At 50.2% G+C, this 125,537-nt stretch overlaps 2 protein-coding genes across 5 annotated transcripts; both read left to right on the top strand.

Moving 5' to 3' along the window:
- The first annotated feature begins 22,911 nt into the window (after window positions 1–22,911).
- On the top strand, window positions 22,912–31,077 carry LOC139251315 (uncharacterized). The gene is made up of 2 exons (XM_070873241.1): window positions 22,912–27,906; window positions 28,746–31,077. The coding sequence occupies exon 1, from the start codon at window positions 25,870–25,872 to the stop codon at window positions 27,784–27,786; it is 1,917 nt and encodes a 638-aa protein (XP_070729342.1). The 5' UTR covers window positions 22,912–25,869; the 3' UTR covers window positions 27,787–27,906; window positions 28,746–31,077.
- Window positions 31,078–45,566: 14,489 nt separating this feature from the next.
- On the top strand, window positions 45,567–121,664 carry LOC139235158 (uncharacterized). 4 transcript variants are annotated; one of them, XR_011588426.1, is made up of 11 exons: window positions 45,567–45,647; window positions 49,784–49,930; window positions 54,092–54,183; window positions 69,439–69,515; window positions 70,180–70,275; window positions 72,660–72,755; window positions 72,990–73,085; window positions 107,196–107,245; window positions 107,503–107,570; window positions 115,351–115,442; window positions 121,255–121,664. XR_011588426.1 is itself a non-coding variant. In XM_070866387.1 (9 exons), exons 2-8 carry the CDS (start codon window positions 49,910–49,912, stop codon window positions 107,213–107,215), a joined length of 498 nt encoding a protein of 165 aa, XP_070722488.1. In that variant the 5' UTR covers window positions 45,567–45,647; window positions 49,784–49,909; the 3' UTR covers window positions 107,216–107,245; window positions 107,503–108,043. The 4 variants fall into 4 exon arrangements, 1 of the variants encoding a protein (XP_070722488.1); XR_011588427.1 differs by having other exon boundaries at window positions 121,282–121,664; XR_011588428.1 differs by lacking the exons at window positions 54,092–54,183; window positions 69,439–69,515 and adding an exon at window positions 53,819–53,856.
- Window positions 121,665–125,537: the final 3,873 nt, after the last annotated feature.

Here is a 125,537-nt window from a genome sequence, read left to right on the forward strand (position 1 = left end):
TCTTCTCTTCTTAAAGGTATGGCCCAGAACCCGTTGGAAATATCCAGCACCGTGAAACTGGTCACGGAGGCTGGGATACTTCCAGTGAGGTCGGCGACAGCAGCAACAGTGGGTGAGTACTCAATAGTCCACCGTGGCTCTCCAGGAGTTGTCCGGTTTCTTAACCGGCCACAATGGAGAGTTCACATGGATAGCTATTGGTCTCAATACCCCCTGTTTAACCAGCGAACCCAAGGCTGTTTCCATGTCTGCCTCCGCCTCCCTGGGGAAGTTATACTGGGGTCAAGTTTCTGCCTGAGTTGCTCCTGTTTTTTTGGAGCAACTGGTTTAGAATGGAGCATCTTAGAAATTGCAATTCTCGGCATTTAGTTTGCTCCAGTTCTCGTCAGTTAGAACAGTTTCAGTTTGGAACAGATTTTTTTTTTCAAAAGGGGGCGTGTCCAGCCACTTACACCCGTTTTGAAAGTTTAGGCAGTGAAAACATACTCCAAACTAACTTAGAATGCTGTAAGTGTAGATTTTTGTACGCTCAGAAAAACCTTGCCTACACTTAGAAAATCAGGCGTAGGTTACAAATCAGGCGTAGGGAATGGTGGGGGGGGGTTTAAAGGGAAGTTTACAAACATTAAACACTTCAGTTTTACAAATAAAGAGCCATCATCAATAATAAATGATAAATACATCAATAAATCAACCAATAAATCAATCAAAAAAAATTAATAAGAAATAAAACATTTAAAAAAAATCAATAAATAAAACATTTTCTACTTACCGACTGCAGCACCGGGAGCCCTCCAACAGCGTGCTGGGACTCCCCCCCCCCCCCCTCAAGTGTGTCTCTGTCAGTGTCTCTATCTCTCCGTCTGTCTGTGTGTGTCTCTCTCACTCTCTGTCTGTCAGTGTCTGTGTTTCTGACAGCGAGGGGTGGGGGAGGAGGGGGGTGGAAGGGGAGAGGGGGGGCAGGGGGAAGGAGGGGGAGGGAGGAGGGAGAAGGGAGGGGAGGGAGGGAGAAGGGAGAGGGGGCGAGAAGGGGGAGGGAGGGGGGAGAAGAGAGGAAGGGAGGGGGGGGAGAAGGGAGGGAGGGAGGGGGGGGAGAAGGGAGGGAGGGAGGGGGGAGAAGGGAGGGAGGGAGGGAGGGGGGAGAAGGGAGAGAGGGAGAGGGAGAAGGGAAGGAGGGGGAGAAGGGAGGGAGGGAGAAGGGTGGGGGTGGGGGTGGTAGGAGAAGGGGGGGAGGAGTAGAAGGGGGGGGTTGCTCAACGGGCCGGGCCCGTCCCCAGCACCGGATTTACAGGTAGGTGGCATCAGGTCGGGTCGCGTCCGGGGTCCGGGGTCGGGAGCGTGGGTCGGGGTGGGGGGAGGTCGGGGGGAGCGCAGGTCGGGTCAGGCTCGGGGTCGGGGTCGGGTCCGGGGGGGTGGGGGGATGGGGTCGGGTCCGGTCCGGGGGGGGGCGCGGGTCGGGTCCGGTCCGGGGGAGGTGGTCCGGTCCGGACCGGGGGGGAAGGGTCTGGTCCAGGGGCAGGGAGGAGGGGGAGTGGGGGTTGGGTCGGGTTCGGGGTCGGGGTCAGGTCCGGGGGGAGTGGTCCGGTCTGGTCTGGGGGTGGGAGGTGGGGGGGTCCGGTCCGGTCCGGGGGGAGTGGTCCGGTCCAGTCTGGGGGCGGGAGGGGGGGGGGGTTAATCGGGTCCGGTCCGGGGGGGGTGGTCCGGTCCGGTCCGGTCCGGGGGTGGGAGCGGGGGGGCGGGCCGGGTCTGGTCCAGGGGGGTGGGGGGGTCAGGTCCGGTCCGGGGGGAGTAGTCCGGTCCGGTCTGGGGGCGGGAGGGGTGGGGGTTAATCGGGTCCGGTCCGGGGGGGGTGGTCCAGTCCGGTCCGGGGGCGGGAGTGGGGGGGTCGGGTCGGGTCAGGGGGGGGTGGTCCGGTCCGGTCCGGGGTTGGGAGCGGGGTGGTGGTTGCGTCTGGTCCGGGGGCGGGAGCGGGGAGGGGTCGGGTCTGGTCCGGGGGCAGGGGGGGAGCGGGAGTCGAGTCGGGTCGGGTCGGGTCTGGGGGGAGCGGGGGTCCGGTCGGGAGGATGCAGGAGCTGGGCGTGGGACATAAGCCTGATCCACGCAGCCCCAGTGAGGCCATTCGGCCAGGGCTAGGGGCTGCGTGCTTCGGGCCCCTCCCATACAGTTTTGGGTGCCTGGAGCTACTGCACATGCGTGCCCACTGTAGCGCGCATGTGCAGAGGTCCCGGCACTGTTTTCAGCGCAGAGACCTAGCTCCACCCCCCACAGCTCGTGTTGCACCGCGCCCAGTTCCAGAGGACCTGCAGGGAGCCGGAGAATAGGTACGTTTTTTTTAGGCGCACTTTGTGGCGTGAAAAACTGGCATCCAAGTCGGGGCTGCGCCATTCTAGGTGCGGCCCGAAACTTGGGCCCTCAGAGAGTCAATGTATTCACTGAGGCATATGAAAGCATGGGCCTTACGCTTAACATCCGTAAGACAAAGGTCCTTCACCAGCCTGTCATCGCTGCCAGCACTGCCCTCCAATCATCAAGATCCACGGCACGGCTCTGGACAACGTGGACCATTTCCCAAACCTCGGGAGCCTCTTATCAACAAAGGCAGACATTGATGCGGAGATTCTGCATCGCCTCCAGTGCGCCAGCGCAGCCCTCGGCCGCCTGCGGAAAAGTGTGTTTGAAGACCAGGCCCTCAAATCTACCACCAAGCTCATGGTCTACAGGGCTGTAGTAATACCCACCCTCCTGTATGGGTCTGAGGCATGGGCGATGTATAGAAGGCACCTCAAGTCGCTGGAGATATATCACCAACGATATCTCCGCAAGATCCAACAAATCCCCTGGGAGGACAGGCGCACCAACATCAGTGTCCACGACCAGGCCAACATCCCGAGTATTGAAGCACTGACCACACTCGATCAGCTTCGCTGGGCAGGCCACATAGTTCACATGCCAGACACGAGACTCCCGAAACAAATGCTTTATACGAAGCTCCTTCATGGTAAACGAGCCAAAGGAGGACAGCGGAAATGTTATAATGACGCCCTCAAAGCCTCCCTGGTAAAGTGCGACATCACCACTGACACCTGGGAGACCCTGGCCGCAGACCGCCCGAGGTGGAGAAAGTCCATCCGGGAGGGTGTTGAGCTCTTCGAGTCTCGACGCAAGGAGCATGAAGAAGCCAGGCGCAGGCAGCGGAAGGAGCGCGCGTCAAACCAGCCTCACCCACCCCTTCCCCTGACCAATGTCTGTCCCACCTGGAACAGGGTCTGTGGCTCTCGTATCGGACTGTTCAGCCATCAAATAACTCACTTTGGGAGTGGAAGCACGTCTTCCTCGATTCCGAAGGACTGCCTATGAGTCCCTGTCACAGGTGGGACAGATAGTCGTTGAGGGAAGGGGTGGGTGGGACTGGTTTGCCACACGCTCCTTCCGTTGCCTGCGCTTGCTTTCTGCACACTCTGACGATGAGACTCGAGGTGCTCAGCGCCCTCCCGGGTGCACTTCCTCCACTTAGTGGCATTGAAAGTTGGCATGCAGGTACAGCAGGCGATGAAGAAGGCAAATGGTATGTTGGCCTTCGTAGCTGGGGGCTTTGAGTATAGGAGCAGGGAGGTCTTACTGGAATTGTACAGGGCCTTAGTAAGGCCTCACCTGGAATATTGTGCTCAGTTTCGGTCTCCTAATCTGAGGAAGGACATAGAAACATAGAAAATAGGTGCAGGAGTAGGTCATTCGGCCCTTCGAGCCTGCACCATCATTCAATGAGTTCATGGTTGAACATGCAACTTCAGTACCCCATTCCTGCTTTCTCGCCATACCCCTTGATCCCCCTAGTAGTAAGGACTACATCTAACTCCTTTTTGAATATATTTAGTGAATTGGCCTCAGCAACTTTCTGTGGTAGAGAATTCCACAGGTTCACCACTCTCTGGGTGAAGAAGTTTCTCCTCATCTCGGTCCTAAATGGCTTACCCCTTATCCTTAGACTGTGACCCCTGGTTCTGGACTTCTCCAACATTGGGAACATTCTTTCTGCATCTAACCTGTCTAAACCCGTCAGAATTTTAAACGTTTCTATGAGATCCCCTCTCATTCTTCTGAACTCCAGTGAATACAAGCCCAGTTGATCCAGTCTTTCTTGATATGTCAATCCCGCCATCCCGGGAATCAGTCTGGTGAACCTTCGCTGCACTCCCTCAATAGCAAGAATGTCCTTCCTCAAGTGTACACAATACTCCAGGTGTGGCCTCACCAAGGCCCTGTACAACTGTAGTAACACCTCCCTGCCCCTGTACTCAAATCCCCTCGCTATGAAGGCCAACATGCCATTTGCTTTCTTAACCGCCTGTTGTACCTGAATGCCAACCTTCAATGACTGATGTACCATGACACCCAGGTCTCGTTGCACCTCCCCTTTTCCTAATCTGTCACCATTCAGATAATAGTCTGTCTCTCTGTTTTTATCACCAAAGTGGATAACCTCACATTTATCCACATTATACTTCATCTGCTATGCATTTGCCCACTCACCTAATCTATCCAAGTCACTTTTGCAGCCTCATAGCATCCTCCTCGCAGCTCTCACTGCCACCCAACTTAGTGTCATCCGCAAATTTGGAGATACTACATTTAATCTCCTCGTCTAAATCATTAATGTACAATATAAACAGCTGGGACCCCAGCACAGAACCTTGCAGTACCCCACTAGTCACTGCCTGCCATTCTGAAAAGTCCCCACTTACTCCTACTCTTTCATTCTTGTCTGCAAGCAGTTCTCAATCCACGTCAGCACACTACCCCCAATCCCATGTGCTTTAACTTTGCACATTAATCTCTTGTGTGGGACGTTCTTGCTATTGAGGGAGTGCAGCGAAAGTTCACCAGACTGATTCCCGGGATGGCGGGACTGACATATGAGGAGAGACTGGATCAACTGGGCTTTTATACACTGGAGTTTAGAAGGATGAGAGGTGATCTCATAGAAACTTACAAGATTCTGAAGGGACTGGACAGGTTAGATGCGGGAAGAATGTTCCCAGATGATGGGGAAGTCCAGAACCAGGGGCACCGTCTTAGGATAAGGAATAGGCCATTTAGTACTGAGATGAGGAGAAACTTCTTCACTCATTGAGTTGTTAACCTGTGGAATTCCCTGCCGCAGAGAGTTGTTGATGCCAGTTCATTGGATATATTCAAGAGGGAGTTAGATATGGCCCTTGCAGTTAAAGGGATCAAGGAGAGAAAGCAGGAATGGGGTACTGAGGGAATGATCAGCCATGATCTTATTGAATGGTGGTGCAGGCTCGAAGGGCCTAATGGCCTACTCCTGCATCTATTTTCCATGTTTCTATGTTTCTATATTAGGGCGGTCTTTGGCCAGCGACTCCCAGGTGCCGGTGGGGATGTTGCACTTTATCACGGAGGCTTTGAGGGTGGTCCCTGTAATGTTTCCTCTGCCCACCTGGGTCTCACTTGCCCTGAAGGAGTTCCGAGTAGAGCGTTTGCTTTGGGAGTTCTGTGTTTGGCATGCGGACAATGTAGCCCTGCCCAACAGAGCTGGTCGAGTGTGGTTAGTGCTTCGATGCTGGGGATGTTGGCCTGAACGAGGACGCTAATGCTGGTGCGTCTGTCCTCCCAGGGGATTTGCAGGATCTTGCGGAGACATCGTTGGTGGTATTCATCCAGCGATTTGAGTAAATTCAAGGCAGAGATCGATAGATATTTGAGCACTGAGAGGTATGGGGATCGGGCAGGGAAGTGGAGTTGAAGTAGAAGATCAGCCATAGTCTTATTGAATGGCGGAGCAGGCTCGAGGAGCCGTATGACCGACTCCTGCTTCTAATTCTTGTGTTCTTGTGTGCCAACATCCTTGACTGGAACTGGTGGACAACCAGCGCCCTCTGCTGGAACTACATAGAATTACAACAACAACATTTCTGTCTTGCTGATAGCTGCGTCACTTTTTCCGACTGTCATTACGTTGTCCCTAATCAGTACAGCGACTTCACCTGCCCTTTCCCCCCTCTTTATCGTTTCTAAATATGTTATACAATGCAGTCATAGAATCATAGCGAAGTTTACAGCCTGCAAGGAGGCCATTTCATAGAGGCTCCCATAGGAGCAGATAAAATTCTGACGGGACTGGACAGTTTAGATGTAGAAGAATGTTCCGGATGACGGGGAAGTCCATAACCAGGGGTCACAGTCTAAGGATAAGGGGTACGCCATTTAGGACCGAGATGAGGAGAAACTTCTTCACTCAGAGAGTTGTGAACCTGTGGAATTCCCTGCCGCAGAGAGTTGTTGGGGCCAGTTCATTGGATATATTCAAAAGGGAGTTAGATGTGGCCCTTACGGCTAAAGGGATCAAGGAGTATGGAGAGAAAGCAGGAAAGGGGTACTGAGGGAATGATCAGCCATGATCTTATTGAATGATGGTGCAGGCTCCAAGGGCCTAATGGCCTACTCCTGCATCTATTTTCTATGTTTCTATGTTTCCGAAGGCGACCGAAGGCTGCACTGGAGGCGGTGTTGGACTTCGCCGTCAATGTCTGCTCTTGTTGAAAAGAGGCTCCCGAGGTCTGGGAAATGGTCCGCGTTGTCCAGGGCCGCGCGGTGCGGGGGCCCACCAGCCGGTGGCGGTGTTTGTGGTGGACTCCATGGACCTGCAATGCGGGGGCCCACCAGCCGGTGGCGGTGTCGCTGGTGGACTCCATGGACCTGCAGTGCGGGGGCCCACCAGCCGGTGGCGGTGTCGCTGGTGGACTCCATGGACCTGCAGTACGGGGGCCCACCAGCCGGTGGCGGTGTCGCTGGTGGACTCCATAGACCTGTAGTGCGGGCGCCCACCAGCCGGTGGCGGTGCGTGTGGTGGACTCCCTGTGGAACTGCGATGCGGGCGCCCACCATCTGGTGGCGGTGTTTGTGGAGGACTCCCTGTGGACCTGCAGTGCGGGCGCCCACCAGACGGTGGCGGCGTTTGTGGAGGGCTACATGGACCTGACCTGCAATGCGGGGGCCCACCAGCGGGTGGCGGTGTCGGTGTGTGTCTGTAACTGTGTGTGTGTGAGAGAGAGAGAGAATGTTTCTGTCTCTATCTGTCCTCCCTCTGTCCCTGTGTGTGTGTGTCTCTGTGTGGATGTGACTCTCTGACCTAAGTTGTACATGGGTTACAATGCTGGTTGAATACATGACACTATATGTGTGTGTGTGTCTCTCTCTCTGTCTCTGTATATGTGTGTGTCTCTCTCTCTGTATATGTGTGTGTCTCTCTCTCTGTCTCTGTATATGTGTGTGTCTCTCTCTCTGTATATGTGTGTGTCTCTCTCTCTGTCTCTGTATATGTGTGTGTGTCTCTCTCGGTATATGTGTGTGTCTCTCTCTGTCTCTGTATATTTGTGTGTGTCTCTCTCTGTATATGTGTGTGTGTCTCTGTGTAAGCAAGGGAGAGAATCTGTGTCTCTGATTGTCTCTGTATGTGTCTGTCCTTTTGCCCATGAGTGCCTGTGTGTGCGAGAGTCTGTGTGTGTCTCGGTATTTCTATCAGTGTGTGTGCCTATGTCTGTCTCTCTCTCTCTCTCTGCCTTTGTCTGTCTGTCTGTCTGTCTCTTTCTCTCCCTCCCTCTCTCTCTCTCTTGAAGATTATTAATATTTAATGAATGGCTTTCGCTCCTGATGCAGACCCGGGAGGCTGGGGATTGACTGGATTATTTCTGAGTGGCAGTCGGTGAGATGAGGCTGAGGGACTGGGACCTGGATGGCTGGGATAGTGAGGGTGCAGTCCAAGCTGGGAGCAGGGAGAGAGTCCTGGGGGGTGGGTGAGTGTCTCAGGCCAGAGAGGCTGCAGGTCCCGGTCAAAGTTGGGACTGATGCAGTGTTGCACGAGTTTCCATTGAGATTTAAACCCTCTGGGTGGAGTTTTTCCACTGCGGAGATGCTGTTTAAAGGCAATCGTTTGAGAATGAATGCATTTTTAATACACAGCTGGGGTGAGGAATCTGGGTGGGAATTGTGCCTACATATTTATAAATTATCTCTTTTTCAGTGTGAGTCAGTGAGAATAATCTCCTCCAGCCTTGGCTCAATGGGCTGCACTCCCTCCCCTCAGAATCAAATGTTGCGAGTTCCAGTCCCACTCCAGAGACTTGAACACAGAAATCTAGGCCGACATTCCCAATGTTAGTACCAAGGGAATGCCGCACTATCGGAGGGGCAGTACTGAGGGAGTGCCGCACTGTCGGAGGAGCAGTACTGAGGGAGTGCCGCACTGTTGGAGGGGCAGTACTGAGGGAGTGCCGCACTGTCACAGGGGCAGTACTGAGGGAGCGCCGCACTGTCGGAGGGGCAGTACTGAGGGAGCGCCGCACTGTCACAGGGGCAGTACTGAGGGAGCGCCGCACTGTCGGAGGGGCAGTACTGAGGGAGCGCCGCACTGTCGCAGGGGCAGTACTGAGGGAGCGCCGTACTGCGCTGTTGGAGGGGCAATACTGAGGGAGCGCTGCACGGTCGGAGGGGCAGTACTGAGGCAGTGCCGCACTGTCAGAAGGGCAGTACTGAGGCAGTGCCGCACTGTCGGAGGGGCAGTACTGAGGGAGCGCCGTACTGTCAGAGGGGCAGTACTGAGGCAGTGCCGTACTGTCGGAGGGGCAGTACTGAGGGAGCGCCGTACTGTCAGAGGGGCAGTACTGAGGCAGCGCCGTCCTGTCGGAGGTGGCATCTTTCGGCGGAGACATTAAACCGAGGCCCTGTCTGTCCTCTCGGGTAGATGTTAAGGATTCCACGGCCTCTATTTAAAGAAGAGCAGCATGGTAATCGAAGAAAAATGTTGTCTCAAGCGTGACGAGAGACTGCGAGTAAACAAGATGAATGAACAGATAATGTGCTTTATTTGTGATATATGCACATAGTGGGACCTTTAATAAGATCCGACAGGAACAGCAATCCGCAGAAGCAGCGACATATCTCGAACCTCCTCTTATTAAGGAAAGCAAGCCAATGGGTGCCAAGCACAAAGGAAGTATAGAGTACAAAATCAAGGAAGTTATGATGAACCTGTATAAAATACTGGTTCGGCCCCAACTGGAGTATTGTATCCAATTCTGGGCACCGCACTTTAGGAAGGATGTGAAGGCCTTAGAGAGGGTGCAGAGGAGATTGATGAGAATGGTTCCAGGGGAATGAGGGACTTCAGTGACTTGGAGAGACTGGAGAAGCTGGGGTTGTTCTCCTTGGAGCAGAGAAAGTTGAGAGGAAATTTGATGGAGGTGTTCGAAATCATGAGGGGTCTGGACAGAGTAGATCGAGAGAAACTGTTCCCATTGGAGGTAGGGTTGAGAACCAGAGGACACAGATTTAAGACGATTGGCAGAGGAACCAAAGACGATGTCAGAAACCACTTTTTTACGCAGCGAGTGGTTAGGATCAGGGATGTAGATGTGGTGTGGTGTATACAGACATTTGGAAAAGCATGATTCAATCAAGCAGAGCCAGCATGGTTTTATGAAATGGAAATCATGTTTGACAAATTTGCTGGCGTTCTTTGAGGCTGTAATGAGCAAGTTGGATAAAGAGGGAACCAGTGGATGTGGTGTATTTGGATTTCCAGAAGGCATTCGATAAGGTGCCACATAAAAGGTTACTGCACAAGATAAAACTTCACGGGGTTGGGGGTAATATATTAGTAATGATAGAGGATTGGCTAACTAACAGAAAACAGAGAGTCGGGATAAATGGGTCATTTTCCGGTCAGCAAACAGTGACTAGTGGGGTGCCGCAGGGATCGTTGCTGGGTCCTCAACTATTTACAATCTATATTAATGACTTGGATGAAAGGATCGAATGTAATGTAGCCAAGTTTGCTGATGTTACAAAGATGGATGGGAAAGCAAATTGTGAGGACACAAAAAATCTGCAAAGGGATATAGACAGGCTAAGTGAGTGGGCAAAAATTTGGCAGATGGAGTATAATGTGGGAAAATGTGAGGTTATCCACTTCAGCAGAAAAAATAGAAAAGCAAATTTTAATTTAAATGCAGAAAATTTGCAAAGTGCTGCAGTACAGTGGGATCTGTCCTTGTGCATGAAACACAAAAAGTTGGTATGCAGGTACAGCAAGATTTCATTGGCCTTTATTGCAAAGGGGATTGTCATGTATCTTACATTATATATAACTGTATCCTAACATGCTATACATGACTGTAATAAGATATAACCTGTAACCACCAGCATACCTTACCACCAGGTGTGCACATGCAAGAGACAGATATATAAGCACAGGTCTCAGGCAAGTGCAGCATTCCAGAGCTGTGAAATAAAGGTGCAGGTCCAGAGTGACCTTGACTTCACTACATGCCTCATGTGAATCTGTACTGAGGGGACAGGACTTTACAGTGGCGACGGGTTACGGGATTACAGAATCCACAGAATGGCGAACAACGGATCAGATGAAAAGTACAATGCGGGAGACAATTGGGAGGACTTTATAGAAAGGCTCCAGCAAAGCTTTGTAACCAAAGACTGGTTAGGCGACGATAAGGCAGACAAGTGAAGAGCCCATCTCTTGACCAGCTGCGGCTCGAAAACATATGCTTTAATGAAGGATGTGTTGGCACCCGAGAAACCAGCAAGCAAGTCATTTGAAGAATTTAGCACACTGGTAAGAGACCACCTGAAGCCAGCGAGCAGCCTACACATGGCCAGACACAGGTTCTACAACTACAGACGCTGTGTGGGCCAGAGCATACCCGACTTCGTGGCGGAACTTCGGAGGTTGGCTAGTTTATGTGAGTTCTCAGATGAACTGAGGAGAGAAATGCTGAGAGACTATTTCATTGAAGGAATAGGCCATGCAGGCATATTCCGAAAGCTCATAGAGACCAAGAACCTGACCTTAGAGGCAGTAGCACTGGTTGCACAGACATTCTTGGTAGGGGAAGAAGAAACGAGGTTGATTTACAATACAGGTCACTTTCGCGGGCGGAGCGCGGATACGGAATGGTAGAGAAGGAGGTGCTCGCGTGCGTGTACGGTGTCAAAAAGATGCACCAATACCTTTTCGGGGCCAAGTTCGCATTAGAAACCGACCACAAGCCCCTCACGTCCCTCCTATCCGAGAGCAAGGCAATAAACGCCAACGCCTCGGCGTGAATTCAACGGTGGGCACTCATGCTGGCGTCCTACGACTAAAGCATAAGGCGCAGACCAGGCACAGACAACTGTGCCGACGCGCTCAGCAGGCTACCCTTGGCGACCACGGAAGGGTCTGACGAACAGGACTGTGAGATAGTCATGGCAATCAATGCCTTTGAGTCCACAGGTTCGCCCATGATGGCTCGCCAAATCAGAGCCTGGATGGCCAGCGACCCCATGTTATCCTTAGTAAAAAGATGTGTCCTAACCGGTGACTGCACAGAGGCTCGCAATGCCTGCCCCGAGAAATTAAAACCCTTTCACAGGCGCATGCATGAGCTATCACTACAAGCAGACTGCCTGATGTGGGGCAGCCGAGTAGTCATGCCTCTTCAAGGCAGAGAGGCATTTGTCCGGGAGCTCCACCGCGAGCACCCAGGGATCGTTCTCATGAAGGCCATAGCCAGATTCCACGTCTGGTGGCCTGGTATTGACGCGGACTTGGAGCTCTGCGTCCGAAGGTGCACCATTTGTGCCCAACTCAGCAATGCCCCCAGGGAGGCTCCACTGAGCCCCTGGCCTACCAAACCGTGGTCGCGGGTGCACGTAGACTATGCGGGCCCATTCATGGGCAAAATGTTCCTTGTAGTTGTAGATGCATTTTCAAAGTGGATCGAAAGCACCATTTTAAACTCGAGCACAACCTCCACCACTGTGGAGAGCCTCACAACCATGTTTGCAACGCACGGAATCCCTGACATATTGGTCAGTGACAATGGTCCGTGCTTCACCAGCGCAGAATTCCAAGACTTTATAATTGACCACGGCATAAATCACGTCAAGATGGCACCGTTCAAACCGGCCTCCAACGGCCAGGCGGAGAGAGCAGTGCAAATCATTAAACAAGGCATGCTTAAAATCCAAGGTCCCACGCTGCAGGGTCGCCTGTCGCGACTGCTGCTGGCATACAGATCTCGTCCGCACTCACTGACTGGGATCCCCCCCCCATGCAACTGTTGATGAAAAGGACTTTAAAAACAAGGCTCTCATTAATCCTCCCAGACATGCACGAAATTGTTGAGGCAAAGCGCCGTAAGCTGACTGAGTACCATGACAGAAATTCGAGGGGGAGATGGAATGAGATCGGGGACAAATGGTTTGTACTAAACTATGGCAGTGGTCCCAAATGGCTTGCAGGGACAGTAACGGGCAAGGAAGGAAACAGGCTACTGGTAGTACAAATGGACAATGGCAAAACCTGCCGGAGGCATGTAGACCAAGTCAAAAGCAGATTTACCAACAACACTGCGGAACCAGAGGCAGACTACAATGTGGAACTCGCACCACACCTGGTGGACAGACAGAGGGAACAACCTGAGGAAAGGGCAATCCCAACAGACAGCCCAGGCGAGTCAACAACAATCACACCAATCAAAACAGACAGCCCAGGCGAGATACCAGCAACCACACCCAAAGAAAAACAGACACCAAGGTAAACAACTGAACCACAATTCAGACGCTCCACGCGAGAGCGTAGACCACCTGAGAGACTGGACCTATAAAGACAATAAGACCTTGGGGGAGGGTGATGTCACGTATCTTACATTATTATATATAACTGTATCCTAACATGCTATACATGACTGTAATAAGATATGACCTGTAACCACCAGCATACCTTACCACCAGGGGTGCACTTGCAAGAGACAGGTATATAAGGACAGGTCTAAGGCAAGTGCAGCATTCCAGAGCTGTGAAATAAAGGTGCAGGCCCAGAGTGACCTTGACTTCACTACATGCCTCGTGTGAATCTGTACTGAGGGGACAGGACTTTACAGGGATGGAGTATAAAAGCAGAGAAGTCCTGCTACAACTGTACAGGATATTGGTGAGGCCACACCTGGAATATTGCGTGCAGTTTTGTCTCCGTATTTAAGGAAGGATATACTTGCATTGGAGGCTGTTCGGAGAAGGTTTACTCGGTTGATTCCGGGGATGAGGGGGTTGACTTATGAAGAAAGATTGAGTAGTTGGGTCTATATACATTGGAGTTCAGAAGAATGAGAGGTGATCTTATCGATACACATAAGGTAATGAGGGGGCTCGACAAGGTGGATGCAGAGAGGATATTTCCACTCATAGGGGAAACTAAAACTAGGGGACATGGTCTTAGAATAAGGGGTCGCCCATTTAAAACTGAGATGAGGAGGAATTTCTTCTCTCAGAAGGTTATAAATCTGTGGAATTCTCTGTCCCAGAGAGCTGTGGGGGCTGTGTCATTGAATATATTTAAGGCGGAGATAGACAGATTTTTGAGCGATAAGGGAGTGAAGGGTTTTGGGAAGCGGGCAGGAAAGTGGAACTGAGTCCGTGATCAGATCAGCCGTGACCTTATTGAATGGCGGAGCAGGCTTGAGGGGCCGAATGGCCGACTTCTGTTCCTATTTCTTATGTTCTTATGCCCCCTGTAACAACAGATCGCAACCTTCTCACAAAATGGAAAATGATCCTGTTGGAAGTAACTGATAAAAAATAGTCCATTAATCAAGCAACAGTTCTTGTTCTAAACAAGTCTCCATGGAATTTGCAGCGCCGTGCCAGGGTTTATTCAGTCAGAGCCTGAACTAGCTCAGAGGCAGGAAGCAAAGGGTAATGGTTGATGGGTGTTTTTGTGACTGGAAGGCTGTTTCCAGTGGGGTTCCGCAGGGCTCAGTACTGGGTCCCTTGCTTGGTGTGGTATAGAAACATAGAAAATAGGTGCAGGAGTAGGCCATTCGGCCCTTCGAGCCTGCACCACCATTCAATAAGATCATGGCTGATCATTCACCTCAGTACTCCTTTCCTGCTTTCTCTCCATACCCCTTGATCCCTTTAGCCGTAAGGGCCATATCTAACTCCCTCTTGAATATATCCAATGAACTGGTATCAACAACTTTCTGTGGCAGAGAATTCCACAGGTTAACAACTCTCTGAGTGAAGAAGTTTCTCCTCATCTCAGTCCTAAATGGGTTACCCCTTATCCTTACAGTGTGTCCCCTGGTTCTGGACTTCTCCAACATCAGGAACATTCTTCGTGCATCTAACCTGTCCAGTCCCGTCAGAATTTTATATGTTTCAATGAGATCCCCTCTCATCCTTCTAAACTCCAGTGAATAAAGGCCCAGCCGATCCAATCTCTCCTCATATGTCAGTCCTGCCATCCCGGGGATCAGTCTGGTGAACCTTCGCTGCACTCCCTCAATAGCAAGAACGTCCTTCCTCAGATTAGGAGACCAAAACTGAACACAATCACTAAGGCCCTGTACAACTTCAGTAAGACCTCCCTGCTCCTGTACTCAAATCCCCTAGCTATGAAGGCCAACATACCATTTGCCTTCTTCACTGCCTGTTGTATCTGCATGCCAACTTTCAATCACTGATGTACCATGACACCCAGGTCTCGTTGCACCTTCCCTTTTCCTAATCTGCCGCCATTCAGATAATATTTACGGCTAAGGGGATCAAGGGGTATGGAGAGAAAGCAGGAAAGGGGTACTGAGGGAATGATCAACCATGATCTTATTGAATGGTGGTGCAGGTTCGAAGGGCCGAATGGCCTACTCCTGCACCTATTTTCTATGTTTCTATGTTACTGGTCAGGTGGGCAGAACAGTGGCAAATGAAATTTAATTCGGAGAAGTGTGAGGTGATGCATTTAGGGAGGGCTAACAAAGAAAAGGAATATGTATTAAATGGTACCACACTGAAAAGTGTAGAGGAACAAAGGAACCTTGGAGTGCGTGCAGTTCTGGTCACCACATTACAGGAAGGATGTGATTGCACTGGAGAGGGTGCAGAGGATGTTGCCGGGACTGGAGAATTTTGGCGATGAGGAAAGATTGGATAGGCTGGGTCTGTTTTCTATGGAACAGAGAAGGCTGAGGGGAGACCAGATTGAGGTGTATAAAATTATGAGGGGCCTGGATAGAGTGGATAGGAAGGACCTGTTTTCCTTGGCAGAGGGGTCAACAACCAGGGGGCATAGATTGAAAATAAGTGGGGGGAGGTTTAGAGGGGATTTGAGGGGAAATGTCTTCAGAGGGTGGTGGGGGTCTGGGGCGGAACTCACTGCCTGAAAGGGTGGTAGAGGCAGAAACCCTCACCACATTTAGACATGCGCTTGAAGTGCCGTAACCTGCAGGGCTACGGACCGAGAGCTGGAAAGTGAGATTAGGCTGGGATAGCTCTCGGTCGGCGCGAGGCGGACACTATGGGCCGAAATGGCCTCCTTCCATGCTATAAATTTCTACGATTCTCTGATTCTCTGTTGGGCCCCGGGGGAACGCAGGGTGGGATTCAGCCATTCTTCCCTGTCCTGGTCGGGGGCAGGGCAGGGGTGGACTATTAACCACAATATGAAGGTGGGACAGGACTGTTAGGCCCAGTATAAAGGGAGCAGGGGGCGAGGTGCAGATTGGATAATTATCAGACTTACCTCAGTGAGCTTGACAATCGTGAAATTTCCCTCCGCCACGAGGTGGGGTTGCTGAGTGAGATGGGAAACAGGCCGGGAGCTGGTGTCGGACTGGAATAGACAGAGATATTGTGCAAAGGAAACGTTATTGTCCTCAGATATAAATACCCATCGGTGGCAGGGTAATGGGCGATGGGGGTGGGAGAGGGGAGGGGTCATGGGCGATGGCGGGGGAGGGGAGGGGTCCTGGGGCAATGGCTCTCACTGTCGGAGGGGCGGTACTGAGGGAATGCCGCATTGTCGGAGGGCCAGTACTGAGGGAATACCCCACTGTCAGAGGGGCAGTACTGAGGGAGTGCTGCACTGTCGGAGGGGCAGTACTGAGGGAGCGCCACACTGTCGGAGGGGCAGTACTGAGGGCGCGCCGCACTGTCGGTGGGGCAGTACTGAGGGAGCCCCGCACTGTCGGTGGGGCAATACTGAGGGAGTACCCCACTGTCGGAGGGGCAATACTGAGGGAGTGCTGCACTGTCGGAGGGTCAGTACTGACGGAGCGCCGCACTGTCGGAGGGCCAGTACTGAGGGAGTACCCCACTGTCGGAGGGGCAGTACTGAGGGAGTGCTGCACTGTCGGAGGGGCAGTACTGACGGAGCGCCGCACTGTCGGAGGGGCAATACTGAGGGCGCGCCGCACTGTCGGAGGGGCAGTACTGAGGGAGTGCCGTACTGTCAGAAGGGCAGATATTTTTAGTATAAGGGGTGTTGGACAGGTGTGGGGCAGACTGGTTGGGCTGGGTGCTCTTTGCCTTTCCGTTATTGTTCATGGGTTTGTATGTAACCTTTAGGGCTGCTGACCGAGGGCCGTGCGGCTCTTTGTCGGCCGGTGCAGACACAGTGGGCCAAAATGGCCTCCTTCTGCGCTGTAAATTTCTAAGTTTCTATGTTTCTATCTCTGTAACCTCGTCCAGCTCCTCCACCCCTCCCCAACTTCCTCCAGCCCCAAACCCTTCCCTATCTCTGTAACCTCCTCCAGCCCCAAAGCCCTCCCTATCTCTGTAATCTCCTCCAGCCCCTACACCCCTCCCTATCTCTGTAACCTCCTCCAACCCCAAACCCCTCCCTATCTCTGTAACCTCCTCCAGCCTCTACACCCCTCCCTATCTCTGTAACCTCCTCCAGCCCCGACACCCCTCCCTATCTCTGTAACCTCCTCCAGCCCCAACACCCCTCCCTATCTCTGTAACCTCCTCCAGCCCCAAACCCCTCCCTATCTCTGTAACCCCCTCCAGCCCTGACACCCCTCCCTATCTCTGTAACCTCCTCCAGCCCCAAACCCCTCCCTATCTCTGTAACCACCTCCAGCCCCGACACCCCTCCCTATCTCTGTAACCTCCTCCAGCCCCTACACCCCTCCCTATCTCTGTAACCCCCTCCAGCCCCTACACCCCTCCCTATCTCTGTAACCCTCTCCAGCCCCGACACCGCTCCCTATCTCTGTAACCCCCTCCAGCCCCTACACCCCTCCCTATCTCTGTCACCTCCTCCAGGCCCACAACCCACCACCGAGATCTCTGCGCTCCTCTACTTCTGCCCTCTTGAGCATCCCTGATTATAATCGCTACACCATCGATGGCCGTACCTTCTGTTGCCTGGGAGGGAGCTCTGGAACTCCCTCCCTAAACCTCTCTACTTCTATTTCCTCCTTAAAACAATCTCTTTGACCAAGCTTTTGGACACCTGCGCTAATTTCTCCTTATGCGGCTCGGTGTCAAATTTCTTGTCTTATAACATTCCTGTGAAGCGCCTTGGGACATTTCACTACGTTAAGGGCGCTATATAAATACACAGGTTGTTGTTGTTGAGCATATTCATCATCATAGGCAGTCCCTCGAAATCGAGGAAGACTTCCTTCCACTCGAAAAGTGAGTTCTCAGGTGACTGAACAGTTCAATACGAGAACCACAGTCCCTGTCACAAGTGGGACAGACAGTGGTTGAGGGAAGGGGTGAGTGGGACAGGTGCCGCACGCTCCTTCCGCTGCCTGCACTTGGTTTCTGCATGCTCTAGGCGACGAGACTCGAGGATGCTCTTCACTTAGGGTGGACTGGTCTTTGGCCAGGGACTCCCAGGTGTCGGTGGGGATGTTGCACTTTATCAGCGAGGCTTTGAGGGTGTCCCTGTAACGTTTCCTCTACCCATCTGGGGCTCGTTTGTGTTTAGGAGTTCCAAGTAGAGCTTTGGGAGTCTCGTGTCTGGCATGCGGACAATGTGGCCCGCCCAACGGAGCTGGTCGAGTGTGGTCAGTGCTTCGATGCTGGGGATGTTGGGCTGAACGAGGACGCTAACCTTGGTGCGTCTGTCCTCCCAGGGGATTTGCAGGATCTTGTTGGTGGTATTTATCCAGCGATTTGAGTAAATTCAAGGCAGAGATCGATAGATATTTGAGCACTGAGGGAATCGGGGTAGATGGGGATCGGGCAGGGAAGTGGAGTTGAGGTAGAAGATCAGCCATGATCTTACTGAATGGCGGAGCAGGCTCGAGGAGCCGTATGACCGACTCCTGCTCAGAATTCTTGTGTTCTTGTGTGCCAACATCCTCGACTGGAACTGGTGGACAACCAGCACCCTCTGCTGGAACTACATAGAATTACAACAACAACATTTCTGTCTTGCTGAAAGCTGCATCACTTTTTCCGACTGCCATTACGTTGTCCCTAATCAGTACAGCGACTTCACCTGCCCTTTCCCCCCTCTTTATCGTTTCTAAATATGTTATACAATGCAGTCATAGAATCATAGCGAAGTTTACAGCCTGCAAGGAGGGCCATTTCATAGAGGCTCCCATAGAAACATATAAAATTCTGATGGGATTGGACAGGTTAGATGCAGGAAGAATGTTCCCGATGTTGAGGAAGTCCAGAACCAGGGGTCACAGTCTAAGGATAAGGGGTAAGCCATTTAGGACCGAGACGAGAAGAAACTTCTTCACCCAGAAAGTGGTGAACCTGTGGAATTCTCTACCGCAGAGAGTTGTTGAGACCAGTTCGTTAGATATATTCGAGAGGGAGTTAGATGTGGCCCTTACGGCTAAAGGGATCAAGGGGTATGGAGAGAAAGCAGGAAAGGGGTACTGAGGGAATGATCAGCCATGATCTTATTGAATGGTGGTGCAGGCTCCAAGGGCCGAATGGCCTCCTCCTGCACCTATTTTCTATGTTTCTATGTTTCCTCAGGCGACCGAAGGCTGCACTGGAGGCGGTGTTGGACTTCGCCGTCAATGTCTGCTCTTGTTGATAAGAGGCTCCCGAGGTCTGGGAAATGGTCCGCGATGTCCAGGGCCGCGCGGTGCGGGGGCCCACCAGCCGGTGGCGGTGTTTGTGGAGGACTCCATGGACCTGCAGTGCCAGCGCCCAGCAGACGGTGGCGATGTTTGAGGAGGCTTCCATGGACCTACAGTGCGGGGGCCCACCAGCCAGGGGCGGTGTGTGTGGAGGACTCCCTGTGGAACTGCAGTGCGGGGGCCCACCAACCGGTGGCGGTGTTTGTGGAGGACTCCATGGACCTGCAATGCGGGGGCCCACCAGCCGGTGGCGGTGGCGCTGGAGGACTCCATGGACCTACAGTGCGGGAGCCCACCAGACGGTGGCGGTGTTTTTGGAGGAATCCCTGTGGACCTGCAGTGCCAACGCCCACCAGCCGGTGGCGGTGTTTGTGGAGGACTCCATGGACCTGCAGTGCCGGCGCCCACCAGACGGTGGCGGTGTTTGTGGAGGACTCCATGGACCTACAGTGCGGGCCCCCACCAGCCAGGGGCGATGTTTGTGGAGGACTCCCTGTGGACCTGCAATGCGGGGGCCCACCAGCCGGTGGCGATGTTTGCGGAGGACGCCATGGACCTGCAGTGCGGGAGCCCACCAGCCGGTGGTGGTGCTTGTGGAGGACTCCATGGACCTGCAATGTTGGAGCCCACCAGACGGTGGCGATGTTTGTGGAGGACTCCATGGACCTGCAATGTTAGAGCCTACCAGCGGGTGGCGGTGTGTGTGTGGAGGACTCCCTGTGGACCTGCAGTGCCTGCGCCCACCAGCGGGTGGCGGTGTCGGTGTGTGTCTGTAACTGTGTGTGTGTGTGTGTGAGAGAGAGAAAATGTTTCTGTCTCTATCTGTCCTCCCTCTGCCCCTGTGTGTGTGTGTCTCTGTGTGTATGTGACTCTCTGCCTATGTCTGTGTGTATCTGCCTCAGCCTTCGGTCGCTTGAGAGTGTTTGAAGACCAGGACTTCAAATCTGGCACCAAGCTCATGGTCTACAGGGCTGTAGTAATACCCGCCCTGCTGTATGGCTCAGAGACATGGACTATATACAGCAGACATCTCAAAACACTGGAGAAATACCACCAACGCAGACTCCGTACCAACGTTAGTGTTCTCGCTCAGGCCAACATCCCCAGCATCGAAGCATTGACCACACTCGACCAGCTCTGCTGGGCAGGCCACATCATCCGCATGCCCGACACGAGACTCACAAAACAAGCGCTCTACTCGGAGCTTTGACACGGCATGCGAGCCAAAGGTGGGCAGAGGAAATATTACAGGGACACCCTCAAAGCCTCCCTGATAAAGTGCAACATCCCCACCGACACCTGGGAGTCCCTGGCCAAAGACCAGTCTGTCCTAAGTGGAGGAAGTGCATCCGGGAGGGCGCTGAGCACCTCGAGTCTCGTCACCGAGAGCGTGCAGAAAACAAGCGCAGACAGAGGAAGGAGCGTGTGGCAAACCAGGCCACCTTTACCTTCAACCACCGTCTGCCCCACCAGTGACAGAGGCCCCAAGTTTCCACATGATTTGCTCCTGATTTTTAGGAGCAACTGGTGGAGAACGGAGTATCTTAGAAATCAGAATTCTCCACATTTAAGTTTTCTGCAGTTCTAGTCAGGTAGAACAGTTTCACTTTGGAACAGAATTTTTTTTTCAAAAGGGGGCATGTCCGGCCACTGACGCCTGATTTGAAAGTTTCCACAGTGAAAACGTACTCCAAACTAACTTAGAATGGAGTAAGTGAAGATTTTTGTACGCTTGAAAAAACCTTGTCTACACATTAAAAAATCAGGCGCAGGTTACAAATTGGGCATCGGGAACGAGGTGGGGGGGCGGGGAGGGAACTCATTAAATTCTACAATCAATCCTTAGTTATACTTATACAAATAGTATACAAATAAATCCAACCTGAATAAAAATTTATAAGCAAAGAAAAGATTAAATAAACCATGTTCCTACCTGTGTGGAAGTTGAGCTGCAGGCCTTTCAGACAGCGGAGTGGTGTGGCGTCGGTCCCGACGGGAGGGGCATTAGGGGCGGCGTCAGTGGCTGGCCGCAGCCGAAGATACAGCAGCAGCCTTCGAGCTGTGAGGGGGACTGAGGCCATTTGGACAGGGAGAGGCAGCCACATAGACAGTTTTATATTTAAATTTGCAGAATGGGTGCTGCATTGTCAACACCACGTATTATGCAATGGTTTGCAGTTGTTCCTACGTTGCGTTGTGTTAATGGAACATGAAACAGTTTTAATGAAAAAATATTTGATTGAAAAGTTAACGTCACTCTAATAAAATATTTGTTGTATCAAACTATACTTTTTAATATGACTCTTGAAGATCACTTAAAAACTTTAAGATCATGTATAAACTTGTAAAGTTACAAAAGTTACAAAACACTTTCTATGTGAAAAATTTTACACTCTAAGATCACTTACACTTCAAGATCACTTTTTAGATGCAAAATTAAATAATTTACAGAATGTGAGAGCATTTACACTATAAGATCACTTAAAAACCATAAGATCCCTTATAAGTTGTAAAGTAACAAAACTTACAAAACAGTTTCATTGTGAAAAATCTTACACTCTGAAGAACACTTAAACTTCAGGATCACTTTTTAGGTGCAAAATTAAATAAGATACAAAAAAATGTGAGAGTATTTACACTATAAGATCAGCAGGTGATTTATTCAGCAGTGCTGCTAAAAGCACTCCCTCACACACAGAAATATCAAGAAAATTAAAATTCAAGCCTTTGCAGGGGTCCAAGAAACAAATCCTCACGTTTTCTGCAGCACTTTCAAAAATGGCCGAGTGCCATTACTTCAGACTGCGCGTGTGCGAACGCTCCAACGCGCACGCGCAGGGTTGCCGGCACGAAAAAAACTCATTTAAATAGTACCCGCCCCCTCCCACTTACAAAATCGGCGCGAGTGGTAGGCTCCGCCTCCCGTGCGCTGCGCCAAGCAGACATCAGGCTGCAAGGCGCTCGAGAATACCGCGTTTTTTTTTAGGCGCCGTTTTCGGCGCGAAAAACGGGCGCCCAGCTCGGAGGGGCACCTGTTTTGCCGCTTGTGGAAACTTGGGGCCAGAGTCTGTAGGTCCCGCATTGGTCTCATCAGTCACCTGAGAACTCACTTTTAGAATGGAAGCAAGTCATCCTCGCCTCCGAGGGACTGCCTAAGATGACGATGATGGGTGTGTGTATCTTTTTGTGTTTCTGCATCTGTGTGTGTCTCTGTACGTGTCTCTGTCTCTCTCTGTGTGGGTGTCTCTGTATCTGTGTGTGGGTGGGTGGGTGTGTGTGTGTATGCGTCTCTGTATCTGTGTGTGTGTGTCTCTCTGCATCTGTGCGTGTCTGTACGTGTCTCTGTCTCTGTGTGGGTGTCTCTATCTGTGTGTGTGTGGGGGTGCATCTCTGTATCTGTGTGTGTGTTTATCTGTGTGTGTGTGTATGCGTCTTTGTATCTGTATATGTGTGTGTGTCTCTCTCTCTCTGTCTCTGTATATGTGTGTGTGTCTCTCTCTGTATATGTGTGTGTGTCTCTCTGTGTAAGCGAGAGAGAGAATCTGTGTCTCTGACTGTCTCTGTATGTGTCTCTCCCTTTGCCTGTGAGTGCCCGTGTGTGCGAGAGTCTGCGTGTGTCTCGGTATCTCTATCTGTGGAAGAAAGAATCTATGAATCTATGGCTTATGGAAAAGGGAAGGGTTAAATTCTGTTTTTTGCTATGCTTAAAGAAATAATAAGACTAGAAAAATAGCCACGCTTTTTAGCCTTGAAACTTAGAGATGCAATTAGGTGACCATCTGGTATTAAAAGGGAGTCTCCTTTTGCCTTTGCTTATCAGACTGTGAACAGAGAGAAACTATGCAAGGACAGATAGAGTGTGTACCTCCCGAGACGACCTTTGTACTCGCGGGACTAATGAATAAGATTCTTTTTCTATTTCTGTATTCAATTTCTGTATAAAGATAAGTGCAATTTGCTTGTACGAGAGAGTTTTGACTTGGTACGGTCCAAGCAGGCTCTCCGAGATATATCTTGCTTTTTAAAATAAATTCTCTCGAAGTGCAGTTCTGAAAGTCTCCGCCTGAGTTAATTTAAGCTAAATATTTCCTCGACAGATTCTGGCGTAGTCCGGCAGGATCTCTAAAAAAAAAACGAGATCCAAAAGAACTAAATTTAACTTTTAAAGAGAAAAGAGGAATTTTAAGGACCTTCCTAGCTGAAAGGAGGAAGGTGCCTAGGCCATCCTAGCTGAAAGGGGGACGAGCCGCCGAGATCCCCGAGAGGGTGAGGCATAAGGTAGCTACCGCTAAGAAGCTAAAATAACAAAAAGGCAAAAGGAGACCCCGAGCTGAGCAGAAAAGAGAACACCGGTGAGCGCTTTGTAAATTATTGTATATTTTGTAGGATTGTCCTAACTCTCATTTCAGAAAAGATCGCGAGACGTTGCACCCGGAAGAATGGGAAACGGCTCTAGTCGAGCAGGGCGCTCGCGCCCAGCTCCTAGAAAAGGAAAGAAGGACGACCTTTCAACTGAAAGAATGAAAGTACATCCTAAGACTGAGAAAAGAATCAGTAAGGTAGTAAAGCAACGAGAGAAGGTAGGAGATCCCATTGTGCCGCCCGGCTCGCCGGCGGACACTGTAATTAAAGACACAGGAGACGACAGATACGCGGTAACGTTTAGTAGCGATTTGTACGGTTGGTCTGATGGGGATTGGCCATATGGAGGAAGTTTTAAATTGTCCTTAATTGAGGAATGGAGACAGACCACCAAAAATGGGGCAGGGGACCCCAGTTGGGATAAAGATTATATGGAGAATTGTTTTAAAAAATGGACAGAGGTGGCAAAGAGGCACCAGCCCCTAAAAATAAAAAGAAAGAGGAGGAGGGTAAGGAGAAGCCCCCTCCCTCTTACAGCCCCCCGAGTGCCCCGGTTTTGACCGCTTCCCCTGTCGGCTTATATCCCCGTCTTCCAACCACCGAGCCGGATGATTGGCAGGAGATTAGAGAAATAGTGGCCGCTCAGCTGGATAAGACAGGCCGATTCCTCCACTACCCCCACGACACAAGCCCCCGTGTAATGATCAGAACAACGGCTGTCCTAAAGCCCTGGACACCGGGAGAAGCTCGGGATATGATATCAGCTGCCCCTAATCCTGTTAAGAAGCCAGTAGCCTTTTGCAACTGGCTTGAGCAAACCTGTACCATTTATTAAAGGGAGCTAAAAAGCATGGAGATATAGGGGAAGTCACCCGCTGCTTGCAGAAAGCAGAAGAATAGATTTTGCAGGCAGATGGAAAAATAGTTGGGACGAGCATGCAGGAATACCAATGGATCAAAATGAACCTTTGGCAGTGCAAACCTTGTTAAATTGTATGTTGCCACAACAAGCAAGAACATACAAAATAAGGGTTTTGGACTGGCAAGGAAAAAGTTGGAAAGAGACAGTTACAGTACTGGCTAACATGGATAGAGAGGGACTATTTACCTATAAGGAAAATATGGCTAAAACAGGTCAGTAAATCAGCAAAAAGGACGAGGACAGGCACAGAATAATCAGCATAGGGATGCCCCTGAGGCTTAGTGGTACAGGCGGCAGCCCTCCGCTTATCGGCAGACATAGAAGAAAACCCTCTGGCAGTAGTAAAAGTAGGAGACATTATGTAAAGTTCCTGGTGGATACCGGTGCTACTATGTCTTCTGTACCATTCTCTGTGGGATTACCTGTAAGCAACATCACCGTCTTAAGTATGGGTGTGGCCGGTATCCCCATGAAATAATTTTTATCTGAACCTACCAAATTGATAATTGAAGGACAATCAGTTAATGATGAGACTTTGATAGTCTCTAAAACAACACCTCTCCCTTTATTGGGAAGACAGACTTTGTGCAAACTAGGAGCCACAATTTATTGCACAAAGGAAGGAATGTACATGGAGCTCCCTCCAAATAATATTCATCAGTTCTTTAATGGGATTAAAAAAGAGAAAAGGGAGGATAACAAAGAAAAGGCTGCCCTCTATTGTTGGCAATTGATTGGCAACTACTATTCCCCCTTGATACATGAAGTTATACAAAACTTAAAAGCTAAATTTGACTCTAATACTGAAGAATTGATGTATATAATTTTGACAAGCTTTGAGGCAGTTCAGCTTCACTGTACAGCCTGGTACACTCGCCAAAAAGCTGAAACTTACCAGTGTTTGGTACAATCCTTTTTAAATAGAGAAGAAATAGTAGAAGCTACGCCCCGCATTTATTTTGGACCAGAAGGATTGGGGGTAGCCATCGATTTGACACCCTTACAGCAGCAGCGGTTTAGAGAAGCGAACTCGACACCTCATCTGACCTTGGCTGTAAAACCGCCAGCGAAATCTAAAGATATGGGTCCGATGATTGTAGGAATAGAAAGAGAAAAACAGCAACACGGCTATCAACCTTGGGCAGTAATAAAATTGCAAAATGTTCAGATAGACTTTATCACCCACAACAGGGGGATTCTCCAGTGGAAAGGTAAAAATCATGCCTCCACTTTTGAAAAACAGCAACCCCCGGAACAACCAAACCCTAAGCTGCCAATGGCATTGAATCAAGTATCTTCTGAACTTTGGGCAAAGCATAAGAATCATGTTGGGCAAGTACATTCTGCAGTACCCCATTGGGTACAATTGATAAAGAACGCCGTGTTACCAAGCATTAGGCAGTACAGACTGCCTCGAGAGGCAGAAAATGGGATAGAGCCAGTCATTTCTGCATTGTTGGAACAAGGAGTTTTAAAAAAGACACAGAGCCTGTGTAACACTCCGATACTGCCCATATCAAAGGTTAATAGGCCGAATGAATGGAGATTTGTGCAAGATCTGAGAGCTATTAATAAGATAGTAGTCCTATCACCCCTGTGGTACCGGACACCAACATTATACTATCTGCTATACCACCAACAGCAACTGTCTTTACTGTAATAGACATGTGTTCAGCTTTTTACTCTATCCCGTTAAATCAAGAAAGTCAGTATCTGTTTGCTTTCACCCACAAGAAGCAGCAGTACACATGGACCAGGTTGCCCCAAGGATACACCGAAAGTCCCGCAGTATTTGCAACAGCAGTACTAACCCAAGAACATGGTGGGGGAAATAGACCAGTTGCTTATTATTCGGTTTTGCTGCCTCCAGTAGTAAGGGGAATGCCAGCATGTCTACGTGCTGTAGCTGCTACTGCGGTCATGGTGGAGAAGTCGGTATCTATTGTTTTGGATCATCCATGTACTGTCATTACAGCCCATGCTGTGTTATTACTTTTGAATTCAGCTGCCACACAACACTTTACAGCGTCTCGAAGAACAGGTTATGAAGTATTACTGCTGTCACACCCTAACTATACCTTTCGACATGCACCGGTAGTGAACCCAGCCACCTTTCTTCCTACTAAAGAAGTAGAGGATCCAGACCAGCATGATTGTCTGTTAACGGTGGAAGTAGCCACCTTACCAAGACCCGATTTGCTCACAGAGCCCATGGACAATCCTGATCTTATTCTCTATACGGATGGATCATCGTACAGGCCGTCGGATGATTTGTTTTTGGCAGGCTGTGCTATTGTAAATCCCTACAAAACTGTTGAAGCATTCGCCCTGCCTCCTGGAACCTCGGCTCAGGCTGCTGAATTGTTTGCCCTCACTAGAGCTTGTATAATAGCTAAAGACCATACTGCTAATATCTATACTGATTCTAGATATGCATTCGGTGTGGTCCATGATTTTGGACAACTGTGGAAAAACAGAGGCTTTATCACCTCTGGTGGAAAGCATATTAAGCACTCTCAACTGGTGCTTAATCTATTAGACGCCATTCAGTTGCCAAGTAAGGTAGCCGTTATCAAATGTGCAGTTCACACAACCGGTGAGGATGAAGTATCAGTAGGAAATAGGAGGGCTGACGAGGCAGCCAAACAGGCCGCTTCGGCACAGGCAGACTGCCTTCAAGCAGTCTCAGTCTCCCCTCCACAGGTACTTGACATCCAACAACTTAAAACAGCCCAACAACAAGTTACCATGCAGGAAGGAAGAACTTGGGAAAACCAGGGTTGTTTTCTAAAAAACGACATTTGGTATCACCCTGATGGGCGAACTGTTTGCCCTAGATCTCTATTTTTGCCCCTGTCACGCCTAGCACACGGTCAGGCTCACATGGGCAAAGGAGGGATGATACATGCTATTAATGCACAGTGGTATGCACCAGGAATAACAGTAGTAATTGAGAAAGTTGCTAGAACATGCCAAATTTGTCAACAAAATAACAGAGGTAAAACACCTGCTGGATATGATCATCTACCCCAACCAAGTATGCCCTTTGAAAATGCCCGAACAGTAGTAAAAATTCTATTTAAAGAAATAGTACCAAGATATGGGATACCTATGGGAATCAACTGTGACAGGGGAACCCACTTCACCGGAAAAATAGTGCAAAACCTTGCAGAAGCGTTAGGGTTCCAGTGGAAGTTACATATACCATATCAGCCACAGTCCTCGGGAATGGTAGAAAGAGTAAATGGGATAATAAAATCTACCCTTACCAAGGTATGTCAGGAGACTGGACTGAAGTGGCCAGAAGCCTTACCATTAGTATTGTATACAATCAGAAACCAGAAAAACCGAAACACTGATTTGACACCACATGAAGCCTTATTGGGAAGACCAATGCCTACTGGCGTAAAACCACCACTGTCAGATGAAAAAATAGCATTAATTTGGAATGATGAAAAATCTCTAAAGTATGCTCAGGCCATGTGTGAAATAGCAAGAAGTCTGCATGAACAAATAAAGCAGACACAGGTGCCCCCGTCGGAAGGAAATATGCACCTTTCAGACCTGGAGATCAAGTGTTAGTAAAAACATTAAATAAAGAATCCTTTTCTCCTAGGTGGAAAGGACCGTATCAGATAATTCTCACAACACGAACCGCTTTGAAGTTGGAAAAGCACCCGAACTGGGTGCATGCAACCCGCTGTAAATATTATTTCCCCACTTTGATGGTAAAAACAGAGAGACAGACTATTATCTGAATGGTGACAGATTAGGAAAAGGGAAGGTGCAACGAGACCTGGGTGTCATGGTACATCAGTCATTGAAGGTTAGCATGCAGGTACAGCAGGCGGTTAAGAAAGCAAATGGCATGTTGGCCTTCATAGCGAGGGGATTTGAATACAGGGGCAGGGAGGTGTTGCTACAGTTGTGCAGGGCCTTGGTGAGGCCACACCTGGAGTATTGTGTACAGTTTTGGTCTCCTAACTTGAGGAAGGACATTCTTGCTATTGAGGGAGTGCAGCGAAGGTTCACCAGACTGATTCCCGGGATGGCGGGACTGACCTATCAAGAAAGACTGGATCAACTGGGCTTGTATTCACTGGAGTTCAGAAGAATGAGAGGGGACCTCATAGAAACGTTTAAAATTCTGACGGGTTTAGACAAGTTAGATGCAGGAAGAATGTTCCCAATGTTGGGGAAGTCCAGAACCAGGGGTCACAGTCTGAGGATAAGGGGTAAGCTATTTAGGACCGAGATGAGGAGAAACTTCTTCACCCAGAGAGTGGTGAACCTGTGGAATTCTCTACCACAGAAAGTAGTTGAGGCCAATTCACTAAATATATTCAAAAGGGAGTTAGATGAAGTCCTTACTACTCTGGGGATCAAGGGTTATGGCGAGAAAGCAGGAAGGGGGTACTGAAGTTTCATGTTCAGCCATGAACTCATTGAATGGCGGTGCAGGCTAGAAGGGCTGAATGGCCTGCTCCTGCACCTATTTTCTATGTTTCTATGTTTCTATGTTTCTTTGTTTCTAATTACAGCTGAAGGAAAAGGCATTGAACCAGGACGTACTACGGTCGCCCGACTAAGAAAACAGCCATCTTCTAGCTGAAGAACTGTACCTGCTCTTGTATTAAATATTTGGACTTGAAAATATTGCCCAAAATTCACGGACGGATGTCAGAGCTCATTTGTGTGCCAGTTTGGGCCTTTATTATTTGGGTCACTGTTACTATCGTGTGGACGTGTTGTTATTGTAACAACTTAATTCAAGAGTGGTATAGAAACAAACAAGAAAGGGAAGATGGGAAGGGACTCTTGGAAAAATTATAAATGGACGTTAGGTATACTGATCATTTTAGCGACAGGGAACTCCCGGCAGGAGGAAGAAGTCCTAAAAGAAGGAAGAGTATGGAAGGGAAATATGGTATGGGAAAGAAGTAATAGTATGAGGCAGCAAGGCAATTTTATATGCCCAGTAGGCCAAAGTTGTAAAGTAGGTAATTTTACGGCACGATGTGAGGCATGTGGAATGAAGGAAGAAAGAGGGGAATTCCAGTTTATATTGGGGAAAGGGTATCGGTTGTTCATAGAATACCAGGCCGATGTGTGGATGAAGTGTGACCGGAGCACAGGGAAAAACAAGAGATGGGGGTACATAGGAAGGCCGGACAGGAGAAAAGGTAGTTATTTTTTTACAAGTATGGTCGAAGGGCAGCGGATGTTGTGCATGAATAACACCCCGGTGAATGGAGGAGACCCATTTGTGGTAAAATGGTCAGTAAAAGAATCCGGCCACCCAGAAGACCGGGACCCGGGACATCTAAAAAGGATACTGACCACTTGCATCCCAGTGGTAAGATCCCCAGGTGTATTAAATCTAACAATACGAATTAAATATCCCCCAAAGAAAGAAGATGGTTGCCACACAACCAGTGTTAAGGTATCTTTTGAAAAAGAAAGACCCCAAAGAAAGAAACGGGATGTGTTAGAGACTGTGTTAGGTGGAATGGGAGCAGGAATAGGAGCATTGAACTCCATGGATATCGAGACCCTACAAAATAAAATCCAGGCCGTCGGAGGACTGGTAGGGGAAGATATAAAAATCAGAAATGCCTGGGATGAAGGATTACAGCAATTACAGATATCAGGTTACGTCATAAATGAAATGACCTGGGAACAGAATGAAGGGATAGAGAAGGAAATAGAGAACCTAATGAAAGAACAACAGGGAGTAAACAAGTACACCCATTGCCTGTTCAAATGAAATGATCAGACAGCTATTAAGAGCCGAGTTAGAAAGGAAAATATTATCCTTCCATGCTAACACATGGGAAAGGTTGCTGGAAATTAACAAAAGAGATAAGCTTCTTAATTTAACCATTAGCCCTCAAAAAAAAAAGATATACCAGTTGTAATCGGGATGGAATTTTGTATAAACCCCCCATTAATAAATGTGTGAGAAGAGTCTACACCCTGTATGACCCTGAAGTAAAAAGAACTTATACCTTTGGGCAGTGGCAAAATGAAGAAAAATATCTGTCTATGCACAAGATTGAACCCTTACCCCCTGTAATTAATTTGACCAGACTGCACAATTTGATACGGAATGACAAGAAAATTGAGGAAGCTCTGTCAAAGCAAGGCAGAGACATCCACCAATTTAGAGTCGAAATGAGTTACAAGAAGGGGCAACTAGTGAGAATCGCAGACAAAGTCACCTCTTTGACAGTACACCACTGGTGGGATGTGTTTACCGGATGGTCCCCAAAAGCTACAGCAGTACTGAAGCTTGCTATACACCCCATAGTAATCGTAGGCGTGGTTATGCTTGTATTATTAACAATCCTTTGCGGAATGTGGATAAAATTAAAAAATTTAATTAGTCAAGTAATAAACCCCATTTTGCTCAAGAAGAGAATATAGGAAATTGTGTTGATCTAAAAAATAAAAAGATCAACAAGGAGGGAATTGTGGAAGAAAGAATCTATGAATCTATGGCTTATGGAAAAGGGAAGGGTTAAATTCTGTTTTTTGCTATGCTTAAAGAAATAATAAGACTAGAAAAATAGCCACGCTTTTTAGCCTTGAAACTTAGAGATGCAATTAGGTGACCATCTGGTATTAAAAGGGAGTCTCCTTTTGCCTTTGCTTATCAGACTGTGAACAGAGAGAAACTATGCAAGGACAGATAGAGTGTGTACCTCCCGAGACGACCTTTGTACTCGCGGGACTAATGAATAAGATTCTTTTTCTATTTCTGTATTCAATTTCTGTATAAAGATAAGTGCAATTTGCTTGTATGAGAGAGTTTTGCCTTGGTACGGTCCAAGCAGGCTCTCCGAGATATATCTTGCTTTTTAAAATAAATTCTCTCGAAGTGCAGTTCTGAAAGTCTCCGCCTGAGTTAATTTAAGCTAAATATTTCCTGGACACTATCAGTGTGTGTGCTTATGTCTGTCTCTCTCTCTCTCTCGCCCTGCCTTTGTCTGTCTCTCTCTCTCTCTCTCTTTAAGATTATTAATATTTAATTAATGGCTTTGGCTCCTGATGCAGACCCGGGAGGCCGGGGATTGACTGGATTATTTCTGAGTGGCAGTCGGTGAGATGAGGCTGAGGGACTGGGACCTGGGTGGCTGGGATAGTGAGGGTGCAGTCCAAGCTGGGAGCAAGGAGAGAGTCCTGGGGGGTGGGTGAGTGTCTCAGGCCAGAGAGGCCGCAGGTCCCGGTCAAAGTTGGGACTGATGCAGTGTTGCACGAGTTTCCATTGAGATTTAAACCCTCTGGGTGGAGTTTTTCTGTCATGTATTCAACCAGCATTGTAACCCATGTATAATCTGACCTAAGTTGTACACTGTGAGAACAATGACCACCAGGTGGGAGACACTCCTAACCTGGACCTTCAGGTACAAAAGTGGAAGCTCCACCCACCTTCATCACTTGAGTGCTAAGGAATAAAGGACAGGTCACAGACTGACCTTCTCTCAAGCATGGGCCTCATGTGCATTTATACTGTATAGTAAGGACCTATCAATGGCGACGAGAAACTGGGATTTAAACCACGCGAGCTTGGCCACTAGCAGAACAGACGAGAGGTACTGTGTTAAGGAATGGTTGGGACAGAGATTCAACATTGTTAAAGCAGCACACAGTTCTCCAGGCAGACAAGGGCAGTCGGGCATGCCCCAACATGTAGTCGAACCCAGAGGGGGAGTTCGACAGAGACAATGGCAAGCTGAACGGCGATTCACGCCATTGCAAGGGACAATGCGGCCAGTAATGGGGCCATCAACACCTGTTAATGACGCATTCAAGGACAGTCACAGTGGCAGTCAGGGACGATCGACTGGCAAGGGACCTTTTATTTCCAACAACAGCTCATGCTGGAGGCGTGGAGGCACACACTCAGCCGGAGTTTGCAGAGATGAGCAAAATACCTGCAGAAATTGCAGAAATGGACACTGGGGGAAATCGCTGGAAGCTGAAGTTCAGCGAGTTCATGTGGAGCACGTATACAGTTCATACACCAGGATGCCACCGATAATGATGAAAGTTCTCCTCAATGGCATCCCAGTATCAATGGAGCTAGACACAGGGGCCAGCCAGTCCCTGATGGGTATCAAACAGTTCGAAAAGTTGTGGGCGTCCAAGGCCAGGAGGCCAAAATTATCGCCGATTGATGCACAGCTACGGACTTACACAAAGCAGATCATTCCGGTGCTAGGCAGCGCCACTGTAGTCATGACCCACAAAAATTCGGAGAACAGTTTGCCACTCTGGATTGTCCCAGGGAACGGTCCCGCACTACTGGGGAGGAGTTGGCTTGCTGTCATGAACTGGAAATGGGGCGATGTCAATGCAATTTCCTCTGTGGAGCGAGTATCATGCTCACAGATCCTGGACAAATTTGACTCATTATTTCAACCCGGCATCGGCACTTTCATGGGGTCCAAGGTAGTGATTCACATGAACCCAGACGCCACGCCAGTACACCACAAGGCCAGAGCGGTGCCGTACGTGATGCGGGAAAAGATAGAAGACGAATTGGACCGCCTGCTGAGGGAAGGCATCATCTCGCCAGTCGAATTCAGTGACTGGGCGAGCCCGATTGTGCCGGTGCTCAAGGCGGATGGGTTGGTCAGGATATGTGACGATTACAAGGCCACCATCAATCGGGTGTCACGCCAAGACCAGTACCCACTACCGAGAGCGGAGGACCTCTTTGCGACGCCATCCGGTGGCAAACTTTTTTCAAAATTGGACCTGACCTCAGCTTACATGACCCAGGAACTGGCGAGTGAGTCGAAGAAGCTGACCACCATCACGACACACAAGGGGTTGTTTGAGTACAACAGATGTCCGTTCGGGATTTGCTCGGCCGCCGCGATCTTCCAACGAAATATGAAAAGCCTCCTCAAGTCGATTCCAGGGATAGTGGTTTTTCAGGACGACATCCTCATCACGGGTTACGATACTGAAGAACACCTCCACAATCTGGAGGAAGTGCTACGCAGACTGGACCGGGTAGGGCTGCGACTGAAAAAGGCGAAGTGCGTCTTCCTAGCTCCAGAGGTAGAATTCCTGGGGATGAGGGTAGCAGCAGACGGGATCAGCCCTACTGCGTCCAAGATGGAAGCGATCCAGAGAGCACCCAGACCCCGTAACACGACGGAGCTGCGTTCGTTCCTGGGGCTCCTGAACTCTTTTGGTAACTTTTTTCCCAAATTGAGCACGTTGCTCGAGCCGCTTCACGTGCTCCTACGCAAAGGTCGCGAATGGGTCTGGGGGGACAGCCAGGAAAGGGCTTTTAATAGAGCACGCAATTTGTTATGTTCCAACACTCTGTTAACACTATACGACCCATGTAAGAAACTTGTGTTAACGTGCGATGCGTCATCCTATGGTGTCGGGTGTGTGTTGCAGCATGTCAATGTCAAGGGTCAGTTACAGCCGGTAGCTTATGCCTCCAGAAGTCTGTCTCAGGCAGAAAGGGGCTACGGGATGGTAGAAAAGGAGGCGCTCGCATGTGTATATGCGGAAAAGAAAATGCACCAGTACCTGTTTGGCAGGAAATTTGAGCTGGAGACAGATCACAAACCCCTAACGTCCCTTTTGGCCGACAACAAGGCCATAAATGCAAATGCATCGCCCTGCATGCAGAGGTGGGCACTCACGTTAGCCGCCTATGACTACACAATGCGGCACAGACCGGGCACCGAAAACTGCGCCGATGCACTCTGCAGACTCCCACTAGCCACCACTGAAGGGGCTACCGAGCATGGTGCTGAGATGGTCATGGCTGTTGAAGCTTTCGGAAGCGAAGGCTCACCTGTGACAGCCCGTCAGATTAAAGTCTGGACAAATAGAGACCCGCTATTGTCTCGAGTCAAGAAATGTGTCCTGAATGGGGACTGGGCAGCCAATGGACTGAGGAATTTAAACCATTTCACAGGCGCAGGGATGAACTCTCGATTCAGGCCGATTGCCTACTGTGGGGAAACCGCGTAGTCATGCCCCAGATGGGCAGAGAGGTGTTCATCAGAGAACTCCACAATGAGCACCCGGGCATTGTCATGATGAAGGCAATTGTCAGGTCACACGTTTGGTGGCTAGGGATAGACGCAGATCTGGAACTTTGTGTTCGCAGGTGCAACACGTGTGCCCAGCTGGGCAATGCGTCCAGGGAAGCCCCCCTTAGCCCCTGGCCATGGCCCGTCAAGCCTTGGTCACGCATCCATGTGGACTACGCTGGTCCTTTCATGGGAAAAATGTTTTTGGTTGTAGTAGACGCCTACTCCAAATGGATCGAGTGTGACATTTTAAATTCAAGCACATCCTCTGCCACGGTAGAAAGTCTACGGGCAATGTTCGCCGCCCACGGTCTACCGGACGTCTTGGTCAGCGACAATGGCCCGTGCTTCACAAGCACTGAATTCCAGGACTTCATGGCAGGCAATGGAATTAACCATGTCAGAACGGCACCGTTCAAGCCGGCATCAAACGGCCAGGCAGAACGAGCAGTGCAGATAATCAAACAGGGGATGCTCAGAATCCAAGGGGGTTCCCTACAAACCCGCTTATCACGCCTCCTGTTGGCCTACAGATCCCGACCACACTCGCTCACAGGGGTTCCACCCGCAGAGCTGCTAATGAAAAGGACGCTCACGATGACATGCAGGCCGTGATCCTTACCAACGGATCCATTACAGACCCAATTCACGTCCGGACCAGGGTCAAACAGGGCTGCGTTATCGCTCCAACCCTCTTCTCAATCTTCCTCACCGCCATGCTCCACCTCACAATACACAAGCTCCCCGCTGGAGTGGAATTAAACGACAGAACCAGTGGGAAGCTGTTTAACCTACGCCGACTCCAGGCCAGGTCCAGGATCACTCCAACCTCTGGCATTGAGCTGCAGTATGCGGGCGATGCTTGCATCTGTGCACATTCAGAGACTGATCTCCAGGATATAGTCCATGTATTCACTGAGGCATATGAAAGCATGGGCCTTACGCTTAACATCCGTAAGACAAAGGTCCTTCACCAACCTGTCATCGCTGCACAGCACTGCCCTCCAATCATCAAGATCCACGGCGCGGCCCTGGACAACGTGGACCATTTCCCAAACCTCGGGAGCCTCTTATCAACAAAGGCAGACATTGATGCGGAGATTCTGCATCGCCTCCAGTGCGCCAGCGCAGCCCTCGGCCGTCTGCGGAAAAGTGTGTTTGAAGACCAGGCCCTCAAATCTACCACCAAACTCATGGTCTACAGGGCTGTAGCAATACCCGCCCTCCTGTATGGGTCTGAGGCATGGACGATGTACAGAAGGCACCTCAAGTCGCTGGAGATATATCACCAACGATATCTCCGCAAGATCCAGCAAATCCCCTGGGAGGACAGGCGCACCAACATCAGTGTCCACGACCAGGCCAACATCCCCAGTATTGAAGCACTGACCACACTCGATCAGCTTCGCTGGGCAGGCCACATAGTTCACATGCCAGACACGAGACTCCCGAAACAAATGCTTTATACGAAGCTCCTTCATGGTAAACGAGCCAAAGGAGGACAGCGGAAATGTTATAATGACGCCCTCAAAGCCTCCATGGTAAAGTGCGACATCACCACTGACACCTGGGAGACCCTGGCCGCAGACCGCCCGAGGTGGAGAAAGTCCATCCGGGAGGGTGTTGAGCTCTTCGAGTCTCGACGCAAGGAGCATGAAGAAGCCAGGCGCAGGCAGCGGAAGGAGCGCGTGTCAAACCTACCGACCCCTTCCCCTGACCAATGTCTGTCCCACCTGTAACAGGGTGTGTGGCTCTCGTATCGGACTGTTCAGCCATCAAAGAACTCACTTTGGGAGTGGAAGCAAGTCTTCTTCGATTCCGAAGGACTACCTATGAGTCCCTGTCACAGGTGGGAGAGATAGTCGTTGAGGGAAGGGATGGGTGGGACTGGTTTGCCGCACGCTCCGTCCGCTGCCTGCGCTTGCTTTCCGCATGCTCTGACGACGAGACTCGAGGTGCTCAGCGCCCTCCCAGATGCACTTAGTGGCATTGAAAGTTGGCATGCAGGTACAGCAAGCGGTGAAGAAGGCAAATGGTATGTTGGCCTTCACAGAGAGAGGACTTGAGTACAGGAGCAGGGAGGTCTCACTGGAATTGTACAGGGCCTTAGTGAGGCCTCACCTGGAATATTGTGCTCAGTTTCAGTCTCCTAATCTGAGGAAGGACATAGAAACATAGAAAATAGGTGCAGGAGTAGGCCATTCGGCCCTTCGAGCCTGCACCGCCATTCAATAAGATCATGGCTGAACATGCAACTTCAGTACCCCATTCCTGCTTTCTCGTCATACCCCTTGATCCCCCGAGTAGTAAGGACTACATCTAACTCCTTTTTGAATATATTTAGTGAATTGACCTCAACAACTTTCTGTGGTAGAGAATTCCACAGGTTAACAACTCTCTGGGTGAAGAAGTTTCTCCTCATCTCAGTCCTAAATGGCTTACCCCTTATCCTTAGACTGTGACCCCTGGTTCTGGACTTCCCCAACATTGGGAACATTCTTCCTGCACCTAACCTGTCTAAACCCGTCAGAATTTTAAACGTTTCGATGAGATCCCCTCTCATTCTTCTGAACTTCAGTGAATACAAGCCCAGTTGATCCAGTCTTTCTTGATATGTCAGTCCTGCCATCCCGGGAATCAGTCTGGTGAACCTTTGCTGCACTCCCTCAATAGCAAGAATGTCCTTCCTCAAGTTAGGAGACCAAAGCTGTACACAATACTCCAAGTGTGGCCTCACCAAGGCTCTGTACAACTGTAGTAACATCTCCGTACCCCGTACTCAAATCCCCTCGCTATGAAGGCCAACATGCCATTTACTTTCTTAACCGCGTGCTGTACCTGCATGCCAACCTTCAATGACTGATGTACCATGACACCTCGTTGCACCTCCCCTTTTTCTAATCTGTCACCATTCAGATAATAATCTGTCTCTCTGTTTTTACCAGCAAAGTGGATAACCTCACATTTATCCACATTGTACTTCATCTGCCATGCTTTTGTCCACTCACCTAACCTATCCAAGTCAATCTGCAGCCTCATAGCATCCTCCTCGCAGCTCACACTGCCACCCAACTTAGTGTCATCCGCAAAGTTGGAGATACTACATTTAATCCCCTCGTCTAAATCATTAATGTACAGTGTAAACAGCTGGGGCCCCAGCACAGAACCTTGCAGTACCCCACTAGTCACTGCCTGCCATTCTGAAAAGTACCCATTTACTCCTACTCTTTGCTTCCTGTCTGACAACCAGTTCTCAATCCACATCAGCACACTACCCGCAATCCCATGTGCTTTAACTTTGCACATTAATCTCTTGTGTGGGACGTTCTTGCTATTGAGGGAGTGCAGCGAAGGTTCACCAGACTGATTCCCGGGATAGCGGGACTGACATATGAGGAGAGACTAGATCAACTGGGCCTTTATACACTGGAGTTTAGAAGGATGAGAGGGGATCTCATAGAAACTTACAAGATTCTGACGGGACTGGACAGGTTAGATGCGGGAAGAATGTTCCCGATGATGGGGAAGTCCAGAACCAGGGGTACAGTCTTAGGATAAGGGGTAGGCCATTTAGTACTGAGATGAGGAGAAACTTCTTCACTCAGAGAGTTGTTAACCTGTGGAATTCCCTACCGCAGAGCTTTGTTGATGCCAGTTCATTGGATATATTCAAGAGGGAGTTAGATATGGCCCTTGCGGTTAAAGGGATCAAGGGGTATGGAGAGAAAGCAGGAATGGGGTACTGAGGTGAATGATCAGCCGTGATCTTATTGAATGGTGGTGCAGGCTCCAAGGGCCTAATGGTCTACTCCTGCACCTATTTTCCATGTTTCTATGTTTCTATATTAGGGCGGTCTTTGGCCAGCGACTCCCAGGTGCCGGTGGGGATGTTGCACTTTATCACGGAGGCTTTGAGGGTGGTCCCTGTAATGTTTTCTCTGCCCACCTGGGTCTCGCTTGCCCTGAAGGAGTTCCGAGTGGAGCGTTTGCTTTGGGAGTTCGGTGTCTGGCATGCGGACAATGTGGCCTGCCCAACAGAGCTGGTCGAGTGTGGTTAGTGCTTCGATGCTGGGGATGTTGGCCTGAACGAGGACGCTAATGCTGGTGCGTCTGTCCTCCCAGGGGATTTGCAGGATCTTGCGGAGACATCGTTGGTGGTATTCATCCAGCGATTTGAGTAAATTCAAGGCAGAGATCGATAGATATTTGAGCACTGAGAGGTATGGGGATCGGGCAGGGAAGTGGAGTTGAGGTAGAAGATCAGCCATAGTCTTATTGAATAGCGGAGCAGGCTCGAGGAGCCGTATGACCGACTCCTGCTTCTAATTCTTGTGTTCTTGTGTGCCAACATCCTTGACTGGAACTGGTGGACAACCAGCACCCTCTGCTGGAACTACATAGAATTACAACAACAACATTTCTGTCTTGCTGAAAGCTGCGTCACTTTTTCCGACTGTCATTACGTTGTCCCTAATCAGTACAGCTATTTCACCTGCCCTTTCCCCCCTCTTTATCGTTTCTAAATATGTTATACAATGCAGTCATAGAATCATAGCGAAGTTTACAGCCTGCAAGGAGGCCATTTCATAGAGGCTTCCATAGAAACATATAAAATTCTGACGGATTGAGACAGGTTAGATGCAGGAAGAATGTTCCCGATGTTGGGGAAGTCCAGAACCAGGGGTCACAGTCTAAGGATAAGGGGTAAGCCATTTAGGACCGAGATGAGGAGAAACTTCTTCACTCAGAGAATTGTGGAATTCTCTACCGCAGAGAGTTGTTGAGACCAGTTCGTTGGATATATTCAAGAGGGAGTTAGATGTGGCCCTTACGGCTAAAGGGATCAAGGGGTATGGAGAGAAAGCAGGAAAGGGGTACTGAGGTGAATGATCAGCCATGATCTTATTGAATGGCGGTGCAGGCTCGAAGGGCCGAATGGCCTACTCCTGCTCCTATTGTCTATGTTTCTATGTTTCCTCAGGCGACCGAAGGCTGCACTGGAGGCGGTGTTGGACTTTGCCGTCAATGTCTGCTCTTGTTGATAAGAGGCTCCCGAGGTATGGGAAATGGTCCGCGTTGTCCAGAGCCGCACATTGCGTGGGCCCACTAGCTGGTGGCGGTGTTTGTGGAGGACTCCATGGACCTGCAATGTGGGGGCCCACCAGCCGGTGGCGGTGTCGCTGGAGGACTCCATGGACTTGCAATGCGGGGGCCCACCAGCCGGTGGCGGTGTTTGTGGAGGACTCCCTGTGGACCTGCAATGCGGGGGCCCACCAGCGGGTGGCCGTGTCGATGTGTGTCTGTATCTGTGTGTGTGTGTGAGAGAGAGAGAGAATGTTTCTGTCTCTATCTGCCCTCCCTCTGCCCCTGTGTGTGTGTGTCTCTGTGTGTATGTGACTCTCTGCCTATGTCTGTGTGTGCCTGCCTCAGCCTTCGGTCGCTTGAGGAAGAGAGTGTTTGAAGACCAGGACTTCAAATCTGGCACCAAGCTCATGGTCTACAGGGCTGTAGTAATACCCGCCCTGCTGTATGGCTCAGAGACATGGACTATATACAGCAGACATCTCAAAACACTGGAGAAATGAACCGCACCAACGTTAGTGTTCTCGCTCAGGCCAACATCTCCAGCATCGAAGCATTGACCACACTCGACCAGCTCTGCTGGGCAGGCCACATCATCCGCATGCCCGACACGAGACTCACAAAATAAGCGCTCTACTCGGAGCTTTGACACGGCATGCGAGCCCCAGGGGGCAGAGGAAATATTATAGGGACACCCTCAAAGCCTCCCTGATAAAGTGCAACATCCCCACCGACACCTGGGAGACCCTGGCCAAAGACCAGTCTGCCCTAAGTGGAGGAAGTGCATCCGGGAGGGCGCTGAGCACCTCGAGTCTCGTCGCCAAGTCATGCAGAAAACAAGCGCAGACAGAGGAAGGAGCGTGCGGCAAACCAGGCTACCCGTACCTTCAACCACCGTCTGCCCCACCAGTGACAGAGACTGTAGGTCCCGCATTGGTCTCATCAGTCACCTGAGAACTCACTTTTAGAGTGGAAGCAAGTCATCCTCGCCTCCTAGGAACTGCCTATGATGATGGTGATGTGTGTGTGTGTATCTTTTTGTGTCTCTGCATCTGTGTGTGTCTCTGTACGTGTCTCTGTCTCTCTCTGTGTGGCTGTCTCTGTATCTGTGTGTGGGTGTGTGTGTGTGTGTCTCTCTCTGTATCTCTGTGTGTATGTGTGTGTGTTTATCTCTCTCTGTCTGTGTGTGTATGTATGTGTCTCTATCTCTGCGTGTGTGTGTGTTTATCTTTGTGTATGTGTATGTGTATCTGTGTGGGAGTGTGTGTGTGTCTATCTCTCTCTCTCTCTGTGTATGTATTGGTCTATATATCTCTGTGTGTGTGTTTATCTGTGTGTGTGTATGCGTCTCTGTATTTGTGTGGGTGTGTGTGTGTGTCTCTCTCTGTATATGTCTGTGTGTGTCTCTCTCTCTCTGTATATGTGTGTGTGTTTGTGTGTGTGTGTGTCGCTCTCTCTGTAAATGTGTGTGTCTCTGTGTGTGTGTCTCTCTCTGTCTCTGTATATGTGTGTGTGTCTCTCTCTATATGTGTGTGTTTCTGTGTGTGTGTGTCTCTCTCTCTCTATCTCTGTCTCTATATATGTGTGTGTGTGTATCTCTCTCTGTATATGTGTGTGCGTCTCACTCTCTCTCTGTATATGTGTGTGTCTCTCTGTATATGTGTGTGTGTCTCACTCTCTCTCTGTATATGTGTGTGTCTCTCTCTGTATATGTGTGTGTGTCTCTCTCTCTCTGTATATGTGTGTGTGTCTCTCTGTGTAAGCGAGAGAGAGAATCTGTGTCTCTGACTGTCTCTGTATGTGTCTCTCCCTTTGCCCGTGAGTGCATGTGTGTGCGAGAGTCTGTGTGTGTCTCGGTATCTCTATCAGTGTGTGTGCCTATGTCTGTCTCTCTCTCGCTCTGCCTTTGTCTCTCTCTCTCTCTCTCTCTCTCTTTAAGATTATTAATATTTAATTAATGGCTTTGGCTCCTGATGCAGACCCGGGAGGCCAGGGATTGACTCGATTATTTCTCAGTGGCAGTCGGTGAGATGAGGCTGAGGGACTGGGACCTGGGTGGCTGGGATAGTGAGGGTGCAGTCCAAGCTGGGAGCAGGGAGAGAGCCCTTGGGGGGTGGGTGAGTGTCTCAGGCCAGAGAGGCTGCAGGTCCCGGTCAAAGTTGGGACTGATGCAGTGTTGCACGAGTTTCCATTGAGATTTAAACCCTCTGGGTGGAGTTTTTCCACTGCGGAGATGCTGTTTAAAGGCAATCGTTTGAGAATGAATGCATTTTTAACACACAGCTGGGGTGAGGAATCTGGGTGGGAATTGTGCCTACATAGTTATAAATTATCTCTTTTTCAGTGTGAGTCAGTGAGAATAATCTCCTCCAGCCTTGGCTCAATGGGCTGCACTCCCTCCCCTCTGAATCAAATGTTGCGAGTTCCAGTCCCACTCCAGAGACTTGAACACAGAAATCTAGGCCAACATTCCCAATGTTAGTACTGAGGGAGCTCCGCGCTGTCGGAGGGGCAATACAGAGGGAGCTCCGCGCTGTCGGAGGGGCAGTACTGAGGGAGTGCCGCACTGTCGGAGGGGCAATACTGAGGGAGTGCCGCACTGTCGGAGGGGCAATACTGAGGGAGTGCCGCACTGTCGGAGGGGCAATACTGAGGGAGTGCCGCACTGTCGGAGGGGCAATACTGAGGGAGTGCCGCACTGTCGGAGGGTCAGTACTGAGGGAGTGCCGCACCATCAGAGGGGCAGTACTGAGGGAGTGCCGCACTGTCGGAGGGTCAGTACTGAGGGAGTGCCGCACTGTCGGAGGGTCAGTACTGAGGGAGTGCCGCACCATCAGAGGGGCAGTACTGAGGGAGCGCCGCACTGTCGGAGGGGCAGTACTGAGGGAGTGCCACACTGTCAGAGGAGTGGTACTGAGGGAGTGCCGCACTGTCGACTGGGCAATACTGAGGGAGCGCCACACTGTCGGAGGGGCAGTACTGAGGGAGTACAACACTGTTGGAGGGGCAGTACTGAGGGAGTGCCGCACTGTCGACTGGGCAATACTGAGGGAGTGCCACACTGTCGGAGGAGCGGTACTGAGGGAGCGCCGCACTTTCGGTGGGGCAGTACTGAGGGAGTACTGCACAGTTGGAAGGGGCAGTACTGAGGGAGTACGGCACTGTCGGAGGGGCAGTACTGAGGGAGCGCCGCACTGTCGGAGGAGCAGTACTGAGGGAGCGCCGCACTATCAGATATTTTTAGTATAAGGGGTGTTGCACAGGTGTGGGGCAGACTGGTTGGGCTGGGTGCTCTTTGCCTTTCCGTCATTGTTCATGGGTTTGTATGTAACCTTTAGGGCTGCTGAACGAGGGCCATACAGCTCTTTGTCGGCCAGTGCAGACACGATGGGCCAAAATGGCCTCCTTCTGCCCTGTAAATTTCTATGTTTCTATGTTTCTATCTCTGTAACCTCCTCCAGCTCCTCCATCCCTCCCTAACCTCCTCCAGCCCCAAACCCCTCCCTATCTCTGTAACCTCCTCCAGCCCGGACACCCCTCCCTATCTCTGTAACCCCCTCCAGCCCCTACATCCCTCCCTATCTCTGTAACCTCCTCCAGCCCCGACACCCCTCCCTATCTCTGTAACCTCCTCCAGCCCTGACACCCCTCCTTATCTCTGTTACCCCCTCCAGCCCCGACACCCCTCCCTATCTGTGTAACCCCCTCCAACCCCTACATCCCTCCCTATCTCTGTAACCTCCTCCAGCCCCGACACCCCTCCCTATCTCTGTAACCTCCTCCAGCCCTGACACCCCTCCTTATCTCTGTTCCCCCCTCCAGCCCCGACACCCCTCCCTATCTCTGTAACCCCCTCCAGCCCCTACATCCCTCCCTATCTCTGTAACCTCCTCCAGCCCCGACACCCCTCCCTATCTCTGTAACCTCCTCCAGCCCTGACACCCCTCCTTATCTCTGTTACCCCCTCCAGCCCCGACACCCCTCCCTATCTCTGTAACCCCCTCCAGCCCCGACACCCCTCCCTATCTCTGTAACCCCATCCAGCCCCGACACCCCTCCCTATCTCTGTAACCTCCTCCAGCCCCTACACCCCTCCCTATCTCTGTAACCCCCTCCAGCCCCTACACCCCTCCCTATCTCTGTAATCTCCTCCAGGCCCACAACCTACCCCGAGATCTCTGCACTCCTCTAATTCTGCCCTTGACCAGGGACACCCTCAAAGCCTCCCTGATAAAGTGCAACATCCCATTCTATTAAGCTCCACCCCTTCCATCCAGGCTTGCTAAATACATTATATTCTGATGCAATTTGATGCCAGTGGAGTGGGCTGATTCTCTGAGAGTTAGCTCTTTACTTCAATGATCACAGATCGACTGCAGTAAGCGGGAAATAAACTCTGCCCCCCCCCCCCACCCCCAAAAGCTCTGGAATTCACTCCCTAAACCTCTCCTGTCTCTCTCTCTCTCGCTCTCCTCCTTTAAGACGCTCCTTAAAAGCAACCCCTTTGAGCAGGCTGTTGGACACCTGCGCCAATATCTCCACATGTGGCTCGGTGGGTGAGGATAGGGGGCACTTGGGGTTCCGGTTTGAAGTCAGGATTAGGGTTTGCTCTCAGGGTTGGGAGCAGACTTTGTGATTTGCATGTTAGGGTTAGGATAACGTTCGTGAATATGATTCTGACTACTCGATTAGAGTGGAGTTTAAAAGCTGGGATAAAGAGACCAGAACTGTAACCAGTACTCCAGATGTGGCCTCGACAGAGCCCTGTATAGTTGGAGTAACATTTCTTTGCTCTTATACTTCAATCCCTTTGTAACACAAGCTAACATACCATTTGCCTTTCTCATTGCTTGCTGTAACAAACGCTTGTGTTCGAAGATCAGGCCCTGAAATCTGACACCAAGCTCATGGTCTACAGGACTGTAGTGATACCCACCCTCCTGTATGGCTCAGAGACGTGGACCATATACAGTAGATACCACAAATCGCTGGATAAATACCATCAACGATGTCTCCACAAGATCCTACAAATCCCCTGGGAGGACAGATGTGCCAAGGTTAGTGTCCTCGACCAGGCCAACATCCCCAGAATCGAAGCACTGACCACACTCGACCAGCTCCGCTGGGCAGGGCCACATTGTCTGCATGCCCGACATGTGACTCCCAAAACAAGCGCTCTACTCGGAGCTTCGACACGGCATGTGAGCCAGAGGTGGTCAGAGGAAACGTTACAGGGACACCCTCAAAGCCTCCCTGATAAAGTGCAACATCCCCAATGACACCTCGGAGTCCCTGGCCAAAGACCAGTCCGCCCTAAGTGGAGGAAGTGCATCCGGGAGGGCGCTGAGCACCTTGAGTCTTGTCGCCAAGAGCATGCAGAAACCAAGTGCAGGCAGCGGAAGGAGTGTGCAGCAAACCAGTCCCACCCACCCCTTCCTTCATCGACTATCTGTCCCACTTGTTCCCGTATTGGACTGTTCAGTCACCTGAGAACTCACTTTTGGAGTGGAAGCAAGTCTTCCTCGATACTGAGGGACTGCCTATGATGATGGCTTGCTGTACCTGCATGTTAACTTTCTGTGATTGGTGTACAAGTACATCCAGGTCCCTCCGAACACCAATATTTTCCAATCTCTCACCATTCAACAAATATCTCACTCCCCCTCCTGGTGTCTCCCTGTATTACAGCTCATTCCTAAATCCATTGAGACAGACAGAGAGAGAGAGAGGGAGGGAGGGAGAGAGAGAGAGAGGGAGGGAGGGAGAGAGGGTGGGATGGAGAGAGACAAAGAGAGAGGGAGGGAGGGAGAGAGAGAGAGGGAGGGACAGAGAGAGAGAGAGAGAGGGAGGGACAGAGAGAGAGAGAGAGAGGGAGGGACAGACAGAGAGAGAGAGAGAGAGACAGAGAGAGGGAGGGAGGGAGAGAGAGAGAGAGAGAGGGACAGAGAGAGAGAGAGAGAGAGGGAGGGACAGAGAGAGAGAGAGACAGAGAGAGGGAGGGAGGGAGAGACAAAGAGAGAGGGAGGGAGGGAAAGAGAGAGAGAGGGAGGGACAGAGAGACAGAGAGAGAGAGAGAGAGAGAGAGGGACAGAGAGAGACAGAGAGAGAGAGGGAGGGAGGGAGAGAGAGAGAGAGAGGGAGGGACAGAGAGAGAGAGAGAGGCAGAGAGAGGGAGGGAGGGAGAGAGAGAGAGAGAGAGGGGGGGACAGAGAGAGAGAGAGAGAGGACACAGAGAGACAGACTGTGTTCCTGAGAGGACGAAGACTTGGATAAGAGGCTTTGATCGATACAGTGAGTTTTATTTCTCAGCAATGCCAATTATTCGGACAGAGGTTTTACAGGGTCGGGGGTCGCGGGGCCTACACAATCAAACGGAGCCTAAATTCTGAATTACAGAGTGATTACAGACTGTTCTATCGAAGTAACATAGGAACAGGAGGAGATCATTCAGCCTCTTGAGCCTGTTACATTAGGAACAGGAGGAGGCCGTTCAGCCCCTCGAGCCTATTACACAGGAATAGGAGGAGGCCATTCAACCCCTCGAGCCTGTTACATTAGGAACAGGAGGAGGCCATTCAGCCCCTCGAGCCTGTTACATTAGGAACAGGAGGAGGCCATTCAGCCCCTCGAGCCTGTTACATTAGGAACAGGAGGAGGCCGTTCAGCCCCTCGAGCCTGTTACATTAGGAACAGGAGGAGGCCATTCAGCCCCTCGAGCTTGTTGCACAGGAACAGGAGGAGGCCGTTCAGCCTCTCGAGCCTGTTACATTAGGAACAGGAGGAGGCCGTTCAGCCCCTCGAGCCTGTTACATTAGGAACAGGAGGAGACTGTTCAGCCCCTCGAGCCTGTTACATTAGGGACAGGAGGAGGCCGTTCAGCCCCTCGAGCCTGTTACATTAGGAACAGGAGGAGGCCATTCAGCCCCTCGAGCCTGTTACATTAGGAACAGGAGGAGGCCGTTCAGCCCCTCGAGCCTGTTACATTAGGAACAGGAGACCATTTCGCCCCAGCAGCCTGTTACATTAGGAACAGGAGGAGGCCATTCAGCCTCTCGAGCCTGTTACATTAGGAACAGGAGGAGGCCGTTCAGCCCCTCGAGCCTGTTACATTAGGAACAGGAGGAGGCCATTCAGCCTCTCGAGCCTGTTACATTAGGAACAGGAGGAGGCCGTTCAGCCCCTCGAGCCTGTTACATTAGGAACAGGAGGAGGCCATTCAGCACCTCGAGCCTGTTACATTAGGAACAGGAGGAGGCCGTTCAGCCCCTCGAGCCTGTTACATTAGGAACAGGAGGAGGCCATTCAGCCCCTCGAGTCTGTTACATTCGGAACAGGAGGAGGCCATTCAGCCTCTCGAGCCTGTTACATTAGGAACAGGAGGAGGCCGTTCAGCTCCTCGAGCCTGTTACATTAGGAACAGGAGGAGGCCATTCAGCCCCTCGAGCCTGTTACATTGGGAACAGGAGGAGACTGTTCAGCCTCTCGAGCCTGTTACATTAGGAACAGGAGGAGGCCATTCAGCCCCTCGAGCCTGTTACATTGGGAACAGGAGGAGACTGTTCAACCCCTCGAGCCTGTTACATTAGGAACAGGAGGAGGCCATTCAGCCCCTCGATCCCCTTACCCAGGAACAGGAGGAGGCCATTCAGCCTCTCGAGCCTGTTCCGCCTTTCAATCCCATCATGGATGATCTGTGACCTCAGATTCCCTGCAGTCGAGGGATATTTTTGAGGCTGCACTTCAATGTGAGTTTGTTAAAGGGGAAGTGACGAGGATATTTCTCCCCCTGACAGCCCAAATTCACCCCCTCTTCCCCCCCGTCCCCCCCCCAACCCCCATCGCTCTTCCACCTTCCATTACAAAGTTGTCCAACAAATGTAGCTGAATTTAGCAGCTTTCTCCGAGGGACAGGGGAAGCTAATGTTGCCCCTCCCTGGGGTAAAGATTGGAGGGGGGGGACGGGGGGGTTGGAGGAGGGAGAAATCAGTCAAAGTATTCCACTCCGAACCGCCTACTCGTGCCGCAATGTGCACATTAGGGTGGGGCAGGTGTCCGAGGGAGGGTCTCCGGTGATCAGCGAGGCCTTGCACAGTCAAATAGTGCAAAGCTTTCCCCCCTATGCCTTGAGCTCGCGGGCCGGGGGGGAGGTGGGGTCTGTCGAGGGGCAGAGGGGGAGAATGTCTGGTGAAGGGTTAGTCCCCGCACCGTGGGGCCCCGAGCCGTTCCCTGGTGTCCTGTGCCAAGCGGTTTATCCGGGTTTGGGGGGTTGTGTGAGTGTGTCAGCAATGGCTCAGTGGGGAGCGCCTCACTGTCAGACGGTCAGTACTGAGGGAGTGCCGCACTGTCGGACGGTCAGTACTGAGGGAGTGCCGCACTGTCAGACGGTCAGTACTGAGGGAGTGCCGCACTGTCGGAGGGGCGGTACTGAGGGAGTGCCGCACTGTCGGACGGTCAGTACTGAGGGAGTGCCGCACTGTCGGAGGGGCAGTACTGAGGGAGTGCCGCACTGTCGGAGGGGCGGTACTGAGGGAGCACCTCACTGTTGGAGGGGCGGTACTGAGGGAGTGCCTCACTGTCGGAGGGGCGGTACTGAGGGAGCGCCGCACTGTCAGAGGGGCAGTACTGAGGGAGCACCGCACTGTCAGAGGGGCAGTACTAAGGGAGCACTGCACTGCCGGAGGGGCAGTACTGAGGGAGCTCTACACTGTCGGAGGGGCAGTACTAAGGGAGCACCTCACTGTCGGAGGGGCAGTACTAAGGGAGCACTGCACTGCCGGAGGGGCAGTACTGAGGGAGCGCCGCACTGTCGGAGGGGCAGTACTGAAGGAGCATAGAAACATAGGAATATAGAAAATAGGTGCAGGAGTAGGCCATTTGGCCCTTCGAGCCTGCACCACCATTCAATAAGATCATGGCTGATCATTCCCTCAGTACCCCTTTCCTGCTTTCTCTCCATACCCCTTGATCCCTTTGCCGTAAGGGCCATATCTAACTCCCTCTTGAATATATCCAATGAACTGGCATCAACAACTCTCTGCGGCAGGGAATTCCACAGGTTAACAACTCTCTGAGTGAAGAAGTTTCTCCTCATCTCAGTCCTAAATGGGTTACCCCTTATCCTTAGACTGTACCCCTGGTTCTAGACTTCCCCAGCGCTGCACCGCGCTGTCAGAGGAGCAGTACTGAGGAAGCGCCGCACTGTTGGAAGAGCTATGGCGAGAGAGTGAGGCAGTGGGATTAGTTTCAGATTCATCCAGGACGGGGCTTCGGTTTAACATCTCATCTGAAAGACGGCCCCTCCAACAGTGCGGCTCTCCCTCAGTACCGCCCCTCCGACAGTGCGGCACTCCCTCAGTACTGCCCCTCCGACAGTGCGGCTCTCCCTCAGTGTTGCCCCTCCAACAGTGCGCTGCGCCCTCAGTACTGCCCTCAAACAGTACGCCGCTCCTCTGACAGTGCGCGCTCCCTCAGTACCGCCCCTCCAACAGTGCTGCTCTCCCTCAGTTCTGCCCCTCTGACAGTGCTGCTCTCGCTCAGTACTGCCCCTCCGACAGTGCTGCTCTCGCTCAGTACTGCCCCTCTGACAGTGCAGCGCTCCCTCAGTACCACCCCTCCGACAGTGCTGCTCTCGCTCAGTACTGCCCCTCCGACAGTGCAGCGCTCCCTCAGTACCGCCCCTCCGACAGTGCGGCTCTCCCTCAGTACTGCGCTCCCTCAGTATTGCCCCTCCGACAGTGCGGCGCTCCCTCAGTATTGCCCCTCTGACAGTGCAGTGCTCCCTCAGTACTGCCCCTCCAACAATGCGGCGCTCCCTCAGTATTGCCCCTCCGACAGAGCGGCTCTCCCTCAGTACTGCACAGGGAGTGTCAGCCTAGATTTTTGTGCTCGAGTCCCTGGAGTGGGACTTGAACCCACAACCTTCTGACTCAGAGGCGAGTGCTGCCCACTGAGCCATGGCTGACAGTTGTAGCTGGTAATTAGCAGGAGGTTTCCTTGCCCATGCTTGACCTGAAGCCATGAGACTTCGTGGGGTCTGGAGTCAATGTTGGGGACTCCCAGGGTCACTCCCTCCCGACTGTACCGACTGTATACCACTGTGCCCCACCCCTGGTGGGTCTGTCCTGCCGGTGGGACAGGACGTACCCAGGGATGGTGATGGAGGAGTCTGGGACATTGGTGGAAAGGTCTGATTCTGTGAGTATGACTGTGTCAGGTTGTGGTTTGACTAGTCTGTGGGACAGCTCTCCCAATTTTGACACAAGTCCCCAGAACTCCCATTCTCTGGACCAATAGTGCAGTGACATGAGCACTGTGCTACCCTCCCTCAATGGTCTCAGTCCCTCTGTAACATCTGCTTGCTCAGTGTTACAGTGTGTGTGTGAAAAGGCCCAGCCCCCAATAAACTCCACAATCTCCTTTCTCCCCAGATTGCCGAAGCTGTCAATCCCCGTGCGTGAGCACCAGTGTACAAGAAAGTTACTCGAAGCGCCTATAGACCCATTGTCGATTCTGTGTCGGGCTGATCTTTGCATCCCTGTGGCTAACGGATTTGAATGTTACATGCTGTGTTGCAGGTAGGACAATGCCTGGCTTCAAAAAGGCGGGGGCTTGTTGTTTGTCAGAGGATGCTGAGAGACTGAGAACAATGCACTGTTCAAGTCAGAAGCACGGATATGTTCTGCTAATGACCACAGGAGCACATTTCACAACTAATGCAAAGTAGAGTGTAGAGAGAGAATTCTGAGAGTCATAGCAACACGGAAACAAGGGAACAGGAAGGGGCAACTTAACCCTTCCAGCTTGCTCCAGCATTCAATTCGACCATGGCCCATCTGTACCTTTTACCCACCGATCTGCCTAGTTCCATAACCTTTGATTTCCTTACCCAACAAAAAGCTATCAATCCCACATTTGACTATTTTCCATTGAACCCCAGCCTCAGCAGCGTGGCGAGGGATAGAGAGGTCCAGATTCCCACTTTGTGTGAAGAAGTGCTTCCTGACATCACCTCTGAACAGCCGGGCTCTAATTCTGAGCTCCTGCTCCCTTGTCCTGGTCTCCCTCACGAGAGGAAACAGTTTCTCTCTGCCTACCCCCAACTCATTCAATCATCTTACACACCTCAATTAGTTAATCGTTTAATCTTCTAGAGACTACAAGGTCAGTCTATGGAACCTACCAAAAGCAAAATATTTTTTGTAAATGTTGGTATTCAGAGGAACCTGGGGGTCCTTGCACACGAATCATAGAAACTTAACATGCAGGTACAGCAAGTAATTGGGAAGGCAAAGGGTATGTTGGGTTTTATTGCAAAGGGGTTGGAGTATAATAGTAAGCAAATCCTGCTCCAATTGTACAGGGCTTTCGTGAGACCACACTGGAGCACTGTTCGATCTCCTTACTAAGGAAGGATATACTTCCCTTGGAAGGAGTGCAATGAAGGTTTGCTAGATTGATCCCTGGGTTGGGAAATTGAGTAGATTGGGCCAATATTCTTTGGAGTTTAGAAGAATGAAATTTGATCTCGTTGAAACATATAAACTTCTTCGAGGACTTGACAGGGTTAATGCTGAGAGGTTGTTTCCTCTGGCTGAGGAGTCCAGAACTAGGTGTTGGACAATTAGGACTGAGATGAGGAGAAATTTCTTCACAGGGGGTGGTGAATCTTTGGAATGTTCTACCCCAGAGGGCTGTGGATCTTCAGTTGTTGAGTATATTCAAGGCTGATATTGATTGATCTTTGGGCACGAAGGGACCCAACATATTAGGGGATGGTGCGGGAAGGTGGAGTTGAGGTCGAAGATCAGCCAAGATCTTACTGAAGGGCGGAGCAGGCTCAGGGGCTCTGTTTTTAAAAATTCGTTCCAGAAGTGGGTATCTCTGGCAAGGCCGGCATTTATTGCCCATCCCTAATTGCCCCTTGAGAAGGTGGTGGTGAGCCGCCTTCTTGAACCGCTGCAGTCCGTGTGGTGAAGGTGCTCCCACAGTGCTGTTAGGGAGGGAGTTCCAGGATTGTGACCCAGCGACGATGAAGGAACGGCCGATATATTTCCAAGTTGGGATGGTGTGTGACTTGGAGGGGAACGTGGAGGTGGTGGTGTTCCCATGCGCCTGCTGCCCTTGCCCTTCTAGGTGATGGAGGTCGCGGGTTTGGGAGGTGCTGTCGAAGAAGCCTTGGTGAGTTGCTGCAGTGCATCTTGTAGATGGTACACACTGCAGCCAGGGGGCGCCGGTGGTGGAGGGAGTGAGTGTTGAAGGTGGTGGATGGGGGGCCGAGCAAGCGGCTGCTTTGTCCTGGAAGGTGTCGAGCTTTTTCAGTGTTTTTGGAGCTACACTCATCAAGGCAAGTGGAGAGTGTTCCATCACACTCCTGACTTGTGCCTTGTAGATGGTGGAAAGGCTTTGGGGAGTCAGGAGGTGAGACACTGGCCCTCCAGTAATGGAGGGGGTCTACACAGGGTGACTGGATCTAGAGACAAGGTATTGGTGTTTATCAAGGACATGTAAGGAGGTGGAGCTCAGCTCTGTCTGTTAGGTCCCAGTGAGGGAGAGAGGGAGAGCTCACCTCTGTCTGTAGGGTCCCAGTGATGGAGAGAGGGAGAGCTCACCTCTGTCTGTAGCGTCCCAGTGAGGGAGAGAGATAGAGCTCACCTCTGTCTGTGGGCTCCCAGTGAGGGAGAGATAGAGCTCACCTCTGTCTGTAGGGACCCAGTGAGGGAGAGATAGAGCTCACCTCTGTCTGTAGGGTCCCAGTGATGGAGAGAGGGAGAGATCACCTCTGTCTGTAGGGTCCCAGTGATGGAGATAGGGAGAGCTCACCTCTGTCTGTAGGGTCCCAGTGAGGGAGAGATAGAGCTCACCTCTGTCTGTAGGGTCGCAGCGAGGGAGAGATAGAGCTCACCTCTGTCTGTAGGGACCCAGTGAGGGAGAGATAGAGCTCACCTCTGTCTGTAGGGACCCAGTGAGGGAGAGATAGAGCTCACCTCTGTCTGTAGGGTCCCAGTGAGGGAGAGATAGAGCTCACCTCTGTCTGTAGGGACCCAGTGAGGGAGAGATAGAGCTCACCTCTGTCTGTAGGGTCCCAGTGAGGGAGAGATAGAGCTCACCTCTGTCTGTAGGGTCCCAGTGAGGGAGAGATAGAGCTCACCTCTGTCTGTAGGGTCCCAGTGAGGGAGAGATAGAGCTCACCTCTGTCTGTAGGGTCCCAGTGAGGGAGAGATAGAGCTCACCTCTGTCTGTAGGGTCCCAGTGAGGGAGAGATAGAGCTCACCTCTGTCTGTAGGGTCCCAGTGAGGGAGAGATAGAGCTCACCTCTGTCTGTAGGGACCCAGTGAGGGAGAGATAGAGCTCACCTCTGTCTGTAGGGTCCCAGTGATGGAGAGAGGGAGAGATCACCTCTGTCTGTAGGGTCCCAGTGATGGAGAGAGGGAGAGATCACCTCTGTCTGTAGGGTCCCAGTGATGGAGAGAGGGAGAGCTCACCTCTGTCTGTAGGGTCCCAGTGAGGGAGAGAGGGGGAGCTCACCTCTGTCTGTAGGGTCCCAGTGAGGGAGAGATAGAGCTCACCTCTGTCTGTAGGGTCCCAGTGAGGGAGAGATAGAGCTCACCTCTGTCTGTAGGGTCCCAGTGAGGGAGAGATAGAGCTCACGTCTGTCTGTAGGGTCCCAGTGAGGGAGAGCTCACCTCTGTCGGTAGGGTCCCAGTGAGGGAGAGAGGGAGAGCTCACCTCTGTCTGTAGGGTCCCAGTGATGGAGAGAGGGAGAGATCACCTCTGTCTGTAGGGTCCCAGTGAGGGAGAGAGGGAGAGATCACCTCTGTCTGTAGGGTCCCAGTGAGGGAGAGAGATAGAGCTCACCTCTGTCTGTAGGGTCCGAGTGAGGGAGGGAGGAAGAGCTCACCTCTGTCTGTAGAGTCCCAGTGAGGGAGAGAGGGAGAGCTCACCTCTGTCTGTCGGGTCCCAGTGAGGGAGGGAGGAAGAGCTCACCTCTGTCTGTAGGGTCCCAGTGAGGGAGAGAGATCGAGCTCACCTCTGTCTGTAGGGTCGAGTGAGGGAGAGAGATAGAGCTCACCTCTGTCTGTCGGGTCCCAGTGAGGGAGAGAGGGAGAGCTCACCTCTGTCTGTCGGGACACAGTGAGGGAGAGTGGGAGAGCTCACTTCTGCACTGGGAGTGTGAGCCTGGATTTATTTCTCGAGTCCCTGGAGTGGGGCTTGAACCCACCACCTACTGACTCAGAGGCGAGTGCTGGTCACCGAGTCGTGGCGGGCAATGCCTTCGGGCAGTTTGAGGGCTGTGGTGGGGCGGAATATGGAGTTTATATCAAAAGCCTGTTGGTGTCCCAGTGAGGGAGAGAGATGTATAAATTGATATACCCAGCTGTCCAACTCCCTGTTTAAAGTTCCCTCTGATCTCCCAACTCTCTCTAATAATAATTCCTTGTGTTCACTTCCATAATATCCCCCAGTACGATGAGGACTCTGCTGCTGATTCTGGGTTACCTGAGTAAGTCATTTTCATTATAAACAAACTGCACTGTGTTTATTTAATGTCTTTATGTAGAAAAACTTCCCAAGGCACTTCTGGTTTGTGACTTGCATCAGGGCAGTTTCAGGGCTGTGGCAGGGGCGGAAATCTGAGTGGGAAGGTTCAAACATGGAGTTTAAAGTGAAATTCTTACATTCTTATTATTTATACTTTTAATTACTGATCAGATTGAGAATCTTTGGATTTGTGATAGGTATTCCATGATTTCTGTGCGCAGTTTTGGTCTCCATATTACACAAAAAGGATGTCGAGGCACTGGAGAGGGTGCGATGAAGGATTGGCAAGGTGAGACCAGAACTGAGATGTTATAACTCTCAGCAAAGACTGAACTGGTGGGAGCTCTTTTCTCTGGTAAGGAGAAGGCTGAAGGGGGGGAACCTGATACAGGTCTTTAAAGTGATGGCGGTAAACGTATAGGAGATGTTTCCACTTAGGGGCGAGACGAGATCTCGGGAGCCACCAATATAAGATCATCACTGATAAATCCAGTGGGGAAATTTGGGAGAAACTTCTTTACCCAGAGAGGGGTGAGAATGTGGAGCTCGCCACCACACAGAGAGGCTGAGGCGAGAGGCAGAGATTATTCACGGCTGAGCTCCATGAACACACAGAGGGAAAGGAATAGAAGGAGATGTTGATAGGGTTCGATGTAGACGGATGGGAGGAGGCTCGTGGGGAACATAAACAGCGTTAGGACCAGTTCGGTAAAATGTTCTCTTTCTGTGCTGTAAATTCATCGTAATTTCATGCTGTACATAATTACACAATATTATACATGTATTCTTAATTACTGAACAGATGTAAACATTCAGCATTTGTAATATAGCATTAATATTTGCATTATTGATATTACTTATTATGCATTTGTTACAGATATTTAATGCTTGCATTATTTATTGTCAGACTGCTTGTTTGACATCGAGTACTGGATGAGCAGAAATTTTCTCCAATTATATATTGGGAGGACCGAAGCCATTGTCTTCTGTCCTCACCACAAACTCCCTTGCCACTGACTTCACCCTTCTCCCGAGCATCTGTCTGAGGCTGAACCAGACTCTTCGCAACTTTGCTGTTATTTTTGACCCTGAAATGAGCTTTCGACCACATACCCACAGAATAACTAAAAGCCCCATTTCCACCTCCGTAACATCGCCCTCCTCCGCCCCTGCCTCAGCTCATCTGCTGCTGAAACCCTCATCCATGCCTTTGTTAAATCTAGACCTGACTGCTCCAAAGCACTCCTGGCTGGCCTCCCACATTTTACCCCACGTAAACTAGAGGTGATCCAAAACTCGGCTGCCCCGCCGTGCAGCAAGCAAACCTGAGCACTGGGAGACATTCAGAATTCAGCAGAGGAGGACTAAGGGTTTAATTAGGAAAGGGAAAATAGAGTATGAAAGAGTAAGCTTGCAGGGAACATAAAAGCTGACTGCAAAAGCTTCTATAAATATGTGAAGAGAAAAAGATCAGTGAAGACTAATGTAGGTCCTTTGCCGTCAGAATCAGGTGAATTTATAATGGAGAACAAAGAAATGGCAGACCAATTGAACAAATACTTTGGTTCTGCCTTCACTAAGGAAGACACAAATAACCTCCCGAAAATACTAGGGGACCGAGGGTCTAGCGAGAAGGGGGAACTGAGTGAAATCTTTATTAGTCAGGAAATGGTGTTAGGAAAATTGAAGGGACTGAAGGCCGATAAATCCCCGGGGCCTGATAGTCTGCATTCCAGAGTACTTAAGGAAGTGGCCCTAGAAATAGTGGATGCATTGGTGGTAATTTTCCAACATTCCATGGACTCTGGATCAGTTCCTATGGACTGGAGGGTAGCTAATGTAACCCCACTTTTTAAGAAAGGAGGGAGAGAGAAAATGGGCAATTATAGACCGGTTAGCCTGACATCGGTAGTGGGGAAAATGTTGAAATCAATTATTAAAGATGAAATAGCAGCACATTTGGAAAGCAGTGACAGGATCAGTCCAGGTCAGCATGGACTTATGAAAGGAAAATCATGCTTGACAAATCTTCTAGAATTTTTTGAGGATGTAACTAGTAGAGTGGATAAAGGAGAACCAGTAGATGTGATGTATTTGGACTTTCAAAAGGCTATTGACAAGGTCCTACACAGGAGATTAGTGTGCAAAATCAAAGCACATGGTATTGGGGGTAATGTATTGACGTGGATAGAGAACTGGTTGGTAGACAGAAAGCAAAGAGTGGGAATAAACGGGTCCTTTTCAGAATGGCAGGCAGTGATGCAGGGTTCAGTGCTGGGGCCCCAGCTATTTACAATATACATTAATGATTTAGACGAAGGAATTGAATGTAATATCTCCAAGTTTGCAGATGACACTAAGTTGGATGGCAATGCGAGCTGAGAGGAGGATGCTAAGAGGCTGCAGGGGGACTTGGACAGGTTAGGTGAATGGGCAAATGCATGGCAGATGTGAGGTTATCCACTTTGGTGGCAAAAACACGAAGGCAGATTATTATCTGAATGGTGACTGATTAGTAAAAGGGGAGGTGCAACGAGACCTGGGTGTCATGGTACATCAGTCATTGAAGGTAGGCTTGCAGGTACAGCAGGCAGTAAAGAAAACAAATGGCATGCTGACCTTCATAGCGAGAGGATTTGAGTACAGGAGCAGGGAGGTCTTGCTGCAGTTGTACAGGGCCTTGGTGAGATCACACCTGAAATATTAGCCCCAAGTTTCGGCCCGTGCCGAAAATGGCGCACCTCCGAGCTGGACGCCTGTTCTTCGCGCCTAAAAGTGCGCTAGAAAAAAACTTCGATATTCTCCGGCTCCTCGGAGCTCGATCTCAGCTTGGCGTGTCGCGCAACTTCACAGTGGGGGGTGGAGCCAAACACTCGCGCCGATTCTGTAAGTAGTGGGGGGCGGGTCCAATTTAAATGAGCCAACGTGGTGCCGGCAACCCTGCGCGTGCGCGTTGGAGCGTGCGCGTTGGAGCGTGTGCGTTGGAGTGTGCGCGCACGCGCAGTGTCAAACAAACATTGGCACTCGGCCATTTTTAAAAGGACTGGAGAAAAAGTGAAGATTTGTCTCTTGTACCCCTGCAAAGGCTTGTAATTTAATGTTTGTGATATTTCTGTGTGTGAAGGAGTGCTTTTAGCAGCACTGATGAATAAATCACCTGCTGAAATCAGTGAGTTCAGCTTTTCACTGCTAAACTTGCAGAACCGGTGCTGCATTGGTGCATGCAAATTAAGGACTGTGTTTTGAGAAATAAGAGTGCCAATTCAACTTTGCAATGGATCAACGTCCACCAAGAACAAAGAATTTCTTGCATGAGGAAGTAGAGATATTAGTCAACGTAATTGAGCAGAGATGGCAGGAGCTAGATACCAGCAACAGAGGTCGCATAAAAGTGCCACCTAAAGAAATGAAGCAACGCTGGAACCAAGTTGCAGAAGATTACTGCGCCGTGGTGCATACCAGGAGATCTGGAAGCCAGTGTAAAAAGAAATGGCACAACCTTGGTCAAGTAGTTAGTGTAAGTAATATTTCCCATTTTTAATTCAATCGTAATTGTAACCTGGCTATCTGTATGTCCCACCTTGCAGACTGACACACTCTGTAAAAATTTATATTTTACTGTTTGCAGAAGAAATTGGCCCACAACAAAAGGGAGGCAACTCGGACAGGAGGAGGCACGCTCAATCTGCATCCACTGACACCCTTGGAACAAAGGGTAGCTGCTATGATGAGTCGTACATGGAGAAAAGCAATCAGTACAGCACAAGCTGGGCCCGCACGCGAGGAAGAGGGTAAGACCTGAAAATGCATCGTGGCCCTTTAAATCAACCTGCTGCCTAATCTGCTATGTGTGAGAGTACTCATGCCACCCATCCGGCCCCCTCCCTTGCTGTTAAACATTTGACTGTTCTGATGCATTTTGCAGAACATGATGATGATGATGATGTTGATGATGATGATGATGATGATGATGCTGCTGCTGCCAACCCTGAGGATCCTGAGGGTACAGAACAAGAACCAGTACAACCAGCTGCGGACAATCCAGATTGGATGATGGCAGTGATGACCGAAATGTCTGCAGGGGAGAGCTTCCAATTTAATGTTCATGAGCCCCCATCAAGGGGCATCAGAGTGTCAACCCCGAGCATAGGTCTTGGTTCCACCTTCCATGCTTTCGCTTCTGATGTTGCGGGTCCCAGTGGTGCTGCTGGTATAATGCAGCATTCTACAGTCAGTGCACTACCGTCCCAGCCTGCGCCTCCCTCTCGCATAGGTTCTGCTTCCACCTACTATGGTTTTGATTTCGACGCTTCGGGTCCCAGTGCTGCTGCTGATATCATGGAGCAGTTTACACCCATTCGTCCAACATCCCAGCCCATGGCTCGCACTCGAGTGCTGTCGACTGGAACACAGAGTGTCCTACCGTTCCAGCCCGAGCCTCTCCCTCTAGTGCTGTCGACTGGAACACAGAGCATCCCATCATTCCAGCCCGAGCCTCTCCCTCCAGTTCAGCCGTCTGGAACACAGAGCATCCCACCGTTCCAGCCCAAGCCTCTCCCTCTAGTTCTGCCGTCTGGAACACAGAGCATCCCACCGTTCCAGCCCAAGCCTCTCCCTCTAGTTCTGCCATCTGGAACACAGAGCATCCCACCGTTCCAGCCCGAGCCTCTCCCTCCAGTTCAGCCGTCTGGAACACAAAGCGTCCCACAGTCCCAGCCCGCGCCTCCCTATGTAGTGGTGCCGCTTGCAATAGCGAGCGTCCCACCGTCTGTGCCCGCGCCTCCCAGTGTAGTGGTGCCACGAGGCAGATCCAGGCAGAGGAGAAGGAGATTGGAGACACGCAGTCCTGAGATGCAGCGTGCAACAGATGCGACTCAGGTTGTGGCATTGGGTATGGAGACCAATGAGCTTACCCGATCACTCATCGGTGTCATCAGTGCAGTGGGTGAAGAGTTGACGGTCCTGACGGGAGAAATAGCAAGTAATGACACGGGAACTTAGGGAGGGAATGTCCGAGGGAGTGCAATCGACGGCACAGGCCATCAGGGAGGGCCTGGTTGAGGTAGCTGCTGCAATAAGGGCACACAGCCCAGCCAATCAAATGACACCCCCATGAGGAAGTGAACATTCACTGAGATGTGGATGAGACATGGTTGCAGCCTTTCTTTGCTGCTTTTGTTCTTGTTCTTGATGTAGCTGTAGTAGCGTTTTTCAAATTGAAATTGTTTTGTAAGTTTTGTAACTTTACAACTTATAAGGGATCTTATGGTTTTTAAGTGATCTTATAGTGTAAATGCTCTCACATTTTTTTGTATCTTATTTAATTTTGCACCTAAAAAGTGATCCTGAAGTTTAAGTGTTCTTCAGAGTGTAAGATTTTTCACAATGAAACTGTTTTGTAAGTTTTGTAACTTAACAACATATAAGTGATCTCAGGGTTTTCAAGTGATCTTATAATGTAAATGCTCTCACATTCTGTAAATTATTTAATTTTGCATCTAAAAAGTGATCTTGAAATGTAAGTGATCTTAGAGTGTAAAATTTTTCACATAGAAAGTGTTTTGTAACTTTTGTAACTTTACAAGTTTATAAGTGATCTTCAAGAGTCATATTAAAAAGTATAGTTTGATACAACAAATATTTTATTAGAGTGACGTTAACTTTTCAATAAAATATTTTTTCATTAAAACTGTTTCATGTTCCATTAACACAACACAACGTAGGAACAACTGCAAAGAATAAACATGTCCATACGCAAAAGTGGTCGCAGAGCCCTCAGGCATCAGTAGTTGAAGCGTTCATGGATGAGCTGTTGGCGCAAGGCTCGAGCAATCGTTAAAGGGGCACGATGGACGGCCCTCCTCCGACCTCGTGCTCCGGCATCAGGCACTTGCATGCTTTCCTGATCGTCGTTATCATCCACATCCTGCTCTTCCATAATACTATCATCATGCACTGGACCCTCACGTAGGTTTCTGGTTCCACTACCAGCTCCTGCTGCCTCATGATGGCTAAGTTATGAAGCATGCAGCACACAACAGTGAAGTGACCGACCATCTGAGGAGAGTATAGCAACTGTCCTCCGGAATGGTCCAGGCATCGGAATCGCTGTTTCAATATGCCAATGGTCCTCTCACTGATGCTGCGTGTCGCAATGTGCGCCATGTTGTATTGACGGTCAGCTTCTGTCCGTGTCACGCGTAGGGGCGTCATGAGCCAGGTGGCCAGGCCATACCCTTTGTCTCCCAGTAGCCAGCTCTGCCCTTCTGGCTGCTGCTCAAACATGTCAGATATAACGCTGTCGGATAGGATGAACGCATCATTGGTGCTGCCAGGGTATCTCGCATCGACTGACATGATGCGCTGCTTGTCGTCACACTCAAGCTGCACATTGATAGAGTGGAAACCTTTCCTATTTCGGTACTGCTCAGAATCCTCCACAGGTGCTCGCAAGGCGATGTGGGTACAATCAATGCAGCGCCGTACCTTTGGGAAGCTGGCAATCCTGAAGAAGCCCACAGCCCTCTTATGAATCGCTTGTGCGGTCATTGGGAAATTGATGAAGTCATTCCTTCGTGCATACAGTGCAGCCGTGACCTGGTAAACGCAGGCATGTATTGCACGTTGAGAGATGGCACACACATCTCCAGTTGTAGCCTGAAACGATCCCGAGGCATAGAAAGAAAGTGCAGCTGTTACCTTCACTGCAACAGACAGGGCAGTTGGCGTTCTGCTTCTGGGCTGCAAATCTGCTCTCACCATATCACAGATCTCAGTGACAACTTCTCTGCGAAAATGCAGCCTTTTCACACAATCAGCCTCGCTCATGTCCAGGTACGAGCGCCTGGCTCGATATTGTTGACGTGGGTAAGGTCTCCTGCCCATCAACCTACGGGCTACGACGTTCCTGGTGCGGTGAGCTCTAATCAATTCTCTCCTATGCAGTGAATTGATGGCGAACCATTGCATAATACGTGGTGTTGACAATGCAGCACCCATTCTGCAAATTTAAGTATAAAACTGTCTATGTGGCTGCCTCTCCCTGTCCAAATGGCCTCAGTCCCCCTCACAGCTCGAAGGCTGCTGCTGTATCTTCGGCTGCCGTCGAGCCACTGACGCCGCTGCTATCCCATGGCCGAATGGCCTCACGTCGGTCCGGTGCTGTATCTTCGGCTGCCGGCCAGCCACTGACGCCGCTGCTATCCCATGGCCGAATGGCCTCACGTCGGTCCGGTGCTGTATCTTCGGCTGCCGGCCAGCCACTGATGCCGCTCCTATCCCATGGCCGAATGGCCTCACGTCGGTCCGGTGCTGTATCTTCGGCTGCCGGCCAGCCACTGACGCCGCTGCTATCCCATGGCCGAATGGCCTCACGTCGGTCCGGTGCTGTATCTTCGGCTGCCGGCCAGCCACTGACGCCGTTCCTATCCCATGGCCGAATGGCCTCAACCCCCTTGAAAAGCTGCATGCGTCCAGTGTTGATTCTTCGGCTGCCAGCCAGCCACTAACAGAATGAAGGCCTGCCTGCAGCACCGCAGCTCAGCTCGAAGGCTGCTTGCTGCCGCTGTTGGGGTTGCCGTCGAGACACTGACGCCACACCCCTGCCTGTCTCCAGCCTGAAGCACAGCAGCTCGAAGGCTGCTGCTGTTTCACACAGGTAAGAACATGGTTTATTTAATCTTTTCTTTGCTTATAAATTTTTATTCAGGTTGGATCTATTTGTATAATATTTGTATAAGTATAACTAAGGATTGATTGTAAAATTTAATGACTTCCCTTCCCCCCTCCCCATTCCCTACGCCTAATTTGTAACCTACGCCTGATTTTCTAAAGTGTAGACAAGGTTTTTTCGAGCGTACAAAAATCTTCACTTACTCCATTCTAAGTTAGTTTGGAGTAAGTTTTCACTGCCGAAATTTTGAAAACAGGTGTAAGTGGCCGGACACGCCCACTTTTGAAAAAAAAATTCTGTTCCAAAGTGAAACTGTTCTAACTGACTAGAACTGGAGCAAACTAAATGCCAAGAATTTGAATTTCTAAGATACTCCGTTCCACACCAGTTGCTCCAAAAAATCAGGAGCAACTGAGGCCGAAACTTGGGCCCATTGTGTGCAGTTTTGGTCTCCTAATCTGAGGAAGGACGTTCTTGCTATTGAGGGAGTGCAGCGAAGGTTCACCAGACTGATTCCCGGGATGGCAGAACTGAAATATGAGGAAAGACTGGATTGACTGGGCCTTTATTCACTGGAGTTTAGAAGGATAAGAGGGGATTTCATAGAAACATATAAAATTCTGACGGGACTGGACAGGTTAGATGCAGGAAGAATGTTCCCGATGTTGGGGAAGTCCAGAACCACGGGACACAGTCTAAGGATAAGGAATAAGCCATATAGGACCGAGATGAAGAGAAACTTTTTCACTCAGAGAGTTGTGAACCTGTGGAATTCCCTACCACAGAAAGTTATTGAGTCCAGTTTGTTAGATATATTCAAAAGGGAGTTAGATGTGGTCCTTATGGCTAAAGAGATCAAGGGGTATGGAGAGAAGGCTGGGGTGGGGTACTGAGGTTGAATGATCAGCCATGATCATATTGAATGGCGGTGCAGGCTCGAAGGGCCGAATGGCCTACTCCTGCACCTATTTTCTATGTTTCGATGTTTCTAACTGGCACCAAGTCCCGTTCACCCATTATCCACTGTGCTTGCTGACCTACATTGGCTTCCAGTTAAGCAACGGCTCAATTTCAAAATTCTCATCCTTATTTTCAAATCCCTCCATGGCCCCTCCCTATCTCTGTATCCCCTCCAGCCCCTACACCCCTCCCTATCTCTGTAACCTCCTCCAGCCCCATCACCCCTCCCTATCTCTGTAACCTCCTCCAGCCCCTACACCCCTCCCTATCTCTGTAACCCCTCCAGCCCCTAACCCCTCCCTTTCTCTGTAACCCTCTCCAGCCCCAACACCCCTCCCTATCTCTGTAACCCCCTCCAGCCCCTAACCCCTCCCTATCTCTGTAACCTCCTCCAGCCCCTACACCCCTCCCTATCTCTGTAACCCCTCCAACCCCTAACCCCTCCCTATCTCTGTAACCTCCTCCAGCCCCTACACCCCTCCCTATCTCTGTAACCCTCTCCAGCCCCAACACCCCTCCCTATCTCTGTAACCCTCTCCAGCCCCTACACCCCTCCCTATCTCTGTAACCTCCTCCAGCCCCACAACGCCCCAAGATGTCTGCACCCCTCTAATTCTGCCCTTGACCATCCCTGATTATAATTGCTCCACCATGATGACCGTGCCTTCAGCTGCTTGGGCCCCAGCTCTAAATCCCCTCCCTAAAGCTCTCCACCTCTGTGCCTCTTTTTCCTTCTTTAAGACGCTCCTTAAAACTGACCTCTCTGACCAAGCTTTTGGTCACCTGGTTATTTGGCTCGGTGTCGAATTGTTGTCTTATAACAACTTGTGAAACATCCTGGGAGGTTTTACTCTATTAAAGGCGCTGTATAAATACAGGCTGTAGTTGTAGTTGTTGATATTTATTATTGATTTGTAATCGATATTTAATATTTGCATTACTGATTTATATTATATAATATGCATTTTTAATACATCATTAATTTTGGCATTACTGATTGATATAATTTATTAATCCTTTGTAATATATCTTTAATATTTTTATGACTGATTTATGTTATTTATTATGCTTTTGTAATCTACCTTTAATTTTGGCATTCCTAATTCATGGTATTTATTATACATTTGTCATAGAAATGTTTTATTTGCAATTCTGATTGGTATTATTTATTATGCATTTGTAAAACTTTAATACTTGCATTATTGATTCCTGTTATATAATAAGCATTTTAAATATATCTTTAATATTTGCATTATTGATTTATATTATTTATTTATTATGCATTTGTGATAGACATTTAACACTTGCATTGTTGATTTATATTAATTATTGTGCACCTGTAATAGTATTTAAGATTTGCATTACTGATTAATATTAATTATTATGCATTTGTAACATATCTTTAACTTTTGCATTTCAGGTTGATATAATTGATTATACATTTGTTATATATCTTTATTTTTTTCATTACTAATTCATATTATGCATTTGTAATGATTCTTGAATATGTTCATTATTGATTCATATTATTTATAATGCATGTGTGATAGATGTTTCACATTTTCATCTTTGATTTATATTAATTATGATGCATTTGCTATAGTATTTAATATTTGCAATACTGTGATATTATTTATTATGCATTTGTGATCTATCTTTAATTTTTGCATAACTAATTCATGGTATTTTATGCATTTGTAACAGATATTTAATATTTGCAATTCTGATTGATATTATTCATTATACATTGATAATAAAGCTGAAATATTGCATTATTGATTGATATAATTTATTATTCCTTTGTAATATATCTTTACTATTTGCATTGTTGATTTATTTTATTCATTATGCATTTGTAATATATTGTTAATATTTAGATTATCAATTCATATTATTTATTATGCAGTTGTAATAGAGCATAAGAACATAAGAACATAAGAAATAGGAGCAGGAGTAGGCCATACGACCTCTCGAGCTAGCTCCGCCATTTAATACGATCATGGCCGATCTGATCATGGACTCAGCTCCACTTCCCCGCCCGCTCCCCAGATCCCTTCACTCCCTTATCGCTCAAAAATCTGTCTATCTCCGCCTTAAATATATTCAATGACCCAGCCCCCACAGCTCTCTGGGGCAGAGAATTCCACAGATTTACAACCCTTTGAGAGAAGAAATTCCTCCTCATCTCCGTTCTAAATGGGCGACCCCTTATTCTGAAACTATGCCCCCATGATTGATATTATTTATTATGGATTTGCAATAGATAGTTAATATTTGTATTATCGATTCATATTATGTATAATGTATTTATGATGGATATGTAATATTTGCATTGTTGATCGATATTATTTATTCCCCTCCTTCCTGGAGTCTGTTTACACCTCAAGAGATTTCAGAATATTTTCTATCTTTAAGATGCCCTTAAATCATTGATCTTTATTTGCACAGAAACGGATATTTACTGTAAATATTATAGTTATATTTACACAATTCTTTCTAATATTTAGACAGCTGCATTTGTTTTTTTTAATGTAATACTGATACTTAAGTATTGTGTACGTTTAAATTCTCATTTACATCCGTATGTTTGTTTATATTTTCCATTGTCATTAATTTGTCATCTTTACATTCAGTTCTTAAATTTATCTTAAAATTTAGATTTCAAATTCATGAGTTGCGTCCCAGCTGAAGAATTGTGTCCGATTTTGGGCAGCACACTTTAGGAAGCACGTGAAGGCTTTGGAGAGGGTGCAGAGAGATTTACTAGAATGGGTACCGAGATGTGGGATTGTCATTACGTTGATAGACTGAAGAAACTGGGGTTCGTCTTAGAGTAAAGAAGGCGAAGAGGAGATTTGAGAGAGGTGCTTAAAATCATGAAGGATTTAGATAGAACGATTTAAACATTCTCTCCCTCCACCACCGGCGCACCATGGCTGCAATGTGCACCATCTCATCATCACAGGCAGTCCCTCGGAATCGAGGAGGACTTGCTTCCACTCCCAAAGTGAGTTATTTGATGGCTGAACAGTCCGATACGAGAGCCACAGACCCTGTTACAGCTGGGACAGACATTGGTCAGGGGAAGGGGTCAGTAGGTTTGACGCGCGCTCCTTCCGCTGCCTGCGCCTGGCTTCTTCATGCTCCTTGCGTCAAGACTCAAAGAGCTCAACACCCTCCCGGATGGACTTTCTCCACCTCGGGCAGTCTGCGGCCAGGGTCTCCCAGGTGTCAGTGGTGATGTCGCACTTTACCAGGGAGGCTTTGAGGGCGTCATTATAACGTTTCCGCTGTCCTCCTTTGGCTCGTTTACCATGAAGGAGCTCCGCATAAAGCATTTGTTTAGGGAGTCTCGTATCTGGCATGCGTACTACGTGGCCTGCCCAGCGAAGCTGATCGAGTGTGGTCAGTGCTTCGATACTGGGGATGTTGGCCTGGTCGAGGACACTGATGTTGGTGCACCTGTCCTCCCAGGAGATTTGCAGGATCTTGCAGAGATATCGTTGGTGATATATCTCCAGCGACTTGAGGTGCCTTCTGTACATCGTCCATGCCTCAGACCCATACAGGAGGGTGGGTATTACTACAGCCCTGTAGACCATGAGTTTGGTGGTAGATTTGAGGGCCTGGTCTTCAAACACTCTTTTCCGCAGGCGGCCGAGGGCTGCGCTGGCGCACTGGAGGTGATGCAGAATCTCCGCATCAATGTCTGCCTTTGTTGATAAGAGGCTCCCGAGGTTTGGGAAATGGTCCACATTGTCCAGGGCCACGCCGTGGATCTTGATGATTGGAGGGCAGTGCTGTGCAGCGATGACAGGCTGGTGAAGGACTTTTGTCTTACGGATGTTAAGCGTAAGGCCCATGCTTTCATATGCCTCAGTGAATATATTGACTATATCCTGGAGTTCAGTCTCTGAATGTGCACAGATGCAAGCATCGCCCGCATACTGCAGCTCAATGCCAGAGGTTGGAGTGATCCTGGACCTGGCCTGGAGGCGGCGTAGGTTAAACAGCTTCCCACTGGTTCTGTAGTTTAATTCCACTCCAGCGGGGAGCTTGTGTATTGTGAGGTGGAGCATGGTGGTGAGGAAGATTGAGAAGAGGGTTGGAGCGATAACGCAGCCCTGTTTGACCCCGGTCCGGACGTGGATTGGGTCTGTAATGGATCCGTTGGTAAGGATCATGGCCAGCATGTCATCGTGAAGCAGGCGAAGGATGTTGACAAACTTTTGGGGACATCCGAAACGGAGGAGGACGCTCCATAGACTCTCACGGTTGACAGTGTGTCAAAGGCCTTTGTAAGATCGAAAAAGGCCATGTATCAGGGCTGGCGCTGCTCACTGCAATTTTCCTGCAACTGTCTCGCTGCAAAGATCATGTCCGTTGTGCCCTGTAGGGGACGAAATCCGCACTGTGACTCCGGGAGGAGCTCCTCGGCCACAGAGTGAAGACGATCGAGGAGAACTCTAGCGACAACTTTCCCAGTGGCTGAAAGCAGGTAGATTCCCCTGTAGTTGCCGCAGTCGGACTTGTCCCCCTTTTTAAAAATGGTCACAATCACTGCATCTCTCAGATCTCCCGGCATGCTCTCCTCCCTCCAGATGAGAGAAATGAGGTCATATATCCGCGCCAACAGTGCCTCTCCGCCATACTTTAGCGCCTCAGCAGGGATTCCATCCGCACCCGTAGCCTTGTTATTCTTAAGCTGTTTTATGACTTTGCCTACCTCGTGCAACGTTGCAGTTTCACTGAGTTGGTGGCGGATGGCATGCTGCGGGATGGAGTCGAGAGCACTCAAGTCAAAGGCAGAGTCTCGATTGAGGAGATCTTCAAAGTGCTCCTTCCATTGGGCCCTGACAGCCTCGGTGTCCTTGATGAGTGTTTCCCCATTCTTGGCCAGGAGTGGAGTGAGGCCTTGGGAGTTTGGACCGTAGGTGGCCTTGACTGCAGCGAAGAATCCTCGCATATCGTGGCAGTCGACCAGTTGTTGTATCTCCTGTGCTTTCACCATCCACCACCTGTTCTTTAGGTCCCAAGTTTTTTGTTGGACCTGAGCCTTGAGCTGTCTGTAATGTTGTTTTGCAGCTCCCGAGTTGGGCTGTTGCTTGAGGCTCAGAAATGCTTTGCGCTTGCGATCTATTAGATGCACTGCAGCAACTCGCCAAGGCTTCTTCAGCAGCACCTCTCAAACCCGCAACCTCTACCACCTATAAGAACAATGGCAGCAGGCGCATGGGAACACCACCACCTTCACGTTCCCCTCCAAGTCACACACCATCCTGACTTGGAAATATATCATTGTCGCTGGGTCAAAATCCTGGAACTCCCACCTTAGCAGCACTGTGGGAGCACCTTCACCACACGGACCACGGACTGCAGCGGTTCAAGAAGGCGGCTCACCAGCACCTTCTCGAGCGCAATTAGGAATGGGCAATAAATGCCGGCCTTGGCAGTGACGCCCACATCCCAGGAACGAAGAAAAGAAAAGTTGGAATGCACTGCCCGATAGGATGATGGAAACAGATTCAATAGTAACCTTCAAAAGGGAATTGGATGAAAAGTGGAAGGAGAAAAAAGTGCAGTGATGTGGGGAAAGAGCGGGGAGTGAGACTAACGGGATTTCTGTTTAAAAGAGCAAGCACAGATTCGATGGGCCGAATGGCCTCCTGTGTGTACTATTCTATGATTCTATGATTCATATACTCAGAAATTCTAGCAGTATATTTATCAGGCAATTTGTATAATATATTATGAAAATACTTTTGATAGTCAGCCACCAATTGATTTATATATTCAGTATTAATATTTACATTATTCACATATATAAAAAAATATAGTTTTATCAATGAAGAACCAAGAACAGCAAATTATTTCTAATCTAATTTCACCCCAGGACTGAGCCACTGATCATTGAGTGTCCCCACCATCTATACTCAGTGTTCACCCGGGGACTGAGATACCCCATGGTATCTCCCACTGTCCATCGAATGTCCCCACCCTCTACACTCAGTGTTCACCCAGGGACTGAGATACCCCATGGTATCGCCCACTGACCATTGAGTGTCCCTGACCATCTACACTCAGTGTTCACCCAGGGTCTGAGATACCCCATGGTATCTCCCACTGGCCAACCAGTGTCCTCACCATCTACACTCAGTGTTCACCCAGGGACTGAGATACCCCATGGTATCTCCCACTGACCATCGAGTGTCCCCACCCTCTACACTCAGTGTTCACTCAGGGACTGAGATACCCCATGGTATCTCTCACTGACCATCCAGTGTCCCCACCATCTACACTCAGTGTTCACCCGGGGACTGAGATACCCATGAGGTCTGTCTGTGAGCAGTGAGTTGGAGGGGAGGCTGAGCTGGGAGACAGATGGAAACCTGGTTTAGAGAAGGAGGAAAGGATCCAGCCAGGTTTGATTTGGGGGATTTACTACGAGGGCGGAGAGTGAGCCTGAGGTTATTGGTGCTTCAGGGGTACACGCCGCTGTGTAACATTAACTGTGCTTTATATTAACATTAAATATCTTTCTGTCACTCAGTCGCAGACTCCGCACTCACTGACCCGTGTGTAAATCACACAGTCCTGGACCAGTCCTGGAGGAGCACAGATTGTAATGGGACTGAGTGCATCGGAACCCTTCAGTGTGATGGGGATCTTGTCCAAGGATGGTACAGATTTAAAAGATAACGTGAGGGGAAAATGACAGATAACTAGTCAATAAGCCAGGAGTAAATGTAGAAAAGAGAGCAGAGTGTGGGATTAGGAAGCGGTTGTGTAGAGAGAGCGGGATCATCAGTCAGAGCAATGGGGCAGGGTGTGAGTGGAGACAGGGAAAGGGGAACGGCTTCTATCAGTTGATCATTGAATCAGTTCAGGGGCTGACTCTGATTGTTGTTTCAGTTCTGGCGGATGGAAGATTCCGGAGACTGTGGTCTCAGACACTCACTGCTCCACATGGGCCCCCAGCTGGTTAAACGGTACTGTCAGACTTTATAATCTCAGATTTACATTCACTGTCCAGCACTGTTCACCTCGGTTACATTCTTCAATATTTATAATCCTCATTTCTGGAGCTCATCCCACCGTGGGCCAGGGAGAAGCGACGAGGACAGTTTGTTTTAACTGGGCTGGAAATCGCTGCTTCAAGACCTGGGAGATAAAGATCAAAAACTGCACCAGTTACTACGTTTACCGGTTGAAGCCAACAAGCACCGGTTGCGATGCTTATTGCACAGGTACATTGCGGAATGTGAATGGCCCAGAAGGGTGACTCTGGGATGTCCCGTGTCACCCCCCCACCCACAGCAATAAGACAGTTACACACGGCGGGCCTCCCCTGGTTGTAAGGGACACCACGGACAAAGGACCTGAAACACAAAGTGGTCTTTTCACCAAAGCTCCAGGGAGCTGAATCAGACACTGTTCCCTGTGGTGTCCCCTGATGGTGATAGACCCCCAGTGAAGCCCTGGGTACCCCACCCTCCCTCTCCAGGCGTTACAGGTCACGGGGAGTGGGATTGGGATATTTGGGGTTATAGAAAAACTGGTGTCTGGCAATCTCGGGGTTCTAGTACCAGTCTTATGACCTGATCTGGTGTTCTCCACTCTGCACGCTCCCAAGTCTCTCTTCCTTTATTACAGACCCAGGGACATCTCCAACTCAGGGGCCCGAGGAACAATCGACTCGTGAAACCACTGACCATCCATCCACTATCCCAGCTGGGCCTACACCCTCAGGTATTTGCCTTGTGGGGTCCATTCTACACAGACTGCTCACCCGGTGTGACTGCTGAAATCCTCAGTCCCAGAGATTCATCCATCTGTAACTGAGGGGAGTGGCTTGCAGTGACTGAGGGGCGAGGGATTGTAATATGGGCAATGGCAGACATTTAGAGACCGCATGGATGAAATACAACAATTATACATCCCTGTCTGGCGTAAAAATAAAAAAGGGAAGGTGGCTCAACCGTGGCGATCAAGGGAAATCAGGGATAGTATTAAAGCCAAGGAAGTGGCATACAAATTGGCCAGAAATAGCAGCGAACCCGGGGACTGGGAGAAATTTAGAACTCAGCAGAGGAGGACAAAGGGTTTGATTAGGGCAGGGAAAATAGTGTACGAGAGGAAGCTTGCAGGGAACATTAAAATGGACTGCAAAAGCTTCTATAGATATGTAAAGAGAAAAAGGTTAGTAAAGACAAACGTAGGTCCCCTGCAGTCAGAATCAGGGGAAGTCATAACGGGGAACAAAGAAATGGCAGACCAATTGAACAAGTACTTTGGTTCAGTATTCATTAAGGAGGACACAAACAACCTTCCGGATATAAAAGGGGTCAGAGGGTCTAGTAAGAAGGAGGAACTGAGGGAAATCCTTATTAGTCGGGAAATTGTGTTGGGGAAATTGATGGGATTGAAGGCCGATAAATCCCCAGGGCCTGATGGACTGCATCCCAGAGTACTTAAGGAGGTGGCCTTGGAAATAGAGGATGCATTGACAGTCATTTCCCAACATTCCATAGACTCTGGATCAGTTCCTATGGAGTGGAGGGTAACCAATGTAACCCCACTTTTTAAAAAAGGAGGGAGAGAGAAAACAGTGAATTATAGACCGGTCAGCCTGACATCGGTAGTGGGTAAAATGATGGAATCAATTATTAAGGATGTCATAGCAGCGCATTTGGAAAGAGGCGACATGATAGGTCCAAGTCAGCATGGATTTATGAAAGGGAAATCATGCTTGACAAATCTTCTGGAATTTTTTGAGGATGTTTCCAGTAGAATGAACAAGGGAGAACCAGTTGATGTGGTGTATTTGGACTTTCAGAAGGCTTTCGACAAGGTCCCACACAAGAGATTAATGTGCAAAGTTAAAGCACATGGGATTGGGGGTCGTGTGCTGACGTGGATTGAGAACCGGTTGTCAGACAGGAAGCAAAGAGTAGGAGTAAATGGGTACTTTTCAGAATGGCAGGCAGTGACTAGTAGGGTACCACAAGGTTCTGTGCTGGGGCCCCAGCTGTTTAAATTGTACATTAATGATTTAGATGAGGGGATTACATGTAGTATCTCCAAATTTGTGGATGACACTAAGTTGGGTGGCAGTGTGAGCTGCGAGGAGGATGCTATGAGGCTGCAGAGTGACTTAGATAGGCTAGGTGAATGGGCAAATGCATGGCAGATGAAGTATAATGTGGATAAATGTGAGGTTATCCACTTTGGTGGCAAAAACAGAGAGACAGACTATTATCTGAATGGTGACAGATTAGGAAAAGGGGAGGTGCAACGAGACCTGGGTGTCATGGTACATCAGTCATTGAAGGTTGGCATGCAGGTACAGCAGGCGGTTAAGAAAGTAAATGGCATGTTGGCCTTCATAGTGAGGGGATTTGAGTACAGGGGCAGGGAGGTCTTACTACAGTTGTACAGGGCCTTGGTGAAGCCACACCTGGAGTATTGTGTACTGTTTTGGTCTCGTAACTTGAGGAAGGACATTCTTGCAATTGAGGGAGTGCAGCGAAGGTTCACCAGACTGATTCCCGGGATGGCGGGACTGACATATCAAGAAAGACTAGATGAACTGGGCTTTTATTCAGTGGAGTTCAGAAGAATGAGAGGGGATCTCATAGAAACGTTTAAAATTCTGACGGGTTTAGACAGGTTAGATGCACGGAGAATGTTCCCAATGTTGGGGAATTCCAGAACCAGGGGTCACAGTCTAAGGATAAGGGGTAAGCCATTTAAGACCGAGTTGAGGAGAAACTTCTTCACCCAGAGAGTGGTGAACCTGTGGAATTCTCTACCACAGAAAGTTGTTGAGGCCAATTTACTAAATATATTCAAAAAGGAGTTAGATGTCGTTCTTACTACTAGGGGGATCAAGGGGTATGGCAAGAAATCAGGAATAGGGTACTGAAGTTGCATGTTCAGCCATGAACTCATTGAATGGCGGTGCAGGCTAGAAGGGCCGAATGGCCTACACCTGCACCTATTTTCTATGTTTCTATGTTTCTATATTCTGGGTTATATAAAGACTGGTATCTGACATTCTCCAGATCTAGCATCAGCCTGATGGCCTGTTCTGTCATTCTCCACTCTCCCATGTCTCTCTTCCTTTATTACAGACCCAGAGACATCCCCAACTCAGGGGCCTGAGGATCAATTGACTCTCCAATCCACTGACCATCCATCCACTATCCCAGCGGGGTGTACAACCTCAGGTATCTGCCTTGTGGGGTCCATTCTACACAGACTGCTCACCCGGTGTAACTGCTGAAATCCTCAATCCCAGAGATTCATCCATCTGTTACTAAGGGAAGTGGCTTACAGTGACTGAGGGGCGAGGGATTATAATAAAGACTGGTATCTGACATTCTTCGCATCTAGCATCAGCCTGATGAACTGTTCGTGTTCTCCACTCTGCACTCGCCCATGTCTCTCTTCCTTTATTACAGATACAGAGACATCCCCAACTCAGGGACCCGAGGAACAATCGACTCGTGAAACCACTGACCATCCATCCACTACCCCACAGGGGTCAACAACCTCAGGTATCTGCCTTGTGGGGTCCATTCTAAATGTTCCTTCCTCCCAGAAATATTCAGTCCCTCAGATTAATTCTGGTCTCTTACTGAGGGGAGTGGGATGCAATGACTGAGGGGAGTGGGATGCAGTGACTGAGGGGAGTGGGATGAGGAGACTGAGGGGAGTGGGATGCAGTGACTGAGGGGAGTGGGATGCAGTGACTGAGGAGTGGGATGAGGAGAGTGAGGGGAGTGGGATGCAGTGACTGAGGGGAGTGGGATGAGGAGAGTGAGAGGAGTGGGATGAGGAGACTGAGGGGAGTGGGATGCAGTGACTGAGGGGAGTGGGATGAGGAGAGTGAGGGGAGCGGGGTGCAGTGACTGAGGCGAGTGGGATGGGATGATTAATGGTTATATAAAGATTAATGTCCTTCAGGGAAGGAAATCTGTCGTCCTTACCGGCCTGGCCTGTATATGGCTCCAGGCCCACAGCAATGTGTTGGAGACTTAACTGCCCCCTGAAATAGCCCAGCAAACCACTCAGTCATATGCAGGAAGGCGGCTCACCACGACCTTCTCCAGGGCGATTCAGGATGGGCAATAAATGTCGGCCTTGCCAGTGACGCCCGCATCCCAGGACCCAATTTAAAAATGCAGTGACTGAGGGGAGTGGGTTTGGATGATTGTGAGTTATATGAAGACTGGTATCTGACATTTGCCTCAGGTATCTGCCTTCTGGGCTCCATTCTACACAGACTGTTCATCCTAATAACTGCTGAAATCATGTCTCCCTTTCTCTCATATATATATATATATATATCTGTCTCTCTCTCTCTCTGTATCTGTCTCTCTCTCTCTTACTCCTGTGTTCCCTCTCTCTCTCTTTCTCTCTGTGTCCCTGCCTGTATTTCTCTCTCTCTGTCTGTCTCTCTTTCTCTGTGTCCCTGTCTCTATCACTATGTCTCTTTCTCTCTGTGTCCCTGCCTGTAGTTCTCTCTTTCTCTCTGTGTCCCTGTCTCCCATCTTTCAGGAGGGTGGGAACATTACAGGTTCTCAACAATTCAGGGAAATTAAATCCCTCCCTCTGTCTTAGTCAGGCGCAAATATATCGGCCCGAGTGTCCCAAAGCAGGCGTGTCATCAGTCTGTGCACGCAGAGCCATCACTGTCAGTCACTGGCTTTGCCCGGTCGGTGCTGTCACAACACAAGTTGCTGTCTCTTGTATTCGCTGTGTAAAATCATTGGGGCAAACACGGGACTATATAATATGCTGCTTCACTAATCTTCTCTCTCTGTCCCTCTGTCTGTCTCTCTCTTTCTCTGTGTCCCTGTCTCTATAACTATGTCTCTTTCTCTCTGTGTCCCTGCCTGTAGCTCTCTCTGTCCCTCTCTCTGTCTGTCTCTCTTTCTGTCTCTCTTTCTCTGTGTCACTATCTCTATAATCATGCTTTCTCTCTGCCTCTCGCGGACTCCCTGTAATTACCAACACACTCCCGGAACCTTTGAAAATACTGACATATTCCCAGGGACCCCTTGTAAATTACGACACATTCCTGGGACCCCCTGTAAATACGGACAGACTACTGGGGACCCCCTGTAAATACTGACACACTCCCAGGGACCCCCTGTAAATACTGACACACTCCCAGGGACCCCCTGTAAATACTGACACACTCCCGGAGACCCCCTGTAAATAGTGACACACTCCTGGGGACTCCCTGTAAGTACTGACACACTCCCGGGGACTCCCTGTAAGTACTGACACACTCCCGGGGACCCCCTGTAAGTACTGACACACTCCCGGGGACCCCCTGTAAGTACTGACACACTCCCGGGGACCCCCTGTAAATACTGACACACTCTCTCAGGGACCCCCTGTAAATACTGACACACTCCTGGGGACCCCCTGTAAATACTGACACACTCCCGGGGACCCCCTGTAAATACTGACACACTCCCGGGGAACCCCTGTAAATACTGACACATAACTATGGACCCTCTGTAAATATTGGCACAGTCCCGGGGACCTCCGTGTAAATACTGACAAAATCCAGGAATCCCTGTAAATACCAACACACTCCCCGGGGACACCCTGTAAATACTGACACACTCCCGGGAACTCCCTGTAAACACTGACACACTCCCGAGGACCCCCTATAAATACTGACACACTCCCGGGGACCCCCTGTAAATACTGACACACTCCCGGGGACCCCCTATAAACACTGACACACTCCCAGGGACCCCCTGTAAACACTGACACACTCCCGAGGACCCCCTATAAACACTGACACACTCCCAGGGACCCCCTGTAAACACTGACACACTCCCGGGGACCCCCTGTAAATACCGACACACTCCCGGGGGCCCCCTGTAAATACTGACACCCTCTCCCAGGGACTCCCTGTAAATACTGACACACTCCTGAGGACCCCCTGTAAACACTGACACACTACTGGATGTTGTAAGGCTGTCTTGCTCTTTTCGCTTCGTTGCTTTAAACGTCCAATTACACACACACTCAGTTGTAGTAAAGGCAGGATCAGGTCTTTTATTTGGACATTCATACTAAACAAACCCAGTATGGAAGTTACTGACATACTTCACAAAGGCAGCTCTCTAGCTTGCTCGTTTTGTGGCTGCTTGTGACACACCTTCCAAGATTCCAGTGTGTGAACAGTCCGTGTGTGTGTGTGTGTGACAAAAGCCAGTTCCATACCTAAAAAGCCTTTGAACCCTTATTTGTTTGCACAGTACATTTACACAATTAACATGCAGATAATGTGGAATCAAAAATGGCATTGTCCTGAAATCACGGCTAACTGCTTTCTGAATCGTTTAACATACAGACAATGGAATCAAATGATTATTCGCATAGTAACAAGGTACATCATCATCGTAGGCAGTCCCTCGAATCGAGGATGACTTGCTTCCACGTCAAAAAGTTCACAGGTGTTTCAATAATGGACCTAAAATTCCAGGTCCGACTAAATCCTGAAGGATGGAAGATGCCTGTGTGTGGATTGTTTAACGTGGGGTGACCGTTGCACACCAGCCACCACACGGGTTTGACAGAGCGAGGTCTTGGCCTAGTGGCAAGGATCAACCAAGACGACTGGAGACCAGCTCTGCTGCACGGACCTAGTGCGCTCACATATCGCAGTGTGGGCTGGCCCATGCTGCCTCTGGGCCCTCGCCTCCCCTGGGCCCCAACCTCATGCCTCTCCTGGGCTCCAATCACGTCCTCTACAGTCTCTCGCCGCTCCTTCGCCCCGACCTCGCCGCTCCTGCTGTACCTGACTACGCTCCAATCACCGACCTGGACCTTAGTGACGTCCCTTTTCACTGCCGTCGCTCTCCTGCTCCAGCACGCGCTGCTCCCTGGAGTGGTATACTGCTAGGCTGCTACCCCTGCTCCGATGGTGCTCGCAGGCCGGGGGCGCACAGACTGCTGGGCCAGGCCGCCACACTGCTCCTTGTGCTCCCCGGCCTGCCCCGATGGTGCTCGCAGGCCGGAGGCGCACAGACTGCTGGGCCAGGCCGCCACACTGCTCCTTGTGCTCCCCGGCCTGCTCCAGTGGTGTTCGCAGGCCGGGGGCACACAGACTCAACAAGGTACATTCAAATACAGACAATGTCATGAATTACTATACACAACTCACATGATCAGCGGAGGAGTTTCTTTGATTCTATGCATAGATTATTATTCGCATAGTAACAAGTTACACTCAAAAACTCAACATTTCATTGGCTAAAAGGCATCATATCGTCTAGCAGCCTCTTTCGATCCAAGCATCCTGTTTTTAATCCAAACTTCAGTCTTCCACTTTTAACCCTTTTGATTTCTCCAGACTGCGCCGAAGCAAAGAGTTTCAGAAATGTCGGCTTGCCCTCCCTCACTGCCCCACTTCTTCTCTTTGCCTCTCTGCAGGTCCTATCTGGGTAACACTTTCCAAAGTTGTGTGAATGTTCTTACTTTACGCAGTGTGATGGTTAATGTCCACAATTGCTTGATTCAAACTCTGTAGCTGTTGAAATCCTGTCTCCATTTCTGCATTTCCTTCTTCCGAATAGCAGCACGATTAGGGTCAAAGTAGGGTTGCTGCAGACTCGGATTCTCAGGATACCATTTTAAAGTCCGGTGGTCTGTGATCACCATATCCATTTTCACTTAAAAGTCAACTTTCAATTTTTGATGTTTCCGACTGAATTCCGTGCTGTTTCCATTCAGAAATGTAAACTCCCAATCGGTGTCTTCGACCAAGTCTGTTGCCCTCGGCAAGGTTTTTCACAATTGTCTCTGCTTTATGGGAGAAGTGTAACAACATAGAGTAAAGGATGATAGAAATGCTGAATAGTCAGTCGAGAGACCCAGTCCTTCTCTCAGTTCACCCTTCGGAACTGCTATCATTTCCTCTCTCAACATTTGCAACGCTCCAACTTCTCTTTCACATCCTTTAAGATCATGTTTATAACTCCCACATTTGAGCGTTTCACTGAACATCTCATCAGTTCTGAGACAGCCCATTCCTGCAGAAACTTTAAATGTTTCTGAACAAGCTTCTCCCACTGCTTCCATCTCTGACTTCAGTAACTGCTCCTCGTGTATCTGGGGTGTTGGGGAACTGTCTCTGAAGGGGGGAATCCCCTTCCTCCAGGAGCCCCTTCATTGGTCCAGCAGACCCTGTGTCCATTACCCACTGCCCGTCCACACAAGCCTCGATAAGGGTATGGCCAGCCCTATCCTGAAGTAAGGGTCTGAAAGAAACGACGTGTGTGGTTGAGGCACAGCATCCCGATCGCAATTCCCCCTCACCTGCAGAATCTACCCCCGACCTCAGCAACTGAACCCAGGTATCATTCCTGTCTGTGACTCCAGCTTCTCGTTCCTCATTCTTCAACTTTTCTTTTAACTTTTCTAATTCTTTAGTCAGTCTATTTCAGTCCTCTACCAACTGACGGGTCGGGATCCAGGCACCATCTGGTCCTGCTCCTTTTACGCGACTCCTCGCGGGATTCATCCACTCCGGCCCTTCTGCCTTCCATCGCTGTAACCCCGGTCTCACTTCCATGACTGAAATTCCTGCAGCTCTCTGACACAAGCTTTCTACCCTCGCCAACCATTTATCGAAACCATCGTCGCCGCCCCAGGCAACTACTTCCAGAACTACTGAAAGGGTTAGGAGAGTCAAAATGGTCTCGATGTGTATCATCCCCGTAATGACTGATATCAATCCAATTACTTCCCAAACTTTTACATAACTGGAATATATGTTCCCCCGCTTCCCTGGGTCCTTCCCCTGGTAATAATGCAAGCCGCTTTCTTAACTGTGGCCCTGAGTGAGCACCAAAGATTGCAGCTATGATTTGACCAAGCAGAGCCCTGGAAGTTGTTTCAAAACCTACTACCTTTTCCCAGTGATTCCTTAAAGCTCGCAGAATCGTGTGATCCCTCTGTTTCTCTGATATGTTCCCTGACTGCCACCATCCCAGAATATTACACCACCATTAGGCAAACTTATTAAGATCCTGAACTGGTGCAGATCCCACATCACCAAGGATAGCTCTCATGTCCTGTAACTTTATCTCTCCTCACTCATACTAGGAATCCCCAAAACCACTTAAGAACATAAGAACATAAGAAATAGGAAGAGGAGTAGGCCATACGGCCTCTTGAGCCTGCTCCGCTATTTAATACGATCATGGCTGATCTGATCATGGACTCAGCTCCACTTCCCCACCCGCTCCCCATAACCCCTTATCGTTTAAGAAACTGTCCATTTCTGTCTTAAATATATTCAATGTCCCGGCCTCCACAGCTCTCTGAGGCAGAGAATTCCACAGATTTACAACCCTCTGAGAGAAGAAATTTCTCCTCATCTCAGTTTTAAATGGGCAGCCCCTTATTCTAAGATCATGCCCTCTAGTTCTAGTCTCCCCCATCAGTGGAAACATCCTCTCTGCATCCACCTCGTAATCGTATACGTTTCGATAAGATCACCTCTCATTCTTCTGAATTCCAATGCATAGAGGCCCAACCTACACAACATTTCCTCATAAATCAACCCCCTCATCCCCGGAATCAACCGAGTGAACCTTCTCTGAACTGTCTCCAAAGCAAGTATATCCTTTCGTAAATATGGAAGTCAAAACTGCTCACAGTATTCCCGGTGTGGCCCCACCAATACACTGTAGAACTGTAGCAATACTTCCCTGCTTTTAAACTCCATCCCCTTTGCAATAAAAGCCAAGATACTATTGGCTTTCCTGATCACTTGCTATACCTGCATACGAACCTTTTGTGTTTCATAGAAACATAGAAAATAGGTGCAGGAGTAGGCCAGTTGGCCCTTCGAGCCTGCACCACCATTCAATAAGATCATGGCTGATCATTCACCTCAGTACCCCTTTCCAGCTTTCTCTCCATACTCCTTGATCCCTTTAGCAGTAAGAACCATATCTAACTCCCTCTTGAATATATCCAATGAACTGGCATCAACAACTCTCTGCGGTAGGGAATTCCACAGGTTAACAACTCTCTGAATGAAGAAGTTTCTCCTCATCTCAGTCCTACATGGCTTACCCCTTATCCTTAGACTATGTCCCCTGGTTCTGGACTTTCCCAACATTGGGAACTTTCTTCCTGCATCTAACCTGTCCAGTCCTGTCAGAATTTTATATGTTTCTATGAGATCTCCCCTCATCCTTCTAAACTCCAGTGAATACAGGCCCAGTCGATCCAATCTCTCCTCATATGTCAGTCCTGCCATCCCGAGAATCAGTCTGGTGCACTCCCTCAATAGCAAGAACGTCCTTCCTCAGATTAGGAGAACAAAACTAACACAATATTCCAGGTGAGGCCTCACTAAGGCCCTGTACAACTGCAGTAAGACCTCCCTGCTCCTATACTCAAATCCCCTAGCTATGAAGGCCAAAATACCATTTGCCTTCTTCACCGCCTGCTGTACCTGCATGCCAACTTTCAATGACTGATGTACCATGACATCCAGGTCGTTTTGCATCTCCCCTTTTCCTAATATGCCGCCATTCAGATAATATTCTGCCTTCGTGTTTTTGCCCCCAAAGTGGATAACCTCACATTTATCCACATTATACTGCATCTGGCATGCATTTGCCCACTCACCTAACCTGTCCAAGTCACCCTGCAACCTCTTAGCATCCTCCTCACAGCTCACACCGCCACCCAGCTTAGTGTCATCTTAAAACTTGGAGATATTACACTCAATTCCTTCATCTAAATCATTAATGTATATTGTAAATAACTGGGGTCCCAGCACTGAGCCCTGCGGCACCCCACTAGTCACTGCCTGCCATTCTGAAAAGGACCTGTTTATCCCAACTCTCTGCTTCCTGTCTGCCAACCAGTTCTCTATCCACGTCAGTACATTACCCCCAATACCTTGCGCTTTAATTTTGCACACCAATCTCTTGTGTGGGACCTTGTCAAAAGCCTTCTGAAAGTCCAAATATACCACATCCACTGATTCTCCCTTGTCCACTCTACCAGTTACATCCTCAAAAAATTCCAGAAGATTTGTCAAGCATGATTTCACTTTCATAAATCCATGCTGACTTGGACCGATCCTGTCACTGCTTTCCAAATGCGCTGCTATTTCATCCTTAATAATTGATTCCAACATTTTCCCCACTATTGATGTCAGGCTAACCGGTCTATAATTACCCGTTTTCTCTCTCCCTCCTTTCTTAAAAAGTGGTGTTACATTAACTAGTCTCCAGTCCATATATTCAGATCCAGATTCGATAGACTGTTGGAAAATGATCACCAATGCATCCACTATTTCTAGGGCTACTTCCTTAAGTACTCTGGGATGCAGATTATCAGGCCCCAGGAATTTATTGGCCTTCAATCCCATCAATTTCCCTAACACAATTTCCCATCTAATAAGGATTTCCTTCAGTTCCTCCTTCTCACTAGACCCACGGTCCCCTAGTTTTCCAGAAGGTTATTTGTGTCTTCCTTCGTGAAGACAGAACCAAAGTATTTGTTTAACTGGTCCGCCATTTCTTTGCTCCCCATTATAAATTCACCTGAATCTGACTGCAAGGGACCTACGTTTGTCTTCACTCATCTTTTTCTCATGCACAAGTACCCCCAGGTCCTGTTGTACTGCGGCACTTTGCAATCTTTCTCCATTTAAATAATAACTTGCTCTTTGATTTTTTTTCTGCCAAAGTGCATGACCTCACACTTTCCAACATTATACTCCATCTGCCAAACTTTTGCCCACTCACTTAGCCTGCCTATGTCCTATTGAAAATTTTGTGTGTCCTCCTCACACATTGCTTTTCCTCCCATCTTTGTATCATCAGAAAACCTGGCTACGTTACACTCAGTCCATTCTTCCAAGTCGTTAATATAGATTGTAAATAGTTGGAGTCCCAGCACTGATCCCTGCGGCACATCACTAGTTACTGATTGCCAACCAGAGAATGAACCATTTATCCCGACTCTCTGTTCTGTTAGTTAGCCAATCCTCTATCCATGCTAATATATTACCCCCAACCCCGTGAACTTTTATCTTGTGCAGTAACCTTTTATGTGGCACCTTGTTGGGCCTATACTCTTTGGAGTTTAGAAGAATGAGAGGTGATCTTATTGAAACGTATAAGATAATGAGGGGGCTCGGCAGGGTAGATGCTGAGGGGATGTTTCACCTCGTTGGGGAATGTAGTACTAGGGGGCTTTGTTTCAGAATAAGGGCTCGCCCATTTAAGATGGCGATGAGGAGGAATTTATTCTCTCAGCGGGTCGTGAATCACTGGAACTCTCTGCCGCAGACTGATTATTGCACTATCGAGGAGTTAAGGGTTATGGGGATGGCGCGGAGAAAAGTGGACTTGAGGCCCAGATCCGATCAGTCACGATCTTATTGAATGGCAGAGCAGGCTTGAGGGGCCAAATGGGCTACTCCTGTTCCTATTTCTTATGTTCTTAAGGGGCATAACCTCAAAAATTAGAGCTAGGCCGATCAGGGGGTGATGTCAGTCAAAACTTCTTCACACAAAGGGTAGTTGAAATCTGGGACTCTCTCCCCACAGAAACCTGTTGGGGCTGGGGGTTCATTGCAAATTTCAATACTGAGAATTTTGTTGGGTGAGTGTATCAAGGGATATGGGACCAAGGCAGGTAGACGGAGTTAAGGTACAGACCAGCCATGATCTCATTGAGTGGGGGAACACGCTCGAGAGGCTAAACCGCCTACTCCCGTCCCTATGTCTCAGTGTCAGCCATTTTGAGTGAGATGGATTAGCCAAGGTGAGCACAATACAATGGGGAGGGGCACACTGAGTGCTGGGATGGACAGACCCCTCCCACCGGTTACACTGCGGGGGGGGCACTGGGTGCTGGGGATGGACAGACCCCTCCCACTGGTTACACTGGGGGGGGCACATTGGGTGCTGGGATGGACAGACCACACCCACCGGTTACACTGCGGTGGGGGCACTGGGTGCTGGGGATGGACAGACCCCTCCCACTGGTTACACTGGGGGGGGGCACACTGGGTGCTGGGGATGGACAGACCCCTCCCACCGGTTACACTGGGTGGGGGGCACTGGGTGCTGGGATAGACAGACCCCTCCCACTGGTTACACTGGAGGGGGGTCACTGGGTGCTGGGGATGGACAGGCCCCACCCACCGGTTACACTGGGGGGGGCGGGGGATGGACAGACCCCACACACCGGTTACACTGGGGGGGGGGGGAATAGACCCCACCCACCGGTTACACTGGGGGGGGGTGCGGGGGATGGACAGACCCCACACACCGGTTACACTGGGGGGGGGGGGGACAGACCCCACCCACCGGTTACACTGGGGGGGGGGGATGGACAGACCCCACCCACCGGTTACACTGGGGGGGTGGGGGATGGACAGACCCCACACACCGGTTACACTGGGGGGGGGGCACACTGGGTGCTGGGGATGGACAGACCCCACCCACCGGTTACTGTGACATCCCATCTGATCGCAGCCTCCGTCCACCAATCACTGGACAGCGAGCGTTCCTTACCGGGGGAAAAACACTGGCTTTTCCTGATCAGCTGATCCCGCCATTCCTCCCAGATCAATAAGCTTCTTGACACGTGCAGGTTAAGTGTTGGTTGATTTATTGAGCAGCACAGATCATGCAGTAACACTTAAACACACACTAAACAGATGGGGCTTACAGACACAGCCGATGGGCGGGGGCTGAAAGGGGCTTCCAGTTCTGGGCTCAGTATTCTGGCCCCGCAAACCCTTACAGTACAATGCCCCACTCCCGTGCCCCACTTCATTGCTCCTTTCTAAGCTCCAGGTTCCCCCTTGTCCAAATATCCATCAACGGAAGCTACAACTGTCCTGACCATGTCTGGCTCATGTCTGCAGCTTTCCACCGTCACACCACAGAACGGGGAACAACCACTGGGTCATTTCCACAACACGTCTGTTCACTGACGTGGGTCAAGATGCAAACCTTTGGCTTTCCACTTCCTCAGGAATAAATCTCCGTGTCAGGAGAATCTCACTGGACCCGCCCGTTACCAGTAACTTCGATTAATAAAGCTGGCTCTCTTACCTATTTTACACTGAGCTCATGAGCTCGGTATAACTTAATTCTTCCCTCATCTTATCAAAACGTTTAGCTTTTGTCTCATATAATTGCTGTTCTACCAAAGAAAATTTTTATGATAAGTCTATAATTAATTCTGTAAGCACCACAACCAACTACTTGCCCCCACTCTAGAGAAATCCCAATGATAAACATAAGAACATAAGAACATAAGAATTAGGCACAGGAGTAGGCCATCTAGCCCCTCGAACCTGCTCCGCCATTCAATAAGATCATGGCTGATCTGGCCGTGGACTCAGCTCCACTTACCCGCCCTCTCCCCATAACCCTTAATTCCCTTATTGGTTAAAAATCTATCTATCTGCGACTTGAATACATTCAATGAGCTAGCCTCAACTGCTTCCGTGGGCAGAGAATTCCACAGATTCACAACCCTCTGGGAGAAGAAATTCCTTCTCAACTCGGTTTTAAATTGGCTCCCCCGTATTTTGAGGCTGTGCCCCCTAGTTCTAATCTCTCCGACCAGTGGAAACAACCTCTCTGCCTCTATCTTGTCTATCCCTTTCATTATTTTAAATGTTTCTATAAGATCACCCCCTCATCCTTCTGAACTCCAACGAGTAAAGACCTAGTGTACTCAATCTATCATCATAAGGTAATCCCCTCATCTCCGGAATCAGCCGAGTGAATCGTCTCTGTACCTCCTCCAAAGCTAGTATATCCTTCCTTAAGTAAGGTGACCAAAACTGCACGCAGTACTCCAGGTGCGGCCTCACCAATACCCTGTACAGTTGCCGCAGGACCTCCCTGCTTTTGTACTCCATCCCTTTCGCAATGAAGGCCAACATTCCATTCGCCTTCCTGATTACCTGCTGCACCTGCAAACTAACTTTTTGGGATTCATGCACAAGGACCCCTAGGTCCCTCTGCACCGCAGCATGTTGTAATTTCTCCCCGTTCAAATAATATTCCCTTTTACTGTTTTTTTTCCCAAGGTGTATGACCTCACACTTTCCGACATTGTATTCCATCTGCCAAACCTTAGCCCATTCGTTGAACCTATCTAAATCTCTGTGTCCTCTACACAACCTGCTTTCCCACTAATCTTTGTGTCATCTGCAAATTTTGTTACACTACACTCTGTTGCCTCTTCCAGGTCATCTATGTATATTGTAAACAGTTGTGGTCCCAGCACCGATCCCTGTGGCACACCACTAACCACCGATTTCCAACCCGAAAACGACTCATTTATCCTGACTCTCTGCTTTCTGTTCGCCAGCCAATTCTCTATCCATGCTAATACATTTCCTCTGACTCAGCGTACCTTTATCTTCTGTAGTAACCTTTTGTGTGGCACCTTATCGAATGCCTTTTGGAAATCTAAATACACCACATCCATCGGTACACCTTTATCCACCATGCTCGTTATATCCTCAAAGAATTCCAGTAAATTAGTTAAACATGATTTCCCCTTCATGAATCCATGTTGCATCTGCTTAATTGCACTATTCCTATCTAGATGTCCCGCTATTTCTTCCTTAATGATAGTTTCAAGCATTTTCCCCACTACAGATGTTAAACTAACCGGCCTATAGTTACCTGCCTTTTGTCTGCCCCCTTTTTTTAAACAGAGGCATTACATTAGCTGCTTTCCAATCCGCTGGTACCTCCCCAGAGTCCAGAGAATTTTGGTAGATTATAACGAATGCATCTGCTATAACTTCCGCCATCTCTTTTAATACCCTGGGATGCATTTCATCAGGACCTGGGGACTTGTCTACCTTGAGTCCCATTAGCCTGTCCAGCACCACCCGCCTAGTGATAGTGATAGTGAGGGAGAGAGGGAGAGCTCACCTCTGTCTGTAGGGTCCCAGTGAGGGAGAGAGGGAGAGCTCACCTCTCTCTGTAGGGTCCCAGTGAGGGAGAGAGATAGAGCTCACCTCTGTCTATAGGGTTCCAGTGAGGGAGAGTGATAGAGCTCACCCCTGTCTGTAGGGTCCCAGTGAGGGAGAGATAGAGCTCACCTCAGTCTGTAGGGTCCAGTGAGGGAGAGAGGGAGAGCTCACCTCTGTCGGCACCCATTGAGGGAGAGATAGAGCTCACCTCTGTCTGTAGGGTCCCAATGAGGGGGAGATAGAGCTCACCTCTGTCTGCAGGGTCCCAGGGAGAGAGAGAGACAGAGCCCACCTCTGTGTGTAGGGTCCCAGTGAGGGAGAGAGATAGAGCTCACCTCTGTCTGTAGGGTCCCAGTGAGAGACAGAGGCAGAGCTCACCTCTGTCTGTAGGGTCCCAGTGAGGGAGAAAGGGAGAGCTCACCTCTGTCTGTAGGGTTCAGGAAGAGAGACAGACAGAGCTCACCTCTGTGTGTAGGATCCCAGTGAGCGAGAGAGGGAGAGCTCGCCTCTGTCTGTAGGGTCCCAGTGAGGGAGAGAAGGAGAGCTCGCCTCTGTCTGTAGGGTCCCAGTGAGGGAGAGAGTGAGAGCTCACCTCTGTCTGTAGGGATCCAGTGAGGGAGAGAGATAGAGCTCACCTCTGTCTGTCGAGACCCAGTGAGGAAGAGAGATAGAGCTCACCTCTGTCTGTAGGGACCCAGTAAGGGAGAGAGGGAGAGCTCACCTCTGTCTGTGGGGACCCAGTGAGGGAGAGAGATAGAGCTCACCTCTGTCTGTAGGGACCTAGTGAGGGAGAGAGTGAGAGCTCACCTCTGTCTGTAGGGATCCAGTGAGGGAGAGAGTGAGAGCTCACCTCTGTCTGTAGGGACCCAGTGAGGTAGAGAGGGAGAGCTGACCTCTGTCTGTAGGGTCCCAGTGAGGGAGAGAGATAGAGCTCACCTTTGTCTGTCGGGTCCCAGTGAGGGAGAGATAGAGCTCACCTCTGTCTGTAGGGTCCAAGTGAGGGAGAAAGGGAGAGCTCACCTCTGTCTGTAGGGTCCCAGTGAGAGACAGAGGCAGAGCTCATCTCTGTCTGTAGGGTCCCAGTGAGGGAGAGAGGGAGAGCTCGCCTCTGTCTGTAGGGTCCCAGTGAGGGAGAGGAGAGCTCACCTCTGTCTGTAGGGTCCCAGTGAGGGAGAGAGAGAGAGGTCACCTCTATCTGTAGAGTCCAAATGAGGGAGCGAGGGAGAGCTCACCTCTGTCTGTAGGATCCCAGTGAGGAAGAGAGGGAGAACTGAGCTCTGTCTGTAGGGTCCCAGCGAGGGAGAAAGGGAGCGCTCACCTCTGTGTGTAGGGTCCCAGTGAGGGAGAGAGGGAGAGCTCACCTCTGTCTGTAGCATCCCAGTGAGGGAGTGAGATAGAGCTCGCCTCTGTCTGTAGCGTCCCATGAGGGAGAAAGGGAGAGCTCACCTCTGTCTGTAGGGTCCCAGTGAGGGAGAGAGATAGAGCTCACCTCTAACTGTAGGGTCTCAGTGAGGGATAGAGGGAGAGCTCACCTCTGTCTGGAGATACCCAGTGAGGGAGAGAGGGAGAGCGCACCTCTAACTGTAGGGTCCCAGTGAGGGAGAGCTCCCCTCTGTCTGTAGCGTCCCAGTGAGGGAGAGAGGGAGAGCGCAGCTCTGTCTGTAGGGTTCCAGTGAGGGAGAAAGGGAGAGCTCACCTCTGTCTGTAGGGTCCCAGTGAGGGAGAGAAATAGAGCTCACCTCTGTCTGCAGGGACCAGTGAGGAGGCGAGGGAGAGCTCACCTCTGTCTGTAGGGTCCCAGTGAGGGAGAAAGGGAGAGCTCACCTCCGTCTTAAGAGTCCCAGTAAGGGAGAGTGGGAGAGCTCACCTCTGTTTCGAGGGACCCAGATAGGGAGAGAGGGAGAGCTGACCTCTGTCTGTAGGGTCCCAGTGAGGGAGAGAGATAGAGCTCACCTTTGTCGGGTCCCAGTGAGGGAGAGATAGAGCTCACCTCTGTCTGTAGGGTCCCAGTGAGGGAGAAAGGGAGAGCTCACCTCTGTCTGTAGGGTCCCAGTGAGAGACAGAGGCAGAGCTCATCTCTGTCTGTAGGGTCCCAGTGAGGGAGAGAGGGAGAGCTGACCTCTGTCTGTAGGGTCCCAGTGAGGGAGAAAGGGAGAGCTCACCTCCATCTTAAGAGTCCCAGTGAGGGAGAGAGGTAGAGCTCACCTCTGTTTCTAGGGACCCAGATAGGGAGAGAGGGAGAGCTGACCTCAGTCTGTAGGGTCCCAGTGAGGGAGAGAGATAGAGCTCACCTTTGTCTGTCGGGTCCCAGTGAGGGAGAGATAGAGCTCACCTCTGTCTGTAGGGTCCCCGTGAGGGAGAGAAGGAGAGCTCACCTCTGTTTGTAGGGTCCCAGTGAGGGAGAGAGAGAGAGAGGTCACGTCTGTTTGTAGGGTCCCAGTAAGAGACAGAGGCAGAGCTCATCTCTGTCTGTAGGGTCCCAGTGAGGGAGAGAGGGAGAGCTCGCCTCTGTCTGTAGGGTCCCAGTGAGGGTTAGAAGGAGAGCTCACCTATGTCTTTAGGCTCCCAGTGAGGGAGAGAGAGAGAGGTCACCTCTGTCTGTAGAGTCCAAGTGAGGGAGCGAGGGAGAGCTCACCTCTGTCTGTAGGATCCCAGTGAGGAAGAGAGGGAGAACTGACCTCTGTCTGTAGGGTCCCAGTGAGGGAGAGAGATAGAGCTCACCTCTGTCTGTCGGGTCCCAGTGAGGGAGAGATAGAGCTCACCTCTGTCTGTAGGGTCCTAGTGAGGGAGAAAGGGAGAGCACACCTCTGTCTGTAGGGTCCCAGGGAGAAAGAGAGACAGAACTCACCACTGTGTGTAGGGTCCCAGTGAGGGAGAGAGGGAGAGCTCACCTCTGTCTGTAGGGATCCAGTGAGGGAGAGAGATAGAGCTCACCTCTGTCTGTAGGGACCCAGTGAGCGAGAGAGGGAGAGCTCACCTCTGTCTGAAGGTTCCCAGTGAGGGAGAGCTCCCCTCTGTCTGTAGTGTCCCAGTGAGGGAGAGAGGGAGAGCGCACCTCTGTCAGTAGGGTCCCAATGAGGGAGAAAGGGAGAGCTCACCTCTGTCTGTAGGGTCCCAGTGAGGGAGAGAGAGAGAGCTCACCTCTGTCTGTAGGGACCCAGTGAGGGAGAGAGGGAGAGCTCACCTCTGTCTGTAGGGTCCCAGTGAGGGAGAAAGGGAGAACTCACCTCTGTCTGTAGGGTCCCAGTGAGGGAGAGAGATAGAGCTCACCTCTGTCTGTAGGGTCCCAGTGAGGGAGAGACATCGAGCTCACCTCCGTCTTAAGAGTCCCAGTGAGGGAGAGAGGGAGAGCTCATCTCTGTCTCTAGGGACCCAGTGAGGGAGAGAGTGAGAGCTCACCTCTGTCTGTAGGGTCCCAGTGAGGGAGAGAGATGGAGCTCACCTCTGTCTGTAGGGTCCCAGTGAGGGAGAGATAGAGCTCACCTCTGTCTGTAGGGTCCCAGTGAGGGAGAAAGGGAGAGCACACCTCTGTCTGTAGGGTCCCAGTGAGGGAGAGAAGGAGAGCTCGCCTCTGTCTGTAGGGTCCCAGTGAGGGAGAGAGAGAGAGGTCACCTTTGTCTGTAGAGTCCAAGTGAGGGAGCGAGGGAGAGCTCACCTCTGAATGTAGGATCCCAGTGAGGAAGAGAGGGAGAGCTCACCGCTGTCTGTAGGGACCCATAAGAACATAAGAACATAAGAATTAGGAACAGGAGTAGGCTGATCTGGCCGTGGACTCAGCTCCACTTACCTGCCCGCTCCCCATAACCCTTAATTCCCTTATTGGTTAAAAATCTATCTATCTGTGATTTGAATACATTCAATGAGCTAGCCTGAGCTGCTTCCTTGGGCAGAGAATTCCACAGATTCACAACGCTCTGTGAGAAGCAAATCCTTATTAACTCGGTTTTAAATTGGCTCCCCCATATTTTGAGGCAGTGCCCCCTAGTTCTAGTTTCCCCGACTAGTGGAAACAACCTCTCTGTCTCTATCTTGTCTATCCCTTTCATTATTTTAAATGTTTCTATAAGATCACCCCTCATTCTTCTGAACTTCAACGAGTGAAGACCCAGTCTACTCAATCTATGATCATAAGGTAACCCCCTCATCTCCGGAATCAGCCCAGTGTATCGTATCTGTACCACCTTCAAAGCCAGTATATCCTTCCTTAAGTGAGGGAGAGAGATAGAGCTCACCACCGTCTACAGGGTCCCAGTGAGGGAGAGAGGGAGAGCTCACCTCTGTCTGTAGGGTCCCAATGAGGGAGAGAGGGAGAGCTCACCTCCGTCTGCAGTGACCCAGTGAGGGAGAGAGGGAGAGCTCACCTCTGTAGGATCCCAGTGAGGGAGGGAGATAGAGGTCATCTCTGTCTGTAGGGTCCCAGTGAGGGAGAGACATAGAGCTCACCTCAGTCTTAAGAGTCCCAGTGAGGGAGAGAGGGAGATCTCACCTCTGTCTCTAGGGACCCAGTGAGGGAGAGAGGGAGAGCTGACCTCTGTCTGTAGGGTCCCAGTGAGGGAGAGATAGAGCTCACCTCTGTCTGTAGGGTCCCAGTGAGGGAGAAAGGGAGAGAACACCTCTATCTGTAGGGTCTAAGTGAGGGAGCGAGGGAGAGCTCACCTCTGTCTTTATGATCCCAGTGAGGAAGAGAGGGAGAACTGACCTCTGTCTGTAGGGTCCCAGTGAGGGAGAAAGATAGAGCTCACCTCTGTCTGTAGGGTCCCAGTGAGGGAGAGAGATAGAGCTCACCTCTGTCTGTAGAGTCCAAGTGAGGGAGCGAGTGAGAGCTCACCTCTGTCTGTAGGATCCCAGTGAGGAAGAGAGGGAGAGCTCACCTCTGTCTGTAGGGACGCAGTGAGGGAGAGATTGAGAGCTCACCTCTATCTGCAGGGATCCAGTGAGGGAGAGAGATCGAGCTCACCTCTGTCTGTCGGGACCCAGTGAGGGAGAGAGGGAGAGCTCACCTCTGTCTGTAGGGATCCAGTGAGGGAGAGAGATAGAGCTCACCTCTGTCTGTAGGAACCCAGTGAGGGAGAGAGGGAGAGCTCACCTCTGTCTGTAGGATCCCAGTGAGGGAGAGAGATAGAGCTCACCTCTGTCTGTAGGGTCCCAGTGAGGGAGAAAGGGAGGGCTCACCTCTGTCTGTAGGGTCGCAGCGAGAGACAGAGGCAGAGCTCATCTCTGTCTATAGGGTCCCAGTGAGGGAGAAAGGGAGAGCTCGCCTCTGTCTGTAGGGTCCCAGTGAGGGAGAGAAGGAGAGCTCACATCTGTCTGTAGGGACCCAGTGGGGGACAGAGTGAGACCTCACCTCTGTCTGCAGGGATCCAGTGAGGGAGAGAGATCGAGCTCACCTCTGTCTGTCGGGACCCAGTGAGGGAGAGAGGGAGAGCTCACCTCTGTCTGTAGGGATCCTGTGAGGGAGAGAGATAGAGCTCACCTCTGTCTGCAGGGACCCAGTGAGGGAGAGAGATAGAGCTCACCTCTGGCTGTAGGGTCCCAGTGAGGGAGAGAGATAGAGCTCACCTCTGGCTGTAGGGTCCCAGTGAGGGAGAGAGAGAGAGCTCACCTCCGTGTTAAGAGTCCCAGTGAGGGAGAGAGGGAGTGCTCACCTCTGTCTCTAGGGACCCAGTGAGGGCAAGAGGGAGAGCTGACATTTGTCTGTCGGGTTCCAGTGAGGGAGAGATAGAGCTCACCTCTGTCTGTAGGGTCCCAGTGAGGGAGAGAGGGAGAGCTCGCCTCTGTCTGTAGGGTCCCAGTGAGGGAGAGAGAGAGAGAGAGCACGTCTGTCTGTAGAGTCCAAGTGAGGGAGCGAGGGAGAGCTCACCTCTGTCTGTAGGATCCCAGTGAGGGAGAGAGAGAGAGCTCACCTCTGGCTGTAGGGATCCAGTGAGGGAGAGAGATAGAGCTCACCTCTGTCTGTAGGGACCCAGTGAGGGAGAGAGGGAGAGCTCAGCTCTGTCTGTAGGGTCCCAGTGAGGGAGAGCTCCCCTCTGTCTGTAAGGTCCCAGTGAGGGAGAGAGGGAGAGCGCACCTCTGTCTGTAGGGTCCCAGTGAAGGAGAAAGGGAGAGCTCACCTCTGTCTGTAGGGTCCAAGTGAGGGAGAGAGATCGAGCTCACCTCTGTCTGTCGGGACCCAGTGAGGGAGAGAGGGAGAGCTCCCCTCTGTCTGTAGGGATCCAGTGAGGGAGAGAGATAGAGCTCATCTCTGTCTTTAAGGTCCCAGTGAGGGAGAGAGATAGAGCTCACCTCTGTCTGTAGGGTCCCAGTGAGGGAGAGAGGGAGAGCTCACCTGTCTGTCGGGTCCCAGTGAGGGAGAGATAGAGCTCACCTCTGTCTGTAAGGTCCAAGAGAGGGAGAGTTGACCTCTGTCTGTAGAGACCCAGTGAAGGAGAGAGATAGAGCTCACCTCTGTCTGTAGGGTCCCAGTGAGGGATAGAGGGAGAGCTCACCTCTCTCTGTAGGGTCCCAGTGAGGGAGAGAGATAGAGCTCATCTCTGTCTTTAGGGTCCCAGTGAGGGAGAGAGATAGAGCTCACCTCTGTCTGTAGGTTCCCAGTGAGGGAGAGAGGGAGAGCTCACCTGTCTGTCGGGTCCCAGTGAGGGAGAGATAGAGCTCACCTCTGTCTGTAGGGTCCCAGTGAGGGAGAAAGGGAGAGCTCACCTCTGTCTGTAGGGTCGCAGTGAGAGACAGAGGCAGAGCGCATCTCTGTCTATAGGGTCCGAGTGAGGGAGAGAGGGAGAGCTCGTCTCTGTCTGTAGGATCCCAGTGAGGGAGAGAAGGAGAGCTCACCTCTGTCTGTAGGGTCCCAGTGAGGGAGAGAGGGAGAGCTCACCTGTCTGTCGGGTCCCAGTGAGGGAGAGATAGAGCTCACCTCTTCCTGTAGGGTCCCAGTGAGGGAGAAAGGGAGAGCTCACCTCTGTCTGTAGGGTCGCAGTGAGAGACAGAGGCAGAGCTCATATCTGTCTATAGGGTCCCAGTGAGGGAGAGAGGGAGAGCTCGCCTCTGTCTGTAGGGTCCCAGTGAGGGAGAGAAGGAGAGCTCACCTCTGTCTGTAGGGTCCCAGTGAGGGAGAGAGAGAGAGGTCATGTCTGTCTGTAGAGTCCAAGTGAGGGAGCGAGGGAGAGCTCACCTCTGTCTGTAGGATCCCAGTGAGGAAGAGAGGGAGAACTGACCTCTGTCTGTAGGGTCCCAGTGAGGGAGCGAGGAAGAGCTCACCTCTGTCTGTCGGGTCCCAGTGAGGGAGAAAGGGTGAGCACACCTCTATCTGTAGGGTCCCAGGGAGAGAGAGAGACAGAGCTCACCACTGTGTGTCGGGTCCCAGTCAGGCAGACCGGGAGAGCTCGCCTCTGTCTGCAGGGTCCCAGTGAGGGAGAGAAGGAGAGCTCACCTCTGTCTGTAGGGTCCCAGTGAGGGAGAGAGATAGAGCTCACCTCTGTCTGTAGGGTCCCAGTGAGGGAGAGAGAGAGAGGTCACCTCTGTCTGTAGAGTCCAAGTGAGGGAGCGAGGGAGAGCTCACCTCTGTCTGTAGGGTCCCAGTGAGGGAGAGAGCGAGAGCGCACCTCTGTCTATAGGGTCCCAGTGAGGGAGAAAGGGAGAGCTCACCTCTGTCTGTAGGGTCCAAGTGAGGGAGAGAGAGAGAGCTCACCTCTGTCTGTAGGGACCCAGTGAGGGAGAGAGGGAGAGCTCACCTCTGTCTGTAGGGTCCCAGTGAGGGAGAAAGGGAGATCTCACCTCTGTCTGCAGGGTCCCAGTGAGGGAGAGAGAGAGAGGTCACCTCTGTCTGTAGGGTCCCAGTGAGGGAGAGACATAGAGCTCACCTCCGTCTTAAGAGTCCCAGTGAGGGAGAGAGGGAGATCTCACCTCTGTCTCTAGAGACCCAGTGAGGGAGAGAGATGGAGCTCACATCTGTCTGTCGGGTCCCAGTGAGGGAGAGATAGAGCTCACCTCTGTCTGTAGGGTCCCAGTGAGGGAGAAAGGAAGAGAACACCTCTATCCGTAGGGTCCAAGTGAGGGAGCGAGGGAGAGCTCACCTCTGTCTTTAGGATCCCAGTGAGGAAGAGAGGGAGAACTGACCTCTGTCTGCAGGGTCCCAGCGTGGGAGAGAGATAGAGCTCACCTCTGTCGTAAGAGTACCAGTAAGGGAGAGAGGGAGAGCTCACCTCTGTCTCTAGGGACCCAGTGAGGGAGAGAGGGAGAGCTCACCTCTGTCTGTAGGGTCCCAGTGAGGGAGAGAGAGAGAGGTCACCTCTGTCTGTAGAGTCCAAGTGAGGGAGCGAGGGAGAGCTCACCTCTGTCTGTAGGATCCCAGTGAGGAAGAGAGGGAGAGCTCACCTCTGTCTGTAGGGACGCAGTGAGGGAGAGAGGGAGAGCTCACTTCTGTCCGCAGGGATCCGGTGAGAAAGAGAGATTGAGCTCACCTCTGTCTGTCGGGACCCAGTGAGGGAGAGAGGGAGAGCTCACCTCTGTCTGTAGGGATCCAGTGAGGGAGAGAGATAGAGCTCACCTCTGTCTGTAGGGACCCAGTGAGGGAGAGAGGGAGAGCTCACCTCTGTCTGTAGGGTCCCAGTGAGGGAGAAAGATAGAGCTCACCTCTGGCTGTAGGGTCCCAGTGAGGGAGAGAGATAGAGCTCACCTCCGTCTTAAGAGTCCCAGTGAGGGAGCGAGGGAGAGCTCACCTCTGTCTGTAGGATCCCAGTGAGGAAGAGAGGGAGAACTGACCTCTGTCTGTAGGGTCCCAGTGAGGGAGCGAGGGAGAGCTCACCTCTGTCTGTTGGGTCCCAGTGAGGGAGAAAGGGTGAGCACACCTCTATCTGTAGGGTCCCAGGGAGAGAGAGAGACAGAGCTCACCACTGTGTGTAGGGTCCCCGTAAGGCAGACCGGGAGAGCTCGCCTCTGTCTGTAGGGTCCCAGTGAGGGAGAGAAGGAGAGCTCACCTCTGTCTGTAGGGTCCCAGTGAGGGAGAGAGCTAGAGCTCATCTCTGTCTGTAGGGTCCCAGTGAGGGAGAGAGATAGAGCTCACCTCTGTCTGTAGGGTCCCAGTGAGGAAGAGAGGGAGAGCTCACCTGTCTGTAGGGTCCCAGTGAGGGAGAGAGATAGAGCTCACCTCTGTCTGTAGGGTCCCAGTGAGGGAGAGAAGGAGAGCTGACCTCTGTCTGTAGGGACCCAGTGATGGAGAGAGGGAGAGCTTACCTCTGTCTTTAGCTTCCCAGTGAGGGAGAGAGATAGAGCCCACCTCTGTCTGTCGGGTCCCAGTGAGGGAGAGAGGGAGAGCTCACTTCTGTCTGTAGGGTCCCAGTGAGGGAGAGAGGGAGAGCTCGCCTCTGTCTGTAGGGTCCCAGTGAGGGAGAGAAGGAGATCTCACCTCTGTCTGTAGGGTCCCAGTGAGGGAGAGAGAGAGAGGTCACCTCTGTCTGTAGGGACCCAGTGACGGAGAGAGGGACAGCTCACCTCTGTCTGTAGGGTCCCAGTGAGGGAGAAAGGGAGATCTCACCTCTTCCGCAGGGTCCCAGTGAGGGAGAGAGAGAGAGGTCACCTCTGTCTGTAGGGTCACAGTGAGGGAGGGACATAGAGCTCACCTCCGTCTTAAGAGTCCCAGTGAGGGAGAGAAGGAGATCTCACCTCTGTCTCTAGGGACCCAGTGAGGGAGAGAGATGGAGCTCATATCTGTCTGTCGGGTCCCAGTGAGGGAGAGATAGAGCTCACCTCTGTCTGTAGGGTCCCAGTGAGGGAGAAAGGGAGAGACCACCTCTATCCGTAGGGTCCAAGTGGGGGAGCGAGGGAGAGCTCACCTCTGTCTTTAGGATCCCAGTGTGGAAGAGAGGGAGAACTGACCTCTGTCTGTAGGGTCCCAGTGAGGGAGAGAGATAGAGCTCACCTCTGTCTGTAGGGACTCAGTGAGGGAGAGAGGGAGAGCTCACCTCTGTCTGTCGGGTCCCAGTGAGGGAGAGAGATAGAGCTCACCTCTGGCTGTAGGGTCCCAGTGAGGGAGAGAGATAGAGCTCACCTCCGTCTTAAGAGTCCCAGTGAGGGAGAGAGGGAGAGCTCACCTCTGTCTCTAGGGACCCAGTGAGGGCGAGAGGGAGAATTGACCTCTGTCTGTAGGGTCCCAGTGAGGGAGAGAGATAGAGCTCACCTTTGTCTGTAGGGTCCCAGTGAGGGAGAGATAGAGCTCACCTCTGTCTGTAGGGTCCCAGTGAGGAAGAAAGGGAGGTCTCACCTCTGTCTGTAGGGTCGCAGTGAGAGACAGAGGCAGAGCTCATCTCTGTCTATAGGGTCCCAGTGAGGGAGAGAAGGAGAGCTCACCTCTGTCTGTAGGGTCCCAGTGAGGGAGAGAAGGAGAGCTCACCTCTGTCTGTAGGGTCCCAGTGAGGGAGAGAAGGAGAGCTCACCTCTGTCTGTAGGGTCCCAGTGAGGGAGAGAGAGAGAGGTCACGTCTGTCTGTAGAGTCCAAGTGAGGGAGCGAGGGAGAGCTCACCTCTGTCTGTAGGATCCCAGTGACGAAGAGAGGGAGAACTGACCTCTGTCTGTAGGGACGCAGTGAGGGAGCGAGGGAGAGCTCACCTCTGTCTGTCGGGTCCCAGTGAGGGAGAAAGGGTTAGCACACCTCTATCTGTCGGGTCCCAGGGAGAGAGATAGACAGAGCTCACCACTGTGTGTCGGGTCCCAGTGAGGCAGAGCGGGAGAGCTCGCCTCTGTCTGTAGGGTCCCAGTGAGGGAGAGAGATAGAGCTCATCTCTGTCTGTAGGGTCCCAGTGAGGGAGAGAGATAGAGCTCACCTCTGTCTGTAGTGTCCCAGTGAGGGAGAGAGGGAGAGCTCACCTGTCTGTAGGGTCCCAGTGAGGGAGAGAGATAGAGCTCACCTCTTTCTGTAGTGTCCCAGTGAGGGAGAGAGGGAGAGCTGACCTCTGTCTGTAGGGACCCAGTGATGGAGAGAGGGAGAGCTCACCTCTGTCTTTAGCTTCCCAGTGAGGGAGAGAGATAGAGCCCACATCTGTCTGTCGGGTCCCAGTGAGGGAGAGAGGGAGAGCTCACTTCTGTCTGTAGGGTCCCAGTGAGGGAGAGAGGGAGAGCTCGCCTCTGTCTGTAGGGTCCCAGTGAGGGAGAGAAGGAGATCTCACCTCTGTCTGTAGGGTCCCAGTGAGGGAGAGAGAGAGAGGTCACCTCTGTCTGTAGGGACCCAGTGACGGAGAGAGGGACAGCTCACCTCTGTCTGTAGGGTCCCAGTGAGGGAGAAAGGGAGATCTCACCTCTTCTGCAGGGTCCCAGTGAGGGAGAGAGAGAGAGGTCACCTCTGTCTGTAGGGTCCCAGTGAGGGAGGGACATAGAGCTCACCTCCGTCTTAAGAGTCCCAGTGAGGGAGAGAAGGAGATCTCACCTCTGTCTCTAGGGACCCAGTGAGGGAGAGAGATGGAGCTCATATCTGTCTGTCGGGTCCCAGTGAGGGAGAGATAGAGCTCACCTCTGTCTGTAGGGTCCCAGTGAGGGAGAAAGGGAGAGACCACCTCTATCCGTAGGGTCCAAGTGGGGGAGCGAGGGAGAGCTCACCTCTGTCTTTAGGATCCCAGTGCGGAAGAGAGGGAGAACTGACCTCTGTCTGTAGGGTCCCAGTGAGGGAGAGAGATAGAGCTCACCTCTGTCTGTAGGGACCCAGTGAGGGAGAGAGGGAGAGCTCACCTCTGTCTGTCGGGTCCCAGTGAGGGAGAGAGATAGAGCTCACCTCTGGCTGTAGGGTCCCAGTGAGGGAGAGAGATAGAGCTCACCTCCGTCTTAAGAGTCCCAGTGAGGGAGAGAGGGAGAGCTCACCTCTGTCTCTAGGGACCCAGTGAGGGCGAGAGGGAGAACTGACCTCTGTCTGTAGGGTCCCAGTGAGGGAGAGAGATAGAGCTCACCTTTGTCTGTAGGGTCCCAGTGAGGGAGAGATAGAGCTCACCTCTGTCTGTAGGGTCCCAGTGAGGAAGAAAGGGAGGTCTCACCTCTGTCTGTAGGGTCGCAGTGAGAGACAGAGGCAGAGCTCATCTCTGTCTATAGGGTCCCAGTGAGGGAGAGAGGGAGAGCTCACCTCTGTCTTTAGCTTCCCAGTGAGGGAGAGAGATAGAGCCCACATCTGTCTGTCGGGTCCCAGTGAGGGAGAGAAGGAGATCTCACCTCTGTCTGTAGGGTCCCAGTGAGGGAGAGAGAGAGAGGTCACCTCTGTCTGTAGGAACCCAGTGACGGAGAGAGGGACAGCTCACCTCTGTCTGTAGGGTCCCAGTGAGGGAGAAAGGGAGATCTCACCTCTTCTGCAGGGTCCCAGTGAGGGAGAGAGAGAGAGGTCACCTCTGTCTGTAGGGTCCCAGTGAGGGAGGGACATAGAGCTCACCTCCGTCTTAAGAGTCCCAGTGAGGGAGAGAAGGAGATCTCACCTCTGTCTCTAGGGACCCAGTGAGGGAGAGAGATGGAGCTCGCCTCTGTCTGTAGGGTCCCAGTGAGGGAGAGAGATAGAGCTCATCTCTGTCTGTAGGGTCCCAGTGAGGGAGAGAGATAGAGCTCACCTCTGTCTGTAGTGTCCCAGTGAGGGAGAGAGGGAGAGCGCACCTGTCTGTAGGGTCCCAGTGAGGGAGAGAGATAGAGCTCACCTCTTTCTGTAGTGTCCCAGTGAGGGAGAGAGGGAGAGCTGACCTCTGTCTGTAGGGACCCAGTGATGGAGAGAGGGAGAGCTCACCTCTGTCTTTAGCTTCCCAGTGAGGGAGAGAGATAGAGCCCACATCTGTCTGTCGGGTCCCAGTGAGGGAGAGAGGGAGAGGTCACCTCTGTTGTAGGGTCTCAGTGAGGGATAGAGGGAGAGCTCGCCTCTGTCTGTAGGGTCCCAGTGAGGGAGAGAAGGAGATCTCACCTCTGTCTGTAGGGTCCCAGTGAGGGAGAGAGAGAGAGGTCACCTCTGTCTATAGAGTCCAAGTGAGGGAGCGAGGGAGAGCTCCACTCTGTCTGTAGGGTCCCAGTGAGGGAGAGAGGGAGAGCGCACCTCTGTCTGTAGGGTCCCAGTGAGGGAGAAAGGGAGATCTCACCTCTGTCTGTAGGGTCCCAGTGAGGGAGAGAGAGAGAGGTCACCTCTGTCTGTAGGGTCCAAGTGAGGGAGAGAGAGAGAGCTCACCTCTGTCTGTAGGGACCCAGTAGGGAGAGAGGGAGATCTCACCTCTGTCTCTAGCGACCCAGTGAGGGAGAGAGGGAGAGCTGACCTCTGTCTGTAGGGTCCCAGTGAGGGAGAGAGATGGAGCTCACATCTGTCTGTCGGGTCCCAGTGAGGGAGAGATAGAGCTCACCTCTGTCTGTAGGGTCCCAGTGAGGGAGAAAGGGAGAGAACACCTCTATCTGTAGGGTCCAAGTGAGGGAGCGAGGGAGAGCTCACCTCTGTCTTTAGGATCCAAGTGAGGAAGAGAGGGAGAGCTCACCTCTGTCTGTCGGGTCCCAGTGAGGGAGAGATAGAGCTCACCTCTGGCTGTAGGGTCCCAGTGAGGGAGAGAGATAGTGCTCACCTCTGTCTTAAGAGTCCCAGTGAGGGACAGAGGGAGAGCTCACCTCTGTCTCTAGGGACCCAGTGAGGGAGACAGGGAGAGCTCACCTCTGTCTGTAGGGACGCAGTGAGGGAGAGAGTGAGAGCTCACCTCTGTCTGCAGGGATCCAGTGAGGGAGAGAGAGAGAGGTCACCTCTGTCTGTAGAGTCCAAGTGAAGGAGCGAGGGAGAGCTCACCTCTGTCTGTAGGATCCCAGTGAGGAAGAGAGGGAGAGCTCACCAATGTCTGTAGGGACGCAGTGAGGGAGAGAGTGAGAGCTCACCTCTGTCTGCAGGGATCCAGTGAGGGAGAGAGATCGAGCTCACCTCTGTCTGTTGGGACCCAGTGAGGGAGAGAGGGAGAGCTCACCTCTCTCTGTAGGAATCCAGTGAGGGAGAGAGATAGAGCTCACCTCTGTCTGCAGGGACCCAGTGAGGGAGAGAGGGAGAGCTCACGTCTGGCTGTAGGGTCCCAGTGAGGGAGAGAGATAGAGCTCACCTCTGACTGTAGGGTCCCAGTGAGGGAGAGAGATAGAGCTCACCTCTGTCTGTAGGGTCCCAGTGAGGGCGAGAGGGAGAGCTGACCTCTGTCTGTAGGGTCCCAGTGAGGGAGAGAGATAGAGCTCACCTCTGTCTGTAGGGTCCCAGTGAGGGAGAAAGGGAGGGCTCACCTCTGTCTGTAGGGTCGCAGTGAGAGACAGAGGCAGAGCTCATCTCTGTCTATAGGGTCCCAGTGAGGGAGAGAGGGAGAGCTCGCCTCTGTCTGTAGGGTCCAAGTGAGGGAGCGAGGGAGAGCTCACCTCTGTCTTTAGGATCCCAGTGAGGAAGAGAGGGAGAACTGACCTCTGTCTGTCGGGTCCCAGTGAGGAAGAGAGATAGAGCTCACCTCTGTCTGTCGGGTCCCAGTGAGGGAGAGATAGAGCTCACCTCTGGCTGTAGGGTCCCAGTGAGGGAGAGAGATAGAGCTCACCTCTGTCTTAAGAGTCCCAGTGAGGGAGAGAGGGAGAGCTCACCTCTGTCTCTAGGGTCCCAGTGAGGGAGAGAGGGAGAGCTCACCTCTGTCTGTAGGGTCCCCGTGAGGGAGAGAGAGAGAGGTCACCTCTGTCTGTAGAGTCCAAGTGAAGGAGCGAGGGAGAGCTCACCTCTGTCTGTAGGATCCCAGTGAGGAAGAGAGGGAGTGATCACCTCTGTCTGTAGGGACGCAGTGAGGGAGAGAGAGAGAGCTCACCTCTGTCTGTCGGGACCCAGTGAGGGAGAGAGATAGAGCTCACCGCTGTCTGTCGGGACCCAGTGAGGGAGAGAGGGAGAGCTCACCTCTGTCTGTAGGGTCCCAGTGAGGGAGAGAGATAGAGCTCACCTCTGGCTGTAGGGTCCCAGTGAGGGAGAGAGATAGAGCTCACCTCCGACTTAAGAGTCCCAGTGAGGGAGAGAGGAAGAGCTCACCTCTGTCTCTAGGGACCCAATGAGAGCGAGAGGGAGAGCTGACCTCTGTCTGTAGGGTCCTAGTGAGGGAGAGAGATAGAGCTCACCTTTGTCTGTCGGGTCCCAGTGAGGGAGAGATAGAGCTCACCTCTGTCTGTAGGGTCCCAGTGAGGGAGAAAGGGAGGGCTCACCTCTGTCTGTAGGGTCGCAGTGAGGGAGAGAAGGAGAGCTCACTTCCGTCTGTAGGGACCCAGTGAGGGAGAGAGTGAGAGCTCACCTCTGTCTGTAGGGTCCCAGTGAGAGACAGAGGCAGAGCTCATCTCTGTCTATAGGGTCCCAGTGAGGGAGAGAGGGAGAGCTCGCCTCTGTCTGTAGGGTCCCAGTGAGGGAGAGAAGGAGAGCTCACTTCCGTCTGTAGGGACCCAGTGAGGGAGAGAGTGAGAGCTCACCTCTGTCTGTAGGGTCCCAGTGAGGGAGAGAGATAGAGCTCACCTCTGTCTGTCGGGACCCAGTGAGGGAGAGAGATAGAGCTCACCTCTGTCTGTAGGGTCCCAGTGAGGGAGAGAGATCGAGCTCACCTCTGGCTGTAGGGTCCCAGTGAGGGAGAGAGATAGAGCTCACCTCCGTGTTCAGAGTCCCAGTGAGGGAGAGAGGGAGTGCTCACCTCTGTCTCTAGGGACCCAGTAAGGGAGAGAGGGAGAGCTGACCTCTGTCTGTAGGGTCCTAGTGAGGGAGAGAGATGGAGCTCACCTTTGTCTGTCAGGTCCCAGTAAGGGAGAGATAGAGCTCACCTCTGTCTATAGGGTCCCAGTGAGCCAGAGAGGGAGAGCTCGCCTCTGTCTGTAGGGTCCCAGTGAGGGAGAGAAGGAGAGCTCACCTCTGTCTGTAGGATCCCAGTGAGGAATAGAGGGAGAACTGACCTCTGACTGTCAGGTCCCAGTAAGGGAGAGATAGAGCTCACCTCTGTCTGTAGGGTCCCAGTGAGGGAGAAAGGGAGAGCACACCTCTATCTGTAGGGTCCCTGGGAGAGAGAGAGACAGAGCTCACCACTGTGTGTAGGGTCCCAGTGAGGCAGAGCGGGAGAGCTCGCCTCTGTCTGTAGGGTCCCAGTGAGGGAGAGAAGGAGATCTCACCTTTGTCTGTAGAGTCCCAGTGATGGAGAGAGAGAGAGGTCACCTCTGTCTGTAGAGTCCAAGTGAGGGAGCGAGGGAGAGCTCACCTCTGTCTGTAATTTCCCAGGGAGAGAGAGAGACAGAGCTCACTACTGTGTGTCGCGTCCCAGTGAGGCAGAGCGGGAGAGCTCGCCTCTGTCTGTAGGGTCCCAGTGAGGGAGAGAAGGAGATCGCACCTCTGTCTGTAGGGTCCCAGTGAGGGAGAGAGGGAGAGCTCACCTCTGTCTGTAGGGTCCCAGTGAGGGAGAGCTCCCCTCTGTCTGTAGGGTCCCAGTGAGGGAGAGAGGGAGAGCGCACTTCTGTCTGTAGAGTCCCAGTGAGGGAGAAAGGGAGAGCTCAGCTCTGTCTGTAGGGTCCCAGTGAGGGAGAAAGGGAGAGCTCATCTCTGTCTGTAGGGTCCCAGTGAGGGAGAAAGGGAGAGCACACCTCTATCTGTTGAGTCCAAGTGAGGGAGCGAGGGAGAGCTCACCTCTGTCTGTAGGATCCCAGTGAGGAAGAGAGGGAGAACTGACCTCTGTCTGTAGGGACCCAGTGAGGGAGAGAGATAGATCTCACATCTGTCTGTCGGGTCCCAGTGAGCGCGAGATAGAGCTCACCTCTGGCTGTCGGGTCCCAGTGAAGGAGAGAGATAGAGAACACCTCTATCTGTAGGGTCCAAGTGAGGGAGCGAGGGAGAGTTCACCTCTGTCTTTAGGATCCCAGTGAGGAAGAGAGGGAGAACTGACCTCTGTCTGTAGGGTCCCAGTGAGGGAGAGAAGGAGAGCTCACTTCTGTCTGTCGGGACCCAGTGAGGGAGAGAGTGAGAGCTCACCTCTGTCTGCAGGGATCCAGTGAGGGAGAGAGATCGAGCTCACCTCTGTCTGTCGGGACCCAATGAGGGAGAGAGGGTGAGCTCACCTCTGTCTGTAGGCATCCTGTGAGGGAGAGAGATAGAGCTCACCTCTGTCTGTAGGGTCCCAGTGAGGGAGAGAGATAGAGCTCACCTCTGTCTGTCGGGTCCCAGTGAGGGAGAGAGATAGAGCTCACCTCTGGCTGTAGGGTCCCAGTGAGGGAGAGAGATAGAGCTCACCTCCGTGTTAAGAGTCCCAGTGAGGGAGAGAGATAGAGCTCACCTCTGTCTGTAGGGTCCCAGTGAAGGAGAGAGATAGAGCTCACCTCTGTCTGTCGGGTCCCAGTGAGGGAGAGATAGAGCTCACCTCTGTCTGTAGGGTCCCAGTGAGGGAGAAAGAGAGAGCACACCTCTATCTGTAGGGTCCCAGGGAGAGAGAGAGACAGAGCTCACCACTGTGTGTAGGGTCCCAGTGAGGCAGAGCGGGAGAGCTCGCCTCTGTCTGTAGGGTCCCAGTGAGGGAGAGAAGGAGATCTCACCTTTGTCTGTAGGGTCCCAGTGAGGGAGAGAGAGAGAGGTCACCTCTGTCTGTAGAGTCCAAGTGAGGGAGCAAGGGAGAGCTCACCTCTGTCTGTAATTTCCCAGGGAGAGAGAGAGACAGAGCTCACTACTGTGTGTCGCGTCCCAGTGAGGCAGAGTGGGAGAGCTCGCCTCTGTCTGTAGGGTCCCAGTGAGGGAGAGAAGGAGATCGCACCTCTGTCTGTAGGGTCCCAGTGAGGGAGAGAGGGAGAGCTCACCTCTGTCTGTAGGGGCCCTGTGAGGGAGAGCTCCCCTCTGTAGGGTTGCAGTGAGGGAGAGAGGGAGAGCGCACTTTTGTCTGTAGAGTCCCAGTGAGGGAGAAAGGGAGATCTCGGCTCTGTCTGTAGGGTCCCAGTGAGGGAGAAAGAGAGAGCTCATCTCTGTCTGTAGGGTCCCAGTGAGGGAGAAAGGGAGAGCACACCTCTATCTGTTGAGTCCAAGTGATGGAGCGAGGGAGAGCTCACCTCTGTCTGTAGGATCCCAGTGAGGAAGAGAGGGAGAACTGACCTCTGTCTGTAGGGTCCCAGTGAGGGAGAGAGATAGAGCTCACATCTGTCTGTCGGGTCCCAGTGAGGGCGAGATAGAGCTCACCTCTGGCTGTAGGGTCCCAGTGAAGGAGAGAGATAGAGCAACCTCCGTCTTAAGAGTCCCAGTGAGGGAGAGAGGGAGAGCTCACCTCTGTCTCTAGGGACCCAGTGAGGGAGAGAGGGAGAGCTGACCTCTGTCTGTAGGGTCCCAGTGAGGGAGAGAGATGGAGCTCACATCTGTCTGTCGGGTCCCAGTGAGGGAGAGATAGAGCTCACCTCTGTCTGTAGGGTCCCAGTGAGGGAGAAAGGGAGAGAACACCTCTATCTGTAGGGTCCAAGTGAGGGAGCGAGGGAGAGCTCACCTCTGTCTTTAGGATCCCAGTGAGGAAGAGAGGGAGAACTGACCTCTGTCTGTCGGGTCCCAGTGAAGGAGAGAGATAGAGCTCACCTCTGTCTGTCGTGTCCCAGTGATGGAGAGATAGAGCTCACCTCTGGCTGTAGGGTCCCAGTGAGGGAGAGAGATAGAGCTCACCTCTGTCTTAAGAGTCCCAGTGAGGGAGAGCTCACCTCTGTCTCTAGGGACCCAGTGAGGGAGAGAGGGAGAGCTCACCTCTGTCTGTAGGATCCCAGTGAGGAAGAGAGGGAGAGCTTACCTCTGTCTGTAGGGACGCAGTGAGGGAGAGAGAGAGAGGTCACCTCTGTCTGTAGAGTCCAAGTGAGGGAGCGAGGGAGAGCTCACCTCTGTCTGTAGGATCCCAGTGAGGAAGAGAGGGAGAACTCACCTCTGTCTGTAGGGACGCAGTGAGGAAGAGAGTGAGAGCTCACCTCTGTCTGCAGGGATTCAGTGAGGGAGAGAGATCGAGCTCACCTCTGTCTGTCGGGACCCAGTGAGGGAGAGAGGGAGAGCTCACCTCTGTCTGTAGGGACCCAGTGAGGGAGAAAGGAAGAGCACACCTCTATCTGTTGAGTCCAAGTGAGGGAGCGAGGGAGAGCTCACCTCTGTCTGTAGGATCCCAGTGAGGAAGAGAGGGAGAACTGACCTCTGTCTGTAGGGTCCCAGTGAGGGAGAGAGATAGAGCTCACATCTGTCTGTCGGGTCCCAGTGAGGGCGAGATAGAGCTCACCTCTGGCTGTAGGGTCCCAGTGAAGGAGAGAGATAGAGCTCACCTCCGTGTTAAGAGTCCCAGTGAGGGAGAGAGGGAGAGCTCACCTCTGTCTCTAGGGACCCAGTGAGGGAGAGAGGGAGAGCTGACCTCTGTCTGTAGGGTCCCAGTGAGGGAGAGAGATGGAGCTCACATCTGTCTGTCGGGTCCCAGTGAGGGAGAGATAGAGCTCACCTCTGTCTGTAGGGTCCCAGTGAGGGAGAAAGGGAGAGAACATCTCTATCTGTAGGGTCCAAGTGAGGGAGCGAGGGAGAGCTCACCTCTGTCTTTAGGATCCCAGTGAGGAAGAGAGGGAGAACTGACCTCTGTCTGTAGGGTCCCAGTGAGGGAGAGAGATAGAGCTCACCTCTGTCTGTCGGGTCCCAGTGAGGGAGAGATAGAGCTCACCTCTGGCTGTAGGGTCCCAGTGAGGGAGAGAGATAGAGCTCGCCTCTGTCTTAAGAGTCCCAGTGAGGGAGAGCTCACCTCTGTCTCTAGGGACCCAGTGAGGGAGAGAGGGAGAGCTCACCTCTGTCTGTAGGGTCCCAGTGAGGGAGAGAAAGAGAGGTCACCTCTGTCTGTAGAGTCCAAGTGAGGGAGCGAGGGAGAGCTCACCTCTGTCTGTAGGATCCCAGTGAGGAAGAGAGGGAGAGCTCACCTCTGTCTGTAGGGACGCAGTGAGGGAGAGAGAGAGAGGTCACCTCTGTCTGTAGAGTCCAAGTGAGGGAGCGAGGGAGAGCTCACCTCTGTCTGTAGGATCCCAGTGAGGAAGAGAGGGAGAGCTCACCTCTGTCTGTAGGGACGCAGTGAGGGAGAGAGTGAGAGCTCACCTCTGTCTGCAGGGATTCAGTGAGGGAGAGAGATCGAGCTCACCTCTGTCTGTCGGGACCCAGTGAGGGAGAGAGGGAGAGCTCACCTCTGTCTGTAGGGACCCAGTGAGGGAGAGAGGGAGAGCTCACCTCTGTCTGTAGGGTCCCAGTGAGGGAGAGAGATAGAGCTCACCTCTGGCTGTAGGGTCCCAGTGAGGGAGAGAGATAGAGCTCACCTCCGTCTTAAGAGTCATAGTGAGGGAGAGAGGGAGAGCTCAGCTCTGTCTCTAGGCACCCAGTGAGAGCGAGAGGGAGAGCTGACCTCTGTCTGTAGGGTCCTAGTGAGGGAGAGAGATAGAGCTCACCTTTGTCTGTCGGGTCCCAGTGAGGGAGAGAAGGAGAGCTCACTTCTGTCTGTCGGGACCCAGTGAGAGACAGCGGCAGCGCTCATCTCTGTCTATAGGGTCCCAGTGAGGGAGAGAGGGAGAGCTCACCTCTGTCTGTAGGGATCCTGTGAGGGAGAGAGATAGAGCTCACCTCTGTCTGTAGGGGCCCAGTGAGGGAGAGAGGGAGAGCTCACCTCTGTCTGTAGGGTCCCAGTGAGGGAGAGAGATAGAGCTCACCTCTGGCTGTCGGGTCCCAGTGAGGGAGAGAGATATAGCTCACCTCCGTGTTAAGAGTCCCAGTGAGGGAGAGAGGGAGTGCTCACCTCTGTCTCTAGGGACCCAGTAAGGGAGAGAGGGAGAGCTGACCTCTGTCTGTAGGGTCCTAGTGAGGGAGAGAGATGGAGCTCACCTTTGTCTGTCAGGTCCCAGTGAGGGAGAGATAGAGCTCACCTCTGTCTGTAGGGTCCCAGTGAGGGAGAAAGGGAGAGCTCAACTCTGTATGTAATTTCCCAGGGAGAGAGAGAGACAGAGCTCACCACTGTGTGTAGCGTCCCAGTGAGGCAGAGCGGGAGAGCTCGCCTCTGTCTGTAGGGTCCCAGTGAGTGAGAGAGGGAGAGCTCACCTCTGTCTGTAGGATCCCAGTGAGGGAGAGAGGGAGAGCTCAGCTCTGTCTGTAGGGTCCCAGTGAGGGAGGGAGGGAGAGCTCACCTCTGTCTGTAGGGTCCCAGTGAGGGAGAGAGGGAGGGCTCACCTCTGTCTTTAGGGTCCCAGTGAGGGAGGGAGGGAGAGCTCACCTCTGTCTTTAGGGTCCCAGTGAGGGAGAGAGGGAGGACTCACCTCTGTCTGTAGGGTCCCAGTGAGGGAGAGAGGGAGAGCTCACCTCTGTCTGTAGGGTCCCAGTGAGGGAGAGAGGGAGAGCTCACTTCTGCAGTGGGAGTGTGAGTCTGGATTTATTTCACGAGTTCCTGGAGTGGGGCTTGAACGCACCACCTACTGACTCAGAGGCGAGTGCTGGTCACCGAGACGTGGCGGGCAATGCCTTTGGGCAGTTTGAGGGCTGTGGTGGGGCGGAATATGGAGTTTATGTCGAAAGTCTGTTGGTGTCCCAGTGAGGGAGAGAGGTGTATAAATTGATATACCGAGCTGTCCAACTCCCTGTTTAAAGTTCCCTCTGATCTCCCAACTCTCTCTAATAATAATTCCTTGTGTTCACTTCCAGAATATCCCCCAGTACGATGAGGACTCTGCTGCTGATTCTGGGTAACCTGAGTAAGTCATTTTCATTATAAACAAACTGCAATGTGTTTATTTAATGTCTTTATGTAGAAAAATCTCCCAAGGCACTTCTGGTTTGTGACTTGCATCAGGGCAGTTTCAGGGCTGTGGCAGGGGCGGAAATCTGAGTGGGAAGGTTCAAACATGGAGTTTAAAGTGAAATTATTACACTTATTATTTATACTTTTAATTACTGATCAGATTGAAAACCTTTGGATTTGTGATATGTATTCCATGATTTCTGTGCGCAGTTTTGGTCTCCATATTACACAAAAAGGATGTCGAGGCACTGGAGAGGGTGCGATAAAGGATTGGCAAGGTGAGACCAGAACTGAGATGTTATAACTCTCAGCAAAGACTGAACAGGTGGGAGCTCTTTTCTCTGGTAAGGAGAAGGCTGAAGGGGGAAACCTAATACAGGTCTTTAAAGTGATGGCGGTAAATGTATAGGAGATTTTTCCACTTAGGGGCGAGATGAGATCTCGGGAGCCACCAATATAAGATCATCGCTGATAAATCCAGTGGGGAATTTGGGAGAAACTTCTTTACCCAGAGAGGGGTGAGAATGTGGAGCTCGCCACCACACAGAGAGGCTGAGGCGAGAGGCAGAGATTATTCATGGCTGAGCTCAATGAACACACAGAGGGAAAGGAATAGAAGGAGATGTTGATAGGGTTCGATGTAGACGGATGGGAGGAGGCTCGTGGGGAACATAAACAGCGTTAGGACCAGTTCGGTAAAATGTTCTCTTTCTGTGCTGTAAATTCATCGTAATTCCATGCTGTACATAATTACACAATATTATACATGTATTCTTAATTACTGAACAGATGTAAACATTCAGCATTTGTAATATAGCATTAATATTTGCATTATTGATATTATTTATTATGCCTTTATTTTAGATATTTAATATTTGCATTATTGATTGTCAGATTGCTTGTCTGACATCGAGTACTGGATGAGCAGAAATTTTCTCCAATTATATATTGGGAGGACCGAAGCCATTGTCTTCTGTCCCTGCCACAAACTCCCTTGCCACTGACTTCACCCTTCTCCCGAGCATCTGTCTGAGGCTGAACCAGACTCTTCGCAACTTTGGTCATTTTTGACCCTGAAATGAGCTTTCGACCACATACCTGCGGAATAACTAAAAGCCCCATTTCCACCTCCGTAACATCGCCCACCTCCGCCCCTGCCTCAGCTTATCTGCTGCTGAAACCCTCATCCATGCCTTTGTTAAATCTAGACCTGACTGCTCCAAAGCACTCCTGGCTGGCCTCCCACATTCTACCCTACGTAAACTTGAGATCATCCAAAGCTTGGCTGCCCCCCCCTCCCCGTGCAGCAAGCAAACCTGAGGACTGAGAGACATTCAGAATTCAGCAGAGGAGGACTAAGGGTTTAATTAGGAAGGGGAAAATAGAGTATGAGAGGAAGCTTGCAGCGAGCATAAAAACTGACTGCAAAAGCTTCTGTCGATATGTGAAGAGAAAAAGATCAGTGAAGACTAATGTAGGTCCATTGGAGTCAGAATCAGATGAATTTATATTGGAGAATAAAGAAATGGCAGACTAATTGAACAAATACTTTGCTTCTGCCTTCACTAAGGAAGACACAAATAACCTCCCGAAAATACTAGGGGACCGAGGGTCTAACAAGAAGGGGGAACTGAGTGAAATCTTTATTAGTCAGGAAATGGTCTTAGGAAAATTGAAGGGACTGAAGGCTGATAAATCCCCAGGGCCTGATAGTCTGCATCCCAGAGTACTTAAGGAAGTGGTCCTCGAAATAGTGGATGCATTGGTGATCATTTTCCAACATTCCATGGACTCTGGATCAGTTCCTATGGACTGGAGGGTAGCTAAAGTAACCCCACTTTTTAAGAAAGGAGGGAGAGAGAAAATGGGCAATTATAGACCGGTTAGCCTGACATCGGTGGTGGGGAAAATGTTGGAGTCAATTCTTAAAGATGCTATAGCAGCGCATTGGGAAAGCAGTGATGGGATCGGTCCAAGTCAGCATGGATTTATAAAAGGGAAATCATGCTTGACAAATCTTTGAGAATTTTTTGAGGATGTAACTCGTAGAGTGGACAAGGGAGAACCAGTGGATGTGGTGTATTTGGACTTTCAAAAGGCTATTGACAAGGTCCTACACAGGAGATTAGTGTGCAAAATCAAAGCACATGGTATTGGGGGTAATGTATTGACGTGGATAGAGAACTGGTTGACAGACAGGAAGCAAAGAGTGGGAATAAACAGGTCCTTTTCAGAATGGCAGGCAGTGACGCAGGGTTCAGTGCTGGGACCCCAGCTATTTACAATATACATTAATGTTTTAGACGAAGGAATTGAATATAATATCTCCATGTTTGCACATGACACTAAGCTGGGTGGCAGTGTGAGCTGTGAGGAGGATGCTAAGAGGCTGCAGGGGGACTTGGACAGGTTAGGTGAGTGGGCAAATGCATGGCAGATGTGAGGTTATCCACTTTGGTGGCAAAAACATGAAGGCAGATTATTATCTGTATTGTGACAGATTAGTAAAAGGGGAGGTGCAACGAGACCTGGGTGTCATGGTACATCAGTCATTGAAGGTTACCATGCAGGTACAGCAGGCGGTGAAGAAGGCAAATGGCATGCTGGCCTTCATAGCGAGAGGATTTGAGTATTGGAGCAGGGAGGTCTTGCTGCAGCTGTACAGGGCCTTGGTGAGGCCTCACCTTGAATATTGTGCACAGTTTTGGTCTCCTAATCTGAGGAAGGACATTCTTGCTATTGAGGGAGTGCAGCGAAGGTTCACCAGACTGATTCCAGGGATGGCTGGACTGACATATGAGGAAAGACTGGATCGGCTAGGCTGAAATTCACTGGAATTTAGAAGAATACGAGGGGATCTCATAGAAACATACACAATTCTGACGGGACTGGACAGGTTAGCTACAGGAAGAATATTCCTGATGTTTGGGGAAGTCCAGAACCAGGGGACACAGTCTAAGGATAAGGGGTAAGTCATTTAGGACCGAGATGAGGAGAAACTTCTTCACTCAGAGAATTGTGAACCTGTGGAATTCTCTGCCACAGAAAGTTGTTGGGTCCAGTTCATTTGACATATTCAAAAGGGAGTTAGATGTGGCCCTTACGGCTAAAGGGATCAGGGGGTATGGAGAGAAAGCTGGGGTGGGGTACTGAGGGAATGATCAGCCATGATCTTATTGAATGGCGGTGCAGGTTCGAAGGGACGAATGGCCCGCTCCTGCACCTATTTTCTATATTTCTATGTTTCTAACTGGCACCAAGGAGCGAGAGAGGAGGGGGAGTGATAGAGGACGGGAGAGCGAGGTAGGAGGGGGGAGCGAGAGAGAAGGGGGGAGATGGGGAGCGAGAGATGGAGGAGCGATGGTGAGATGAGGGGGGAGCGAGAGAGAGATGGGGGAGCAAGAGAGACAGGAGGCGGGGTGCGAGAGAGAGAAGGAGGGGGCGAGCAAGACAGCCAGAGAGAGATGAGCGGAGAGAGCCAGAGAGAGAGCGGGAGGGGGAGAGAGTGAGAGACTCATGCGGGGGGAGAGAGAGAGGGAGGAGCGGGTAGAGACAGAGACAGAGAGAGAGGAAGAGAGCGAGCGGGTGGGAGAGCGAGACTGTAGGAGTGAGCGAGGGAGAGAGAGAGAAAAAGAGAGAGCACGGGAGAGAGAGGGAGAGAGAGAGAGAGAAAGAGACAGCAGGGGAGAGAGAAAGCGAGAGAGAGCGGGAGAGAGAGAGAGTAGGGGGGAGCGAGGGAGGAGGGGGGTGCGAGAGAGGAGTTGCGTGGGCGAGAGAGGAGGGGGTAGTGAGAGAGGAGCGGGTTAGTGAGAGAGGAGGGGAGAGAGGAGGGGGGAGTGAGAGAGAAGGTTGGAAGAGAGAGGAGGGGGGAGCGAGAGAGGAGGAGGGAGTGAGGGAGAGATGAGGGGGAGTGAGAGAGAGGAGGGGGTTAGCGAGAGAAAGATGAGGGAGGAGCAAGAGAGAGAGAGGAGGGAGATGGGGAGTGAGAGATGAGGGAGGTGAGAGAGTAGAGGGAGCGAGAGAGGAGAGGGGAGCAAGAGGGGGGAGCAAGAGGAGGGGAGCGAGAGAGGAGGGGGGAGTGAACGGGAGTGGAGGGGGGAGCGAGAGAGAGAGATAAGGGGGGAGTGAGAAAGAGAGAGGAGGGGGGAGCAAGAGAGAGAGAGGAGGTGGTGGGGAGCGAGAGATGGAGGGGAGGGCGAGAGAGGAGGGGGGCGCGAGAGAGAGATAGGGGGAGTGTTAGAGAGGAGGGGGAGCAAGGGAGAGAGGAGGGGGAGCGAGAGAGAGAGGCGGGAGATGGGGAGTGAGAGATGAGGGGGGTGAGAGAGTAGAGGGAGCGAGAGAGGAGAGGGGAGCAAGAGGGGGGAGCAAGAGGAGGGGGAGCGAAGGGGGGGAGCGAGAGAGGAGGGGGGAGTGAACGGGAGTGGAGGGGGGAGCGAGAGAGAGAGATAAGGGGGGAGTGAGAAAGAGAGAGGAGGGGAGAGCAAGAGAGAGAAGGGGGGTGGGGAGCGAGAGATGGAGGGGAGGGCGAGAGGAGGGGGCGCGAGAGAGATAGGGGGAGTGATAGGAGGGGGAGCAAGGGAGAGAGGAGGGGGAGCGAGAGAGAGAGGCGGGGGAGCGAGAGAGAGGGGTGAGCGAGAGAGAGAGAGGAGGGGGGAGCGAGAGAGAGAGGAGGGGTGGAGCGAGAGAGAGAGAGAGGAGGGGGAGCGACAGAGCAAGAGAGGAGGGGGGAGAGTGAGAGAGCGAGAGAGATGTGGGGCGAGCGAGAGAGGGAGGAGCGGAGTGAGCCAGAGAGCAGGAGGGGGGGAGAGAGAGAGAGAGAGTGGAGCGGGGACAGAGAGAGAGAGAGAGAGACATGCGGGTGGAGAGAGAGAGAGAGAGAGAGAGGAATGTGTAGGGAAAGAGAGAGCGCGAAGAGGTACCGAGAGAGAGAGTGCGCGGGAGGGAGAGAGGGAGGGGGAGAGAAAGTGCACGGCAGAGAGCGAGAGAGAGCACACGAAAGGAGGGGAGAGAGCGAGTGAAGGAGGAGCAGAATGAGCCAGACAGCAGGAGGGGGAGAGGGAGAGAGAGAGAGAGAGAGCACGGCAGAGAGAGAGAGAGCAGGAGAGAGAGAGAGAGACAGGGCGGGGGGGGGGGGGTGGAGAGAGAGAGAGAGAGAGAGAAAGAATGGGGGGAGAGAGCGCGAGCGGGGAGAGAGAGAGCGGGGGGAGAGAGAGAGAGCCATAGGGGGAGAGGGAGAGAAATAGAGAGAGAGTGGGAGGGAGAGAGAGAGAGAGAGAGGAGTGGGCGGAGAGAGAGAGAGAGAGCGGGGAGAGAGAGAGTGGGGTGTATTGTATGGGGTTAATCACATAGGGTTAATTATGATATTTAGTCATTCATAGGGTGTCTCTGCTCCCATGCCCTGTAGAATGTTGTTGCTATTTCGAGAGAGAGAGAGGGAGCGACCTTGCGACGCACACCAGCTTGTTATGAGATGGTCCGTGGCTTGAGCTCTCATGCTTTGTGGACAAGCACCTGGGGCCTTACAGATTAGGAGTTGGCCATAAGCCACATGCACCCATGTTTTGTTCAATAGTATGTTTATTTGATAGTATAAAGGTGCAGCACTGTCCCGTAGCTCTTCGAACTTCACCTTGGACCATGATTCGCGAGCGGTGCCGGGACCCCCAATGCTCCAGACCAGCCGTCGCTTGCGGAGTTCCCGACGGACGGCAGGCCGTGAGCTTTGTTGCATCTTATCATACTTCTCTTTTCTTTGTAAACTGTATTATTAATGTTTCTTTTCTCTCAGTAAACTGTGTTTTATTCTTTACTTCATTTGTCTTGTCTCTTATTTAACATTCATCCAGATCCTGAACCTGGGTCTATTATTATTGATCCAAAACATGGGGGGGAGAGAGAGAGCAGGAGGGAGAGAACGAGAGAGAGAGAGGGGGAGAGAGCGGGGGCGAGAGAGAGAGAGAGGAGTGGGCGGAGAGAGAGAGAGAGAGCAGGGGGAGAGTGGGGGGAGAGAGAGTGGGGGGAGAGAGAGGGCAGGGAGAGAGAGAGCAGGAGAGAGAGAGAGCATGAGGGAGAGAGAGAGAGCGGGAGGGAGAGAGAGAGAGGAGCAGGTGGGAGAGAGAGAGAGGGAGAGAGCGGGAGGGAGCGAGAGAGAGGAGCGAGCAGAGAGAGAGAGTGGGAGGGAGAGAGAGAGAGTGTGAGAGAGTGTGAGAGAGAGAGAATGGGAGGGACTGTCTTGAATTTGTTTGCAGAAAGGGAAAGTTTCTTTTCGTGGTGTACCTTGTAAATTAAAGTTATTGAGTTTAATTAACCAATGAAAATCCGACTTTCATTGTGGCCACGGTGAAATTCTGGTTATTTCAAAGTGTGAATGTCTCTGGTTCTGGAAATGAGACTTTCACATTGAGGAGAAAATAGACACCTTATGATGTTTTTGCTAGAACAAATAAAAGATGGCATTTGGTTGTTTGGAGAAAGTTTTTCTTAATTTTACGTGAAATGACTCACTGACATGAGACAATGTTTTGTTCCACCTTCATATAAATTCAAAGAAGTTCACCCTTTCTGCTGACAGGTGTTCTTAATTCTGCAAGGAACCACTTTTGAATTGCCACAGGTGAGACTGAGCAAGCTGTGATATAGGGAGACTCAGCAGGGGGAGGCAGTGAGGTGTAACAGGTGTGATATAGGGAGACACCAGAGGGGGAGGCAGTGAGGTGTAACAGGTGTGATATAGGGAGACACCAGTGGGAGAGGCAGTGAGGTGTAACAGCTGTGATATAGGGAGACCCCAGCAGAGGGAGGCAGTGAGATGTAACAGGTGTGATATAGGGAAACACCAGCAGGGGGAGGCAGTGAGATGTAACAGCTGTGATATAGGGGGACCCCAGCAGGGGGAGGCAGTGAGGTGTAACAGCTGTAATATAGGGAGATCCCAGCAGAGGGAGGCAGTGAGATGTAACAGGTGTGATATAGGGAGACACCAGAGGGGGAGGCAGTGAGATGTAACAGCTGTGATATAGGGAGATCCCAGCAGAGGGAGGCAGTGAGATGTAACAGGTGTGATATAGAGAGACACCAGCAGGGGGAGGCAGTGAGGTGTAACAGGTGTGATATAGGGAGACCCCAGCAGAGGGAGGCAGTGAGATGTAACAGGTGTGATATAGGGAGACACCAGCAGGGGGAGACAGAGACAGTGAGCTGTGATATAGAGACCAGCAGAGGGAGGCAGTCAGTAAAGTCAGTCAGTCTGGTTGTCTTAAACAGGAATCACTGAAAAGCCTCATTTAATAGCATGTTGTACAGTGAGCTAAAGTTGCCCAGTTAGAGTAGACAATGAGTCCTCATGAACCCCAGAGGCACTGTTAGGAGGCACACACTGTATAATCCTCAGAGGCAGCGACATGACTCTCACTCACTGCACACGGCACAGGATCAGCTGGGGAAAGGGGAGGAAGTTCGGGGTTAAACAGGGAGCCAGCAAAAAGGGTGCAAGCAGGGGGAACCCATCAAACCAGATTCCTTCAGCAAGAGACTCAGTGAGGGAGCAGGATAATGTACCTGAGTGAGGCTCCCCAAGGTTCATCAGCCCAGTCTCTGCCTGTCTGCACTCAGGGGCCTGGGGGAGGGAGAGCAGACACAGGAAGGAACCATTTGGGATACAGCAGGTTATGCCTCCTCCTCTCCAGCCCCCCTCCCCCCGTTACAGAAAAAAATCTCCTTGGACCCTCCCACAGCTGGGTGGGGTGGGGGGGGGGGGGGAGGCTTAAGGTGGAGAAATCAGCACACTGGGAGGTTGAGGCATTTTGACAGCTGGGCTATTTAAGGGCTTCCAGAGCTAGCTTTCAGTCTTGGTGCTGCAGACAGGTCTCTCCAAGTAATGTAACTGTATCTCTGTTTCTGTCTTTAAAGTTTGGCGGTCTCTGTCCAGGAAATGTAGTTGTATTGTCGAATGATTAGACAGTGCTGTGCTGAATGTATGTATGTGAACTCTGTTTGTGAGAGAGACTCCGTGTGTGAAACTCTGAGCTTTTACTCCAGTCCCCACTCTGCCTGTTCCAGGTTCTGTGCCCCGGTGTGGGAGAAAGTTTTCCGAGCTGTGGGTCAAGGGTCTGCGAGAAGGTGGCGATGATGAGTGCTGACCATGTGTGGTGGTGAGTATCACTAATTTTTCTCATTCTCTCTCATTTCTCACTCTTGCTGTTTTTCTCGCACCGATCTCGCCTTTTCTCCTTTCTCAGTTTCTCCCTTTTCATCCTTTCTTGTGCTGTTCCTTTCATCCTTTTCCAGTTCACTCTTGTATTTCTCTATTCTCCCTATTTTCTCTTTGCCTCTCTGGATCCTATTTCTCTATCGCATTTCTTTCTCCCTTTAGAAACATAGGAACATAGAACATAGAAACATACAGTGCAGAAGGATACCTTTTTGGCCCATTGTGTCCACGCCGGCTGACAAAGAGCCGCATGGCCCTCGGTCAGCAGCCCTAAAGGTTACATATAAACCAATGAACAATGACAGAAAGGCAAAGAGCACCCAGCCCAACCAGTCCGCCCCACACTACTGCGACACCCCTTATACTGAAAATATCTACACTCCACCCCAAGCAGAGCCATGTGATCTCCTGGGAGAGGCAAAAACCAGATAAAAACCCAGGCCAATTTAGGGAGAGAAAAATCTGGGAAAATTCCTCTCCAACCCATCCAGGCAATCAAAACTAGTCCAGGAGTTCACCCTGGTCGTATTCTATTCCCTGCAGTACTTACCATATCTGTGCAATCCAACAAAAGGTAATCCAGTCTAATCCCAATTAGCAGCTCTAGGTCCGTAACCCTGCAGGTTACAGCACTTTAAGTGCCCATCCAACCATCTCAAAAGTGGTGAGGGTTTCAGCATCCACCACCCTTCCAGGCAGCGAGTTCCAGATCCCCACAACCCTCAACGTAAAGAAGCCCCTCCTCAAATCCCCTATAAAGCTTCCACCAACCACCTTAAAACTATGCCCCCTCGTAATAGACCCCTCCATCAATGGAAATGAACCCTTACTATGCACTATGCCCAGGCTACTCAATATTTCGTACACCTCAATGAGGTCTCCTCTCAACCTCCTCTGTTGTAATGAGAACAAACCCAGCCTATCCAATCTGTCTTCATAACTAAGATTCTCCATTCCAGGCAGCATCCTAGTAAATCTCCTCTGCACCCTCTCTAGTGCAATCACGTCCTTTCTATAATACGGTGACCAGAACTGCACGCAGTATTCCAGCTGTGGCCTAACCAAAGTATTGTACAATTTAAGCATAACCTCCCTGCTCTTATATTCTATGCTTCAGCCAATAAAGGCAAGCATTCAGTATACCTTCTTAACCATGTTATCCACCTGGCCTGCTACTTTCAGGGATCTGTGGACAAGCACTCCAAGGTCCCATTGTTCATCTATACTAAGTGGCCTACCGCTTAATGTGTATACCCTTTCCTTATTAGCCCTCCCAAAGTGCATCACCTCACACTTCTCTGAATTAAATTCCATTTGGCACTGCTCTGCCCACCTGATCAGTAGATTGATATCCTCCTGCAGCCCATGACTTTCCTCTTCATTATCAACCACACAGCCAATTTTAGTGTCGTCTGCAAATGTCTTAATCATACTCCCTGTATTCAAATCTAAATCATTGATATAAATCACAACAAGCAAGGGACCCAATACTGAGCCCTGCAGAACCCCATTGGAAACATCTTTCCAGTCATAAACATCCATTAATCATTACCCTTTGCTTCCTACCTCTGAGCCAATTTTGGATCCAACTTGCCACTTTGCCCTGGAACCCATGGGCTTTAACCTTGACCAGTCTATCATGTGGGACCTTATCAAAAGCCTTGCTAAAGTCCATATATACTACATCATATGCACTACCCTCATTGACCCTTTTGGTTACCACCACAAAAAATTCAATCAGGTTAGTCAAACATGATCTTCCCTTAACAAATCCATGCTGACTGTTCCTAATTAATCCCTACCTATCCAAATGCAGATTTATCCTGTCTTTCAGAGTTTTTCCCAATAATTTTCCAACCACTGAGGTTAGGCTGACAGGCCTGTAATTACTCGGCCTATCCCTTTTCCCCTTCTTAAACAAGGGTACTACATTAGCAGTCCTCCAATCCTCCGGCACCATGCCCATATCCAAAGAGGACTGGAAAATGATGGTCAAGACTTCTGCTATTTCCTCTTACTTTGCTCAACAGTCTGGGATGCATTTCATCCAGGCATGGAGACATATCAAAGCTGCTAAATCCCTTAATATTCCCCCCCTCCACTCCACTATTTATTTCATCCAGAATATCACACTCCTCCTCTATAGCAGTATCTGCAATACCTCTTTCCTTTGTGAAAACAGATGCAAAGTATTCATTAAGAACCCTACCAACATCTTCCACTTCCACACAAAGATTACCCTCATGGCCTCTAATAGGCCCTACCCTTTCTTTAGTTCCCTTCTTACTCTTAATATATTTATAGAACATCTTGGGGTTTTCCTTTAATTTTACTGGCGAAGAATTTCTCGTGCTCTCTCTTAGCATTCCTAATATCCTTGTTAATTTTGCGTCAACTTTCGATATGCTGCAGATTCTAAAGTATTTAGCTGTAATGACATAAGTGTCCTTTTTCTTAATCCTCTTTCTCCCTTTCTCTCTCCATTCTTCCTGTTTCATTCCTTTTCTCTTACACTTTCCCTCCGACCTTTCTCTCTTTTCTATCTCCTCTCTCCATTGTATTATATTTTTGTTTCTCTCTTTGCCCTCCAATTTCTCCTTTCACTCTTCCACTTTTCCCCTCTCTCTCCATTGTCCTTCCTTCTCTCCTTCTATCTTTTTCCTGTTATACACCTGTCCCCTATGCAAGAGAGGGAGAGATGCCCTCTGTCAATGCACCGTTTTCTGCTTTTAAGATGGCAGAACCTATAAATTGACTAAATCCTAATAACGCTGTATGCCTTGCAGGCCAAGAGCCTTTTTGTTCAACTTTAATAAATGCAGACAAGTGAAGTGAATTCCAATGAGTAGAGGCTAGACCTTTCCTCATGTCAACCCCCTCATCTCTGGAATCAACCTGGTGAACCTTCTCTGAACTGCCTCCAAAGCAAGTATATCCTTAAATATGGAAACTAACTGCACGCAGTATTCCATGTGTGGCCTCATCAATACCCTGTACAACTGTAGTAAGACTTCCCTGCTTTTATATTCCATTCCCTCTCCAATAAATGTCAAGATTCCATTGGCCTTCCTGATCACTTGCTGTACCTGCATACTAACCTTTGGTGTTTCATGCACCAGGACCACAGGTCCTGCTGTACTGCAGCATTTTGCAATTTTTCTCCATTTAAATAATAACTTGCTCTTCGATGTTTTGTGCCAAAGTGCATAACCTTACATTTTCCAACATTATACTCCATCTGCCAAATTTTTGCCCAAACACTTAGCCAGTATGCAGGTTTTGTTACCTCACACAGTGCTTTTCCTCCCATCCTTTTCGTCAGCAAACTTGGCTACGCTACACTTGGCCCGTTCATCCAAGTCATTAATATAGATTGTAAATAGCTGGGTTGAATTCAATTAGAAAAGTCGAATCGAACAAAGTACTGTTTTTCAATGTGGTTGCAGAAAGGAAATGTTTCTGTGTCCTTTGAAAATTAGTGTCTCCATGGGTGAATAAACAAATAAACGTTATTTAAAGTTAACCTTTTTTAGGTAATAAGTGTAGTGCATAGGGTTAATTTTATAATGGGTGGCCAGGTCACCTGATCATATGGGAGGAGCTTATTGAGCTTAAATACCGAGCTCTGGGACTTGTTTGCTCAGATGACCTCTGGAGGTAGAAGGGGAGGCAGCGGAAAAACAGTGAGTTGGGTTGGAGTGCTGCATTTTTTGCTGGTGGGACTTTTTTTTTTTCCCCCCCCCCCATTCTTACTGAAACCTCATCCTCCCTGAAACCCTTTTTTAGTTCCTGATGAATCCTAGAAGGGGTGAAACATACCAGGTGTATTTAAAGGGGAGGTGCAAAGAGACCTGGGTGTCATGGTACATCAGTCATTGAAGGTTGGCATGCAGGCACAGCAGGTGGTTAAAAAAGCAAATGGCATGTTGGCCTTCATAGCGAGGGGATTTGAGTATAGGGGCAGGGAGGTGTTGCTACAGTTGTACAGGGCCTTGGTGAGGCCACATCTGGAGTATTGTGTACAGTTTTGATCTCCTAACTTGAGGAAGGACGTTCTTGCTATTGAGGGAGTGCAGCTAAGGTTCACCAGACTGATTCCTGGGATGGCAGGACTGACATATCAAGAAAGACTGGATCAACTGGGCTTGTATTCACTGGAGTTCAGAAGAATGAGAGGAGATCTCATAGAAACATTTAAAATTCTGATGGGTTTAGACAGGTTAGATGCAGGAAGAATGTTCCTGATGTTGGGGAAGTCCAGAACCAGGGGTCACAGTCTAAGGATAAGGGGTAAGCCATTTAGGACCGAGATGAGGAGAAACTGCTTCACCCAGCGAGTGGTGAACCTGTGGAATTCTCTACCACAGAAAGTTGTTGAGGCCAATTCACTAAATATATTCAAAAATGAGTTAGATATAGTGTATCAAGGGGTATGGTGAGAAAGCAGGAATGGGGTACTGAGGTTGCATGTTCAGCCATGAACTCATTGAATGGCAGTGCAGGCTCGAAGGGCCGAATGGCCTACTCCTGCACCTATATTCTATGTTTCTATTCCTTTCAGAAATCAATCCCTAACCCTAAATGCAGTGGTTACTTCAGATAGTGCTATTTTTAGCATTTAAAAAAACGAACGTAAAGTTTTCTCGAAGGAGGCCAGACAGAGGACGTTTGGGTCAACATGCGACAGGGACGGGCCTGGGGAGCTTGGTTTCTTTTCAGATGGCCACTGTTCGTGGACCTTGCGTGGCCTTGGCTTGCAGCCCTTTCGACTTTGGCCTCATCTGTTCTGTGCCTGCCTGTGGCGAGGGGGTGTGTGAGTTAAGTTGAAGTGGTGATAGGTGAGTTAGGGCTCATAGAAATAAAAGTTTGGCTAAGGCAATTGAAAGTCTAAGTAGGAAGCTTTGGCCATCGTGAGCCGATCAAAAGCGGCAGTTATGGATTCTGGAAAATCCCGTGGTGGGTGGGCGGTCCATCGCATTGCAACAGATGTCTGGTTCAAATGGCCTGGATAAGTGTTTGCCTTGTAGATTTAGTTTTTTGTAGTCTTCTGGTCTGGTGTCACGGAATTCCAGAATAATTGGTTGCGATTGACCTGGATGGCGGTTATTCCATCCAGGGTGATTGCTGTAATCTGCAGTCTTTATCCTGTCTCGTGTCATGGAATTCTGGTATGATGTCATGTTGCTTTAAGTATCAGGATCCAAATGGCCTGGAAAACGGTTTGTCTGGGCTAGGGATACAGAACGGTCTTTATCACGTCTGTGGTCGTGGACCTGGTGTGCAGTGATCAACAAATCCTTAACTCTAACTATTACTCGCACCCTTCTCAAGTGTGTGAGGCACCCTCCCTTCCCCTGGTGACAATTGTTACAACCTTGGCCCATTTAAGTCTATCCCAGTTGGTGGTAGGCGAATCCTAAAGATGCTAACTGGGTCTATCGCTCCCAAAAGGAACAACCCGCGAATGTAACGATCCTTCAGATCACTTTGTAAAATAAAGTTTTAGCCTGATTGCAATTATCTTCGATATTGTAAGGGACTGGGCTCTCATGTCATGTACCTCCACCAAAAGTGTGCTTGAGATGTTACTTGTTGTTGATACACTGACTATTCAAAAAGAGATTTATTGAATGAAAGAACTGATACAATCTACAGTTGGCAAGTCAATCAATCGCAACATTAACAGTTCTAAACAATGAAATATAATGTTATTTGTAGTGGAGTCTTACTTTTAAATCTGACCTTTGTTACAGTATTAGTCCTTCACATTGTTTAAGCAGGATATCCATCAATTATCAAGGTAGCAGTTCCCTTCAATCCCCGTGAAGTAGGCGACCACAACAAAAGCACGATGCCTTTTGCCTTGCTCTGTAATCACCAAACTCTGCACGAGAGAGATGTGCCCCTCCGCGGGATCATTTTAACTGGAGAGCGTGGGCACCTCCAGAACTGTGAAGCCTAAAAGGGAAAACTGAGTTTCCACCGTGAAAAGGATTTCAACCGACTTGCAAGGAGTTGCTTTGATCTGTAGCCACGCAGACGAGGTATCTCCAGGAAAGGTTCATACCGTGCATGGGGAGAATCGAAACCCAAGCATGCAGTGACTGCGCCCAACCCAAATACCTGTAACCTTTTAAAGGATGTTTTAAACTTTTTTGCAAGTGTGGAAGCTTTTCCCAATTGTCAATGTTTGGAGAGTTCAAGACTCTTTTGTCTGAAAGCCTGTATTTAAAATAAATGTCTTTGCTTTAGCTGCGGCCGCCTTTTCGGTCAGTATTTTCTTATCCTTTGTGGTGTTGTCCAGGATGTAGGAAGTTTCCTGATTGTATAGCTATTATTGAAAGACATTTTGAGTTAGAAACTTGGGTGCATTGTTTTGACTATGATTTATGGAGTAACACAATGCACAAGACCTATTGTGCAGAAGGTAAGCTTTACCCTTGAAGTTAGATGCCATGAATTTAATTAGAAAAATCGAACCCTAAAAATTTGGTTGCGGAAAGGCAAGCCTGTCCTTGCGTGGTAAACCTTTGAAAATTAAAATGGAGTTAGTGATGATTCACATTTGAAAACACAATTTTCATTGTGGACTCGGTGAATTTCTAGATATTTGTGTGTGAATGGCTCTGGTTCCAGATATGAGACTTTCACATTGAGGAGAAAAGGAAAATGCCCTATATTATCGGAAAATTGTTGTTTGAAATCATTTTTAAATTTGTGGTGACTTAATGACAATGTTTTGCTCTGCCTTCTAAACCTAAAGAATTAATCCTTTCCAACGGCAGGCATTCGTTCTGCAATTAATGTTTCAATTCACTTGAATTGTAGAATTACGTTTAAAAGAGATTGGACATTATTAAATTGCTTAAATTTAAGTTAATATTTGCTGCATGGGGAAGAAGGAATATTATGCTTTGACAAAATAACACCTTGGGCTCTTGAGCAGAGTTGCAATAGATTCTATTTTAAGTTGGTCGAAAAGCAGTGCTGGACCTAACCTTAAATTTTAACTTAAACTTATACCCTAACTTAAACCTAAATAGACTCTGGCTGTAAAATGCTATTCTAAACTTAAACCAAAATAGAGACCCTGGCCGTAAAACCGAATCTAAACTTAAAGCAAATACAGACCCTGACCCTAAAATTCAAACCAAACTTAAACCAAAATAGAAAGACGCGAGAACAAGTGCTGGCCCTAGCATAATGCCAAATGGACAAGGCCAAAAAAAACTGTTTCCCTAAAGCCGAAACTAAAGGTATGTAGGAAAATCATAGAACGGACCTGAAGTTGAACATAAATTGACCTTGGAATCGAAACTGGCAGTAAAGCTTAACCCGAACCTGAAAGTCAAATGGACAGACCCTGGAATAGAGAGTCGCCCTAAAACTAAGTGTAGGGTTATAAGTGTAGGGTTATAAGTGTAGGGTTATAAGTGTAGGGTTATAAGTGTAGGGTTATAAGTGTAGGGTTATAAGTGTAGGGTTATAAGTGTAGGGTTATAAGTGTAGGGTTATAAGTGTAGGGTTATAAGTGTAGGGTTATAAGTGTAGGGTTATAAGTGTAGGGTTATAAGTGTAGGGTTATAAGTGTAGGGTTATAAGTGTAGGGTTATAAGTGTAGGGTTATAAGTGTAGGGTTATAAGTGTAGGGTTATAAGTGTAGGGTTATAAGTGTAGGGTTATAAGTGTAGGGTTATAAGTGTAGGGTTATAAGTGTAGGGTTATAAGTGTAGGGTTATAAGTGTAGGGTTATAAGTGTAGGGTTATAAGTGTAGGGTTATAAGTGTAGGGTTATAAGTGTAGGGTTATAAGTGTAGGGTTATAAGTGTAGGGTTATAAGTGTAGGGTTATAAGTGTAGGGTTATAAGTGTAGGGTTATAAGTGTAGGGTTATAAGTGTAGGGTTATAAGTGTAGGGTTATAAGTGTAGGGTTATAAGTGTAGGGTTATAAGTGTAGGGTTATAAGTGTAGGGTTATAAGTGTAGGGTTATAAGTGTAGGGTTATAAGTGTAGGGTTATAAGTGTAGGGTTATAAGTGTAGGGTTATAAGTGTAGGGTTATAAGTGTAGGGTTATAAGTGTAGGGTTATAAGTGTAGGGTTATAAGTGTAGGGTTATAAGTGTAGGGTTATAAGTGTAGGGTTATAAGTGTAGGGTTATAAGTGTAGGGTTATAAGTGTAGGGTTATAAGTGTAGGGTTATAAGTGTAGGGTTATAAGTGTAGGGTTATAAGTGTAGGGTTATAAGTGTAGGGTTATAAGTGTAGGGTTATAAGTGTAGGGTTATAAGTGTAGGGTTATAAGTGTAGGGTTATAAGTGTAGGGTTATAAGTGTAGGGTTATAAGTGTAGGGTTATAAGTGTAGGGTTATAAGTGTAGGGTTATAAGTGTAGGGTTATAAGTGTAGGGTTATAAGTGTAGGGTTATAAGTGTAGGGTTATAAGTGTAGGGTTATAAGTGTAGGGTTATAAGTGTAGGGTTATAAGTGTAGGGTTATAAGTGTAGGGTTATAAGTGTAGGGTTATAAGTGTAGGGTTATAAGTGTAGGGTTATAAGTGTAGGGTTATAAGTGTAGGGTTATAAGTGTAGGGTTATAAGTGTAGGGTTATAAGTGTAGGGTTATAAGTGTAGGGTTATAAGTGTAGGGTTATAAGTGTAGGGTTATAAGTGTAGGGTTATAAGTGTAGGGTTATAAGTGTAGGGTTATAAGTGTAGGGTTATAAGTGTAGGGTTATAAGTGTAGGGTTATAAGTGTAGGGTTATAAGTGTAGGGTTATAAGTGTAGGGTTATAAGTGTAGGGTTATAAGTGTAGGGTTATAAGTGTAGGGTTATAAGTGTAGGGTTATAAGTGTAGGGTTATAAGTGTAGGGTTATAAGTGTAGGGTTATAAGTGTAGGGTTATAAGTGTAGGGTTATAAGTGTAGGGTTATAAGTGTAGGGTTATAAGTGTAGGGTTATAAGTGTAGGGTTATAAGTGTAGGGTTATAAGTGTAGGGTTATAAGTGTAGGGTTATAAGTGTAGGGTTATAAGTGTAGGGTTATAAGTGTAGGGTTATAAGTGTAGGGTTATAAGTGTAGGGTTATAAGTGTAGGGTTATAAGTGTAGGGTTATAAGTGTAGGGTTATAAGTGTAGGGTTATAAGTGTAGGGTTATAAGTGTAGGGTTATAAGTGTAGGGTTATAAGTGTAGGGTTATAAGTGTAGGGTTATAAGTGTAGGGTTATAAGTGTAGGGTTATAAGTGTAGGGTTATAAGTGTAGGGTTATAAGTGTAGGGTTATAAGTGTAGGGTTATAAGTGTAGGGTTATAAGTGTAGGGTTATAAGTGTAGGGTTATAAGTGTAGGGTTATAAGTGTAGGGTTATAAGTGTAGGGTTATAAGTGTAGGGTTATAAGTGTAGGGTTATAAGTGTAGGGTTATAAGTGTAGGGTTATAAGTGTAGGGTTATAAGTGTAGGGTTATAAGTGTAGGGTTATAAGTGTAGGGTTATAAGTGTAGGGTTATAAGTGTAGGGTTATAAGTGTAGGGTTATAAGTGTAGGGTTATAAGTGTAGGGTTATAAGTGTAGGGTTATAAGTGTAGGGTTATAAGTGTAGGGTTATAAGTGTAGGGTTATAAGTGTAGGGTTATAAGTGTAGGGTTATAAGTGTAGGGTTATAAGTGTAGGGTTATAAGTGTAGGGTTATAAGTGTAGGGTTATAAGTGTAGGGTTATAAGTGTAGGGTTATAAGTGTAGGGTTATAAGTGTAGGGTTATAAGTGTAGGGTTATAAGTGTAGGGTTATAAGTGTAGGGTTATAAGTGTAGGGTTATAAGTGTAGGGTTATAAGTGTAGGGTTATAAGTGTAGGGTTATAAGTGTAGGGTTATAAGTGTAGGGTTATAAGTGTAGGGTTATAAGTGTAGGGTTATAAGTGTAGGGTTATAAGTGTAGGGTTATAAGTGTAGGGTTATAAGTGTAGGGTTATAAGTGTAGGGTTATAAGTGTAGGGTTATAAGTGTAGGGTTATAAGTGTAGGGTTATAAGTGTAGTAGGGTT

Source organism: Pristiophorus japonicus, chromosome 2 (assembly GCF_044704955.1).
Source record: "Pristiophorus japonicus isolate sPriJap1 chromosome 2, sPriJap1.hap1, whole genome shotgun sequence".
NCBI classification, from domain to species: Eukaryota; Metazoa; Chordata; class Chondrichthyes; family Pristiophoridae; genus Pristiophorus; species Pristiophorus japonicus.

Bases quoted from the DNA above. Each gene is read 5' to 3' on its own strand.
- LOC139251315 (XM_070873241.1), top strand. From the start codon at position 25,870: ATGTGTTCAGCTTTTTACTCTATCCCGTTAAATCAAGAAAGTCAGTAT.
- LOC139235158 (XM_070866387.1), top strand. From the start codon at position 49,910: ATGTTACATGCTGTGTTGCAG. The intron at 54,184-69,438 runs GTGAGACCAGAA...TTGTTGTTTCAG, and splicing joins TGCGATGAAGGATTGGCAAG to TTCTGGCGGATGGAAGATTC. The intron at 70,276-72,659 runs GTATTTGCCTTG...CCTTTATTACAG, and splicing joins AGCTGGGCCTACACCCTCAG to ACCCAGAGACATCCCCAACT.